The 121,896-nt window shown below is 40.1% G+C and overlaps 1 protein-coding gene and 1 pseudogene across 1 annotated transcript; both read left to right on the forward strand.

Moving 5' to 3' along the window:
• Nucleotides 1-39,763: 39,763 nt before the first annotated feature.
• On the forward strand, nt 39,764-107,628 carry ACMSD (aminocarboxymuconate semialdehyde decarboxylase). Its single transcript, XM_078070714.1, has 10 exons — nt 39,764-39,944; nt 47,654-47,698; nt 59,348-59,444; nt 71,752-71,801; nt 73,436-73,672; nt 78,091-78,184; nt 81,130-81,225; nt 82,400-82,572; nt 103,651-103,749; nt 107,544-107,628. Exons 1-10 carry the CDS (start codon nt 39,888-39,890, stop codon nt 107,604-107,606), a joined length of 1,011 nt encoding a protein of 336 aa, XP_077926840.1. The 5' UTR covers nt 39,764-39,887; the 3' UTR covers nt 107,607-107,628.
• On the forward strand, nt 61,771-62,476 carry LOC118544963 (solute carrier family 25 member 16 pseudogene; annotated as a pseudogene).
• Nucleotides 107,629-121,896: the final 14,268 nt, after the last annotated feature.

A 121,896-nucleotide genomic window follows, 5' to 3' on the forward strand; every position in this document is an offset into this window, starting at 1 on the left:
CTGAGAGAACGCGGGGGCCAACACTGATGTCTCCCCTCTCCGAGTTTTCTAGAACCGACATGCTACCCTGCGTCTGACACTTAATCACTCCTGTGTTTACCACGCATTTTCATGTAACCTGGCATTCATCTCCTCACCTTTCACAGCGAAGGGGACCTCACCTCAGAGAGGTCAGGCGGCTGCCCCAGAGTCTCAACGGACACTCAGGGGCAGAGTGGGCACTGCAGTGAGGGCTCCTGACCCTCTTCCCCAGGGCTTGAGTCACTGCCCCATGCCACCTCTTGGGCCCACTGTTTTGACAAAAAACAGGTCTTTACATTTGATCACGGGATTAAACTTTCAAATATTTGCATCTTTTCACCCTAGACCCATTATGAGCTGTTTGAAGGTGGAGATCGAATTTATTCACGCTAACTATTCACAGCGACCATAGATAGAGGTCCTACTCTTTGCCAGGCACTGTGCCAAGTGCTAGAGATGTAAGGATAAACTAAGATAATCCTGACCTGTAACGTTCTTAGAGTTTGGTGCAGAACAGAGAATGACACTACAGTGTGAAAAGCGTCCTAATATAGCAAAATGCTGGGGGTGGCCCAGACAGCCTAGAAGTCAGGAAAGCCCTTCCAAAGGAGAAGCCCTCGAACTGAGGCTTGAAAGGCAAGGAAAGCAGAAGGGAAGGGAATTCGCATTTATTCGGCAGGCACTAGGTGCTCAACACGGACCAGGTACCACTCGTATATCACCTCATGTAATCCTTACCACAAGCCTGGGACGTATGTGAGGAGGGCAGAGGAAACCAGACACGGATGATTCGTGTACGCATTGCACAATCCATTACTATACCAGCCAACTCCCATGGAGCTCTTCTGATGTGCCGGCGCTATTCCAAATACTTCACATGAGTTCCTCCTTGGATCATTACCACAACCCTGCAAGGTCAATACTGCGGCTACCCTTATTTTACAGTAGAGTGGGTACAGTTCTCCTAGTCACCCAGCAAATAAGTGGGTGAGCTGGATTTAAACCAGGCACTTTGGCTCCAGAGTCTGTGCTCATAACCACCATACTGTGTGACCTCTACCAGACTATTTTATCATCCCTTGAATATATATTTTTAAAGATTTTATTTATGTATTTGACAGAGAGAGAGAGAGAACACAAGCAGGGGGAGCTGCAGGCAGAGGGAGAGGGAGAAGTATGCTCCCCGCTGAGCAAGGAGCCTGATGCCGGACTCAATCCCAGGACGCTGGGATCATGACCTGAGCCCAAGTCTCATTTAATCCATTTCACCTGGATAAACAGAACCCAGTCGATGGTTTCTCAGACCTGCTCTTGACAGAAGATGCACATTACCTTTGGCAAGCCATGGTCAAAAGTTCCAGACTCCCATGCCTCTGGCCAGGTGCGTAAGGGAAATGTGTGAAGCAGTCAGCTGTAAACTGGAAGTGGTGGAAAACGTGGCAAGCTCAAGAATACATTTCTGCAAGCCTAATCGTTCCAGTTCGATTTCTTTTTTTCTTTGAACCACCATGCTGGTCAAACAAAACAGAGTCAAGCCTCATTATTTGGGGATTCTGAATCTACAAATTTGCCTACTCACTGAAATATATTTATAACCCTAAAATCAAGACTTACAGCAACGTCTGTAGTCATTCGCGGACACGCACAGAGCAGTGAGAAATCGGAGTCTCCTGGCACACGTGTTCCCAGCTGACACCGAGCAAGCCAACGCTCTGCGCCTTCTTGTCTCAGCTCTCACACCGTTACGAAGTGTTCATCTCCCTGGTCTATTTAGTGCCACATTTTTCTCATTTTTGTGCTTTTTTTTGCTGGTGTTTTGCTGTTTAAAATGGCCCCCAAGTGCAGTGTTGAAAAGCTGTCTACCGTTCCTAAGTGTAAGAAGGCTGTGATGTGTGTTATGGAGAAAACACATGTGTTAGATAAGCTTCGTTCAGGCATGAGCTAGAGTGCTATTGGCCATGAGTTCAGTGCTAATGAATCAATATATATATTAAATAAGGGGTCTTTAAAGATTTTATCTATTTATTTGAGAGAGAGAGAGAAGAGAGAGCGTGAGCAGGGGGTGGAGCAGAGAAAGAAGCGGACTCTCTACTGAGCAGGGAGCCCTACGCGGGGCTCAATCCAGGACCCTGGGATCATGACCTGAACCAAAGGCAGACCCTTAACCAACTGAGCCACGCAGGTGCCCCAAATAAGGGTTCTTTAAACAGAAACACTCGTTAAACAAGGTTATGTATTGACTGGTTGACAAAAATGTTGTGACCAGAGGCTCACAGAAATCTAAACCTGTATTTCCCCTGGGAGCAATGGTTCAGTTTCTGATGCAACTTTATAGAATGGAGCTACTAATAATAATAAGTATCATCTGTATCTGAGAGCCCTGCATTCTGCTGTCAGTTTGGGACCTCCTATTCAATGACCTTATCCTAATTCTCAAAGTTCTCAGAGTTCTCAGTCATGGGACTTTTAGGGTATGGTGGGTTGTCACCTGGGACTCATAATAAAGTACTAGAGTTTGTGTATGATTTTTGAATTATTAAGCAAAATTTGAGGTTATCTCTATAATAATATCACTTACATTCTGGAATGCTTTCCAGAATGAGAAGATGTACCAGTCGCATCCCCCACCCTCTAAAAAAACTGTGGAAACAGCTTTCAGATCTCCTGCCAGTGCTTCCCATTGACCAAACACAACTGGAAATCTCTAAAGCAAAGAGAAGGACAAAGAATGGGTCTGGGGGAGGGGTAAGTGGAGAATTAAACCAGCATGGGGAGCCAGATATTAATCAGGCAATCCTATAATTAATGTACAGATACACATTAAATGCTCTGAACAAAAAGAACTTGGTGTTTTGACAACTTAGAACACAGGAGCATGACCCAGACAGGAAGTGAGGGGATACTCCCCAAAATAAAGCTTAAGTACAGTTTGAGCTGAGATCTGAAAGATGAATAAGGGACAAGCACCCTAGTTAGAGGCAACAGTTGTGCAAAGGCTCCTAGAAGGCAGGGAGCAGAGTGCTCACAGGGTTGTTGGTAAGATGTAAAATCAATAGAATTCTGAGAGGTAATTTGGCAGTTGCTATAAATTTTTTAATGTGCATACTCTTCAACCCACAAATCTTGTTTAGGTTTCTATCATAGAAGAACTACTTGCATATAGGCACAGAATAGCATTTAACCTGATATTGAGGACAACAGTGTTCATTATAACCAAACTCTGGAAATAGCCTAAGTGCCCATGAACAAGGGAATGGTGAAATAAACTATAGAACATCCATCTTATGAAACACCAGACAGCAATTAAAAGGTAGTTTGGAAATATCTAGAAGACTTAATCGTTAAGAAAAAAAAAGAGAATTTGAAAATGGTATAAATAGCATGATTACATTCATGTAAAAAATCTATATAATACATACACAAATATAATAGCAAATATAATAGCATTGAGAAAGTCTGAATGGATACACCCCATACCAACAAGGGGATTATCTCTGGAGTGGGGGCAAGAAAGAACATTTTTTTCTTTTTTTTTAAGATTTTATTTATTTATTTGAGAGAGAGAGCAAGCAGGGGGAGGAACAGAGGGAGAGGGAGAGAATCTCAAGCTGACTCCTCACTGGGTGCAAAGCCTGATATGGGGCTGGATCTCATGACCCTGAGGTCACACCTGAGCCGAAACCAAGAGTCAGATGCTTAACTGACTGCGCCACCCAGATGACCCTCTTTTTTTTTTTTTTATCTACCTATCAACTTCTCAGTCATCTGAAACTTTATAAAGACAATCTGTATATAATTAAAATAAGTATATATTAAATTAGTATATGTCAAAAAAAGAGAAAAGGAGTTGTTGTTGTTTTTTTTAACTCAAGCACTGCTAGTATCTATCAGTTTCACCCTGGAAAAGATAAGCTTGCATAGAATAATTCCATCAAACATGAACTTAAGGTCTTTAGCTCCAGTGATTTTTATTTTATATGCAAGCAGTTAACTGTCCTTTTGAGGTTTAGTCAAAGTGGGCAGAGTCTGTGGGAAATTCAAAAGAGAAACTAACATCTATATGCTCTCTATTCTAAGAAATCTGGAGATGGGGAAGGTGGGTCACCCATGGGTGACCAACTGTCCCTCTTTGCCTAGTGTTATGGATTGAATGTTTGTGTACCACTGAAATGCATATGTTGAAGCCCTAACCTGTGAGAGGTAATTAGGTTTAGAAGAGGTCATGAGGGTGTGGTCGTTGTGAAGGGACTAGTGTCATTATGAGAAATAGAAATCTTTGCTCTTGGGTGCCTGGGTGGCTCAGTTGGTTAAGCGACTGCCTTCGGCTCAGGTCATGATCCTGGAGTCCCTGGATCGAGTCCCGCATCGGGCTCCCTGCTCGGCAGGGAGCCTGCTTCTCCCTCTGATCCTCCCCCCTCTCACATGCTCTCTCTCTCTCATTCTCTCTGTCTCAAATAAATAAATAAAATCTTTAAAAAAAAAAAAGAAATCTTTGCTCTTTCACGCATGCGTGCTCTCTCTCTCTGCCCAGTGAGGACTCAGCAAGAAGGTAGCTGTCTAATAATCCAGGAAGAGGGTGCTCACTGTAACCCAACCCTGCTGGCAATTTGATCTTTGACTCCTCAGCCTCCAGAACTGTGAGAAATAAATGTCTATGGTTTAAGCCACTCAGTCTATGGCATTTTGCTACAGCAGCCTGAGCTGCTTAAGACAGGCACCCAGGATGCAGGACTTTCACTTTTAAAACAAGGACAGTCTTGGGGCACCTCGGTGGCTCAGTCAGTTAAGCATCTGCCTTCAGCTCAGGTCGTGATCCCAGGGTTCTAGGATCGAGTCCTGCATGGGGCTTCCTACTCAGCAGGGAGCCTGCTTCTCCCTCTCCTTCTGACCCTCCACCCTGCTTGTGCTCTCTCTCATGCTCTCTGTCTCTCTCTCTCAAATAAATAAATAAATAAAATCTTTTTAAAAAATAAAACAAGGGCAGATTGCTTGGGACTGAGAGGTTTCCTGGGACTTGCACTTTCAGTGCCCAACACCAGAAAAGTCCAAGTAAGCCAGGACAAGTTGGTCACTTCAGTCACCACATCTGACACTCCTCTTTCCAAATGAAGCTTTTCTCCCTTTATGGGACAAGGGCAGAATTGTTGGCAACTCTGCTCCAGAAGGAATCCCAGATTCCATCACCCCCATTTTTTGGCCCCTGGGTGGAGGAATCTGCAAACAAAAATGAATCCTCCTTTGACATGGGACATGAGTAAAACCTCCATCACTTTCAGGACTAGTCTGAGGAAATGGTCTACTGAGGTATATGTTAGGGGCGCCTGACATTATATTTATTTTCTATTAATAAATCTGGGCTTCTCTCAGGGCACCAATGTAAGCTTGATTAAAGTTCCCTTTCAAGGGGCACCTGGATGGCTCAGTCGTTAAGCATCTGCCTTCAGCTCAGGTCATGATCCCAGGGTCCTGGGATCGAGTCCTGCATCGAGCTCCCTGCTTGGAGGGTAGCCTGCTTCTCCCTCTGCCTGCTGCTTCCCCTGCTTGTGCTCTCTCTCTAATAAATAAATTAAATCTTAAAAAAAAAAGTTCCCTTTCAAATGGTCCCAGAGTGGTAGCTTCTTCGCCTGTTATTCAAAGTCAAGTGTAGCTCCTTGTCGAATGGTTGCCAGGAGATAGCAGAGGAGCCAACTCCCCACCTCCTCTGCCATGGCAACGCACCCTTATTGCCTAATCTAGTTTTTTTCTGCGGGAGTCTAGATTTCTGAGAGCAGTATGATACCCTTGATGATTGAGTTAATCCTGCAGACGGAAACCAGCCCTTCTAACCTTCCTTCGGCACAGAGACCTCCTCATGTGGTAGCAGCCTACTGCTGACTTTTCCTTTGTGATCGTGTGCTGTAGTTTCCTTCAGTCTTTCTTATTCTCTCAAGGCCTCAATGAGACACTTCTGGAAGCAGAAATATACTTTGAGCCCTTAAAAATACAATAGTTCACTTAAATGGTGACTTCACAAATAAGAGGCAAGGTGTTCGTAATTTCTTAAGAGCAGAAAGTGTGTTGAACACAAAGTTGATGGAAATGAGGCTCATTAAGTGCCTCAGTTTACCCATCTGTAAAATAGGGATATATTCCCTTACAGGTTACTGTGAGGATGAAACGAGTGAGTGTATGTAAAGCTCTTAGAACAGTGCCTGGCGCACAGTAAGTGCTCAATAAACGTTAGCTATTATATCATTGTAAGATTTGTTCCCCTCTGTTTTTACAGGGATCTTTAACCAAATATATAGATAAAAGAACTAAATGTCAATTGTTAGTCAGGACTGTTTTGTTTGTAAGTGATTACTCAAGTTAGCCTATGTAAAAAAGGCATCATACTAATGTGGTTTAAAGTGGTGGGGTTTGGGGCTGACAGTCAAGAGGTGGTTTTATTAAAGCACAGGGACAGGACCCATCACAGAAAGAGCTCCACTGGGGTTGTGAGGAGTGACTAATTACATAAGATTTTCTATCTGATGGAGGAGAGGGTGCTGTTAGGGCTCCAGGAAATGGAGTCTATAGGTTTCTGGAGATTGCTTTTTTCTTGTAAGTCATGAAGACAGTTGCAAACTGATGGAGACTTAGGTCCTGTATGACTGTGATCTGTATCAGTTAACCATTTGTTTTTCCTTTCCCTTTGTTCCAGGGCAGCCAGGAGTGCCTGTGGAATGTCTCACAGATCCCACCCAGGGTATCAACTTGTGCTTTGCCCTCAGATTGCCTTCTGTTCCCTCATCAGCACTGGCTCCAAGTGCATGCATGCATTCATTTATTCCTCTCTTACTCTCTGCTTGGTGTGACGGGTACAGTGATCAAAGACACCACTTCCTGCCCCCAAGAAGTTCCTAGATTACTGGAGAGAGACAAAAAAGAGCCCAGACATTGACAAAACAATACAATAAGGGCTATAATACATAATTCTTGCATGGGGTGATATGGGACACAGCAGAGCGTTGTGTGGGGGCTGTGGGAGGCTGCCAGGATTTACCTGTCTGTATCTCCCCACTAGACTGTAAGTCCCTTGAGGGCAGGGATTGTGTATTTTCATCTTCAATTTCCTCAGGTCCAAGGGAGGATGCAGAGAGAGTAACACTGAAGCAAATCCAGGTTTAGTGGAGCCTAAAGCTTCTATCATTTGGAGGCTCCCTTTAAGAAAATACAGAATTACAAATGCATAATTAGATATAAGGATGAATATGTATTTAGAATGAGAAAAGAAATCAGAACAAACTACTTTCCCTTTAATATGAGGTCTCTTTACACAATTTATCAAAAATGCTTATAGAGAAATACTTCCATTTGCTAGCTGGTTCTGCTTCCCTACACTGCATAATTTATGACTCCCAGCAGCAGTCAGCACCCTGGGGCCTTTGTGAATGAGGGGCCTTCAGGCTTCGATTTCAAGAGCTTCAGGATAAATCCATTTTCTTATTTGTTTGTTTGTTTGTTTGAGAGAGAGAGAGCACAAGCCAGGGTGAGGGACAGAGGGAGAGGGCGAAGCAGATTCCCCGCTGAGCAGGGAGCCCAATGCGGGGCTTGATCCTGGGATCATGACCTGAGCCGAAGGCAGACGATTAACCAATCAACTGAACCACCCAGATGCCCCGAAAAATCCATTTTCAATGGAACATTTCTTCCCCTGCTCCGTCCACTGAAGGTCACAGCTCCACACCGCTCCCTCTGCCTCTGGGTTCTGGGAACTACTCCCTCCCCTATCTCTTCAGGCCTAAGAAAAGTAGCTATACCCCACTGTCCAGCCTTGGGGTATTGCACTAGCCCAGTAGCTTCCCTACTCTCTGCTCACTACTTTGTAAATAGTCCCTTAATTAAAGACTCTCAAATTTTCTAATTTGAATGTGCCATCCATTTCTGCCAGGACCCTTGACTGATACAGAAGATAAAATGTGGTTCATGTTTATGGCCCACGGGTAAAAGCTCTCTATTATTACATTATGTGCACCACATATTATGTATCCTACACCCCATATTCTACACGATTGTCATTATTATGAGTATATACACCATTCCTAGATCCTTCTAATTCAATAGCATGACAGTTCATCATTTCTATTCCTCTACTGACAGGGATGCTAGTAACAATAGAGACCAAAAACCTAAACCAGAAAAGAAGCAAGTCAGGCCTTCTCAAGGAAGCAAATCTATTTGCCATCCCTTTTCAGGATGTGAGGAGGGAGCCATCCTTTTCAGTCCCTAGAGGTGAGCCCCAAAGTCAAATAGGGACTCAATGGCAATCGACATCACCTATAGTTCAGGGGCTTAGGCTGCTCAGCGGGCAAAAGAGTGAGATCTTTGCTTTAAGCAGACATAATTCATCAACAGTTTCCAGCTGGATGCCCTACAGACTAACTCACCCCCAGCCAACTAGCACATTTTATTTTATTTATTTATTTATTTTTTAAAGATTTTATTTATTTATTTGACAGAGAGAGAGAGCACAAGTAGGCAGAGAGACAGGCAGAGGGCGAGGGAGAAGCAGGCTCTCCACTGAGCAGGGAGCCCGACGTGGGGCTCGATCCCAGGACTCCGGGATCATGACCTGAGCCGAAGGCAGCCGCTCAACCGACTGAGCCACCCAGGCGCCCCCAACTAGCACATTTTAAATATGCCAAAAGAGGTAGCAAGTGGAATGAATAGGAGAGTCATCCTGGAGCTCCCAACTTTAGCCAGTAAGCAGGATTTTAGCATACCAAGGAAACCAAGTTTCAATGGCAAGTAATACATATCAACTTAAAGTGCCTTAAGACAAAAAGCAATGTATCGTCTCATATTACATAAAAAATCCAGGGATGGATCTTGCTTCAAATGCAGTGGGATTCAGGTGCTCAAAGGGTGTCACCAGAAATCTCAATCTCTCCCTCTCTTCCTCTCCCTCTCTCCCTCTCCTCTCCCTGTCTCCCTCTCTCTCTCAGTTTTCCTCTCACTCTCTTCCTCAGCTCTGCTTTCCTCAGAGTTGGTTTGCTTCTTAGTCAGGCTTTTCCCAAGTGGTGGCAAAATGAACATAAATTCTTCCAATTTTACATCCTACCGAATAATCACCATCCTTCTCCATAGCAACAAAGACCAGAGACTGAATCTGACTGGCCAGATTTGGGTCACATGTTCATAGCTCTACCAATCATCTTGACCACTACTGTCCAGGCTGGAACCAAGGGGTGTGGTTAGTCCCACTGAAACCAGATGAACAGAGTGGGGAAAGAGGAGTAGGTGCTATTAGATAGAGGCAAAAATCCTAAGGAGGAAAATACCACAAATGTCCATCACACCATGGCTGCAGTGGCACCAGCCTGCAGCCAAATGACCCAAATCTAGGAGCTAGAGACAGTTACTGGATCTAGGTCTTTGAGGCTCCTGCAGTTGTAAGGCAGTAGAAAGAAAAGAAACTGAGCATCCCAGCTTGAACACTGTCTGATCCCAGGCTCTCAATTCACTTTCCTTCTTTGGCTTCAATGTTCTCAGCAGCAAGTGATGGTGTGGAATCTCTGAGAGTCCTCCTGGATCTAAAAAAAATGATGCCTGTTTATATTGAACAGATATTTAAAAATCCCCAGATCTCAGAGGAGAATAAAGCAAAATCCAACAGTATAAGTCAGAAATATAAATTCTTTTTCACTTCGTTCTGTAGCTGCAGTAGCAAATAAGCATCCTCAGGCAACCACCAAATCCACTCTCCTGGGTCTCATCAAGGCAGCTTCTGGGCAGGCATTAGTGAGACCAACACCTATGTTTTTGTCACATGCTACCTTAGCAGTGCAACCAGAGACATTTTCAATGAAGGATCTGATTTGGGGTTGGCAAAACTGGACGCAAAAACAAACTCATGCAGGAAAATGAAGGAGACTTTGTAGAATATAAATAGGGTGGTATAGTCTGACTTTTTAATTACATTTTGGTAATATAAATTACAGACCAGATTTTCCATAGTTTGAAACCCATATTTGATATTAACTACCAAAAAACGCAGGAAAGAAAAGTGACCAAATGAAGACTACTTGCAAACAGCAGTGTATAAATCCTGACATGATGTTGACTTCAATTTTGCTGGGCCTGCCATCCTTGGATCACTGTCTTTGGTTTTGAGGGCCAGATTACCACTGACAGTGCCAAATCAAGTTTATAGTGGGAAGCTGCACAGCAATATCAGTCATGGGCAGAATTTGGACTTTCAGTCTGTCAAGAGTATGTAAAGACCTTGATACCCCATTGAACCCTTCAGGCACCAACTGAATTCCATTTGCTACTGAAGCTAAATACCTATCAGTTTCACTGCTTCCTTTCCTATAGAAGTCAACACTGCCCTTTAATTGGAAGACCCCAGTGAGACCCTGAGGTCTTGCTGGATGATCTGGAGTTGGAGCCTAGGCACGGACAGCAGAAGATTTGGCCTTATTATATTTCCATTTTGGTTTTTCCCAAAAGGGTAATATAATCAAGGGATGATCAGAACAAGAATATTTAGGCAATTACTTGCCTGCTGGCTTCTGGTTAAATTGATTATCTGTTTAATTACCAATGCAGTTAACTACATGTTATTTAAATGTATTTATCTCCGAAATGCTGCCCACCAGTAAGGAAAATGACCTTTATTACAACCAATCTTTATTGCTTAACTCTGCTCTGACTTTCTGGATAAGGGTTATACTATCTGTCTTACATTATATTAGTGGTTCTCAAACTTTTTGGTCTCAGCACCTCTTTTCATACTTAAAAATTGCTAACGGCCCCCAAAGAGCTTTCGTTTATGTGCATTATATCTATGAATATTCACTATGTTAGAAATTGAAACTAAGATTTTTAAATTTTAATTCCAGTATAAATAACATACAGTGCTATATTAGTTTCAGGTGTAGAAACTAAGATGTTATAAAAATATTTAATATTTTATTATTTTAACTTTTTTTTGAGAGAGAGAGAGCGTGTGCACACTCAAGCAGCGGGCAGAGGCAGAGGGGGAGAGAGAGAATCTTAAGCAGGATCCACACCCATTGTGGAGCCTGATGCAGGGGTCAATCTCAGGACCCTGAGACCATGACCTGAGCCAAAATCAAGAGTTGGATGCTTAATCGAATGAGGCACCCAGGTGCCCCTACTTTAACTCTTATTTTATATATCTTATTATATAGTCTATTATTATCTGGTATATATTATTAATATATTATTAATTTAAATATTTAACTCACATTTTTAAAATTCCATTTCATGTTAACATAACATTTTATTAAAAATAACCATTAAAAAGGGGTGGGGAGGGACGCCTGGGTGGCTCAGTCAGTTAAATGTCTGCCTTTGGCTCAGGTCATGATCCCAGGGCCCTGGGATCAAGTCCCACATCAGACTCCTTGCTCAGTAAGGAGCCTGCTTCTCCCTCTGCCTGCCACTCCCCCTGCTTGTGCTCTCTCTCTCTCTCTGACAAATAAATAAATAAAATCTTTAAAAAAAAAGGGGGGGTGGGGAAAGAAGTGTGGCAGTGTCTTTAATTTTTCAAATCTCTTTAGTACGTGGCAGAGTAAAATACTGCTGGATTCTTACATCTGTTTGTACACTCAATTTGTTGTGATGTGTAGTTTTGGTTAGAGGATATGAAGATTATCAGGGCTCATATAGTGGGAAAAGAGAAGACTATTAAAATAGCCTTTTCAGATAATTTAGGTATTCTTTGATAGTACACTGAAACTTGACATATGGTAGTTTCCTAAAAGTTAGTGGCAACATGGAATCTGAAACCATGTCAATGAATTTTTTGTATGGTTATATTAAAATTCACTGGTCTATCTTGTATTCAGAATGATTTTATAATGTATGTATTCCAACACCTGGAAAATACTGTTTCTCTGAATTATGCAGATCTCCCAAATGCTGACTATTTCATTATATAGCATTTTAAAAGTCACATTCATTTATATCACTACCAATATCATCAGAAAAGTCTTTAAGTATCAGGAAGCTATTAAAATCAAGGATGTGGATGCAAATTTTCCAAAATTCTAATTTTGGAAAGCTTATTAGAATTGGTAAGAAATATTGCTGGCTGTTTTCTTTAAAACAACAGATTCATTTTGTTAATTTTCTTTTTTTTTTTTTTAAAGATTTTATTTATTTATTTGACAGAGAGAGACACAGCGAGAGAGGGAACACAAGCAGGGGGAGTGGGAGAGGGAGAAGCAGGCTTCCCGCGGAGCAGGGAGCCCGATGCGGGGCTCGATCCCAGGACCCTGTGATCATGACCTGAGCCGAAGGCAGACGCTTAACGACTGAGCCACCCAGGCGCCCCACATTTTGTTAATTTTCAAGAAAATGTCAGCTATGCAAGTCTTAATAGCTACAGTTTATCTGCCACTCATTCTTTTAAGTAAAAATGGTAATTCATGAAAAACGTGGCTAACTCAGCTCATAACTCAATCACTCAAGTACTTTCCTTGAGATATGAATTCTTCAGTATGCAGTAAAAGTTCTTTATGCAAACATCCTATTTTACCACACAGGGTATAAAAAGACATGTAATTAAGACTTGAGATTTAATGAAATCAATAATTTCTGCTGCCTCATCAAGGACATTCTTAAGTTAAACTGGCCTTTTCTTTAAACTGCTAGTGTGTGATGGTGAAAATACAGTCTAGTGCAGTTCCATGCTGTTGCCTTAATTCCTGCAAAGGCATCTGCAGTCTTATCCATCATTACTTTGGCAATATCAATGAAAATGTCAACACAGTGAATAAAGCAAATAACATTTTGGTATGATTATTTAAATAGCTTTGATGTGCACTGCTGTGTGATATTTCTGTTTTTTGTCAGCTGCTGGGGAGACAAGGAGTTGGGTATATGCAAGGCTAGGATTCTGCCAGGCAAGAACAAGAGAGACAGAGAGGACCAAATAAGTTAAGGATGTTTTAAAGGAAAGATATGTAGTATGTATTTGGAATCTTATTTGAGGAAAAAGTAGCTGAGAACCAAGAAGGTGATGGAAAGTAAGAAAGTGGTATGGTCAATGGAAGGATGGAGGTTATGGCCCAGGTGGGATGGTTTCCATCGAGATGCCTCAGGTACTATGGTTACTGATGATTTCAAGCCTTGGTTTTGACCCTATGACAGAAAATAAGAATGACTGATAATAAGAACAGTAGCTTATGGAGGCACTTATGGAGGTACTATGCAAAGTACTTAATAAATGTTATATCATTTAATCTTTATGTCAGTTCCATAAGAGAGGTACTATCATGATCCACATTTTGCTGGACAAAAAAATGGTGGGATTAGGGAGGTTAAATTCTCTACTCAAAACATTTTGTATTGGAATTGGGTTTCAAACCCAGGTCTGCTGACCCCAGAGCCCATCTTTTTCATCAGTATGCAATAATTTCCAATTCCCAACAAAATTCAGGCATTTGGAAGTCAGGCTTAGTCAGCTTCTTCCTTTATAATGAAAAAATGTTTGTATTTGTGAGGTGATGAGAAGAAAACACTATGGTGAAGACCTCTTCTTCTTCTTCTTCTGCCACAAAGAAGAAGTAGGCACACACGGTATGTTTCCTGGAGGTGACATCACCTCCAATTTCTTCTGCAATAGTTACTTCCATTCAATGCACAGAAACTGAATTCTTCCCTGCTTGTATATTCTAACCTTTATGATAGTCTGTTCCTTAGTCCATGGGCATGTGACTCAGAACATGAGTCTAGAAAAAGTGGGACAGACTATTTGCATGTTAATTTGAAATTGAAAATCTTTTTTTATATATGGGCAGATGCATTTTCTTTCATTGAGATATACAACATATGTTTTGAATAAGAACAGACTGTATTACTGATTTGCAAAAGTTGACAAAATAATGGCTCAAGAGTTCACAGTTGTCTTTACCACAATTCTCTATCTAATGAGACAAGCTTTCTTTCCAACTGGGATACAGATCCCCTTTAATAATAATAATAATAATAATGGCTTTTTTGCATAATGCTTTATATTTTTTCTAAAAAATTCATCATTCTTTCATATGTTAAAACTTAAATATAAAATATATAAAATATAAAATAATTATATAGAAGGTCTACACTGTGACCAAATGATATCAGGCTTAAACAGAAACTAAAGAGCTGAACCGAACACGCACCTCTATTCTTATAGTCTAGTTGGGGAGATGGTCAAGGAAACAGCAAACTATATAACTTTCCATAGGTAATTTCTCTATCTTAACTCTCCCAACATCCTGCGCAGGGGGTAGTTGTGATAGGCAGAATAATGGCTCTCCGCAGAAGTCCACATCCTCATCCCCATAACCTGTGAATATGTTACTTTACATGGCAAAGGCAATTTTACAGATGTGATTAAGCTAGTGATCCGCAAATGGGGAAACCACCCTGGATTACGTGGATGAACCCAAAGTAACCACAAAGGTCCATTTAAGAGGGAGACAGGAGAGTCAGAAGGAGGAGATGTGATCATGGAAGCAGAGGCTGGAGTAATGCAGGGCCACAGACCAAGAAATTTGGGAACCTCAAGATGCTGAAAAAGGCAGGAGAGCAAACTATCTCCCATACTTTCAGAAAGAATGCTCATAACACCTCCATTTTAGCCCGTTGAGACCCGTCTTGGACTTCTGACCTCTGGATAATAAATTTATGTTGTTTACAGTTGCCAGAGGGAAGGGGGTAGTGGGGTAGGGCAAAATGGGTAAAGGGGAATAGGAGGTATAGGCTTCCAGGTATGGAATGGATAAGTCACAGGGATGAAAGGTACAGCATGGGGAATACAGTCAATGGTATTGTAATAGCTCTGGGTGGTGACAGATGGTAGCTACACTTGTGAGCATAGCAAAATGCACAGACTTGTCAAACCACTATGTTGTACAAATGAAACTAATGTGTGACATTGTGTGTCAACAATACTTCAATTTGAAAAAAAAAGTAAGCTTGTGATAATTTATTACACCAGCAACAGGAAACTACAGCTGGTATCATTATTGGTCCTATTTAAAATGAACAAATGAATGAAAAGTTCACATGACTTAAAACTCATACATTTTGGAGGGCATGCAAAATGGTATAACATCCATTGGAGGACGCTTTGACATTATGTATCAAAATTACCAGGGTATTTACTCCACTTATCCCAATGCTACAGATATACCTGCTTGCATGAAATGGCACATGTTCAACTTCATTCACAGCAGCATTGTTCATTACAACAAAATACTGTAAACAATCTGATTGTTTATCTCCAGGTAAGTAATGAAATAAAATTCACAGTGGGATACTATGCAACTGTGAAAAAGAATGAGGAAGTTCTCTATATACTGATACGGAAAGATCTCCAAGATTTACTGTTGAGTGAAAAAAGCATATAGTATGCTACCTTTTGTGTAAGAAAAGGGAGAAAATAGAATATATACCCATACCTACTTACATTTGAATAAAGAAATATTGGAAGGCTGCACCAAAAGCTAACAAAAGTGGTTACCTATAGAAGACAGAACTGTGTGGGATGAGATGGTTGGAAATAGGGGTGTGAAAAAGATTTTTCAATGTACATCTTCTCATGTCTCATTTTTTTAAAAGATTTTATTTATTTATTTGAGAAAGAGAGAGCGAGCACACGTGCACACATGAGCAGGGAGGAGGGGCAGAGGGATCAGGAGAAACAGCCTCCCCAAGGAGTAAGGAGCCCGATGCGGGGCTCAATCCCAGGACCCTGGGATCATGACCTGCGCTGAAGGCAGATGCTTAACTGACTGAGCCACCCAGTGTCCCCTCCATGTCTGATTTTTTTTTTAACTATGTGAATGTACTACACTATTCTTAAAATGAGTTTAAGTAACTTACTGGTCTTAGGTTGCACAATCAATTATAACAGTAGCAATAAAAGTAAAAAGAGCAGTAATGGCAGCAGCCACCCCTTATTGCATGTTGTGTGCCAAGCTCTTTCATGTCTTTCTCATTAAATCCTTATAATACCTCAGTAAGACAGAGATCATTATCCTATTTACTACAAATGGAGAAACTGATGCTCAGAGAAGGTGAGACTTGCCTGAGGTCACCCAGCTTATGACCAGAGGAGTTGACCTCCTACCTTAGGTCTCTCTGATTGCAAAGCTTGTGCTCCTGGCCACCAAGTTATAGTGCCTAGAAACCACATCTCTGACTTTGAGTGTTAGTGATTTCAGTATCACAACTGAGCTTCTCACATATAAGTTTTTGGCAGGCTAAAGTGAGAACCAAGTTGGCTAAGTGAAGCATGAGGGTTTTGGGGGGGAGGGGGAGGGTTGGCCAGGCTCTCCCGTGAGGCTTTGGAGAGCTTGATTTGGGAACAATTCATTGTAAATCCATAAAATTAGATAGTCAAAGTGGTATCATTAGTGGTTACTACATGAAATTAAATTGACAGGTTCTTTCTTATTCTTCCAGGCCAATATCTTGGTACCAGCCTTTCGTGTTCTCCACCTGACCCCACCCCCACCCCAGGCTAGACTCTAACATTTATAGGGTCTGGGGCAAGGATATAAATGGAAATCTGTGTGCCATATTTATGACTATTATAAGCCAAGCTAGGAAATGGCCAAATAGAATATATTCTATCCACCCACCTTAACAAACACACTTGCAGAACCATGTGAACAGCCATGTTTGAAGTTAAAATTATTGGGCTCCTAAAAATTCTGTGCCCAATGCTATTGCAGAGAGCTCCAGTCCCTGGCCCATGAACTATGACCCCTCTCTTCCCACTCCTAGATACCCCTCCATGCCACAATCAGCCTCAATATCCCAGCCTACATGTCCAAACTCCATTTATACACCCACAAATAGCCACCTTTTGGCCATCCTTTGGGCCTAGAGGTATGTATTCAGTGGTACATTCTGTCTTTAGGAAAATGGACCCAGAGACAAAGCCCACACAGACTCTAGAAATAGGCTCAGGGCCACGGGGAATTCCAATTCCAGGACCATGGTCTGTATGGTTAGAAGGAGGGCTACATGTGGGCATGGGCTCTTGGCCCCTGGGACTCCTCACCCTATGGGGAGACTGAGGCCAGAGGAAAGACAGCCAAAGTCCACCAGATCATGGGGCCCAGAGAAGGCAGCCATTTTTCTCAAGTCCAAAAGAAATACTGCCTGCCCCTAGAAGTGTTCATAAAAGTGAACCTATGAGATGGACAAAATTCAGGGCTCAAGCTCAATCACTTAGTGAACAGGAGAAAATAGTGACGAGAAAAAAAATCACATGGTTCATGGTAAATTCATGTGTTATACAGGCAAATAGCAGGGAAATGGCAACTAGAGTAGACCCCAAATTCTGGGGCAGTGATGATGTTTTGGACATGTCTAAGTTCGATTTTAAAAGAGGAGCAGTTTCAGGATGCCTGGGTGGCTCAGTCGGTTAAGCATCTGCCTTCAGCTCAGGTCATGATCCCAGGGTCCTGGGATCAAGTCCCGCATCAGGCTCCTTGCTCAGCTGGGAGCCTGTTTCTCTCTCTGCCTGCCACTCCCCCTGCTTGTACTTTCTCTCTCTCTCTCTAATAAATAAAATCTTAAAAAAAAAAAAAAAGAGGAGCAGTTTCCCTCCTTAATACCCATCACTGGGCTAACCCATCCCCCCACCCCCCTTCCCTCTAAAACCCTCACTTTGTTTCTCAGAGTCCATCATCTCTTATGGTTCGTCTCCCTCGCACTGGGTGTTATACGAAAATAATGAATCATGGAACACTACACCAAAAAATAATGATGTACTGTATGGTAACTAACATAATAAAATTAAATTAAATTTAAAAAATAAAAGAGAAGCAGTTTCTAAAAAAAAAAAGAAAGAAAGAAAAGGAAAGGAAAGGAAAGGAAAGGAAAGACCAATGAAAACAAGACTTGGTTTTTGAAGAGATAAACAAAATTGATAAACCTTTAGCCAAAGTCATCAAGAAAAAAAAGAAATAGGGCTCAAATAAATAAAATCAGAAATAAAAGAGGAGAAGTAATAACCAACACCACAGAAACACAAAGGGTTATAAGGAAGTACTATGAAAAATTATATGCCAACAAACTGGACAACCTAGGAGAAATGGATAAATTCCTAGAAACACATAACCTTCCAAAACTGAATCAGGAAGAAATAGAAAATCTGAACAGTCCAAATACTAGTAATGAAATCAAATTGGTAATAAAAAACCTCCAACAAACAAAAGTCCAGGACCAGATGGATTCACAGATGAATTGTACCAAGCATTTAAAAGAATTAGTACCTATTCTCAAACTATTCCAAAAACAGAAAGGGGGGGAGCAACATGGTGGAGGAGTAAGAGACCTAAATTTCATCTGGTCCCAGGAATTCAGCTAGATAGGGATCAAACCATTCTGAACACCTATGAACTCAACAGGAGATCGAAGAAAAGAATAGCAACAACTCTCTGAACAGAAAAGCCACCACTTACTGGAAGGTAGGATGTTCGGAGAAGTGGATCTGAGGCGATTCGGGAGGATAGACGGAGGGGGAGGGGGCCTCCGTCGCCGCTTCTGGCAAGTGATAGAGCCGCGGAGCACAAAATCGGAACTTTTAGAAGTCGGCTCCGCTGAGGGACGTCACTCCAGTGGCTAAGCGGGGGGTGGAACCCTCGCGGGACAGTGTGGTCTCAGGACCCTCAGGGTCACAGAAAGACCAGGGGTGCCTGAGTGTGGCAGAGCTCCCAGGTATGGGAGTAGGGAAGCCGGCCGCAAAGACGGAGCAGAGGAGCGGGCTCTCAGCTCGGGGCTGCCATAAACCGTGATCCGCGTCACAGTCGGGCCACTGCTCTTCCAGCAGGGATCCAACAAGCAGCAGATCCAGGGAGACTCCCCTTCCTCCCCCGGGAGGAGCGGCTCGGGAGCACACTGCAGGGATCTGCTGGGTTTGGAGACTCCACATGGGGTCGAGTGCCAGAGATAGAAACGCTCAGTCACAGGCCGGTGAGCATGGAGTGTGGCTGGAGACCGGGGAGACGGGAGTGACTGACTGCTTTTCTCTGGGGGCTCACTGAGGAGTGGGGCCCCGAGTTCTCGGCTTCTTGGGGGAAGAGATTGGGAGGCCGCCATTTTCACTCTTGGCCTCCAAAGCTGTACGGAAAGCTTGCAGGGAACAAAAGCTCTGGAGAGCAAACCCCAGCAGATTACTTAGCCCGGACCGGGCAAGGGCGGGGCAATTCCGCCTCCGGCAAAGACATTTGGGAACCACGGCAAGAGGCCCCTCCCCCAGAAGATCAGTGAGAACAGCCAGTCAAGACCAAGTTTACCGATCAATGAGAACCACAGAACTCCAGTGCTAGGGGAATACAGCACATAGATTTCATGGCTTTTTTCCCCCTGATTCTTTAGTCTTTCAAAGTTAATTTTTTTAATTTTCTTTTTCTATTTTTCTTTAATTTTTCTTTTTCCCCTTTTCAACCAACATCTTATCAATCCCTTTTTTAAAAATCTTTTTTTTATTTTTCATTTTTAGAGTCATATTCTATCCCTTCATTGTAGTTAACCTTATTTTTGGTATATATGTAAGTTGTTCTCTCTTTAAAAATTTGGGATACAGTTTCTTCTAACAGACCAAAATATATGCCAAATCTCTAGTGTATGGCTTTGTTCTAGTCTCCTGCCTGATCACATTCTCTCCTGTTTTTTCTTTTTTTTTAAATTTCTCTTCTTTCTTTTTTCAACCAACTTCTTATCTTGTCAATTCCTTTTATAAAATCTTTTATAATTTTCATCTTTACAGTCATATTCCATCCCTTCATTGTATTTACCCTTATTTTTGTACATATATAAGTTTTTCTTTCTTTAAAATTTTGGGAGGCAGTTTCTTCCAACAGACCAAAATACATCCAAAATCTAGGGTGTGACACTGATCTATTCACCAGCCTGACCATATTTGATCATATTCCTTTTTTTTTTTTCTTTCTTTCCCTTTCTTTTCCCCCAGTTTCAGGTCTCTTCTGATTTCTTTAGTGTATATATACTAAAAAGAAAAATATTTTTCTTGGGTCATTGTTACCCTGTTAGCATTTTGTTCTTCATTCACCTATTCTCCTCTGGACAAAATGACAAGATGGAAAAACTCACCTCAAAAAAAGAACAAGAGGCAGTACCAACTGCCAGGGACCTAATCAATACTGACATTAGTAAGATGTCAGAACTAGAGTTCAGAATGATGATTTTAAAGATACTAGCTGGGCTTTAAAAAAGCATGGACGATATTAGAGAAACCCTTTCTGGAGAAATAAAAGAACTAAAATCTAACCAAGTCAAAATCAAAAAGGCTATTAATGAGGTGCAATCAAAAATAGAGGCTCTAACTGCTAAGATAAATGAAGGAGAAAAGAGAATTAGTGATAGAGAAGACCAAATGATGGAAAATAAGGAAGCTGAGAAAAAGAGAGATAAACAACCACTGGATCACCAGGGCAGAATTCGAGAGATAAGTGATACCATAAGACGAAACAATATTAGAATAATTGGGATCCCAGAAGAAGAAGAAAGAGAGAGAGGAGCAGAAGGTATATTGGCAGAGAACTTCCCTAATTTGGGGAAGGAAACAGGCATCAAAATCCAGAAGGCACAGAGAACCCCCCCTCAAAATCAATAAAAATAGGTCAACACCCCAACATCTAATACTAAAACTTACGAGTCTCAGAGACAAAGAGAAAATCCCGAAAGCAGCTCAGGACAAGAGATCTGTAACCTACAATGGTAGAAACATTAGATTGGCAATAGACCTATCCACAGAGACCTGGCAGGCCAGAAAGGACTGGCATGATATATTCGGAGCACTAAATGAAAAGAATATGCTGCCAAGAATATTATCCAGCTAGGCTGTCATTGAAAATAGAAAGAGAGATAAAAAGCTTCCAGGACAAACAAAAACTAAAAGAATTTGCGAACACAAAAGAGCCCTAAAAGAAATATTGAAAGGGGTCCTCTAAGCAAAGAGAGAGCCTAAAAGTAACATAGATCAGAAAGGAACAGAAACAATATACAGTAACAGTCACCTTACAGGCAATACAATGGCACTAAATTCATATCTTTCAATAGTTACCCTGAATGTAAATGGGCTAAATGCCCCAGTCAAAACACACAGGGTATCAGATTGGATAAAAAAACAAGACCTATCAATATGCTGTCTTATAAGAGACTCATTTTAGGCGCAAAGACACCTCCAGATTGAAAGTGAGGGGGTGGAAAACCATTTACCATGCTAATGGCCATCAAAAGAAAGCTGGGGTGGCAATCCTTATATCAGACAAATTAGATTTTAAACCAAAGACTGTAATAAGAGATGAGGAAGGGCACTATATAATACTTAAAGAGTCTATCCAACAAGAAGATCTAACAACTGTAAATATCTATGCCCCTAACATGGGAGCAGCCAATTATATAAGCCAATTAATAACAAAATCAAACACATTGACAACAATATAATAATAGTAGGGGACTTTAACACCCCCCTCACTGAAATGGACAGATCGTCTAAGCAAAAGATCAACAAGGAAATAAAGGCTTTAAATGACACACTGGACCAAATGGACTTCACAGATATATTCAGAACATTCCATCCCAAAGCAACAGAATATACATTCTTCTCTAGTGCCCATGGAACATTCTCCAGAATAGATCACATCCTAGGTCACAATCAGGTCTCAACCAGTACCAAAAGATTGGGATCATTCCCTGCATATTTTCAGACCACAATGCTTTGAAACTAGAACTCAATCATGAGGAAAGTCGGAAAGAACTCAAATACATGGAGGCTAAAGAGCATCCTACTAAAGAATGAATGGGTCAACCAGGAAATTAAAGAAGAATTTAAAAAATTCATGGAAACAAATGAAAACGAAGCCACAACTGTTCAAAATCTTTGGGATGCAGCAAAGGCGGTCCTAAGAGGAAAGTATATAGCAATACAAGCCTTTCTCAAGAAACAAGAAAGGTCTCAAATACGCAACCTAACGCTACACCTAAAGGAGCTGGAGAAAGAACAGCAAATAAATCCTAAACCCAGCAATAGAAGAGAAATAGTAAAGATCAGAACAGAAATCAATGAAATAGAAACCAAAAGAACAGTAGAACAGATCAACAAAACTAGGACCTGGTTCTTTGAAAGAATTAAAAATAAATAAATCCTAGAAGAGAACACAGGCAGCGACCTCTTCAACCTCAGCTGCAGCAACTTCTTCCTAGAAACATCGCCAAAGGCAAGGGAAGCAAGGGCAAAAATGAACTATTGGGACTTCATCAGGATAAAAAGCTTTTGCACAGCAAAAGAAACAGTCAACAAAACCAAAAGACAACTGAGAGAATGGGAGAAGATATTTGCAAATCACCTATCAGATAAAGGGCTAGTATCCAAAATCTATAAAGAACTTACCAAACTCAACACCCAAAGAACAAATAATCCAATCAAGAAATGGGCAGAAGACATGAACAGACATTTCTGCAAAGAAGACATCCAAATGGCCAACAGACACATGAAAACGTGCTCAACGTCGCTCAGCATCAGGGAAATCCAAATCAAAACCTCAATGAGATACCACCTCACACCAGTCAGAATGGCTAAAATTAACAAGTCAGGAAATGACAGATGTTGGTGGGGATGTGGAGAAAAGGGAACCCTCCTACACTGTTGGTGGGAATGCAAGCCGGTGCAGCCACTCTGGAAAACAGTATGGAGGTTCCTCAAAAAGTTGAAAATAGAGCTACCCTACGACCCAGCAATTGCACTACTGGGTATTTACCCCAAAGATACAAATGTAGGGATCCGAAGGGGTACGTGCACCCCAATGTTTATAGCAGCAATGTCCACAATAGCCAAACTATGGAAAGAGCCAAGATGTACATCAACAGATGAATGGATAAAGAAGCTGTGGTATATATACAATGGAATATTATGCAGCCATTAAAAAAAAACCCAAAATCTTGCCATTTGCAACAACGTGGATGTAACTAGAGGGTATGCTAAGTGAAATAAGTCAATCAGAGAAAGACATGTATCATATGATCTCACTGATATGAGGAATTCTTTTTTTTTTTTTTTTAAAGATTTTATTTATTTTTTTGACAGAGAGAGCGAGAGAGCACAAGCAGGGGGAACAGTAGAGGGAGAGGGAGAAGCAGGCTCCCCGCCAAGCAGGGAGCCCAATGCGGGGCTCAATCCCAGGACCCTGAGATCATGACCTGAGCTGAAGGCAGACGCTCAACAACTGAGCCACCCAGGCACCCGATATGAGGAATTCTTAATCCCAGGAACAAACTGAGGGTTGCTGGAGTGATGGGGGGTGGGAGGGATGGGGTGGCTGGGTGATAGACATTGCGGAGGGTATGTACTATGATGACCGCTGTGAATTGTGGAAGACTGATGAATCATAGACCTGTACCTCTGAAACAAATAATACATTAAAAGGTAAAAAAAAAAAAAAAAAGATAGTAGGAAGGGAAAAATGAAAGGGGGGAAATCGGAGGGAGAGATGAACCATGAGAGACTATGGACTCTGAGAAACAAACTGAGGGTTCTAGAGGAGAGGGGGGTGGAGGAATGGGTTAGCCTGGTGATGGGTATTAAAGAGGGCATGTATTGAATGGAGCACTGGGTGTTATATGCAAACAATGGATCATGGAACACTACATCAAAAACTAATGATGTAATGTATGGTGATTAACATAACATAATAAAATTAAATTTAAAAAAAAACAGAAAGGAGAGGAAAGCTTCCAAATACATTCTATGAAGCCAGAATACCCAGATACCAAAACCAGACAAAGACACTACGAAAAAAGAAAACTACAGGCCAATTTCCTTGATAAACATACATACAAAAATCCCCCACAAAATATTAGCAAATCACACTCAGAAATACACCAAAAGGATCATTCACCACAATCAAGTAGGATTTACTCCAGGGATGTACAGATAGTTCAATATTTGCAAATCAATCATATGATAAACCACACTAACAAAACAAAGAATAAAAATCATATGGTCATCTGAATAGATGCAGAAGAAGGCATTTGACAAAATTCAACACCTATTCATCTTAAAAACTTTCAACAAAGCGTGTGTAGAGGAAACATATCTCAACAAAATAAAGGCCATATATGAAAAATCCACAGCTAACATCATACTCAATTTGAAAAACTGAAAGCATTTTCTCTAAGATCAGGAACAAGACAAGAATGTCCACTCTCGGGCACCTGGGTGGCTCAGTCATTAAGTGTCTATCTTCGGCTCGGGTCATGACCCAGGGTTCTGGGATCAAGCCCCGTGTCAGGCTCCCTGCTCCACCGGAAGCCTGCTTCTCCCTCTCCCACTCCCCCTGCTTGTGTTCCCTCTCTCGCTGTCTCTCTCTCTCTCTCTCTCTGTCAAAATAAATAAATAAAATCTTAAAAAAAAAAAAAAAGAATGTCCACTCTGCAAGATAGTACTGGAAGCCCTAGCCACAGCAATCAGACAAGAAAAAGAAATAAAAGGCACCCAAATTGGTAAGAAAGAAATTAACTGTCACTATTTGTAGATGACATGATACCATACATAGAAAACCCTAAAGACTCCACCAAAAAACTCTTCGAAGTAATGAATTCAACAAAGTTGCAAAATACAAAGTTAGTACACAGAAATCAGTTGTGGTTCATTTACTAATAACAAAGCAGCCGAAAGAGAAATTAAGAAAACAACTCCATTTACAATTACACCAAAAATAATAAAATACCAAGATTAAACTTAACCAAGGAGGTGAAAGACCTGTACTCTAAAAACTATAAAATACTGATAAATAAATTAAAGATGACACCAAAAAAATGGAAAGATATTCCATGCTGATGGACTGGAAGAATCTATATTGTTAAAATATGAGCACTGGGTGTTATATGCAACTGATGAATTACTAAACTCTACATTTGAAATTGACTACCTACCTACCATCAGCTAATAACAAATCCCCATTTCTTAACATACCTGAGGGACATTCAGTTCTTCATAATCAACAGAGTCCAAACTTGGACATAGACTTTCATACCAGGAGTGAATGATTTCTAGTAACCTACACATATCTTTAGACTTTCCTCATCCCACCCCCATAAAGGAGTCTGCTGGAGTTGCTCAGGTTGGTCCTACTCCTGTTTTGCTAAATCAGACCTTTGGGATTTTGTGATGCACAACTGGTAGTAAAGGGAAAGGATAAAAACTAGAAATTCATAGGCCCGGGCTAGAGAAGAATTGGGAGCATGGAGCTTTCTCTGGAAAATAACAAATCTAAAGAAATTTTTAGATGTTTTATTTTGGTCTATGTATCCCCTTCATAATATTTGAGAAACACAAACTGGAGACTTGAGTTACTTTGCAATTACATTTAATTTCTGGGATACATTCTGTTGGTGGTGACTTGGTAATGTGATGAGATCCCATAGGTGAATGCTTTAGGAGCTTACAGGTGGATTTGGGAATAAGGATCTTGGGAATCTCATAGGGATGTGGGAGCAACCATATTAACACATTTCATGGTGACCAGAACATAATGCAACAACCTTAAATGCGGGTCAGGACCAAAAGCAGCTTTGGCCACTGTCAGCCATTACATCACTCTGTTCATCTTTGCTTCTATCTCTAATTACTCCTGCCACTACCAAAGAACCAGCCAGGGTTTTCCTCAGTTCATGGCTGTGATGGTCTCATGCCCTGTGCATGCTGTTCTCTTTCTGTGTGTCATTTTTAGTTGCAGCTTCTATGTGGTCATTAGAAAGCAGTCTGCAAATCTTTTGGCTCTCTCTCCTCCTAAGCAAATGCTCAGATTGTATTTACCTGTTCTACTAGAAGTTATGTGTGGCTATTCAACTGTCTTTAGCCAGTGAAACTAAGTAGAAGTGACATATGTCACTTTCAGGAGGAAACTTTAAGAGCCAGGGCATGTTTCACTATGGCCAGAATGGTCCAGGCAGTGGCTGCTCCATCAGTCTGGGTCTTTGATGAGGAAGCTGACATTGCAGAGCAGAGCACCCAGCAAACTCATGACAAACATGTGGCCCAAACAAGAAATAAACCTTTGTTTCCTTCATCCACTGAGATTTGGAACTTGTTTGTTGCTACCACACAAGCTAACCCACTAATTCTCAAAATGTGGTCCCTGAATCTAAAGCAGCAGTATCACCTGGAAATTCATTAGAAATGCATATTTGGGGGCTGCAGCCCAGACCTACTCAATCAGAAACACTGGGGGTGGGGCCCAGAATTCTGTTTTTTAATAAGCCTTGCAGATTATTCTAATGCTCATTGAAGTTTGAAAGCCACTGACCTAAGCTATCCTGAATGATTCTACTTCCATTACCAATCAACTGACACTCTGTACCCAAAAAATAAAATGCCCAAAGAAAGAATCTGGTCTAATTTAATCATCAACTCATTGGACAGAACTCTTGTATCATGCCACCTCCTAGGCCGTTGTCCAGACTATAAACTAGCAATCTCAGGCCATGTGCCTTCCTCAAGTTCAGTCAACCCTGGCCCCAGTAGCCAGTTTAGAAGGGGGCGGGAAGGGTCACTGATACAGAGCATGGCTACACAGGCCTGCATAACTACCTAGATACCCACTCAGCAGCAGCAAAGGGTATAGTAGTTCAGAAGGGGCTGTGGATGCAATAGGCACCATGACTGTTTTCCTCAATAAGTTATAACAAATACAGAATAATACACAGAATATAGGATGACGAAATAGAACACTCTAAAGGAGTTGCAATAGATTCTACTGATCTTTTAAGAATCATTTCCATCCTTCTCGGGGCACCGGGGTGGCTCAGTCGTTAAGCGTCTGCCTTCGGCTCAGGTCATGATCCCAGGGTCCTGGGATCGAGGCCCGCATCGGGCTCCCTGCTCAGCGGGAAGCCCGCTTCTCCCTCTCCCACTCACCCTGCTTGTGTTCCCTCTCTCGCTGTCTCTCTCTCTCTCTGTCAAGTAAATAAATAATCTTAAAAAAAATAATAAAATAAAAACATAGGACACATGGTTGAATTTGAATTTTAGACAAATAATAATTTTTTTTTTTTAGTATAAAGGTGTCCCATGCAATAGTTCAGATATACTAAAAATATTATTCATTGCTTATGAGTTTAAATTTAATCAGGCCTCCCCAGACAGGGGGAGCAGGGGCAACGGCAGGAGGAGGGGGCAGGTGGATCAGTCTTTTTAAAGCTCCTCAAGTGATTACCGTTTGAAGTTTAAGATTGAGAATCTCTGGTTTTGCTCAACCCATCCTTAACCCCATAGGATAAAAGTTATTATTATTTCCTATCATCAGAGCTTTGAGTAAGTCTAGAGTGGAATTCATTCTTCTCTAAACACACTTCAGGTGATGGATTTCCCATTCATTTATTTCTGCTTCTCCCCTCCATGGCACTGTAAAAGTGTACAATGATTGACAACACTATCATTGCTATTATGAGTGAACAGCACATAATCCCCCATTATGTAAATGCCTACCACCTCATTTCTGAATTAGGCATCAATTATGGCAACAGCAAGTGAAGAGGCTTAGTCAGAGAGTAGAGCTGATCTCTGACTCAAAGTGTCAGGGGAAAAGAAGATGAATAAAATTCAAATGTACCAATAGCTTTTAGGTTGATGCTCATAAATCTCATTTAGAGTGAGCCAATCATTTTTCCTGAGTTCCACAGTAGCCATAGTTCTATGAGTATAGAATTTTATTAGGTTATTCTGATCTGGTGAAAGCTAATATAACCAGAGGAGATCCTGGATTGAACTATAATTCATGGTTCCTGCAGTTGATTTTAAAAATATTTCATGGGGAAACTGGAGTAGAATATATATTGCTGTGGGGTTATTGACTCAATCACTGAAGCAAACAGGTAGGCCATATCATATCTAGGTTATCATAGTGAAACAAGAATATTGGATTAACCTATGATAAAGTAGAAAAAGGGGATTAAGAGATACAAACTTCCAGTTAGAAATAAGTCACAGGGATGAAAAGCACAGCATAGTCAATAGTATTGTATACTGACCTGTATATTATATATATTGATTATTACTGAATATAGTCAATAGCATTGTAATAACTTGGTTTGGTGACCAATGGTAATTACATTTATTGTGGTGAGCATTGTGTAATGTATAGAATTGCCAAATCACTATGTTGTATGCCTGAAAATAATATAACATTGTATGTCAACCATATTTCATTAGAAAAGAAAATTGCTTAGAGAAGGCAAACCATTATGATTCATGGCCAAAGATGACATTAGTCATAGTGACTTTTGAGAACTGACAATGTGACACATCATACATTCTTTTTTTTTTTTTTTTGGATTTTATTTATTTATTTATTTTTAAATTTTTTTATTGTTATGTTAATCCCCATACATTACATCATTAGTTTTAGATATAGTGTTCCATGATTCATTGTTTGTGCATAACACCCAGTGCTCCATGCAGAACGTGCCCTCCTCAATACCCATCACCAGGCTAACCCATCCTCCCACCCCCCTCCCCTCTAGAACCCTCAGTTTGTTTCTCAGAGTCCATCGTCTCTCATGGTTCTTCTCCCCCTCCGATTTCCCCCCCTTCATTCTTCCCCTCCTGCTACATTCTTCTTCTTTTTTTCTTTCTTAACATATATTGCATTATTTGTTTCAGAGGTACAGATCTGAGATTCAACAGTCTTGCACAATTCACAGCACTTACCAGAGCACATACCCTCCCCAGTGTCCATCACCCAGTCACCCCACGACGTGGATGGAACTGGAGGGTATTATGCTGAGCGAAATAAGTCAAACAGAGAAAGACATGTATCATATGACCTCACTGATACGAGGAATTCTTAATCTCATACATTCTTTTTTAAATATATTTTTATACACATTTCCAATGATCAGAATATTATAACTTCACTACAAAATATTTGAAAATATAAAGATAAGTCATTCAGAATATCAATATCACTACTCTAATTGAACCATTATTTGCATTGGGATGCATTTTCTTCTAGTCTAGAAATTCCTTTGTGTGTTTTTAAGTGGTTGTCCATCAAACATTCTTAAAGTCCAACTACACTGCAGATCCAATGCTGCTCTTAATCACCTAGCAAGCAACTCAAATGCCATTTTATAACTATTCTTTTATTTCCTTTCTTTTTAAGTCTCTAACCCTATCTTGGTGGATGACTTCACTTCCTACCTCAAAAAGACCATAGATACTAACAACTCTTGAGGGTTGATTACCTTTGGTTCAACACATCATGGTCCCCTCACATCTTTCCCTTCACCCTCAAAAGAGAGACAATCCCTCCTCTCCTAAGCTAACATTCTACCTGGTCCCCATCACTCCCTATCCCCCTGAGTTAACCCTCCACCTGTTCCCCAGCCCCCAACACTCCATGCTCCCTTCCCCCCAGTAAGCTAACCCTCCACCTATACTCTGGTCTCCATCGCTGCATGTTTCCTCAAGTGGCTCACATCTATTGATAATATGGCTTATACATGGTAGGATTATCAATCTCACCTCCCCACCATTAATAATACCTGGAATTCCTAGTTGAGCTTGCAAAAATTTCAGGTGTGTCACTGTACAAATGTAAAAATTACAAAATGTAATTGTCCCCACTTTTCTGTAATACCTCTCAAATGTTAATAATACAAGCCCTTATGCCATCAGATGGCAGAAATAATCTCAGTTACATCAGGATTTCCCTTACACACTTTCTTTGAGGTTTTGTCTAAATTCTGGCAGGCCTGTATGACAACAATAATATGAAAAACAATGACTAACCCTTACATGCCACTTACTCTATGCTAGACATTGTTTTACATGCCTTCCATGTCTTAACTCATTTGATTCTTTTTTAAAATTTTTTTATTTAAATTCAATTTTATTAACATATACTGCATTATTAGTTTCAGAGGCAGAATTTAGTGATTCATCAGTTGCGTAGAACATCCTGTGCTCATTACTTCAAGTGTCCTCCTTAATGTCCATCACCCAATTATGCCTTCTTCCCACCCACCTCCCCTCCAGCAACCCTCAGTTTGTTTCCTAGAGTTCAGTGTCTCTTATGGTTTGCCTCTCTCTCTATTTTCATCTTATTTTATTTTTCCTTCCTTTCCCCTATATTCACCTGTTTTGTTTCTTAAGTTCCACATATGAATGAAATCATATGATTATTGTCTTTCTCTGACTGGCTTATTTCACTTAGCATAATACCCTCTAGTTCCATCCACATTGTTGCAAATGGCAAGATTTCATTCTTTTTGATGGCTGAGTAATATTCCATTGTGTATACATATCACATCTTCTTTATCCACTCATCTGTTGATGAACATCTGGGCTCTTTCCATAGTTTGGTTATTGTGGACATTGCTGCTATAAACATTGGGGTGCATGTGCCCCTCTGAATCACTATGTTTGTATCCTTTGGATAAATACCTAGTAGTGCAATTGCTTTGATAGAATTAATAATATCAATAACCCCTAGCCAGACTTATCAAAAAGAGAAGAGAAATGACCCAAATAAGTAAAATCATGAATGAAAGAGGAGAGATCACAACTAACACTGAAGAAATACAATTATAAGAGAATATTATGAGCAATTATATGCCAACAAATTAGGCAATCTGGAAAAAATGGATGCATTCCTAGAAACATATAAACTACCAAAACTGAAACAGGAAGAAATAGAAAACTTGAACAGACCCATAACCAGCAAAGAAATTAACTCATTTGATTCTTACAACAGCCCAAGGTAGAATCTATTATTCTCTCATTTTACATATAGGGAGATGAGTATATAGAAAATTAGTTATTGGCTCAAGGAAACAAAGTTTTATAAGTCATGCTATAAGGGGCACCTGGGTGGCTCAGTCGTTAAGTGTCTGCCTTCAGCTCAGGTCATGATCCCAGGGTCCTGGGATCGAGCCCTGCATCGGGCTCCCTGCTCAGCCAGAAGCCTGCTTCTCCCTCTCCCACTCCCTCTGCTTGTGTTCCCTCTCTCGCTGTGTCTCTCTCTCTGTCAAATAGATAAATAAATCTTAAAAAAAAAAAAAATAAGTCATGCTATAGTCCGTGCTCTAAACCATTACCCCAGACCCACTTAGTTTCTTTTGTAGCCCAAGTCATTAGCAAGCATAGGTAGTATGTGACTTGGACCGTTGTCTATGCTGGCATCCACTGAAACATCTTCTTTCCAGCACAAACTCATGCAGGTGCCTGCTGATTCATCCTCATCCCTCATTCCAAGGCTCCTTCATGACTGACTGACTTTCAGCTACTTCTATTTTCCCTTTGGGATCACTCTGTATCTCTCTTGCCTTACTGAGCTTCAGGCACTCTGCTTACCTACCTGAAGCCTTCTCTGTCTGGCTATAACATTCAACCACGTTTCCTTGCCACCTTCCCAGGCACTGTTTGGGAATGAAGACAGTCCCTTCTACTACCAGATCAAGATTTCATGACCCATCTAGAGTTTCTTCTCCCATTCAACCCCCAGGATTGGCCATAAGGATGTCCTCCTCAGGGACCCAGAGTATCTAACACACTCACCTCTCCTTCTTTGACTCCCCTCTGCCTGGTCTGGGAGGTCTTTATTTAGTTAGGGTGAGTGAAAATGTGATCTCAACCCTGTATCCTACAAAATCTTTGGCTCAGTCTTTCCATCAGTCAATCAGGCTAAGGTTTTTAAAACTCAAAATCCAGGGTGCCTGGGTGGCTCAGTTGATTGAGCATCCAACTCTTGATTTCAGCTCAGGTCATGATTTCAGGGTCGTGGGATCAAGCCCCTTGTCCATCTGGCTCCACACTCGTAAGGAGTCTGCTTCTCTTTCTCTCTCTTCCTCTCTCTCTGCCCCTCCCCCCCCCACTCTCTCTCTCTAATAAATAAATAAACCTTAAAAAAAAAAAAACCCTGAAAACCCAACAGCTGGCTTCTGTTTTTACTCTTGAACACCTAATCTTCCAAATACAAAAAGGGCCACAAGGTTCACAGAAATACTAAGAATGGCACCTGTTGCTGTATGATATTGAGTAAAGGCTAAATCTTTCACATAACAGTTTCACATGAGGTTTAGATAGAAATGTTCCTGAAAAAGACATTTTATCCACTTATTCATGTTTATTTCCATATTTGTTAGTTTGTTGAGTATTTATGAAACACTTATAAAGCACTGTATTAGTCAAAGTTTCCAGACAAATAGAACCAATACGATGTGTATATATAGAGAGACTTATTTTAAGGAATTAGTTCATGCAATTGTAAAGGATGACAAGCCCAAAATCTTCGAGATAGGCTGAGAGGTTGGAGACCCAGAGTAGAGTTGACGCTGCAATCAGAATCTGAAGGCTGGCTGAATTCCCTCTTCATGTGCAGAGGTCAGCCTTTTTATATTAAGGCCTTCAGATGAGTAAAGGAGCCCCACCCATGTTATGGAGGATAATCTGCTTTTCTCAAAGTCCATTCATTCAAATCTTAATCCCTTCTTCCTGAAGAACCTTCACAGAAACATCTAGAATAGCATTTAACCAAGTATCTGGATACTGTGGCCTAGCTAAGTCCACAGATAAAATTAACCAGCACAAGCACCTACTCAGTTGTTTTTCACTAGGGATGTAACAGACAACAAAACAAACATAGTCCCTGGCCCCATGGTGTTTACTCAAAAATTCACTAATTCAACAGTGCCTGGATGTAAACAAATTCAAATTCAAGTGCAAAAGATTGAAATTAGCTCTTTTCCAAGTAGCAAGAATTGATAAGGAAGAGAAAGAGATAAAGAGGTCTCTGGGTGCCAAAAGCTAGAAGCCTGGGAAAAGGTAGTAGAAAGGGATTCTGGTATCTTTGAAGATGAACTTGTAATCATTCACAGCTTTGTCGGGACCATTCTTACTCATTTCCCCAGCTAACTCTTGCAGGAGGAGGTAGTCCCCTTTTGCCATTTGAAGATGGGTATTGGCAGAAGAGGCTTCATAGAGGAGGTGATGTTTAAGCTAAATGTTCAGTGATGGATAGAGATGTACACTTGGCAGAAAGGACAGGGAAAAATTATTCCAAGCATTAGAGGTCAAAGAAGCCATATATAAAGCCTAAAAGGGAAATATATCATACTTGGGGAGGCACAAATATTCCCTGTGACTAGGGCACAGGGCACGGTAGCAAAGCACAGAGACAAAAGAGGTGGAGAAATACCCATGGGGCCTTGTTTCCCATGCATGCTTGGACTTAGCAGTGAGAAACCATAAAAAGTGTTACATTGAAGATGTGATTGTCTTGTGTTTTAGAAAGATCATGCTGATGAAGAGTCCTGGGGATGGATTACAGTGGGCCAAGATGCCACTAGTGGGCAATTAAACAATCCTGGAGAAAGATGGTGAGGGCCTCAAAGAAAGACTGGAGAGAAGAGAAAAAGGTTGGAAGATGCAATGGGCTTAGAATAAAAAGATTTGGCGAGGGGTGCCTGGGTGGTGCAGTTGATTAAGCGGCCGACTCTTGGTTTTGGCTCAGGTCATGATCTTGATCTCAGGGTACTGGGATCAAGCGCTGCATCAGGCTCTGTGCTCAGTGCAGAGTCTGCTTGAGATTCTCCCCCTCCCTCTGCTCCTCCCACTCGTGCTCTCTTTCTCACTCTCTCAAATAAATGGATAAATATTAAAAAAAAAAAAGAATTTGGCAATTTATTGATTATGCGGGTGGGGGGAAATTGGGGAAGAGAAGTGGTCCTTTCAACCAGTGGAGCTGCCCACCTTCAAGAGGAACACACAGGCCTGGCTAAGGAGAAACACAATTGTGGTCACTTCAACAGAGGGCACACCCTTACCCCATAGTCCTGGATCACAAAAGCCCAGGGTTCTTATATAATCTAAGAAAGGGGGAGCAAGTTCCCTCAAACTGACTAATATCAGACTTCCTACCAGTCTTTGCATATGGCAGACTAAGAAGTAATTGGGTTAGGTGTCATGGTATAATTCATAGCTGATAGTTTTATATTACTCAAGTTAATACTTACAGTAACTCTCTATGAGATCAATTCTATTATCATCCCTATTTGACAGAGACCATGTAACTTTCTCAAGACCATCCAACTAATAAGCAGTAGTCAGGAGTCAAAGCCTGGTATTTAAGCTGACTCATAGCCATCAGATGAGGGCCAGGAGAAAGGAGCTACTCAGACTTAGTCTAAACCATTTTTTTATTTTTATACAATCCAATACTGAATAATTTAAGGATCTCTTGCCTTTTTCCACAAAGGAATGCCAGTATAAATGAGAATAAAGCTCATCTGATTTATAATTCATTTTCTTAAATGTGGAGATGAGATCTTATATAATTTTCCTTTTTTGTTGTCACTTCCCTCATTCCTGTAGTGGGAAATGAAAGGGTCAAGGACCCTATAACCTCCTGCCCATTTAGGCAAAAAGTTTGCTTGTTTTTATAAGCAAAAATAAAAGCATTGCTCTCTTCTTCTGTTATAGGTACACTGAATACACAGAACTCATCAGATGTCGTTACATATGCATCATTTTAAATCTCCCACTTTCCCTTTAATACTGCTTGGTGAAGGCGGTCCTCCTCCTCCCTCTGGATGAAAACCTGTGCAGCCTCCATGACATTTCTACTCACTTATACATAATAAAAATTCCTAAGCTCATTTTAAATTACAAAGCCAGTCTCAATTGAAAAACTAAAAAATACCCATTGACATATACTAATAATCTCTTCAATCCTCATTGAAAGGTGAGGCTTCTCCCCCTGAAGGTGGGCACACAGATTCTTTCTTCTTCTTTCCCCACTGGCAATTCTCCTCCTCCCTGAGCTTGATCTCCTTCCCTGGGAGGGCCAAAGCAGGGAGAGAGAAGAAATGTTAGGGCTTTAGGACAACTGCCAATTAAATGACCCTGTGGTAAAATGGCTTAGAGCTTTGTGGGGGCAGGCTGGAGCTTAAAATGCTTTTTCTCTTTCTCTTGTGAAATGCTTTTGAGGTTCTTTAGTGCTCCCCAGCATTGGGGCCTTCCTCTGCAGCTCCCTGTAGATAATTTTTATCTGACTTATCAATAATTGAGAGACATATGTTGGAAAATTTTTCAAATTTTCAGATATATATACACATATATACATATATATATTTGGAATATGTGTTGTGTGCATTACATATTTTGAGGCAATCTGGTATACCAAATTTAGAATTATTGTGGCTTTGTACTTAGCTGAACCATTTTATTATTATAGTGATCCTCCTTTGCCTTAACAATGTTTTTTGTATTGTAGTCTCTTTTATTTGGACTAATGTGAAGTGTTTATGACAGACGTGGCTATCATGGCTTTCTTTTGGTTAGAATTTGCTTCTTCTATTTTCTCTTTCCTTTTTACTTTCAAACTGTCTCTATCCTTAGAGTTTAAATATGTTTATAAACAACATTTAGCTGGTGTAGTTATTTCTGTCATTTTACTGTGTGCTTTCTATTTGCCTACTTTTTCCATGTTTCTTTTTTCCTCTCTATTGCCTTCTTTTAGATTGATTTTTTTTTTCTTATTCCAGTTTCCACTTAACAGGATTGAAAGTTATATTCTCTGTATGTATTCTTTTAGTAGTTACTCTGAACATTCTACCATGCCCAATTGTGGTAGGTTGCATAATGCTCCCCACTCAAGGATTTCCACGTCCTATTCCCAGAACCTGTGAAAATGTTACTTCACATGGTTAAAAGGACTTTGAAAATGTGATGATGTTAAGGATATTGAGATGGGAAAATTATCTCGGGTTATCTGTGTGGGTCCAATGTAATAACATGAATCTCTACAAGAGGGAGATGGAAGGGTTAGAGTCAAAAAAAAAAAAAAGGTGGTGTGATGACAGAACGGAGAGAAATACTGAAAGATACCACACTGCTGGCTTTGGGGATGGAGGATGGAGTCCAAGCCAAGGATGCAGACAGTCTCTAGAAGGCAGAAACAGTAAGGAAACAGATTCTTTTCTAGAACCTTAAGCAGGAACACAGATCTGCTGACCCATTTTAGACTTCTGGCTTCCAAAATAGTAAGAGAATAAACTTGTATTGGCTTAAACCACAAAGGATGTAGTCTTTGTTATAGCAGCAATTGAAAACAAATAGAGATTTTGGTACCCAGAAGTGGGGTGCTGCTGTAAAAAATACAAAAAAATGTGAAAGTGGCTTTGGAATTGAGTAATAGGTAGAGGATGGAAGAACTTTGAGGTGTATGATAGAAAAAATCCTAGATTCCCTTGAACAGACTGTTAATAGACATATGGATGCAAATGATTCTGCCAGTGAGGGCTCAGAAGGAAATGAGGAACATGACAGAAAGTAGAGGAAGGGGAGGTCCTTGTTATATAGTGGCAGAAAACTTAGTTCAATTGTGTGTCCTACAGTTGTGTAGAAATAAGAATTTATAAGTGATGAAACTGGATATTTGGCTGAGGAGATTTCCAAGAAAAGTGTTAAAGGTTCATCCTCGTCCCTTCTTGGTGATTATAGTAAAATGCAAGAAGAAAAAGACAGATTGAAAAACTAGTAAGAAAAAAGGAATCAGGACTTGGTGATTTAGGGAACTCTCAGCTTATCCAGATGGCAAAAGATATCAAAATTAGGAGAGTTGCTGTCAGGAGAGCATACCTTGGAGAGAAAGCCAAAAGTATGGTTGGACAACTTTTTGCAAGTAATTTATCTCCTTAATGAAGGCATTATCATTGTTATTACTGGTATTATTTTAAATACTTAATATGATTTAGAATTACTTATATGATTACCAGTTTCTTTCCTTCCCATGCATTCTTATATTTCAGACCTTCTTTCTGGAGTCTTCTTCCTCCTTTCTGGAGTACATCATTAAGAATTCCTTAAGTGAAGGTTTTTTGGTAGCAAACTCAGTTTTCATCTGAAGATATCTTTACTTCTCCCTCATCATTAAAATTAAGTTTTACAAAGTATATTACTCCAGGTTGACAGTTCATGTGTATCATCCCTTTGAGCATATTTTCTTTTGTCCTATGTCTCCCTTCATTGCTGTGAGAAGTTGGCTGTCAGTCTAATTGCTGATTTTTGAAGGCATTCTTTCTCTCTCTAGCAGTTCATAGGATCTGATCTTTATTACTGGTGTTCTGTAGTTTCACTACAAGGTTTCTAGAAATGAAGTTCTTTTTGTTAATCTTTCTTGATATAGTTTTTGATTCTTAGATATGTTGGCTCATCAGGTCTAGAAAATTCTCAGCTATTATCTCTTGGGATATCACTCCTCTAACTTCTCTCTCCTCTCTTTTAGCACTTCTGTTAGACTCCTTTTAGACTTCCTTATTTTATCCTTTGTACTCTGTGACACTCTTAAATATGCTCAATCCCCTCATCTTTCTGTGCAAGTAAGTCTCTCTTCCAGTTCATTAATTCTCCACTCAACTATGTCTATTCTGCTGTTTAATCCACCGACTGCATTTTTTATTTAAATTATTATGTTTTCATTTATAAAAGTTTTGTCCCTTTTCACTCTTGGTCAATCATTTGATAGTCCATTAATTTTCAAATTTTTATTTCTTTAAACATTCTGTGTAAAATAAATTTATATTCTATGCTTAATAATTCCAATATTTATGTTCTTGGAGGTTTAAATCTATTATTTATTATTTCTATAGGCATTCCCTCATGGTGGTTTTTTTCCTCATGTGTGTAGAATTTTTTATTATGAGCCCATATTTTCTTGACCTTAATCTGTGGCAATATTGAGAGGACTAAGTTGGGATGCTCTTCTCCAGGAAAGATTTCTATTTTCTCTTTCTGGGCATGGGTGGAAATGGAGTAGTCAAGGATTACTAACCTGGTACCACTTTAATTAAAACCTTCAGTAACTGTCTTTGGATAATACTTCTCAAAGAATTCTCGAAAAAATTTGTTATTCTTTTCTTTTTCTTCCTTTTTTTATCATCATGGAGACAGATGTCCTTATACACTCCCTTTGTTGACCAGTGGATTTTTTTCTTCTAGTTTACTTATTTGCTAGTTCTAGCCCCTTCAAAAATTCTAGTTAAATGAAGGGGTCTCAGTTTTATACAAACCCATGGGATGCTTTCCTACTCCTCTGTGAGATATAAATCCTTAAAGCTCTAGAATTCTGAGTCTACACTGCCTGCGTTCAAATTCTGTCCCAATCACTTTTTCTGTGACCATGGACAAGTTACCTAACTTCTCTGTGCTTCAGTTTCCTCTTCCATAAAATGGATATTAGTGATAATTCCTCTCTCATAGGATTGTTATAAGGAATAAATGAACTGATATGAGTAAAATGCTTGGAACAGTGCCTGAGCCACAGAAAGTGCTCCAAAAGTGCTTACACTTACTTTGGGTATTGGCATGTGCCCCCATGTTGATTTAAGGCTCACTTATTCAGTTTTAGCTCACTGAACTTTTTTAAAAATGATCTTGAGGATTTGATTTATTTTCTTTCAAGCTGAGCAGCATTTAAAAGAATGTTTGTTATAATTTACTCAGAATCTAGTTTAACTTATTATAATTTACCCAGAATCTAGTTGAAAAGAATGTTGGTTACAGTTTTTCCAGAATCTAGTTGAATAGCCTAGTAGGAAGGCTTTTTTGATGACTTAGTCCCTGTGCTGTGGAGACTGAGATGAAGGGATCATCCCAAAGCAGTTTCAAGGCTGTGCCAGGGACCTCAGGTCCTTGAACATTTTAAGCTTTCCAGGAATAGGAAAGGGTTAACATAGAATAACAAAGGGCTGCTTTGTTCTAGGCTCTCTTTAGAGGCATGACCAATAGCCCCACTTTTTGCTCCAGTGGAAGACCTCCCCAAAGTGCTCTGACAACTCTCAGTGGAATGGTTACTTTCTTTTTTCCCCTGCACTTAAGCTGTGTACAATTATTATTACAACATATGCATTATTTTACCTCATTCAATCTCAATAAATACCCAATGCATGAATGAACAAATGAAAGAAAAAGGCAACGGAAAAAATAACATGTATGAAGAATGGGCTCTTTCTCTGATTCAAAAGTAAAGGTGAAACTTCCCCCACAACTTTTCAACATGCTAAATTTTCAGGAACAAGCCAATTGATCAATACTGTTTAAAGACATCAAGGTAAATAACTGAACAAAAAGCAAAAGCATTAAAATTGGTTGCTTCTGGGGAATGAAACCAATGATAAGGTGAATCAGTGATCTACTGTTCTTTAAAAACCCTCTGTACTATTCGATTTTTGACTATGTATATCTTTTTTTTAAAGATTTATTTATTTATTTATTTTAGAGAGTGAGAGAGCATGAGCAGGAGGGGAAGGGGAAAGGGGAGAGAGAATCTCAAGCAGACCCCATGCTGAGCTCAGAGCCCCACGCGGGGCTCGATCCCACGACCATGAGATCACTACCTGAGCCGAATCCAAGAGTTGGACACTCAACCAACTGCGCCACCCAGGCGCCCCAGATTTTTTTATGTATATCTTGAAAAAAAATGAAATATTTAAAAACAAAGATTAGCCAGTTTTGGACCTGCTGTAATTCAAAAGCACCCAGTAGTACATCTGACTTCCTGAGGTTTAGTACAGTCTTTTTTTTTTTAATTTTATTTTATTTTTTAATTTAGTGCCCAAAGTCCCAATTACCAAAGAGTGGCTGACCCAAAGCCAAGTTGACAAATAAACAGAATTCTGAACTTTAATAAGGCAATTCCAGTGGACCTAGACAGAGCTGAGTAAGCCTACTGACTGGTGCCAGAAAATAGCTGTAAAGGAACTATGTAAATCAATTAACTCCATGGTTTTTATGGAGATCTCTTGATACCAAATCTTCTTTCTTTTCATGCTTCTCTGATCCTGCGGAGATGAAAATTGACATCCATAGTCATATTCTACCAAAAGAATGGCCAGATCTAAAAAAGGTAATGGTGATTAATCTGCTGAATTATTTCTGGACCTTCTCCAGGGTTTCTCACTGCCTCTATTACAGATCTATCTCTTCTTTGGGGAATTAGATGTTAAGTTTCTCTGCTCTAGGGGTGATTTAAAATTATTTGGTAGCTCTGATTTTCCAGTTTTTTAAAATTACTTTTATATTTATTTTGAAAGAACATTGATCAAAGAAGTAAGTGCCTTCTCAAAATCCCCTTTTCTCCTCAAATGAAGCATTCTCTAAAATTTCTGGACAATTTAAGTCAGGCAGTTTTACTTCCATTTAAATCACATACTCAGCTGCTGGGAAGATACGTGCCAACTACAGAATTTAAAGTTATAGTTTCAAGTAAAAGACTATTAAAAAAATGGAATGTGATAGGCTTCCAGGACTTCTAAAACACATCTCCTTTCCAAAATGTTTAAAATAAGTTTTAGAAGCACCAAGAGATAGCTTTGTGGAGTTTTTTTGAAGTCTATTTTAGGACACTGTCTGAAACCTTTCCTTTTGATGTTCTTTAAGCTGTAAATTCTTGTTACGAACTAGAGAGTAGGAACATCAAAAAAACCCTAGAGAAAATGACATGAAGCCTTTGTACAATGAGTGTCTCTTTCTCTGTGTTTCTCAAAAGAGGGAAATTTCCTTTTGTCATTAAGAACTTTTGAATGAATACTAAAAGAAGGAGGTGGGGAACATGAAGAAATTTATAATTGGTTTGAGCTTTATTCAGGCTAAGTATCAGGTTTTACCCAATCTTCAGCCTTCTCTAGTATTTTCATGCCACTAATAATGTTTCATCTTTTTTATCCCAAGTGAGGAAAAATGAATTAACACAAACTCTAATTAAAATATAGTTTATTGTGCAAGTAAGTGAAACTATTTTCTTCTCATAATTGTCTCCTGGAAGAATGTTAATCTTGTTTCTTTGTCCATTGGTACTTCAGGTAAGGTGGATAGTAGACATTGTAGACTGAAAAATACATATGATGCTGAACCATCTTTAGTACCTGCTCTAACAGGAAAAGGCTTTCCTGTTAGAGCAGGTACTAAAAACTAACCGCACCAACTGACCCCTCCAGGAATCTAACTGCCTACATAGGAACTTGCTGTTCTGAATGCTATTGTCCTCATCATGTTTTATTAAAGTGTAAACACCACTTCACAAGGCTAGTGATGAAGACCCAGGGCAGCCTAAAAAGGTGCCTCCTCTTTGCTAAAGGGAGAAAACTTTCTACCTAGTATCCTGTGCCACAACTCCACCTCCCATTATCTGCCTCCCACCTGGAAGCCTGCCTCCAGTTTGAGCAGAGAAGTTGTCACCAAGAGCTGACAATTTCTAGGTGCCCCCACCCAATGCAGGGTCCTAAAGGCATTGTTAAAACTGCTTAAGACGCTGAAAGATGCAGAGCTTAGGGAGGCTATAACCATAAATGTGTGCCCTGGAGACTTCCCAAGCACATGCTCTGCTGGCTCTTTATTCCCCCTTCTCCTTCTTAATTATTTTAAGATTTATTTATTTATTTGAGGCTGGGGAGGGGCAGCGGGAGAGGGAGAGAGAGCCTCAAGCAGACTCCACACTGAGCATGGAGCCTGACAAGGGGCTCGATCTCACAACCCTGAGATCACAACCTGAGCTGAAACCAAGAGTCAGACACCTAACAGAATGAGCCACCCCCCTCCAGACATCCCCCTCCCTTCTCCTTCTTAACTTCTAGCTGTTGCCTCATAAGAGGGGAGGGGCATTTTGTCCCAATAAACCAGGGTTCTATCTAGTAGTCTCATGTGCTGCAAACAGATAACTGATACACTTAATTATGTTGATGATATAATGATAATAATAATAACCATTATACTCTTAGACTTCCAGGGAGCAATATATATATGTTTGATTCACATAAAAATTGTTTAAATTGCAGATAGGATTTATATTATTAACCTTGCTGGACCAATGAGTGCCTAAGACTCAGAAATGAACCTCTAATCCCGGAGCTATGTGGGACCGTGGTGGCCCCTCTACAGCATTACCACTGCAACCACCTTGATGGAGCTGGCTCAGGAGAATATCACTGCTATGAGGGATGTCCCTGCTTCCCTCTGTCCCCCAGTGCCTCCCTCGACACCAGCCTGTTCCCCAATCCCCCACACTCATGTAAACCCACTGAGGGCCTCATCACAGGGTCACTGGAACCTGACTTCAACCCACAGGTCAAGCAAGTGGATCTGTTATATGGTAAAGTTCATTTGATTGCAGGCAAGCCAGTGATGAAAAAACCAGCTGAAAAACAGTTGTGTGTCTTCAAACTGGGAGTGAGATAAATAAACATACATTTAAATAGTGCTGGGATTCTTCTTCCTCTCTCCCCATTTCCAGTCCATATAGTCAGAGTAAAGTGAGCATTAAAGTGACATGAATCCTTGGCGTTCATATAGTTCAGTAATTACAGCAGATTTTCCTTTATCTTCAAATTGTTTCTTAAGGGGTAAAATATTATTTCAAAACATCAATCTCTGATCTTTTCTAACCATTTTTTCAAACTTTCCAATAAAAGAATGAAAAGGAGAAGCCAGTACTAGTTTTGTTTGAAGAACTAATACCTGTTTTCCAACCTGCCTTTCCCTATTAAACATTAATGGACACACCTCAATAACCTTGACCTCCTAATGCAGTGAGGAAACAAACAAGCAGAATCAACATGCCTGGGCTGATAATTAACTAATGATTACAAAGGACTGGGATTTGAGAAATCTTTTCATTTTCACTTGCTAATAATGATTTTACTCAGACTTACAGTTAAAATCCTCAGGGGGGAAAAAAATCTATCTCATGTGGAAAGAGAGCAGATGCAGGGGGCACTTGATTAAATTGTGTTTCTGATGCATCAGGACCTCCACTCTCTGCTATCAGAAAGAGGAGGATGGTGGCCCAAGGAACCACGGTGAACAATGTTTCAGACTGATCCACGATGAGATTGTTCATAACAACTATGATGATAATAAGGTCTTGGCTCTTTCCTTCAGTAAGAATTTATGGGTCACCTACTATGTCCCCAATAGTAAGATTTGCAAAGATTCTTCTAGTTTTAAATGGGGTCAAAAAATTCTGGCCTTTAATAAATATATATTTACATCTTTTTTCGATAGCATGATTTAATTGCACTTGATCACTGTCAGGTTTTAGGAGACCAAATCCCAGACATAACCTGACTTTTAAGCAACCCCTCCGAGGAAACAGATATCTGGTTTCATCACACAGGAAGTTCCTTATTCACCTCATGAAGTGTGAGGTCCCCAAGACACTAAAAATGCCATTCAGTTCATCTACCTCTGATTCATATAAATCCATCTCAGAAACATATCTCTTGTATATAAAACTGAATTCCCTTGGATTTTTTAGTTTGTTTTTTATTGTCATGCCCTTAAATGCCTATGGGACCCTGGTCATTGCCAGTCAAACATTTTCAGACTGTAAATGCCTCTTGGCATATGCTCTCACCAAAACTATTTTCAAGGTCATAAATTTCAGACCCCAGGCTTGGTTCAACCTAGGATGACAGCTGCAGAACTATGTAGAGCCCAGACTTGCAGCAGTTGCCCTAAATAGGTTAGGCCTTTGCAGGGGGCTTAGAAGAAACACAAAGTGGTCAAATTTTGTGCTTTCCAAGAAAGAGGAAGGAAGAAAAAAGGGTGACAAGAGCGCCTTCTTTCAGAGCACTCTTTAATGTCTGGTGCTAGGGTATGCCTTCTTGCACCACCTGAGGAGAAAACAGGCTGCCACCTCTATGCTACGTCAGACGCCATCCCTGTCTGCCACCACCACCGCCATGAAGCTCACTAACACAACCATCACTTAGGCTACCACCTCACGACCTCTACCATTGCCAACACCACGGCCAACCCTACAAACACCACAACCATCACTCTCACCACCTTTGTCACCACCTCCCCCCCCTCCCCCACCACCAATGCCACTGTCACCATCATCATAACCATTGTTAGCATTGATGAGGTTCTTTCTGTAAGCCAGGTCTGGTATCAGTGGCTTTCTATGAATTTTATCTCAATTAATTCCTGTAAAACCCTATGCCACAGCTACATATGAAGCACAAAATGTAGCCTCATTTTACACATAAGGAAACAGTGACTTTGAGATACTAAGTTACTCCAACAAAGTCAAGGATCTTGTAAGTGGTTTGTCATGTGTGACAGGATCCCTTTGTTCCGCCTCTCTCTGCCTCTCTGCCCTTCCTCCAGTGGAACACGTCTTTAACCTGCTAACTTACGGGGTTAAAGTTCCTTAGCAAATTAAGAAAAAGTAAGAAAGACAGAGAGGAAAGAAGGAATAAAGAAAAAAAGAAGAAAAGAAGGAAACAAGGAAACAAAACCTTTTCTTCTACAGTAAAGTTTCAATGGCAATTTTCCAATGCAAGAGAAAGTTGATTTACTCTAAAATGTAACTGGTTGAGGCCATAGGCCACCTCCTACACCAATACAGATCTCTCAGCAGCTTTATCCAGGAGAACGTGGAGGGGGGTAGCACAAGGGTATTAAATGCATGAAAGGAGCAGAGTGGGATAGAGGGGGGCAAAGGGAGAGACTCGGTACAGAGAAGAGAAGCTAGGCCCCCTGGTGGACAGTTTCCTTTGAATGCCCAGCCTACTACTTCAGGTCCTGTGATGTCACTTAGGAAGGGGGCCAGTAGATTTCCAGAGCTAACATGATTATTTGGAGCTAGAACTCAAGAACAGACCTTATGCCAAGGTAGAATAAGGCTGATACAGAATTTACCAAATCCTAAATCTCTTGGGACAGGCCCCACTCACAGACACAGAGACATACAAACACCTCTATGCTGTAGGCCCAGACCTCCTCTCAGTCTGGAGGTGAGAGGGTAGCTAGGAAGAGGAACCTTCCATCACCTGACTCCCTCAAGACAACTTCCTTGTAACATGACATGAAAACCAACCACTGTTAGCTGGTTTCATCCAACTACAACAAGCAAGAAGTTGAGCTGATGGTCAGCTTCCCTACTCATCACTACTGAAAAGAGCTGTTGATGAGCTCTTCACATCTGTTTCCAGCGCCCAACACCTTCCCTTCTTCATCACACTGTGAGAATCACTGTTCTGAAGCCTGGAAATGGTGAACATTGGAAGTTTCTCTCCAATCTGATCCCAGACTATCATTTCAACCTCCCTCCCTAGATACCACCTGATGCAAGTTGGCGGCCAGTACCCTCCTCCAGGCTCCCAGAGAGCTTGTGTTACTCTACCACAGCACGTCTCACACACCATTACCCTTCAGTACTTGCCATCCCAGCCCCACACGTTCAAGACTGTGCTCCACACAGGTTGGAAATGTCCTTCACTTTTATTTTCTCTGCCCTAGTAAGGCTGGTCAGGGGTGGGATTCCCTGATGGTTTGGAGAACAAATGAACAAAATGATATTTTAAAACCTATGGTTACATGAGTTATATATACCTATGTTCTTAGGCAGCCTTTGAAAATTTTTTATTCATGACCTCAAGAAGAAATATATTTTATACTGTGACTCAGTACATTCATATATATAACGGAAAAGTCTAATGAACTAATACCACATGGGAAACATTCTAATATATTACTCTATTCTATTCTGTTCTATTCTACTCCATTCCATTCCATTCCATTCCATTCCTATTTTAGCTTGGGTTTTCCAAGAAGCAAACCCTGAAACAAAGATTCAAATGCAAGTAGTTTACTTTGGAGGTGACCCTGGAAACACCAGGAAAGAGGAGAAATGAGACAGGGAAAGCAAGGCAGCCAATGAAAGTGTAGAATGTGTGCCTAACTCAGACTCATGATGCCCAAGTGGTGGGGAAACCAGTGTATTCAGTGTACTTATATACAGACACCCTCAGTCACTGGTTGAGGGCTTTGGAGGCAGGGAGCCAGGAATGGGGACACTAATTTCCTGAGACTTCTGACCCTCTAGAAGGACCGGATCAAAGCTGGCTTCAGTAGCAACAGGGAAGCCCTTGTCAAAGAAATGCAGGGGCTGGCAGGTGAAGGAGGGCTGGTGTGCACAGGAGTGTTAAGGGGAGGGAAGTTGGGTGGGACGCTGGCAGCATCCATTACACAAACTATTTTGGTTTTTAGAATGTCTGGGTCACTATCCACTAAACTGATTTCATGATCTACTAATGGACTGCAACCCATGGTTTGAAGAGCAGTGTTAGCATTCTAAGATGGTATTTCCTAAAGAGTAGTCCTTACAGTCTGTGTACTCCTGGTGGTCCATGAAATGATTTTAGGTGGTACATGAACAAGTATTTTTTAATGTTAATCCTCATTTAAAAATTGCAACCTAGTGTCTGATATCTGATCCGGAACACATAAACAACTCTCGAAACTCAGTCATAAGAAGACAAATAACCCGATTTTAAAAAAACTAGGCAAAAAATGTTCACAGATACTTCACTAAAGAAAATATGGCAAATAAGTACTTGAAAAGCTGTTCTAGTTGTTAGAGAAATACAAATCAAGACCACATTGGTATACCACTACACACCTACTGAAATGGCTAAATTAAGAAAACTGACAATACTACATGCAGGTGAGGGTATGGAGCAACTGGAATTCTCATACTTTGTTGCTGGGCATGCAGACTGCTACAGCCACTTTAGCCACAGTTTCTAAGTGGCAGTTTCTCATTAGGCAATTCTGCTCCTGGATATTTACCTAAGAAAAAATAAAACATATTTCTACACAAAGAACTGTCTTCAAATGTTTATAGCAACTTTATTCATAATAGCAGATAAGTAGAAAAACAAAATGTCCACCAAGTGATGAATGAATAAATAAATTGTGGTATATCCCTAGAATGGAATACTACTCATCAGTAAAAAAAGGAGTGAACTACTAACACATGCAACAACATGGATGGATCTCAAACGCATTACTAAATGAAAACAAATCCACTCACAAAGGATGCATAATGTATGATTTAACTTAAACAACATTCTGGAAAAGTCAAACTTATAAACAGAGAAATCAGACCAGGGCTGTAAGGGGCTGAGGACAAGGGTGAGTCAAGTGTTGACTGTAAAGGAGCATGAGATTATATTTCAGGGTGACGAAAGACTATTTTTATTTTGATTGCAACATGGGATTTCATAGAATATACACTTAAAATATCTAATGTTACGGTATGTAAATTATACCTCAATAAACCAAACTTAAAAAAAATTGTAACCAGGGCACCTGGGTGGCTCAGTCGGTTGAGCAACTGCCTTTGGCTCGGGTCATGATCCCAGGGTCCTGGGTTCGAGCCCCACATTGGGCTCCCTGCTCAGCAGAATCCGCTTCTCTCTCTTCCTCTGCTGCTCCCCCTGCTTATGCGTGCTCGCTCTCTTCTTCTCCCTCTCTCTCTGTCAAATAAATAAAATAGAATCTTAAAAAGAAAATTGTAACCTAGGTAAAATGAGCACTTCTATGATATAGAATTTTCCTCTTTATATTTCAAATAAATATACTTGAGGGAAAAAAAGTAAATTGATTTAAATATCAATATTGAGTATATGATACATGGGTGTGGGGGGGAGAAAATGGGAAGGTGGTGCCTGGTAGGATGGAGCTCAGGATCCTTTGCCCCAGGGATGCCCCTTTATTGCAGTCCTCCCCTTTTTGTTCCTCCAGTCTAACTGTGCTTCTCCCCCACAGAGATTCGGCTATGGAGACTGGGTGCAGCTCCAACACCACAGTAAGGTGAGCTTCTCACAAAGGGTGAATGTGCCTTAGACCAAGGACATCCTGAGCCTGAGATGTTCTTGCAGGTGGGCCTCCAGGCTCAACTCATGTCCTCTTATTGACTTTGTAGTAGGCAAGGGAGCAGCCCTGAGTTTCTCAAAATTACCAGAAAAATGAGGGTGACTTCAAAGAGCAGTATTTAAGAAGATAAAATTAAAATTTGAGAAGTCATTAAGAAATCTTTTTTGTCTATTTTTTTTTTCCGCCCTAGAATCAATTTTAGCATTTATTGCTCTGCCTCAAGAAAGCAACCTGGGCTCTTTCCACAGGTTATTACAGTATATTAATGCCAACCAAATAAATGGCACAGTTTAGGTTTGCGCATAAGCTGGAGAAATTAAACATTAGAGACAAAGAGGAGAAAAAGCCACTTTTATTAAAGGTTGAGTCTGGTAAGAGGAAAAGCAAGAGGAGGAAGGCCTGGGGCAAAGCATTCTGCAAGTAACGAGGCCTGAGAGTGAGCTGATGTCTAGTGCTATGCAGCCATCAGATCTGACTTCACTTGCAGAGGCATCTCATGCTCTCCTGGAGTTCAGATCATATTCCTGAGCTTCCAGCTAAATGCAGACGGACCCTGGAGAACTCAGGGTCTGGGAAGGCAGAGTTACCATGTGCAGGGGTAACTTGGGAGAAATGCAGACTTGGAGGTCTCACCCCAGACCTACCAACTCAGGAATTTGGAGGGTCAGGCCAGCAATCTGTTTTGACAAGCCTCTGGTGATTCTGACACTCACTCAAGTCTAAGAACCACTGGCTCATACATTCATTCACTCACTCACTGATTTATATTGACACCTATTTTGTGTCAGGCCCACCAATCTCAACACCAGGAATAGGCTGGTGAACCAGACAGAGATATTCGCTGCCCTCATGGTGCTCAAATTCCAGGGAGAGACAAACAAACATGATCACAACAGAGAATGGAATGAAAAACAGTGCTGTGGTAGCGAGTGACTGGGGAAGATTCACTGGGCTGGCTGCTCAGGGAGCCAGCTAAAACTCAGAGGATGGGAAGGAAAAACCTGGACAAGTGTCCCTGGATGAGGAACAGCAGTTGCAAAGCCCACCAAGTAAAAAAGAACTGTGTTTGAGGAACAGAAAGGAAGGGAATGTGGCTGAGATGTAGTGAAAGGGGGATATGGTAGGAAATAAGGCTGGGGAGGTATGCAGGGGCCAGATCATGGAGGGACTCTGGGGACACTTAGAGTGTCCCCAGCTGTGGAGTCTGGATTTTATTCTCAGCGCAACGTAAATTCTCTGGAGGGTCTTAATGGCTTAAAAAGACCACTCTGAATGCTCTGTGGAATATGAACAGAAACAGGTAGAGTTTAGGGAGCCAAGATAAGAGCTGGAGAGATGGGCAGAAGCCTCATTAGACAGGGCCATAGAGGATAGATTTAGGCCTTTGTACTTGATCCTAAAGGCAATGGAGAATAAATAGTTTTGGAAATCAGAATCCCTGGGGCAGCTTGCTCTCACCTTCATTAAAGAGTGCCTACTAAGTGCTGGTTTAGACACTGTCCTGCACTCTCCCCATTAAAAGTGTTAGTTCCAAGCCTGGGAGTTGGTGATGTCAGTTGGCCTTAAATCTCCCCAAGGTAGAGAACATTCTGAGTGGAGCTGATTACAACGCTATCAGGAAGGCCACAGGAGTGGGCAGCCTGTGATTGGTTTTTAGATCTCATTTGTAACCTCGATACTGGATTTGAATGGCTTTCATTTCATTTTGTTTTCATGTCAAAAAATTGCATAAAGAGTAAATCTCCAAAAGAAAACAGGAATGAAAATATTTCATATCGGCTACCTACATATTTCCAGCAAAATTGGACAGAATTTAATAGAACAAAACAGTGACACTCTCCTTCCCTCTCTCTCAAAAACAAAACAAATGAAAATACAAGAGAACCAGATCTGTATTTTTCATAATTTAAGGGGTCAGGGATTACAGTCAGGAAAAACAACATGCAAATATATATATATAAATGGGAAATTAGGCTAAGCAATGAGAAAATCCAGTATTTGGGGGCTGAAATTTCTTTTTTGTTCTCCTACATTCCTTTGAACAAATATTTTGTGGCTCCCAAGACTGATTTACCTTGGAGATTCCTGTCCTCTGAAAAATCTTTCTAAAACATTTCTCTGGTCTGCCCATTTGTTTCTCTTTTTAACTTTGGTTTTTCAATGCTCTTGGAATGAATTGAGGGGTATTTGTTTGCCACAGGAAAGCTTTGTTCAGAACTAAAAAAAAAGAAACACCATTTGTCCTTGGTTGAGTATTGATAAAAGTATAAGTAGTAAGCCAGTTTGTATAACTTCCTTTCAGGAGCTGTTTGGGGTGGGGAAAAAATACCTAGGAGCATTTCAGAGGGTAGACATAGGGTCCTTTTCAAATCCATGGGTCAGAAGCATCTAGAAACATCCAATGAGTGTTTTTCAGGCCCTTGAGAATTCAAATACAGACACGCACACACATGCACATAAACACGTATGCATACACACATACACATCCTTTCTATCCGATTAGCATTTTGCACACACTGTTCTGTGTGATCTCATCAGGTTGCTGTTCTCAAAATGATTTCCCCCATAAAGAAAAACCTACTCAGTTTTTCACCTGTGTCCCAAGCACAGGATCTTCCATCCCCATGGAGTTGGGGTGCATCATCCTCCCAGTGTGGACGTGTTCTCCATCCTGGAAGCTCCCAGAACCCCATGCTATTGGGATTTTTATGGAGGATTTATCATGTAGGCATGTTCAATTATTAACTCCATTTCTAGCCCTCCTCTACTCCCTGGAGAAGTGGTGGGGGGACTGAAAATTCCAAGCTTCTAATCATGGCATGGTCTTTCTGATGACCAGCCCCCATCCAGGAGCCATCCAGGGGTCTATTCGGAGTCATGTCAATAGAACAAAAGATGCTCCTAGTCTCTTACCCACTTAGGAATTTACAAGGGTTTTAGCAGTCCTATGTCAGACGATTAAAGACCAAATGTTAAAATAAGAGATGCTCCCAGTAATCCTCAACAAAGTAGGTAAAGATGGAACATACTTCAACATCATAAAAGCCATATACGAAAGACCCACAGCTAATATCATCCTCAATGGGGAAAAACTGAGAGCTTTTCCTCTATCGTCAGGAACAAGATAGGGATGTCCACTCTCACCATTACTATTTAACATAGCACTAGAAGTCTTAACCACAGCAATCAGACAGCAAAAAGAAATAAAAGGCTTCTAAATAGGCAAGGAAGAAGTCAAAATTTCACTATCTGCAGACAACAAGATACTCCATGTAGAAAATCCAAAAAACTCCACCAAAAGTTTGCTAGAATACATGAATTCAGCAAAGTCCCAGGATATAAAATCCATTTGCAGAAATCTGTTGCATTTCTATACACCAATAATGAAGCACCAGAAAAAGAAATCAAGGAATCGATCCCATTTACAATTGCACCAATAACAATAAGATACCTAGGAATAAACCTAAACAAAGAGGTAAAAGATATGTATGCTGAAAACTACAGAATACCTATGAAAGGAATTGAAGAGGACACAAAGAAATGGGAAAAAATTCCATACTCATGGATTGGAATAACAAACACTGTTAAAATGTCTATACTACCCAAAGCAATCTACACATTTAACGCAATCCCTATCAAAATACCACCAGCATTTTTCACAGAGCTAGACCAAACAATCCTCAAATTTGTATGGAACCACAAAAGACCCCAAATAGTCAAAGCAATCCTGAAAATGAAAAGCAAAGCAGGAGGCATCACAATTCCAGACTTCAAGCTCTATTACAAAGCTGTCATCATCAAGACAGTATGGCACTGGCACAAAAACAGACACGTAGATCAATGGAACAGAACAGAAAACCCAGAAATGAACCCATAACTATATGGTCAACTAATCTTCAACAAAGCAGGAAAGAATATCCAATGGAAAAAAAGACAGTTTCTTCAACAAATGGTGTTGGAAAACTGGACAGCCACATGCAGAAGAATGAAACTGGACCACTTTTTCACACCATACACAAAAATAAATTCAAAATGGATGAAAGGCCTAAATGTGAGACAGGAATTCCCAGATACGTCACCAGAGGCAAGGGAAACAAAAGCAAAAATGAACTATTGGGGCTTCATCAAGATAAAAACTTTTGCACAGTGAAGGAAACAAACAACAAAACTAAAAGGCAGCCTATGGAATGGGAGGAGATATTTGCAAATGACATATCTGATAAAGGGTTAGTATCTAAAATCTATAAATATCTTATCAAACTCAACACCCCAAAAAACAAGTAATCCAGTTAAGAAATGGGCAGAAGACATGAACAGACATTTTTCCAAAGACATCCAGATGACTAATAGACACATGAAAAGATGTTCATCACTCATCATCAGGGAAATGCAAATCAAAACCACAATGAGATATCATCTCACACCTGTCAGAATGGCTAAAATTAGCAACACAGGAAACAACAGATGTTGGAGAGGATGCAGAGAAAGGGTAACCCTCTTGCACTGCTGGTGGGAATGCAAACTGGTGCAGCCACTCTGGAAGACAGTATGAAGTTTCCTCAAAAAGTTAAAAATAGAACTACCCTACAATTCAGCAATTGCACTACTGGATCTCTACCCAAAGGATACAAAAATACAGATTTGAAGGCGTACATGAACCACGATGTTTATAGCAGCATTACCAACAATAGCCAAACTATGGAGAGAGCCCAAGTGTCCATTGATTGATGAATGGATAAAGAAGATGTGGTATATATACACAATGGAATATGACTCAGCCATCAAAAATAATGAAATCTTGCCATTTGCAATGACATGGATGGAGCTAGACTGTATTATGCTAAGCAAAGTAAGTCAGTCAGAGAAAGACAAATACTATATGGTTTCACTCATAGTGGAATTTAGGAAACAAAACAGATGAACATGTGGGAAGGGAAAAAAAGAGAGAGAGAGAGAAGAGAGGGGAGGCAAACCATAAGAGACTCAACAACAGAAAACAAACTGAGGGTTGATGGAGGGAGGTGGGTGGAGGACGGACTAAATGAGTGATGGGTATTAAGGAGGGCACTTGTTATGAGGAGCACTGGTATTGTATGTAAGTGATAAATCACTAAATTCTACTCCTAAAACCAATATTACACTCTATGTTAACTAACTAGAATTTAAATAAAAATTTGGAAGAAAAAAAGAGAGATTCCCCCAGTTTTCTTATCACTTAGGAAATTACAAGGGTTTTAGAAGCAGTGTGCCAGGAATCAGGGGCAGAGACCAATATATATATTTTCTTTTATTTCACACTCCATCACTGGGGAGCCAGGAAAACACCCAAATGGATAAAGAACACACAGATAGCAATAATTTTGTACTAACTGAGCAAAAGAGACAAAAAATAGTAAGGGACTTTAGGAGAGGTGGAGGGGCAGGGGGCAATTTTCATAAAAGAATCTCTGAATTGTAGAACTAGTGATTATCTAGTCAGTGTTTGAAAATATGGGCTGCAATGCAACAGTGAGTCTTATCAATGCAGTAGGTTAGAGCAGCTTAAAAAATAAAATAGATTACAAAAGAGAATAGCAGAATGCATTCATGGTAAGAGTAAATATTGTTTCATGAAACTTTTATTTCAGTCTGTATCTGTATAAATAGATATATTGGGGTGCAATGCATCACAATGGAAAATACATTTCTTAATGTGGTATCATGGCCAATACTGATTAAAGCCCTCATCCAATGCCCTCATTTCATGCTTTTATTTTTAAGGTTAATTTTTCATTACATAAGGAATATTTGAATAAATTTTCCTTTTTAAATTTAGGCTTTTGGAGATAAAGCTATAGTTAATTCCCTTGGATCAGCACTCCCTATCCTCAAAAGTAATTCCTATCAGGGATTGCTATTGGGGTGCCCGGCTGGCTCAGTTGGTACAGCACGCAACTTTTGATCTGGGGGTCATGAGTTTGAGGCCCCACATTGGGTACAGAGATTACTTAAAAACAGAATCTTATTTTTAAAAAAAGTAATTTTTATTAACAGTTTGGTGGGTATCTTTCCAGACTGTTTCCCATTATTCTATTTATATATACATGTACCTATAGAAACACATAGTATTATGTAAAATGTTTATGTATATTTTTTAGTTAAATCAATTAACCTCCAAACAGAAAACAAATGGCACACTAATTTAAGTGTGAGTAGTCAATTTAGACTACTCAGAAAAGAGCTAACAGAGAGCCTATTTCTAAAGGTGTAGGTATGTGTGGGATGAAGCTGTAGAGGCAGGCAGGGATGAGAGCACGAAGGGTCTTGCAGGCTGGGTTAAGGAGTCTGGATTGTGCCTTCAGGGCAATAGGATTCCATTCAAGAGCTTTAAGTGGGGCAGTGGCCAAATCTGATTTAAGGTTTCAAAAGTTGACTCTGGGAATACTGAGCCGGGTGGCTCAGTGGCTCAGTCTGTTAAGCATCTAACTTTTGATCTCAGCTCAGGTCTTGATATCAGGGTTGTGAGTTCAAGCCCCACGTTGGGCACCTTCCCAGGAGTGGAGCCTACTTATTAAAAAAAAAAAAAATTTAATTTTAATTTTAAAAAGCTGACTCTGGCTCTTTTTTAAAGACTGGGTTGGAAGGGAACAAAAGTGAAAGCAGGAGATCAGGCTGGAGGCTGATGCAGTCATTTGGGCAAGAGAGGAGGGGGCTTAGGCCAGACTGGGGCAGCGAGATGTGGAGGAGGAGACCACTTCAGGATCTACTCTGGAGATAGAATTCAGGGCACTGGGAAATGAACTGGATAAATGACATGGTAGGCAGAGGGAAGGGAAAAAGTGAAGTTGTCTCAGAGAGATGAGAGAGATACTGCAGGCATCAAGGCCAAAAGCAGTGAGCTGGGAGGGCCAGCAGGGCTGGGAGAGAAATGGTGGTAGCAGGGCCTCCAGTGGAGCTCCCTTCAGAACCTTGAGATGTGAGCATTGGAGTGATAATAGAAAGTGCTTCCTGATGACAGCATCTGGGCCATTTCTAACAACTCTGCACTTCAAACCCAACCAGCTCAAAAGTTTGCATGGTCTAGAGGGATAGCCTGAGTAGGCACTGGGGGTAAGGAGCAGAGAATGGGAATCTGATAGTGAAACATTGAGTTTGAAAGTACATTTTAAATGATGCATGAAGTACCCATCATTTGAAATACCAGCCATATTCGAACTTATCTGTGGACAGTATTAGAATTAGAATGTGAGAACCAGAAGTATACCAGGTTAGGGTCCCTGGGAATCAGACTCTGAGACAGAAATTAGCATGCAGGAGGTTTATCAGGAAGTGCTGTGACAATGGGCACCAGTGGAAGGAGGAGAACAAAGCTGGATAGAACAGAGGGCAATGTTGAGCTGTGATGTTTCAATGGAGGCCTCAGCTGACCCTACCAGGAGCTCTAAAGCTAAACCTTCAGAATTGTCCCAAGTTGGGGTGCAGGAGGACAAGAGAGACGGGCCTTTATACCTCCATGTCAGACATTGGAAGTGGGCTGCCCTGGAAATGAAGCAGGACCTGGAGGGAGGTGGCTCTTCAGCTGAGGCAGTCTTCCTATCTCCCCATAGGGGCTGATAGTCCAGGGCTATCTTTAGGCAACACCCCCAGAAGCTAGAAGAAAAAGGCCTTTTATTCCTGAAAGAGGATTTGAGCAGCACATCACACCATCCTGGAAAGGGAATTTAGACATCTCTTACTCTAAGCCCTTATTTTATAGTTAGAATCCAAGGTTCTGGGAGGTTGTTTACACACAGGGTCCTGGTCTCCTGACTCCTGCGGTATCATGATTTCTATTATGTCATGCTGTTCTGGCTTTAAAAATATTAGAGGTGTATTTGAAATGGTTTACCCAGGTGGCGATTGTTGGTTGGGGAACTCTTTTTTTTTTTTTTAAGTTTTATTTATTTAAGTAATCTCTACACCCCACGTGGGGCTTGAACTCAGGACCCCCAAGATCAAGAGTCACATGCAAGGGTGACTCAGCTGGTTAAACATCTGCCTTCAGCTCAGGTCATGATCCCAGGGTCCTGGGATGGAGCCCTGTGTCGGGCTCCCTACTCAGCGGGGAGCCCGCTTCTCCCTCTACCTGCCGCTCCCCCTGCTTATACACTCTCTCTTTGTCAGATAAATAAATAAAATCTTAAAAAAGAAAGAAAGAAAAGAGTCACATGCTCTTCTGACTGAGCCAGCCAGGCACCCCAGTTGGGAAACTCTTTAAAAAAAACAACAACTTGGTTTTGAGAGTTTAGAAAAACAGGATTTGTTTGTGGGTTGAATAAATTGGAGCAGCTTACTCCAATTACTTGGTTATTAGTTTAGTTTAAGATCTTGGTTGATATTGAGGTCAGCTTAAGAACCTAAGAAACCCTCTGTCCCTCCCCCAGCAACAAGTGCTGCCTTCTGAGGCACATTTACAGCCCTGCAGGGATACTGGGTTCCCAAATGTAAAGTGAGAGGTATCAGGAATTGATTCTCCCAAAATTCTGGCTTAAGAAACAATGCAAATTGGGAGCCTACTATAGGGCACAGCTGCTCTGTGTTACTTTTCACTCAGAAAAAGTTCAACCGAGAGTTGCTGTCATTCATTAGCTTTACCATGGATCCAGCATGAAGGATGTGGAGAGAGAAGTTTAGTGAGTCCAATTCTCCTGCCATGTAATGAGGGCCATCCCCTCAAAAGAGCAGAATCTGTAGGAAATGATAGTAATTAACCTTTGCCTACTAAATAGACACCAATTACCAATATCAGCATGGTGGTATGGAAAATGGATCCATAACCTTGGACAAGTCACTGAATTTTATAGACTTACTGCTAAATGCAAGGGTTGAACTAAATGATCCATTTCTGCTTTAATGTGCCCTGCTTTATCTGAAACCAAAACTTACTTATGCATCGCCCAGAGAAACCCAAGTTCCTCCATTGCCATTGATAATATATGGTAAAATCTGGCCTGAAATGATGGAGCATGTTCTCTGACCTGGTTCTTCACAAATATCCTATTTCTATTGAATCTTCTGTTTTACCCAGTGTTCTTAGTTGCAAATAACAGAACACACTCTAGCTTGCTTTAGTAGAAAGGCAGCTCACAAACCTCCTGGGAAGACAACAGATCAAAACCAGAGGCTGTGCTAACATGCACAATGCCCAATCATACGTGGCGGACTGCTCCAGCAAAGAGGCAAGTGCCGCCCCTCCTGGCCACAGACAGGAAGCTCATACTCATGCTGATGCTGCTGAGACTGGAGACCAGAGTGCTGACGTTTCTGCTCCAGCCACGTCTGACACCTCAGACAACACCCATAGCAGAACGCAGCTCCTGCACGCATGTTCGTACCCTCACTACAAGGGAGCCTGGGGAAGTGAAGTCTGGATTCTCCTTCATAACATTTATTCACACACAAAAGTGTTCCAAAGATGCTGGGTGGCCACAAGCATGACAAATATAATTGTCCACATTTTGCAGATAGAAAAAGTGAGGCTTCAACTCAGAAATCCCCTAACTTAGCCTCTTCTACTGGTAGTAAGTAACTTCAGGAGATTCAAACCCAGGTCTGTTGGAGTGCATGCTCTTTCAGCATTCTGCTATCCTGGGTGCTTTATGGTGCTTAAGCTTTCCTATTTAGGAGCAAAAGAAAAATAAAGCCTCTAATTTGCCAAATAAAAGTATATTTCTTCACTTTTTCTTTTACCATCATTCCTCTCCCCTCCCTTCTTCACCAAATGGAAAGACATGTGTTCCTATATTCTATTTGTGCAATCAGTATCATTCTGGACTCTTCGTTGCAAACAATGGAAACCAACAATGGTCAGTTTAAGCAGAAAAGGAATTGGTTGCAAGTGTTTTAAGCCCCTCCAGAATTACAAATGCCTAGGGAGCCACTCATAAGATGTGCAGGTGATTGAAGCCACAGCCAAGACCACACCACAGGACTAGCCCGGCTAGGGAGCTGTTGCCTCCCAGCTGGACACTGGACACTGCCACCAACACCACTGCCAATGGACCCAGCACGTGGCCACTGCTGGAATCACTGGCAGAATAAATTCACCGATCCTGTCTTTAAGCATCAGTTCCTCTTGATTAAAAACCAAGCACTGCTGGTCAAGCTTGGGGCAAGGAGAGCAAGCGTTGGGGGTGGGGCTTTATGAGAGGGTATCTGGGGCCTCCCTTGTAGGAGATTCCCCAAGCTGGGAAGGAGGTTCAGATGCTGCCAAGGTCAACAAAGGATGGGAACTGAGGCAAATAAATCCTGATGTCCTGATGTCAAGAGACTCAGCTATGCCTAGGTATGGACATCTGTCTCAGGATGTACAAGTTGTTCACTGACCTTTTCCCCAGCCATGAGAAATGGAAACTTAGATGTGAGGTCTTATGTATGCATGCCAGATATGAATGGGCTGCCACACTTGAAGGTGAAAAGTGGTCAACTTTCTCCACGCATGAGACAGAGAAGGTCTTGTCCAAGGAATAGAAGGATGGAGAAGAAAGCTGTGGCAGGGCCTGTGTACCACTCACAATCAAGCCAAGAGGAAGAGGAGGAAGGTGAAGGACTCCACCAAGCAGAGCTCAAGGCCTTTGATCACCACATGCCCATTCAGCCATCACGTAGGGCCCAAGGGCGATCCTGAGGCCCTGAAGCACCGCCGGAGGTGATGTGCCCTCAAAGCAGGGAAATATCAGGAAATAGTCTCGTCCCTAATTAGCTATACATCATTAATAACTAATACTGAGAATAACTAGCACTTATGTGTCAGAAACTCCACTAAGTGCATTACAGGGATTATCCCATGCTTACAAGATCCCTTTAAGGTAAGGGATTACTATTATTATACCACAGTAAGTGGTAGAATGGGGATTTGATCCCCATTGATCACTATGATTTCAGGGACCTGGATCAGACCTTTCCCTTTTCTTTAGGGATCACAAATTGAAAGTCCACTTTAGAGGACTCCTTGCACTGAGTATTAAATGTAGTGTGCACAGGCAGGCATGATGCCTGGTGGAAGCTAACAACTTAGCACCAAATTTCATATATGCTACTAGACTGATTCACTTCATTGCCTGCCTCTTCCTGCAGGTGTTGACATCAGTGAGCCCTGCTCTGATAGACAAATCATTTACTGTCACTACCCATCTGTTTCTTTTCTATAAAACAAGAGGGTTGGACTAGATGGTCTATCTCAGAGGGCCTTTCCAAATCTAAAATGTTATGGATCTGGAGTTTTCCAGGCACTGGGCCATCCTCTTGGGTCCTGTAGCCAGCAGTTGAGATCAGCAAGATGAACAGCCATCCTCAGTATGCTGCCCCAAAAGGCCATGACCATGACCTTGTTCTCTCTGTGTCCAGCCACTGACACTCACAGAGCACACCCCTTCGATTCCAGGCCAACATTATGGCATGAGGATGAAAAGCTGAGTCCCGTTAAATGAACAGACTTCTACTTTTCTGAGGATTAAGTAAAAACCCCTAAAAATGTTAGGGGAGAACCATGTTCCAAAGCATACAAGGAAGAATAAATCTAAGTAAGCCTAGGTCACACCTTTTGCTGATGTGAGTTTTCTGCCCTAGGGAGAAGCAAAGATGCTGAAAGATGGGAAGGTCTTCAGAGTGGTCCAAGAGAACTGCTGGGATCCAGAAGTCCGTATTAGAGAAATGGACCAAACAGGTACTTAGGACGAGAAATGCTACCAATGTTTATATCTGATATAAAAGCAACATCTGCCTCTAAAAGTCTGTTGACCACTTTATGTGATTAACGTGATGGCAACTTCTGATTGCCTTTTCTCCACAGGACAGGCTATTCCAGCTTCGCTTCTACTACAATGCTTTTAAGAATATGGATTTAAACTTTTTTAAATTAGGTATACCTTGTTTTAAAGTAGAATGCTACATCATCAGAAAAATAAAAGTAGTATTTTATTATTTTAAACTTTTAAGTTCAAATGTAGAGTACTTACTGTGAAGTCAACTAAAACCGTAAAAACAAGAATTCACAATTAAGGATGCCAACTGCTTGCTTAATCAGATTCAGGATCCATATTCTTTCTATAGTTTGTCTCAATGCACAGTACATAGAATGTCCCCACTGACATATAAGGAGTGGAAATGGGAGTAGTTAAAAAGAAAGTTAATCGTATAATAATCTCAGAATACTCTACAATGAAACTAATCCAGAAATTTGAAAAGTAAAAATTGGGAAATTCTTGTTTCAAAGCTGAATCACTAACAATTTCTAAAAACTGCTTGATTTTCCTTATCTTACATCTAAAAAGCAAACAAGTCTCCCCAATTTAAAAGAATTTCAAAGACTATCTCAAATAAGGTATGATGGCCACATTGTGCTTTCACTTATTACTACCTGGTCGACTGTGCTCCAAGAAGATGCACTGAGCCTTCTAGACACATGTGAGCCATGACCATGGGCCATGATGGGGAACTCACCACTACAACACTCTCAGGCCTAAATTTCGACATGGGTTGTCTAGATTCAAACAAGAAAACAAACAATGCATATACACAAATGAAAGAGCAGCTTGGGATTATCACCTTCTTAATCAAAGACAAACGTATAAGAACTTCAAATACATACTGAGATAGCAGAAGCCATTTTATTCCAAAGTCTGCACAAAATGAGTTAACCTGCCAGCCCTAAATAAGGAGGTAGTCTCTGGCATGTTAGAACTTGGTCTAGGATACTTCTGACCAGGTACTTCTTTATAGGGTTTTTTTAACAATTATATTTAAATAGCATTCAAATTGAATTTTACAGAAAGTCTAAAGCACCTCTGTAGACCACTCCACAGAACACAGAATATATGCCCCTGTTCTACAAGTATATGGGAGTGGGAGGGGAGTGAGAGAGAAAAAGCATCCCAGGCCTAGAGCAAAGAGCAGGGTTTTGATCTAAATGTGAAGTTTAGAGTGAAGATGGTGGAGGCATAGGGGACCCTAATTTCGTCTGGTCCCCGGAATTCAGCTAGATAGTTATCAAATCATTCTGAACACCTGCAAAATTAGCCAGAGATCTGAGAAAAGAATGGCTGCAATTCTACAAATAGAAAAGCAACCACTTTTTGCAAGGTAGGAGGTGCAGGGACGTGAATCCGAGGCAATATATTGGAAGATAAACCTTTGGGGGAAGGAGCCTCCTTAAGCTGGGTACCAGAGGTATTATAATCAGCAGAATGCAAAATTGGAACTTTTAGAAGTCTGCCTGAAAGGCGATCAGGTGGCAAAGTGGGGCAGAATCCTAGGTGGGACAGCGTGGTCTCAGGATCCCTGGGGTCACAAAAAGAACAGGGATGCCTGAGTGCAGCTGAGTTCCCAAGCATCAGAGCAGGGAAGCCAGCTGCAAACAGAGAGCTCAGGAGTGGGCTTTCTGCTCGGTGTTGCCATAAACCCCAAGCCCCAGCACAGTCAGAGAACTGCTCTTGAAGCAGCGACCCAGCAAGCAGCAGAACCCCAGCGAAACCCCTGTTACTCCCCCCAAGAGAAATAGCATGGGTGCCTGCCTTAGGAGGCCATAAAGTTTGGAGACTCAAAATAGGGTCATGCCTGAGATAAAAACGCTCAGTCACGGGCTGGGTGAACACAGAGAGCAGGTAGAAACCAGGGAGACATTCCCTCCCACCCGCACGGCGGTTGGTGCCCTGTCACCGCCCACTGTGACCATGGCCCCAGCCCGCGGCCTGTAAATTGGTCACCAGAGTTCCTGAGGGGGCCCCGGTCCTGATGGCGGTGGCAGCGGCCGACCCCCCTCCCTCGATGCCCATAGGTGGCAGGAGCTGGAGGGCCCACTGCCCGTTGGGACTTCCACAGGCTGCACTCCTTTCTGGCCAGAATGTGTGCCAAAACAACAGTCGCTCCTTTGGATCGAGTAGAAGTTTTATTACAAGCTCACAATCACCATTACAAACATTGAGGAGTATTTGCTGCATTGGGTGCTGTTCCCCAAAAGGAAGGATACCTTGGATTATATAAAGGTATATGTAATGATGATCCGAATCTCTCCCTACGGTGCAATCCAGTTTATGGCATTTGAGCATTATAAAACATTAACTACTACAAAGCTGGGGGTTTCCAGTCATGTGCACAGGTTAATGGCTGGATCCGTGGCAGCTGTGACAGCAGTTATCTGTCCTTACCCTCTTGACATGCTGAGAGTATGCCTAGCACTCCAGGTGAAAGGGGAACACACTTAGACAGGAATTATTCATGCATTCAAGACAATTTATGCAAAGGAAGGTGGTTTCCTTGGATTTTACAGAGGTCTGATGCCCACTATATTAGGAATGGCTCCATAAGCAGGTGTTTCATTTTTTACTATTGGTACCTTAAAGAGTATTGGGCTTTCCCATGCTCCCCCCCCTTCTTGGCAGACCTTCATCAGACAATCCTAACATCTTAGTTTTGAAAACCCACATAAACTTATTTTGTGGGGGTGTTGCCAAAGCCATAGCACAGACAATATCCTACCCATTTGATGTAACTCATTGGCGAATGCAATTAGGAACTGTTCTTCCAGAATCTGAAAACTGCCTTGCCATGTGGGAGACTATGAAGTACGTCTATGGACACCATGGAATTCGAAGAGGATTATATCGTGGTTTATCTCTTAATTACATTCTCTGTGTTCCCTCTCAAGCAGTGGCTTGTACAACATATGAACTTATGAAGCAGTCTTTTCACCTCAACTAAAGAAAATCATGATTTCTTTTCCTTAATAAAATCTCAGAGGGAGGGAGAAAGAAAGAAAGGAAGGAAGGAAGGAAGGAAGGAAAGAAGGAAGGAAGGAAGGAAGGAAGGAAGGAAGGAAAGAAGGAAAGAAGGAAAGAAGGAAGGAACAAACAAACAAGGGAGACAAGAGTGATTGACTGCTTTTCTGTGAGGGCTCACTGAAGAGTGGGGGGGGCACAAACTTTCAGCTCTGGAACTAGAGATCGGGGTGTTGCCATTTTCATCCCCCCATCATGCTGAAAGCCTTCAGGGAGCAAAACAGCACTACATAGTGCAGTCTGGGGCTGCTTACACTGAGCCCAGCCCCCTGGCAAGGGGGGTGTATTCTGCTCGGGCAAAGACACCTGAGAATCAGCACAACAGGCCCCTCCCCCAGAAGACCAGAACAAACATCCAGCTAATACCAAGTTTACCAATTACAGAGAACTGCAAAACTTCAGTTCTTGGGGAAAAGAGTATATAGCATTTGTGGCTTTTTTCTTATTATTCTTTAGTCTTTCAGTTGTATATTTTTTTCTTTTCAGCGTGTTTCTTATTTTATCAATTCTTTTTTTAAGTCTTTTTTAATTTTTATTTTTACATTTACATTATATATATATATTTCATTTTTGGTTTCCTTTTATTGTATTCAATTTTATTTTTGTATATATGTAAGTTTTTCTTTCTTTCCTATTTTGGGACCTAGTTTCTTCTGAAAAACAGACCAAAATACACTCAGGATCTAGTTTATTGTTGTGTTCTGTTCTATGTTTTGTTTGATTTCTCTCTCTCTCTCCCTCTTTTTTTGTTTGTTTGTTTGTTTTCTGTTATCTTCTGATTTGTTTAATGTGTATTTTTCTGGTGGTGTTGTTGCTATTTTTGTATTTTCTCTCCCTTTCATCTATTCTTTTCTGGACATAATGATGAGATGGAAAAACTCACCCCAAAAGAAAGAACAGGAGGCAGTACTCACTGCCAGGGATTTAATCAATATGGATATAAGTAAGATGTCAGAACTACAATTCAAAACAACTAGCTGGGCTTGAAGAAAGCATAGAAGACACTAGAGAATCCCTTACTGGAGAAATAAAAGAACTAAAATCTAATCAGGCTGAAATCAAAAAGGCTATTGCTGAGATGCAATAAAAAAAATGGAGGCTCTAACTGCTAGGATAAATGACGCAGAAGAGTCAGTGGTATAGAACACAAAATGATGGAGAATAAAAAAGCTGAGAAAAAGAGAAATAATTACTGGATCACAAAGGGAGGATATGAAAGATCAATGATACCATAAAGCAAAACAATATTAGAATAATCGGGGTCCCAGAGGAAGAGGAAAGAGAGGGGTCAGAAGGTTTATTTGAACAAATTATAGTTGAGAACTTCCCTAATCTGGGGAAGGAAACAGGCATTCAAGTCCAGGAGGCACAGAGAACCCTCCTCAAAATCAATAAAAACAGGTCAACACCTCAACACATAATAGTGAAGCCTGCAAATTTCAGAGATAAAGAAAAAATCCTGAAAGTAGCTTGGGACAAGAGGTCCTTAACCTACAAGGGTAGAAACATAAGGTTGGAAGCAGACCTGTCCACAGAGACCTGGCAGGCCAGAAAGGACTAGCATGATATATTCAAGGTACTAAATGAAAAAATACGCAGCCAAGAATACTTTATCCAGCAAGGCTCTCATTCAGAATAGAAGGAGAGATAAAGAGCTTCCTGAACAAACAGAAAGTAAAAGAATTTGTGATCACTAAACCAGCACTGCAAGAAATATTAAAGGGGCTCCTTTGAGTGAAGAGACAGCCCAAAAGTAACAAAGACCAGAAAGGAACAGAGACAATATACAGAAACAGGGACTTTACAAGTAATACAATGATACTAAATTCATATCTTTCAATAATCACTCTTAATGTAAATGGACTAAATGCTCCAATGAAAAGACACAGGGCATCAGATTGGATTAAAAAACAAGAACCACTGATATGTTGTCTACAAGAGACTCATTTTAGACCCAAAGACACCTCCAGATTGAAAGTGAGGGGGTGGAGAACAATTTATCATGCTAATGGACATCAAAAGAAAGCTGGGGTAGCTTACATTAGACAAACTAGATTTTAAACCAAAGACTGTAATAAGAGATGGAGAAGGACCCTATATCAGAATAAAAGGGTCTAACCAACAAGAAGAGCTAACAATTTTAAGTACTTATTCCCCTAACTTGGGAGTAGCCAATTATATAAACCAACTAATAACCAAAATAAAGAAATGTATTGATAATAATACATTAATAGTAGGAGACTTCAACACTCCTCTCACAGCAATGGACAGATCATCTATGCAGAATATCAACAAGTAAACAAGGGCTTTGAATGACACACTGGACCAGATGGACTTCACAAATATATTCAGAGAATTTCATCCTAAAGCAGCAGAATACACATTCTTCTTGAGTGTACACAGAACATTCTCCACAATACATCACATACTGGGTCACTAATCAGGTCTCAACCAGTACCAAAAGATTGGGATTATTCCCTGCATATTATCAGACCACAATGCTTTAAAACTTGAACTCAATCAAGAGAAAATTTGGAAGGAACACAAATACATGGAGGTTAAAGAGCATCCTACTAAAGAATGAATGGGTCAACTGGGAAATTAAAAAAGAATTTTAAAAATTCATGGAAACAAATGAAAATGAAAACACAACTGTTCAGGGCCTTTGGGATGCAGCAAAGGCTGTATATAGCAATACAAGCCTTTCTCAAGACACAAGAAAGGTCTCAAATACACAACCTAACCTTACACCAAAAGGAGCTGGAGAAAGAAGAGCAAATAAAGCCTAAACCCAGGAGGAGAAGAGAAATAATAAAGATTAGGGCAGAAATCAATGAAATAGAAATCAAAAGAACAGTAGAATAGATCAATGAAACTAGGAGCTGGTTCTTTGAATTAACAAGATCAATAAACCCCTAGCCAGACTCATCAAAAAGAAAAGAGAAAGGATCCAAATAAATAAAATCATAAATGAAAGAGGTGATCACAACCAACAATGAAGAAATACAATTATAAGAGCATATTATGAGCAACTATATGCCAACCAATTAGGCAATCTGGAAGAAATGGATGCATTCCTAGAAACATAAACTATCAAAACAAAAACAGGAAGAAACAGAAAACCTGAACAGAGCCATAACTAGCAAAGAAATTGAAGCAGTAATCAAAGATCTCCCAACAAACAATACTCCAGGGTTGGATGGCCTCCCAGTGGAATTCTACCAAACATTTAAAAAAGAATTAATACCTATTCTTCTGAAGCTTTTTCAAAAAATAGAAATGGAAGAAAAACTTCCAAATTCATTCTTCGAGGCCAGCATTACCTTGATCCTAAAACCAGACAAAGATCCCGCCAAAAAGGAGAATCACAGACCAATATCCCTGATGAACATGGATGCAAAAATTCTCACCAAGATACTAGTTAATAGGATCCAACAGTACTTTAAAGGATTATTCACCACGACCATGTGGGATTTATTCTTGGGCTGCAAGGGTGGTTCAACATCCACAAATCAATCAACATGATACACTACATTAATAAAAGAAAGGACAAGAACCATATGATCCTCTCAATAGATGCAGAAAAAGTATTTGACAAAATACAGCATCCTTTCTTGATAAAAAACTCCCTGCAGTATAGAGATAGAGAAAACATACCTCAATATCATAAAAGCCATATACAAAAAACCCACAGAGAATATCAATCTCAATGGGGAAAAACTGAGAGCCCTAAGGTCAGGAACATGACAGGGATGTCCACTCTCACCACTGTTTCAATATAGTACTAGAAGTCCTAGTCTCTGCAATCAGACAACAGAAAGAAATAAAATGCACCTGAACTGGCAAAGAAGAAGTCAAGCTTTCACTCTTCACAGATGACATGATACTCTATGTTGAAAACCCAAAAGACTCCACCAAAAAATTGCTAGTACTCATACAGGAATTCAGCAATGTGGCAGGATATAAAATCAATGCACAGAAGTCACCTACATTTCTATACACTAACAATGAGACAGAAGAAAGAGAAATTAAGGAATCCATCCCATTTACAATTGCACCAAAAACCATAAGATACCTAGGAATAAACCTAACCAAAGAGGCAAAGGATCTGTACTCAGAAAACTATAGAACACTTATGAAAGAAATTGAGGAAGAGACAATGAAGTAGAAAAACATTCCATGCTCATGGATTGGAAGAACAAATATTGTTAAAATGTCATGATACCCAAAGCAATCTATACATTCAATGCAATCCCTATCAAAATACCATCAACATTTTTCACAGAGCTGGAACAAATAATCCTAAAATTTGTAAGGAACCAGAAAAGACCCCAAATAGCCAGAGGAATGTTGAAAGAGAAAAGCAAAGCTGGTGGCATAACAATTCCAGACTTCAAGCTCTATTACAAAGCTGTCATCCTCAATACAGTATGGTACTGGCACAAAAACAGACACAGATCAATGTAATAGAGAACAGAATAGAGAACCCAGAAATGGCCCCTCAACTCTATGGTTAACTAATCTTCAACAAAGCAGGAAAGAATATCCAATGGAAAAAAGATAATCTCTTCAACAAATGGTGTGGGGAAAATTGGACAGCCTCATGCAGAAGAATGGAACTGGACCATTTTTTTACACCATACACAAAAATAAACTCAAAATGGATGAAAGACCTAAATGTGAAATAGGAATCCATCAAAATCCTAGAGAACACGGGCAGCAACCTCTGTGACCTTGGCTGCAGCAACTTCTGGCTAGACAGGTCTTCAAAGGCAAGGGAAACAAAAGCAAAAATGAATTATTGGGATTTCATCAAAATAAAAAGCTTTTGCACAGCAAAGGAAACAGACAACAAAACCAAAAGACAACCGACAGAATGGGAGAAGATATTTGTAAATGACATATCAGATAAAGGGCTAGTATCCAAGATCTATAAATAACTTATCAAACTCAACACCCAAAAAAACAAAAAAATCAGTCAAGAGATGGGCAGAAGTCAGGGCGCCTGGGTGGCTCAGTCTGTTAAGTGTCTGCCTTCAGGTCAGGTCATTATCACCAGGGTCCTGGGATTGAGCCCTGCATCAGGCTCCCCGCTCAGCTGAGAGTCTGCTTCTCCCTCTCCCTCTGCCCCTCCCCCCACTCATGCTCTCTCTCACTCTCTCTCGAACAGATAAATAAAATCTTTAAAAAAAGAAATGGGCAGAAGACATGAACAGACATTTCTCCAAAGAAGACATATAAATGGCCAACAGACACATGAAAAAGTGCTCAACATCTCTCGGCATCAGGGAAATACAAATCAAAACCACAATGAGATATCACCCCACACCAGTCAGAATGGCTAAAGTTAACAAATCAGGAAATGACAGATGTTGGTGAGGATGTGGAGAAAGGGGAACCCTCCTACACTGCTGGTGGGAATGCAAGCTGGTGCAGCCACTCTGGAAAACAGTATGGAGGTTCCTCAAAAAGTTGAAAATAGAGCTGCCCTATTTATCCAAAGGATATAAACATAATGATTTTAAGGGGCACCTGTACCCCAATGTTTATAGCAGCAATGTCCACAACAGCCAAAATATGGAAAGAACCCACCTGTCCACCCACTGATGAATTGATAAAGAAGATATGGTGTATATATACAATGGAATATTACTCAGCCATCAAAAAATTGAAATCTTACCATTTGCAGCAACATGGATGGAACTAGAGGCTATTATGTTAACTGAAATAAGTCAATCAGAGAAAAACAATGATCATATGACCTCACTCATATGTGGAATTTAAGTAACAAAACAGAGGATCAGGGAAGGGAGGGAAAAATTAAATAAGATGAAATCAGAGAGGGAGACAAATTTAAGAGACTCTTATCTATAGGAAACAAACTGAGGGTTGCTAGAGGAGAGGTGGGTGGGGGATGGGGTAACTGGGTGATGGGCATTAAGGAGGGCACTTGATATAATGAGCACTGGGTGTTATATGCAACTGATGAATCACTAAACTACCTCTGAAACTAATAATACACTATATGTTAATTAATTGAATTTAAATGAAATAAAATTAAAATTTAAAAAAAAGAAAGAAAGAAATGTGAAGCTCAAGCAAAGACCATTGTTTCAAGGAGAAAACTAGTAGAAATGAGACTCAGATGGCTGTTGTCAGAACCACTGCTTATGCCCGCAGTTTAGATGAAGTGTGTTGTCTCCTTTGGATTTTGTTTTGTGTTTCATTCCACGGCTATCCTTGAGAGAACTGTCATGACTAACCCTGGCTGAGCACTTACTTTGTGCCAGGCACTGTTCTCAGCACCTACCGTGTATTCACTCACTTAATCCCCATAACAACCCTAGGAGATAGTATCTATTATTATGCCCTTTTTATAGATGAAGAAAGTGAGGTACAGAGGTTAAGCAATTTGCCCAAGATCACACAGCTTACAGAGGGCAGAAACAGGATTCCAATCCAGGCAGTCTGACCCCCCAGGGGCTTAACAACTAACTATATCCTACCACCTCTGTGGAGGTAAGAAAATAAAATGATGAAATGCCCAGCACAGAAGATTCCAGCAATCCATGCCATCTTCATGGGGAGGAAAATGTAACCAGCAGACCCTGGGTCATTTCACCACAAAATCCAACACAGAGCTGAGACAGACCGAAGTAGTAAGATAACAACGAGATGATGTATCTGTGTCTCCCAAGTCCTCAACTAGGTTGAGTTCCTCTTGAAGCTGGTTCTGGGGTCAACCCAGGAAGGTCAGAATTGGTGAGGGATCCAGGCCTGATAAGGGCTGGAGTGGGAGCTCAGTCTTCTCTGCAAGGAGGAGGCTAAGAGGCCCCAGCGGAGTCTGAGGAATGTGAGCACATACCTGCTCATATCTCATCCTTTCTCAACATCTCTAGAAGGCAGGTATTGTTGTACCTATTGCCACCTAAGGGAGGCAAGGAGGTTAAGTGATTTGCTCAGGATCACACAGCTAGTAAATGGCAGAGCTAGGATTGTTCCTAGGGCTATTTCTCTCATTCTACCACAAAAGCTCTCCCCAAACCTCTCTCAGCATAAGGATTGCCTGGGATGCATGCTAAAATTCTTTTTTGGGCCCCCTCCACTGAATCAGAATGTCCAAAGGAGGGCCTAGGCATTTGTTTCTATAACAACCCCCCTCACCATTTTAATCAACAGGTAAGTCTGGGGAATGTTGTGCTATGCTATAGGGTCAAAACCCTGTTTTAAAAAACATAAGCTCCAAATGGATTAGGCTTGTTTTTTCCCTTTCAGTTCTCAGAGACCAAAGAATATGTATCCAAACCAAATGACGCACAAATAGTGCAATTTTAATCTGAACTATGTGACGTGCAATGGCCCCTGGGGTACAGGGAAGGAGCAAGGCTGGACAGGAGCCTCATCCCACCACTTTCAAGCCATGTGACCTTACATCTAATCTACAAAATGCAGAAACAAAATAGAATAATGTAAGCAAAAGTATTTAGGTAAAATGTAAAGACTTTACAATTGAAAGGAGCTCATCTGTTTTATACTAATCAAGGAACATAAACATTATCGTGACAGTGTTTTAACAAAGCTTTCTAATCAAACACTGCAGTCTCTAGTCCTCACTATATAATGATTTGTTCTTTCATTTATTGGGTCTGTTCAACATGCCAGGCACAGTTCTGGACACTAGAGATATGGCATGGATGGTCAGGCTCAGGCGGTGTTTACCTTCATAGGGGAAGCCACAGAGTAAACCACTGAACACAGTAATGACAGACTGAATAGAAAAGGGAAGGAACAGAACATTGGGACAGCGAGCGAGTGGCTGGAGCTAGGGAAGGCCTCCCTGAGGAGGTGACATCTCAACCAAACCTAAGGGTGAAAAGGAGTCCATCCTGTGGTGAGCCAAAAGAATATTCCAGGCAGGTGGAACAGCAGTGCAACTGCTTAGCCTCCTCCTTGCAGAGAAGACTGAGCTCCCACTCCAGCCCTTATCAGGCCTGGATCCCTCACCAATTCTGACCTTCCTGGGTTGACCCCAGAACCAGCTTCAAGAGGAACTCAACCTAGTTGAGGACTTGGGAGACACAGATACATCATCTCGTTGTTATCTTACTACTTCGGTCTGTCTCAGCTCTGTGTTGGATTTTGTGGTGAAATGACCCAGGGTCTGCTGGTTACATTTTCCTCCCCATGAAGATGGCATGGATTGCTGGAATCTTCTGTGCTGGGCATTTCATCATTTTATTTTCTTACCTCCACAGAGGTGGTAGGATATAGTTAGTTGTTAAGCCCCTGGGGTAGGAAAGCACTCCAAAGAACAGGCAGAAGGCCAACAAAGCACAAGGTGAGCCCTGGGAGAGACTGCATGGGGCCTTATAGATCACGTTCAAGTCTAGATTTTACTCCAAGTGTGATGAAAAGTCCTTGGAAGTTTGAAGCAAGGAAGTGACTTGATCTGAGTTTTAAGCCTTACTCTGACTTCCAAGGACAGAGCAAACTCTAAGAGGACAAGAATGATAGTAGGAGACCAGTTCCGAGGCTTCTGCAGTGGTCCATGTATGCTGGTGGCTTGAACCAGGTAGTAGCAGGAGGTGGGAGAGATGGCAATGAAAGGAATCAGAGTAGAGCTAACAGGACTTGCCGGTGGGTTGGATGTGACTACAAGAGAAAGAGGAGTCAGCTCAGTCTGGCAGCATCTCTCCTGATACCCCAGCTCCTGGAGCTTGAAGACAAGAGATTTTAGGCATCCTGGTTGCTGGATTCTAGGGCCTACCCCAGAGACTCATTCTGTGCATTCTAGACAGTGGGACTCCACCCAGGCTCACTTAGGAGATGAATTAAAAGGGAAGGTGGCTGAGAAACACTCTCTGTCACACATGACCTAAGATGAAGAGCTCTGAAAGAAGATGGAAAAATGTCTTGCTTAAATAAAACTTCACAGGAAGGAGAGTAGAAATAGCTCTTTACAAATGGGGCCACTTAGTTTTTCTTGAATGAGCTCATTTTTGTCCAGCTTTCACCCCTCCCCCTAAACCTGGGGCTGAGGGATAAGGGGGGCCTGGGACAGACAGCCTGAGAGAAGGGGATAGGGAGGAGCAGCAGGGGAGGGGAGAGTGGGATGGAGATGTGCTGGGCTCTGGGAAATGCAAGAGGAGGGCCTGGACTATTCTCATCACCTTTGCCTTTCTTTGTGTCTGTGTCTAGGAGTGACCATGCAAGCCCTTTCCACAGTTCCTGTCATGTTTAGTTACTGGGTGAGTGTGAAAACTCAAACCGTCTCCTTGGTGAGCGAAGGCTCACGTCTAGCTCAGTAGCGAGTAGACAGATGCCTCAAGTCTTGACGCTGCCCCCCAACTCTCCTCCCCTTTAGGGATCACCAGGGACCCCCAGCTTCTCATACTGCAGTGTCCCCTTCCAGGCCTTCCTCCTAGTCATGTTCTTGCTCTAGACCCACATGGTCCGGAACGGTAGCCGGGAGCCACATGTCAACATGTGTCTCACATTACATTTCCATTGAACAGGGCAGTTCTAGACTCAACCTGAATTCCATCAGAATTTACCGGCCTCATGCCTCATTCCTGCAGTGCCTTGCTCAGTCATTGACAAGCCATTGACAAGTTTATTCTGAGATGATAATGACTGGAGAATGAGAACAATAATAAAGGCCGAATATGTTGCCTCTCTGGGAGAAATACACAATTCAAAATGGGATTCCTGCAGTAGGATGACTCTCCCTGAGAAATTAAGTCTCAAGGGCTGAGTTTCAGGCATGATCACAGCCTGTGGGAGGTCATTTTTGTACATAGCTAGGGATGCACTAAGTATCTACTAAACTAAGTGAATATTCATTTGTGTTGTGATTTAAAGAGCAATGGAAATATCACCTGCTCACACAGACTTTCCCCACCCATGCTCATATTCCAGTATTAGTGTTTCAGTCTTTATCTGTTCCTGGGATTAGACTCATTTTTTATTTTGTTTTATTTTTTATTTTTGAGAGAGAGAGTGTGCAAGGAGGAGGGGGGCAGGGGGAGAGGGAGAAAGAATCCCAAGCAGACTCCCCACTGAGCGCAGAGGCCAACGAGGGGCTCCAACTCACGACACTGAGATCATGACCTGAGCGGAAATCAAGAGTTGGGCGCTTAACCAACTGAGCCACCCAGGCACCTCTAGACTCATTTTTTTAAAATAAAAATGCTCTAAGATTTCAGTATGCACAGATTTATCAGAGTGTCTACTATTTTGACTGAACAACTGGAATTTCAGGAGAATACCAAACGCCTGCCAGTGGGGTGGGGTGAAGTTAAAAGGAGAGAAAACAGTAAAGAAGGGAGAGTTAAGGAACAGAAAACAAACCATCACATCAGCATTTTGCTAAGGTAACTCTTGAGTGTCACTGCCAACAGGAAGGACAGGGAGGAACACAGACAGGGACAGGAGGGGTCCGTGAGCAGCCTGCCATCCCATGAGGAGGCATGACAAGGAGGAGCGTGGCCGATGATGTGGGACACTCATCAGGCCCGGCTCCGGCGTGGGGGAGCTGCCCTGTCGCCCGCTGTGTGCCCTGGGGTGGGCGCGAGGGCGTGGCCCATTCTCGTTCCATCTCTTCTATAGGATGACCGGCCCAGTAATTGTGTCCATCCCTTCTGATTATAACTTCCATTTTTCTAATTAATTGGCAATATACTAGCAGTTTCCTTTACTTCTGCAGTGATTGGCTTTGGGTCTCCTGCAGCCAGTGCCTATTTCAATCTGTGCCCCAGCTGGCTGAAGAGTAAAAGCCACGGACAGTGACAAATGATTCAGCTCAGGAAAGGTGTTGTTCAGAGTAAATATGTAAAGAAGTAGGTTGTGAATGATATGATCTTCCCTTACCTGTCTCCGCCAGGCCAAACCTCAGGACACTTTAGACCTGTGCCAGCTTTTAAACAATGACTTGGCTGCCACTGTTGCAAACCACCCCAGGAGGTTTGTGGGTCTGGGGACGTTGCCCATGCAGGCCCCCGAGCTTGCCGTGAAGGAGATGGAGCGCTGCGTGAAGGAGCTGGGCTTTCCCGGGGTCCAGATTGGCTCCCACATCAATGAGTGGGATCTGAATGCGCCGGAACTCTTCCCTGTCTACGCAGTGAGTACGCGGCGATCCCTCAGCCAGCATGCGGCGGGCCAGGCACTGCGGTGGGTGCAGGAGGGCAGAACATGAATGCACCACCTACCTGGCAGGGGGAAAGAAAGATGCCTGATGACATGCTGCATATAGCAGGAAATATGTAAAGAGTTCTCCAAGAGGTGTGGGGAACCTCAGGGAAATCTCTCTTACTTTCCATCCCCCATGCTCTCTTCCTACTGTTTCATTTGGAAGCTGAAATAGTACCCTCATTACAGCCCTGGTACAAAAGGCCATGTTAGTGACATGCAAAAAAAAAAAAAAAGTATTTATTTTGCTTTAGAAAAAAATACTTATCTTTTAAAATTATGAAATTTGTTTCCAGATGCCTGAGTGGCTCAATCCATTAAGTGCCTACCTTCAGCTCAGGTCATGATCCCAGCATCCTGGGATGGAGTCCCCCATCAGGCTTGGGCAGGGAGTCTGCCTGCTCAGCAGGGAGTCTGCCTCTCCCTCTCCATTTGCTTCTCCACTCTCTCTCGTTCTCATCCTCTCTCTCACTCTCTCTCTCTCAAATGAACAAATGAAATCTTTTAAAAAAAATTATCAAGTCATTTTGAAGAAATTCTGGAAAACACAGAAAAGCATAAAGAGGAAAACAAAAATAACTCATAATCCCACTACCCAACGATAAATAATCACTGTTACTATATATTTTGTTTGATTTTTTTGTTTGCATATTTCTGCATATATCTATATTTTAATGAAATCTGAATTCTATTATACATGTGATTTTGTATCCTAATGAAGACTTTCCAATCTAAATGAAAATTCTCTTAATGCATGATTTTTAAATAAATGCATATATCCCAATATATGGATATGTTTTGATTCATTTAACCAGTCCTCAATTAATATACTTTTCCCCCATATATTTTGAAAATGTATAATTAAAACACATAACAAAAAACAGTGCCATCAAAATGCTAACATTTGATGAAACTAGCTGGTGAGTATATGGAAGTTCATGGTACTATTGTTTACAACTTTCTACATTTGAAATATTGCATTATAAAGTATATTTTCAGGGATTCACTGCTATTTTCATCTCTCAAGAATCCAACTGAAGTGTCCACAGTCCCATGGTCCTCTCCATGGGACTTCCTCTGCCCTTCTGTTCTTTCTGCTACTAAGCCTGCTTTTCTTCATATCAGGAATCAAGATGCATATTCTATACTCAATTGCATTTTTTTATTTCTTACTTTCCTCCTAGAGTTATAACAGTATTGTTTTCTATTATTTTCATTGTAAGTGCAAAATCTTCAATAGTGGATTCAATAGATGTTGGTGGGGACGCCTGGACAGCTCAGTCAGTTAAGCGTCTGCCTTCAGGTCATGATCCCGGGATCGTGGGATCGAGTCCCGCATCTGGCTCCCTGCTCAGTGAGGAGACTGCTTCTCCCTCTGCCTGCCTCTCTCCCTTCGTGTGCTCTCTCTCTCTCTGTCAAATAATTAAATAAAATCTTTAAAAATAATAAAAAAAAATAGATGTTGGTGTGCTCCCCAGCACTAAAACCACTGATCACTTATTCCTTTCATGTTTATTGAGCTCTGCCTACATGCACAAATGTTTCCATGTTTGTATCTATGGACACTGCCCACCAGTTGGGGGGCTACCTGTTAAACTGCCTCCCAATAACCTGAAAGACTTAATGTTCCTATAAATACTGAATTCCCTGAAGCTTATTGGCTGCAATAAGCTGAGCTGATGCAGTGAATGTTTTCTAGAAACTTTAATGGGCTTTGAAAGAGGATTTATTTACTTGTGCATCCAAGTTGTTTCAGCACAGTGTGAGCAAGTCTTCAGCAGCAGGTCATTTTACTCTTTGCCAGGACTGGGTTTATGAATTACTAAGGAGCTCAAAAAGTAAGAGCAGTCAGTTGTGGTCCAAATGGGTATTTTCGTTTGTGTGACGAGCTCAACCCACCACTCACTCTAAATAGGCTGCTTGGGGGCACCGGTCTCTCAGGGAATTCAGGAGGGCATCCTGGCCCCAGCCGATTTGTAATATCCAGGGGCTGGCAGCACATTTGTTTGGTTAGCAAGACTTGGAAGCCTCACTAGTCTCTATCTTGCATCAGTAACATGGCTAAAACAAACGACAGGAGTTGCCATGAACCAAGTTGGCTTTGTCATTTCAAGGGGAGTCTGGAGTTCCAAAGTGTCTAGCCATCTCCTTACCTCCTAGACCTCCCTTGTTAGTGAGTGAACCCAACCCTACATGCTCAGGTCAGTTTTCAGGCACGAAAATGACCTCATTACAAGTACGAGGCAGACAGCCTGCCTCTACCATGTATCAGCCACAAGACCAGAGTAAGTTACCTAGCCTCTGCCTTAGTTTCTTTTTCTGTAAAATAAGGGTAATAAAAATGCTCATCTCAGAAGGTATTACCCTAAGTGAAATAAGTCAGAGATAGACAAATAAATACCACATGATTTCACTTATATGTGGAATCTAAAAGAAAAATAAACAGACAAAAACAGTAATAGACCCAATAAACACAGAGAACAAACCAGTGGCTGCCAGGAGGAAGGGGGTGGGGGATGGGCAAAATGGGTAAAGCGGAGTGGGAGATACTTGGCTTCCGGTTATGGAATACATAAGGCACGAGGATGAAAGGTCCGGCATAGGGAATAAAATGAGTATTATAATCGTGTTGTATGGTGACGGATGATAGTTACCCTTGTGTGAGCACAGTGTAAGGTACAGGGTTGTCAAATCACCATGTTGTACACCTGAAAGTAATGTAATATTGTGTGTCAACTATACTTCAATTTTAAAAAGTGCTCATCTTATAAAGGATTAAACTAGTTAGCAATTGTAAAATTCTTATAACAGCTTTGGCATATGGTAAGTTCTCAGTTAATGTGAGTTATCGTGATTTTGAGAGTTTAAGTGACTTCTTTTTGTGTTCTCTACAATGCCTCACATACAGAAAGGATCTCTGCACCATCAGAGGTGCAGAGAATAAAGTTTTATCCTAATAAGGAGTCAAATCCCACTGAGATACCATGATTTTGGGCTTTTGTCAAGCTCAGCCCATCCCAAGAAGTTGACCCAGCCTGCATCCATTATCAGAAACTAATTAGCTCCTCTCCCTTCTGCCCCCAGAACCTGAGGAAATTAGAAGTCCATTCTTCAATCTACCCTTTGTCTGCCACTTCCAGAACCCCTGTTGTCCAAGAATTGCATCTCCATTTTAAAAATGCTTATGTCCAGGGGCGCCTGGGTGCCTAAGTCAGTTAAGCGTCAGAGTCTTGATTTCAGCTCAGGTCATGATCTCAGGGTCGTGAGATCAAATCCTGCATCGGGCTCAGTGCTGGGCATGGAGCCTGCTTAGGATTCTCTCTCTCCTTCTACTCCTCCCCCTCCCCTCCCCACCCCCAACTAGTGCAAGCTCTCTCTCTTCTTAAAAAAATTAATTTAAAAAAAATTAAAATGCTTATGTCCAGAACTCACATTGCACCAGCCTATTTAGCCCACGTATTTATATGTAAAGGTAGGATGAATCATTCCAGCACCTCAATATATTTGGAAAAGAAATGAGCTAAGGAAAATCTGTTTTGAACCTTGTTAAGCACTCATACTCAATGCCCGTTGAGGGAACTTTTTTAAATTAAACATTTTGTTGAATAAAAGTCATTCCATCCAGATAGGATTTCCATTTCCCAGAAGGCCCTGGAATAGGTTTGCCCATGACATTCGTCTCAGTACCTGCCTGGCTGAGGCACTGAGAGCTCTTGACTTTCTGAAGTCATCTCATTCACAACAGACTGTCCAGGGACTCAGATGGGCTCCTGAGGCTTTGTGAGTACCTGTAGACCCCCAGAAATTCCTAGTTGGTGTTGGGCTCTGTGTGGCCGATGGCTTGGGTCAGGCCAGCCTGCTCCAGTCCAGTCACGAGCCCCTAGCCCCAGCCATCACTTCTTCACTTTCACATCCTCAGGTTTCCAAGTGGGGGAAGCAAGGGAACACTCTAGCCCTGACTCTAACAATCCTCCTGAAAGAATGAATCAAGTAGCAACCAGCAGGGGAAACTTCCCTTGCATTTGAGGTGTGGGATCAGTCCTTGAGCATTTTGCTGTCAGCTAAAACATGTGAATGATGGATGTTTCCTGTGACTTGTATTAAATTCATCGACCTCCATGGTGAATCCACCAACCCTCTTGTTAATTCTAAATGGCCTTTTTATTTTCTAAGCAGGAGCAGAATTTCTCAATGCCTCTTTTATATAGATTAAGAAACAACTTCAAAAATATTTTAGCTTATTTATTCAGATCAATATAGACCCAGAGAAAAAGTTTCCCTAAAATAGTACCCTATATTTGCTGGCTCATCCAAATAACACACACTCTCTCTCTCATTGCTTCTTTAAAGGTGGCTGAAAAGCTGAACTGTTCCCTATTTGTGCACCCCTGGGACATGCAGATGGATGGACGGATGGCCAAATACTGGCTCCCCTGGCTTGTAGGTTTGTGTCAGCTTGGCATCTGGAAAAGAGGATCAAGCCTTTGGTTTTTTTCCCAATTATTTCTGGAACCCTACTATGTCAAAAAGAGAAAGTGGGAATAATTAACAGGACTGTGAGTTACTGAGCTCTTGGATAAATGCTATATATATTACCTTAATTTTAATCATATCCACACAAAACTCTATGAGGTTGACATTATAATAACCATTTTATAGGGAAGAAACTGAGTCTCTGAGTGGTTAGATAAGCTGTCCAAGTCACACAGTTAATAAGTGAAAATGGAATTTACACAAATCTGACGGATTCCAAAGCTACCTCACTATACAGACTCCCAAAAAGGCTCCAAAAATAAGTAATCATGCCTGCCTAATAGATTTTTTTAAAGAACCAACAAGAGTATCAGCTCTTCAGTGCCTGGGTGGCTCAGTCAGTTAAGCGTCTGCCTTCAGCTCAGGTCATGATTCCAGGGTCCTGGGATCGAGCCCCACATCAGGCTCTTTGCTCAGCGAGGAGGAGACTGCTTCTCCCTTTCTGCCTGCCACTCTCCCTGCCTGTGCTCTCTCTCTGTCAAATAAATAAATAAAATCGTTAAAAAAAAAAAAAAAGGAGTATCAGCTCTTACAATGAGAACGCTGGAGTTACAAGTAGAAGGTCAACTTCCACCACCCTAGATTGCAGATGACCCAGGCTTTCAATTTTCCTCTTATCTGCTCCTTTCTGCTGCTCTTTGTTCCTGCACTATTCATTCATGGTTCCACATGAAAGTAAGGGAGAGAGGAAGAGGAGACCTCTGCTTGGCCTATCCAATCTCCTTATTATCCCCGATAACGAGAAATGGAGACAGGCGGCAGTTCTGTGGCCACAAGTAAAAAGTGCAGCTAATAGTGGGTTTCCCAGATGAACAGCCTTGGATTTTCTTTAGAGAGGCCATTATCCATTCTCTCCTCAGCCCAATTAGTACAAGTAATGATAAAGTAACCAACATGAAGAATTAAATGGAGCAGTATATTGGAAGTGAGAAACCTGAATTTCAGTTGCAGCTAGTCTCTAGTTCTCTGTATAACCTATGGCAAATCACTTCACCTTCTCAGGCCCATTTCTCATGTGTAAAATGGGAGAGCTGGTCCTGCATTATCTTTCTGCTCTGACATTTTGTGGCTCTCTGATTGCTTCTGGAGACCAACGTATTTAGTAAGGCAGCTTCCTACCCATCCTCCACCAAATTTTGAGCAACAATCAGCAGGAAGAGACAATCTAAGAGGCACCAATGCTGTCCAGCTCCAAAGAAAATCTCATCTTAATTCAGACAACACTTTGATCAGTCCCACAAACTTATTTATAATTTCCCACATGGAAAACAGAGAAGAACACGTGCATAAAGAGCCATTTCATTATTCATTTATGCAACACACATATATTGGTCCTCTCCAGCATGCCAGGCCCTGTACCAGGCACTGAGGATATTGACATGGACAAAACCTCTGCCCTCCTGAAGCCAATGTTCTGGTTAGAAGAAAGAGATGACAAACAGATCATAAACAAACAAACAGGCTAATTTCAGAATTCTATTCTGGACACAAAAGTGGTCATTAGCAGATTGGAGGATTCCCAGCAAGGGAAGGACATGATGCAACGGACACTGTAAATATCCCACTTTGGCTCCTGTATGGAGAATGGATTATGTAACTATGGTCCAAGTAACTAATGGAGAGCAGAATCACAGGACCAAAAGGAAGTGAGGCTGTCCATCCCCCTGCCTTCAGGAAGCTCTGCCCACAAACCACTCCCAGATAGATAGGAATGTATTGTGCTTCCAGAATTCCCAAAAGGCCGGGGAGCCAGAGGCATCTCTGTCCATAGAGCAATGACAGGCTTGGGGCAGGATGAGCATCTGGTAAAGCCCCATTTGGCAGCCAGAGACTAAGTCTTCCCCTGAAGGTACAGGCTTACCTGTGGAGCCCCCAAAGATTTCTTGATCACAGTCTGAAAAGCAGTTGCCTGGAAATGTAACCCAGACTAACTCCGTGGGGGTGAAGGCATCAGGCATGAAACAGCCGCTTCTTCTAGGGGTACAAAGCACTTGAAACAACTCATCTTAATCCAGTTATTTTTGACCTCATCTCTAAGAAGCACAAAGATTTGGCAGGAATCATTATTTTTTTTAAAGATTTTTATTTATTTATTTGACAGAGAGAGACAGTGAGAGAGGGAACACAAGCAGGGGGAGTGGGAGAGGGAGAAGCAGGCCTCCCGCGGAGCAGGCAGCCCGATGCGGGGCTCGATCCCAGGACCCTGGGATCATGACCTGAGCCAAAGGCAGACACTTAACAACAACTGAGCAACACAGGTACCCCAGGAATTATAATTTTTGTTAATATCTACTGAGTACCAAGTGGCAAGAACAAACGCATCCTACAGATGAGGAAGCTGAGGCACAGGGAAGCAACTAATATTTGTTGAGCGCCTCCAATGTGAGGTTCTGGCCAGGACCTTTCCCAACATCATCATTTTCAAGGCTCCACAATAGTCTTGCAAGATGGGCAACAGAATTCCCATTTTACAGGTGAAGAAGCACAGGCTCAGGAACATTAAATAATTTGTCGAAGGCCAGGAAGCAGAAAATTAGAAGAGTTAGGGTTCAACCCAGACTCATTTACTCTGCTTGCCCCACCACATCCAAACTGAAGTGAGGAATTGGGACAAAAGCTAGGTCCTCTGGCTCCTTGATTCTGTTGTCCACTAGATGTCTCCACCTGCAAGTGGCAAATAGGACGTTTCCGATGGTCTGTTTGCCAAAGTAATGGCTTGTAGACAACCAAGCCATGCTGGGACAGAGGGACCTCACATTTCTCAGCAAGCTGCCATTCCCCCAACCACTAGTATCACTGAGCTTCTTCCTGCTTGAGATAACAAGCCCTGCACCCTGTGACTGTTTCCTCTTTTAGGAATGCCAGCAGAGACCACCACCGCCATCTGTTCCATGATCATGGGAGGAGTGTTTGAGAAATTTCCCAAACTGAAAGTGTGTTTTGCACATGGAGGTAAGGCCCTATCTGCATTACTCAGCTCAGTCTACCATAACAAAATACCATAGACTCAGTGGCTTAAACAACAGAACTTAATTTTTACACAGTTCTGGAGGCTAGAAGTACAAGATCAAAGTGCCTGCAGGGTTGGTTTCTGGTGAGACCGGTCTTCCTGGATTGTAGAAGGCCACTTTCTCACTATGCATGTGATGTGTCATTTTGGATGGGTACAGAAATGACCTGAAGGAACAAGAGCTGATCTAAGGGAATTAGCCAGCCATGTGGATTATCTGGGATTTCCCTGGTGTATATAATGGTTCTCTGGCAATACACACTCTGTGTTGAAGGAGGCTCTGGGGAGGACCTCCTGTGCAAACAAATCTAATCCTAAATCTCACTGTCCCTCTCCTTTTTCCTATCAGATTAAAGTCCCATCTTATAACCTCATTTAACCTTAAATTACCTCCTTAATTACCCTGTCTCCAAATACAGTTAGATTGGGGATTAGGGCTTCAACATAAGAATTTTGGAGGGACCCCATAATTCAGTCCATAACATGCCTACAGCCATCATTCTAGTCATAAAGTATATGATGGTTGGGGACCAAATTCCATTTTTGTGGACAAGGCTAGTTTGCTTGGCGTAGTTTTTGTTTAATTTTGTTTTGTTTTTGTTTAAATTCCTCTAGTCAGACTACAAGCTCTCCAATTTGCAATAGTCCCTACCATTCTCTACTATTTACAAGTAGGTCTATTTCATTCATTTACATTTCCTGCTTGGTCCCTGCAAGTAATTGAGTTTCTGACTCTTGGGCACACACACATACCACCAGGACCACCACTTTTGATGGTTGCATGCATGGCAATACATTTTATGGATATGCCATCATTATGTAGATATTTCCCAGTTGATAGGCTGCCTCTGTATTTTGCTATTATAAGCACACTACATTTGAAAACCTTGACCACATATCTTTACACACTTGCATTCTTTCTTTAGGATAAATTCCTCAAACATGAATTTATAGATGAGTTCATATCACTTGTTCTGAGTCATCTCCCAGCATTTGGGCCACAATAAATCCTTTGTAAATACTGGACTATAGTAACTCCTCTTTGCATACAACATGAGGATTGAAAAATATCCTTTTCAATTGACACTAGCCCTCACTAACGGGTTTTACTTGCAGGTGGTGCCTTCCCTTTTACAGTCGGAAGAATCTCCCATGGATTCAACATGCGCCCAGATCTGTGTGCCCAGGATAATCCAACCAACCCAAAGAAATACCTTGGTTCCTTTTACACAGACTCCTTGGTTCATGATCCTCTGGCACTCAAGCTGTTAACAGATGTCATAGGAAAGGTAAATTGGGTCTGCCATGTGGATGGCTTATGGGGAGCGAAGTATAGGATCAGCAACCAGTTACATGGCCTCTCTCCAAAAAGGGGATGGAAGAAAAGGCATTAGAAGAAAGGAGAGGGACAGTGAGATTTAGGATTAGATTTGCTTGCACGGGAGATCCTCTCCAGAGCCTCCCTCAACACAGTGTGTAGTGTCAGGCAACCATTATATACACCAGGGAAATCCCAGATAACCCGCATGGCTGGGTAATTCCCTTAGGTCAGCTCTGTTCCTTAGGGTCATTTCTGTAGCCACCCAAAATGACACGTTGCAATATGGTAAGCACGAAAAGAGATACCAGTTTTGAAGTCAAATTGACCTGTGTTAAAATCTTGGCTCTATCTCTTACTAATTGGGTAATTATGAACCCAACTGTCCTCATCCATTAAATGAAAATTGGAACATTAAAGGAGGAAATGACACTTGACAGGGAGGCAGGGGAAGATGATGAAGGGTCTGTATACCACCTGAAATTTTTTTCTGGAATAATACGGTATGGCCTTCATTTTGAAAACAATTCTCTCATTTAGTCCAAAAAGACCAACATAGTATTACTTTAAACTTCACAAGAGAGAGTCTTTCCTTTGTTGTCATCTGCTCGCAGATCTCCTCGTTGGTGGCATTTCTACTTTTAAGTCCTTTTTGAAAATGCTAAGTCTGCAAGTTATACCATTTTTAGGGCAAAGTCCAGTCTGAATCAGTGAAAAGTCTGAAATATATACTATTTCTTTTTTTTTTTTTTTTGAAATATATACTATTTCAATTCCCTCATATTATTTACAAATATCTATAGAAGGTTTCCAAATTTTCAAAGGAAAAAAAAAAACCTTGAGGATTTCTTTAAAAATGTGGACATATTTAAAGATTTGCAATGTGGTACTTGGATTGAGAGTAGACTCTAAGGTATTTAAAATCTTGTCCAGAAGAAAGAGAGGTCCATCATTTCAAACCTGCAAGTTCTCCATCTCCAGAATGGAGACTTCATCTTACTTTAAAGCTGTTTCTCTGGCTTAAGAAACTCACTAGAATATAAATGTTAAACATTCTGGTTTGGTAATAAATTATATAGTTGAGCTGTGCTTCTGGGCCTTCTAGGTTTTATGTTGTTCCTGCCAAAATGGGTGGTTAGCAGTGGGTTGTGAATGTTGATGATTATTGGTTTGGACACAGGGGTGATGGGGAAGAAATTACAAAAAGGAGAAACTGGAAGAGACTGTGGGTGACTGCGACTTTGAGTAATGGAGGAGGCGGTGTGGGGAAGTGGTGTGGAATTGGGGAAAGAGTCATCCTGATGACCTCCCATCAAACCTAGTACCCCTGGTATTCTTAGAAATGGTAAAATCAGGAGAAAATGTCCCTGGCAAATACAACACACCTCTTATGATACCTACCATTAGCAGTGAGGATTCTCTCAGCATCAGACAACACTCAGGGCAATACATATTGCCAGGGGGTCAGAGCAAAAGAGGAAGAACATGGTAAATGGCTTGTGGTACTAGCAGACAGACTAGTTAGTGAGCACATGTGAGCACCACCACTTTTAGCAACCCCCAGAAAAACTGAGAGGGCACTTTGCAAAGTTAGTGGTGCTCAGAATTTACATTCAAACTATGAAGGCTTGAGCCATTATAATTTGGGCATCAAAAGCAAATGCAACCTCATTTTATGTGACCTTACTGTCTGGTGAATCCAGGACACCGAAGCAATATATATTAATAATTTGGATTCTCTCTAAAACATTAATGCTTCTTCATTCTGGTTATATTCACATTAACAAATCCTCTCAAAAACAACCCCCAAACTAAAATGGCTGAGGAAAGTCCTACCATGACAGCCAGACAAGAGAGAATCATTAGAGCTGTAAAGGGAGGTCTCCGGGAGAGAAAAAATGGAACTGATGGATTATTTCACAGGTCTGTGAGTTTGAAATGTTGATTACCAGGCATTCAACAGATCTGTTGATGTATTAGGAACAAATAAGCAGTATGTACATAGAAAATTAAGCAAATGAAAGAAAAGGAAATCATTAACTCCAAGAAAACAAACACCCATATGAGGACAGATAATCATTGTACATTACTTGACTCAGCAGTGAACAATATTTATAGTCATAATAGTGTAAATACTAAGTACTAGTTTAAGTGAAAATTCTAATTCTATTGGGAAAATGGAGGAGAGACGTTGGGGTAACAAAGAAATTCTCAAGGATCATAATGAGAAGTCAGTAAATACTCTCTAAAGCTAATAAATCAAGAACAGAATAAGGTAATTAAATAGAACAATGAAGGTAATTATCAGAAGATGCAAGTTAAAATAGTGAAAGTGGCTTCCTCAAAAGATAAGAGTTAGGAAAGATATTTTAGTGATATTTGATTATTTAACTATGTATAGGCATTACTTTGATAAATAAAAATTTACATAATACCCTAGGAGTAAATGAATATATAGAAAAAATTTACAGAGAAAAATAAATAGAATAATAAACATTTAGAGAAGAAAGTATATATACCAAAACTATTTATTGAAAACACTGCTAAATGAAGGACTTAAATTACATAATCTCTGACAGGTATGAGTTGATATCTCATTGTAATTTTGATTTGAATTTCCCTGATGATCAGTGATATTGAGCATCTTTTCATGTGTCTGTTGGCCATCTGGATGTCTTCTTTGGAAAAGTGTCTATTCATGTCTTCTGCCCATTTTTTTAAGTGGATTATTCATTTTTGGGGTGTTGAGTTTTATAAGTTCTTTATATATTTTGGATAACCTTTATCAGATATGTCATTTGCAAATACCTTCTCCCAGCCCTTTTAGTTTGGTTGATTGTTTCTTTTGCTGTGCAGAAGAAGCTTTTATTCTGATATAGTCCCAGTAGTTTATTTTTACTTTCGTTTCCCTTCCCTCAGGAGACATATCTAAAAAAAAGACCTATCTAGAAAAAAGACATATCTAGAAAAAAAGACAGAGGGTGAGGGCACCTGGCTGGCTCAGTTGATAAAGCATGTGACTCTTGATCTCGGGGTCATGAGCTCAACCCCACATTGGGCATGGAACCTACTTTAAAAATTAATTTAATTTAATTTAATTTAAAAGTTGCTACAGCCAATATCAAAGAAGTTACTGCCTATGCTCTCCTCTAAGATTTCTATGGTTTCAGGTCTCACATTTAGGTCTTTAATCCATTTTGAGTTCATTTTTGTGTATGGTGTAAGAAAGTGGTCTAGTTTCATTCTTTTGCATCTTGCTGTCAGTTTTCCCAACACCATTTGTTGAAGACTGTCTTTTCCCCACTGGATATTCTTTCCTGCTTTTTAATTGACCATATAGTTGTGAGATCATTTCTGGGTTTTCTATTCTGTTCTGTTGATCTATGTGTCTACTTTTGTGCCACTACCGTACTGTTCTGATCACTACAGCTTTGTAATATACCTTGAAGTCCAGAAATTGTGATGCCTCCAGCTTTGCTTTTCTTTTTCAAGGTTGCTTTGGCTATTCAGGATCTTTTGTGGTTCCATACAAATTTTAAGATTGTTTATTCTAGTTCTGTGAAAAATGCTATTGGTAGTCTGATAGGGATTGCATTAAATGTGTAGATTGCTTTGGGCAGTATAGACATTTTAACAATATTTATTCTTCCAATCCATGAACATGGAAAGACACTGTTGTGTCATCTTCAGTTTCTTTGATCATTGTTCTATAGTTTTCAGAGTACAGGTCTTTCACCTTTTTGGTTAGGTTTATTCCTAGGTATCTTATTGTTTTTGGTGCAATTGTAAAGGAGATTGATTCCTTAATTTCTCTTTCTGCTGCTTCATTATTAGTGTAATTTAATTTAATTTAAAAGTTGCTACAGCCGATATCATAGAAATGCAACAGATTTCTATACACTGATTTTGTATCCTGTGACTTTACTGAATTTGTGTATCAGTTCGGTGAAGTCTTTCAGGTTCTCTATATAGAGTATCATGTCATCTGCAAAAAGTGAAAGTCTTACTTCTCCCTTGCTGATTTGGATGCCTTTTATTTCTTTGTGTTGTCTGATTGCTGTGACTAGAACTTCCAGTACTATGTTAAATAACTGTTGAGATTAGACACCCCCGTCTTGTTTCTAACCATAGAGGAAAAGCTCTAAGTTTTTCCCCAATGAGGATGATGTTACCTGTGGGTTTTTCATAGATGGCCTTTATTATGTTGAGATATGTTTCCTCTAAACCTACTTTGTTGAGTGAGGGTTTTTATCATGAATGGATGTTGTACTTTATCAAATGTTTTTTTCTACATCTATTGAAATGATCATACAGTTCTTATCCTTCCTCTAACTGATATGATGTATCACATTGATTGATTTGTGAATATTGAACCACACTTGCATGCCAGGAATAAATCCCACTTGATCATGGTGAATGATTTTTTTAATGTATTTTTGGATTCAGTTTGCTAGTATTCTATTGAGAATTTTTTCACCCATGTTCATCAGGAATATAGGCTTGTAGTTCTCTTCTAGTGGAGTCTTTATCTGGTTTTGGTATCAGGATAATGCTGGCTTCATAAAATGAATTTGGAAGTTTTCCTTCCTTTTCTATTTTTTGGAATAGTTTGAGAAGAATAGGTATTAACTCTTCTTTAAATGTTTGGTAGAATTCACCTGTGAAGCTATCTGGCCCTGGACTTTTGTTTTTTGGGAATTTTTTGATTATTGATTCCATTTCTTTGCTGGTTATCAGTCTGTTCCAGTTTTCTATTTCTTTTTCTTTTTTTTTTTTTTTTTGAGTTTTCTATTTCTCTCTGTTTCAGCTTTGGTAGGTATTATGTTTCTAGGAATTTATCCATTTCTTCTAGGTTGTCCAATTTGTTGGCAAATAGTTTTTCATAAAATTCTCTTATAATTATTTGTATTTCTGTGATATTGGTTGTTATTTCTCCTCTCATTTGTGATTTTATTTATTTGGGTCCTTTCTCTGTTCTTTTTGATAAGTCTGGTTAGGGGTTTATTAATTTTACTGATTTTTTTCAAGGAACCAGCTCCTGGTTTCACTGACTTGTTTTTTTTTTTTTTTAGGTTTCTATTTCATTTATTTCTGCTCTAATCTTTATTATTTCCTTCCTTCTACTGGCTTTAGGCTTCATTTGTTGTTCTTTTTCTAGCCCCTCTAGGTGTAAGGTTAAGTAGTTTGAGATTTTTCTTGCTTCTTGAGGTAGGCCTGTATTGCTATATACTTCCCTCTTAGGACAGCTTTTGCTGTATCCCAAAGGTTTTGGACTGTTGTGTTTTCATTTTCATTTGTTTCCATGTATTTTTTTATTTCTTCTTTGATTTCCTGTTTGGCCCATTAATTGTTTTGTAGCATGTTATTTAACCTCCATGTATTTGTGGTCTTTCCAGATTTCTTCTTGTGGTTGACCTCTCATTTCACGGCATTATAGTCAGAAAAGGTGCATGGTATGATTTCAATCTTTTTGTATTTGTTGAGGTCTGATTTGTGACCTAGTATGTGATCTATTCTGGAGAATGTTCCATGTGTACTTGAAAATAATGTGTGTTCCACTGTTTTAGGATGGAATATTCTGAATATATGTTAAGTTCATCTGATCCAGTGTGTCATTCAAAGCCATTGTTTGTTGATTTTCTGTTTAGATGATCTGTTCTTTGATATAAGTGGAGTGTTAAAATTCCCTACTATTATTGTGTTATTATCAGTTAGCTCCTTTATGTTTCTTACTAATTGTTTTATAACTTGGGTGGTCCCATGTTGGGTGCATAAATATTTATAACTGTTATATCTTCTTGTTGGATTGTCCCCTTTATTATTTTATAGTGCCCTTCTTTGTCTCCTGTTACAGTCTTTATTTTGTAGTCTAGTTTCTCTGATACAAGTATTACTACTCTGGCTTTCTTTTGACATCCATTTGCATGATAAATGTTTCTCCATCCCCTCACTTTCAATCTGCAGGTGTCTTAAGGACCAAAATGAGTCTCATAGTCAGTTTATAGATGGGTCTGGTTTCTTTATTCATTCTGACACCCTATGTGTATTGATTGGAGCATTTAGTCCTTTTACATTCAATGTAATTATTGATAGACATATATTTATTGCCATTTTATTACTTGTTTTGTGGTTGTTGCTAAAATATTTTCTCTGATCTTTTGTTGTCTTTCTCTCTTTCATGGTTTGCTGATTTTCTTTAGTGATGTATTTGGATCTGTTTCTGTTTATTCTTTCCATGTTTATTAGTGGTTTTAATATATGGTTCCCATTAGTGTGTATATAACCTCTTCTGCAAATAGCAGTCTATATTAAGTTGATAGTTGCTTAAGTTTGAACCCATTCTCTTCTTGTTATTATATTTTATAAATTTTTTGTGTGTGTGAGTTCCTTGACTGATTTTTATATAAATATTCATTTTTACTGCTTTTGTGTTTCCTGCCTTTATACTGCTACTTTTGATCTCTCCTTTCCACTCAGAGTCCCCTTTAATATTTCTTTCAGGGCTGGTTTGTGGTCATGAAATCCTTTAGTTTTTGTTTTTCTGGGAAATTCTTTATCTCTCCTTCTATTCTGAATGATAGCCTTGCTGGATACAGTACCCTTAGCTGCAAATTTTTCCATTCAGCACTTTGAATATATCATGCCACTCCCTTCTGGCTTTCAAAGTTGCTTTTGAAAAATATCCAGCTAGCCTTATGGGTTTTCCCTTGTAAGTTAATGACTTCTTTTGTCTCACTGCTTTTAAGATCTTTTTTCTTTATCACTATATTTTGCAAATTTAATTACAATATGTCTTGGTATTGGCCTGCTTTTGTTGATTTTGATGGGAGTTCTCTGTACTTCCTGGATCTGGATGTCTGTTTCCTTCCCCAGAAGTTTTCAGCTATTATTTCTTCAAATAAATTTTCTGCCCCATTTTCTCTCTTCTTCTTCTTCTGGGACTCCTATAAGATAAATGTTATTACATTTGAATGACTTACTGAGTTCCCTAAGTCTATTCTCATTTTGCATAGTTCTTCCTTCTCTCTTTTGTTCAGCTTCACTGCTTTCCATTACCTTGTCTTCTAGGTCATTAATTTGTTCCTCTGCTTCTTCCAGCCCCCTGTTCATTGCATCTAGGATGTTTCTAATCTCCTTAGAGATTATTATTAAGTCACTTATCCCTCTCACCCTCAGGTTCCTCAACTGTAAAATGGAAATGACAACCATGCAGAATTGATGTGAGGAATTGGCATAATACTATGTCAAAGTACTATACAAATGTCAGCAATTTATATCACCTATTCTAGTGCTTTACAAATAGTAGGTATTGAGTTAATGTTTGTTTAACTGAGTTTGTATAATGGTTTTGTGAGTATAAGGCTAATCTTACTGTGCATTGATTTAATTAAACCAGGCTCCTTCTCTAGGAAATTATGTCTCAGGGAACAAACTGAATTCTTGGTAAATTACAATTTTTGTAGTAAGCTACATTATAATAGAGTTATGTTGTATTTACTGCATATGCTACTAATGAAATTGGCTAATGAGAAGATAGCTAATTGTTCCTTTTCTAGAAGACAAATGAACTCTCTTCTACTATTTGAATTTATTTAGTAAACCACATCTTTCAGTGTTCACAGCATTTCCTGAAAATGTGAAAAAGTTAATACATCCCAGCAGGTGAGCAGTTTATTTCTTTTCCCTGGCAGGAATATTAATCACTATTATTATCATCTCAGTAAGTCTTTGACCTCATAGGGAATGTGTGTTGCCAGCTTTGGGGAGGGAAACATATGTTGGGGGAGAGTGCTGGTGCTGAGAAATCAATCAGGATTATCCACTGTCTAACAAAGAAAGCCAGTGTCTGGGTAGACGGTATAACTTCAGGATCCCAGAAGCAGCAGCCATGGTAACTAAAAGGCCCACCATTAGAATTATTCCTTTGGGTTTACAGAGTCTTTAGAAAAGCGCTAGTAAAATGTAGATGTTGTCAAATGTTACATTAGCACAGATATCCTTAAAAATTAGTTCATGATTATGGTGGATCCTAAGGGAATAAAATCCTACATCACAGACAAGACGACAGAAGAAAGTTCTAGCTTTTGGAAGGCCAGAATCAGGTATGCTATTTGGGAACCTGAGATATCACAAGAGCTTAGGTTTCCCTGAGAGCTTCAAAATAGGGCAGCAATCATCCACATCCATATCCTATGCCTCCTTAACCAGGATTCTCTATGTAATCCCTTTAAAATACAATCAATTTGCAGTTATGAGACAAAAGGTGGTAAAAATAGCAATACAAAAAGTATTTTTAACTCAAGAAATATTTATTAAGCTTCTATCAAGTGGAGACTGTTATTAAGCAATGGAGAATGCAACCTTTATCATACAGGACCATACTTTAAGGAATCTCATCTCCCCACCTCTTCCCTACTACTATCTCTTCTCCCTCCGAACAAGAAATCTCATTAACAAGAACTTCACTCCCAGTTCTTTTATGCCTACTTCATTCTCCCTTATGAAATTCCTAACAAGTTAGAAATGGTCAGAAACTTACCAGAAAGTATCAATAAAAGGTATACAGATAGATATAGGGTATGAAAAATTAACAAACCAGAGATTATCACAAGCAGATAATTAACCTCCTATAGAGAGGAACTGTGAACAATAGCTACTAAATAATAATTGAATATTGCCAAACCATGAGTTTGGAGTTTGGCAAAAGGCATCCACAATCAAGTTAGCAAGGAGAACAAGGAAGTATCTTAACCAGGAAGGATAAAATGCAGAGGAGTGGTTTTCACTTCTGTTTTAAAATCCTTTGCTCTCTTCATATTAAAATGGAACAGACACATTCCCCCCTTAAAATGTATTTATATCCAAGAAGGCCATAATACTGAGAATGGAAGAATTCCTGACTAGAAAGCAAAATAAATTTCTAAATCTCAATTTCATGTTAATGTAGTTAACAAATGTAATATAGCATGGGACTTTTTAAAAATTATGTTGTGTTTTGGAACTGTAAACAGCTTTAGCAAGAGGAGCAGAAATAAGAACAAATGAAGCTCCAGTGAATACAAAGCAGGCATTCAGAACAAGATCAGCTGTTGGCACAGATGTGAGTAGATATAAGTTTGGGCCTTTAGGGCTTCTATAAGCAGGTGTATTTGCTTGGTTTTTTACAGTAATGAATATAAGAATCTAGAAATAGAGTTGTTAGTCCATCATGGCCTTCCTCTAACTTTATTATACATTCTCCCATATCATTTCATGTGAATGTATTCATAAAACCTAGGAAAATTCTTTTTTTTTTTCCTGGTAGAAATTCAAAGTGTCATTTATTCTTACAGGAGCTCAAATTTAGCATATTTAAAATATATTTAGGCAGTAGCTCTTTCTGCCCATGGGCCCTGTCCCTGTGCTTTAATAAACCACCATTTTGTGCCAAAAAATAAAAATAAAATAAAATATTTTAATATTTCAGGGCTAGTAACAATCAGACGACTTCCCTCTTTCATATATTCAAGTTTTCATTCCTTCAAAATATAAAGCCACTCTCAGATTGATTATAAGCATATGTCAGAGTTTTATTTCAAACTTGTTTTAAAAAAAGAGGCCTTCTGAAAAGTCCAACTCAAAGAATCTATCTTGGCAGAGATATTTTATAGGGAAAAAGTTGGTTAGACAGTTATTGTTGACTGGATTTTAAAAAGAAGACAACTATCCAGTTAAGGATTATTGGTTAAAAGTCTTAGACTAGTTTGAAGACTAATAGTCAATGAAAGGGGTGCCCTAGAAACTCTTAAGCTCAATAAGTCTATCCAAAAAATTAGCCAAATATTTTATCAAGAATGCTAAACTATGTTTGGTGACAAATGTTAACTAAATTTATTGTGGTGATCATTTTGTAATATATGCAAGTATCAAACCATTATGTCATATACCTGAAACTAACATAATGCTATATATCAATTATACCTCACTTTAAAAAGAAAAAGAATGCTCATTATTCCCCAGGAAGAGCAGATAGTCATATTAGACCACAAAGTTCTGCCCTAGTTCAGCTTTAGGACAACTTTTTTTTTCACATTTACTGGAGGCATTTTATTCCATCCTAAGAAATTTGGGTTTCACCTTCTGGACAACAGGAAATTATTAAAGGATTTTAAGAAGGGATGTGGCATGATCAGATTTTTATTTAAAACAGCATTCTCTCCAGTGTTAGATATTGATTAAAATGGATGAGACTGAAATCAGTTAGAAAACTATAGTAGCAGTCCAATTTAATTCAATAAACATCCACTCTGTACCAAGCTTTTGCTTAGTGCTGGAGACAGTTTTTGTCCCACTTCTTAGCTGAGTTGAGGAAATGGAGACACAAGTCTGGCTCCACCACATACTAGCTGTACAACTCTAAGCAAGTTAGTTATCATCTTTGCTTCCTTGTCTGTTGAATGGGGATAATGATAGGACCCATCTCATAGAAAGGCTGTGAGAATGAGTTAATGAATGCAAATGGCTTATAACAGCATCTCACACATGGTAAGCAATCAATAAATGTTAGATATTATTATTATTATAAGGGGTTATCTAACAGCAATGTAAGAAGTGCTGTGAATAAAAGTATCTGTAGGGTGCTTTAGGGATACAGAGGTCGCACTTGGCTGAGTGAAGGGATGGTAAGAGCCTGAGTTGAGGGAAGAACTGAGGAAGTAGAGAGGAAGTGATGGGTGCAAGAAATGATACAGTGACAGAATCCAAAGAGCTCAGTGACCCATGAAATGCTGGGGTAACAGAGCAGAAGGAGTCCAACGTGATTCCCAGGTTTCCAGCTTGGGCAATTGGGTGAAAAGTAATGCCATCAACCTAAAGGAAAAACAGGTTTGGGTTCATGCTCTATCAAGTAATCATGCACGAGTCATTAGAATTTGTGAAATTACCTAATTAATACCCAAGATACAATTCCCAGTTAACAGTGGCAAAAAGGTCATACAAATCTTATCAGAGTTGTTACTTAACATCCTCAACTGGACACAGTCATTATTATGGAAGGCACATTAAAATCCTAAACTCGGGGGGTGCCTGGGTGGCTCAGTTGGTTAAGTGACTGCCTTCAGCTCAGGTCATGATCCCAGGGTTCTGGGATCAAGCCCCACATCGGGCTCTCTGCTCAGCTGGAAGCCTGCTTCTTCCTCTCCCACTCCCCCTGCTTGTGTTCCCTCTCACGCTGTCTCTCTCTCTCTCTCTCCCTGTCAATTAAATAAATAAATAAAATCTTTAAAAAAAAAAAATCCTAAACTCAGTTACAGTATAAATCTAATTAATTGCTCAAGTTTAAGTATTTTCTAAATGTCCCCACACTGTTGGCCCAATATCTATGACTTATTAACTCAGATGAATACAATGTAGGTTAATTGAGGCCAAGAATATGAGTTAGTTCAGTGGTTCTCAACCCTACTTGTGCATTAGAATCATCTGGGAGCTTTATATTTTTTTTTAAAGATTTTATTTATCTGTCAGAGAGAGACAGCACAAATGGCGGGGGAAGTGGCAGGCAGAGCCGGCAGAGGGAAAAGCAGGCTCCCTGCTGAGCAAGGAGCCTGATGCAGGACTCGTTCCCAGGACCCTGGGATCATGACCTGAGCTGAAGGCAGATGCTTAACCGACTGAGCCACCCAGGCATCCCAGCATCTGGGGAGCTTTAAAAAAATGCTAATGTTACTAGTATTTTTAGGCCCCACGCCCAGATATGATGATTTAATTGATTTGGGGTAGTTTCTGGGGTATTTTTTTAAAGCTCCCCAGGTGATATTAATATACAAGTAGCGTGGAAAAACTGGGTTAGCATCAGTATGAATTTATAATTTATGGTCACAAGGAACCTTAGAAATACTCTAGTTTTGGAACTTTGCTTTTAATCCATGGAAACTATGGTCAACAAAGTCTTGTGTAAACAAGTAAAATAGAGAAAAGCAGAGTTGTTCTAATTAGGCAGTAGAGGCTGGGAGGGAAGCTTTATCTGATAGGCCTCCGCCTCGCCCCTGTCCCATCTCTTTTATATAACCTTCACTGATGCTGCTCCCCGTCCTCCAGTCCCCAAGAATTCTCCATATAATAGTTTAAAAAATCCTGACAACTAAAAAAAAAAAAAGTCATTCTCTCATTCATGAAATATTTTTAAGCTCTAACAACATGACTGGGGCTGATATATGGGAACACTTCATATTTTCGAGTGGAAAACAGACAAATGACAAGTGTATATACAAGAAAATATGAGGAAATTCATCTTGCATTCTCTCTGTCAAAGAAATAAAAATAAAATCTTAAAAAAAAAAAAAAAGCAGAGGGCGCCTGGGTGGCTCAGTCGTTGAGCATCTGCCTTTGGCTCAGGTCATGATCCCGGGGTCCTGGGATTGAGTCCCGCATTGGGCTTCCTGCTCGGTGGGAAGCCTGCTTCTCCAAACTCTCCCACCCCTGCGCTTATGTTCCCTCTCTCACTGTGTCTCTCTTTCTCAAATAAATAAATAAATAAAATCTCTAAAAAAAAAAGCAGATAGAAATGACAAAGAGCCAAAATCAAAGAACAGAACCAACATAAACAATAAAGAAAATTGATAAATCAAAGTTTGGGTGTTTGGTGGTGCCTGGCTGGCTCTGTTGGTAAAGCATGCAACTCTTGATCTTGAGGTCATAAGTTCAGCCCCACATTGGATGTAGAGCTTACTTTAAAAAAAAATTGTGTTTGTTTGGGTTTTTTTTTTTAAGATTTTATTTATTTATTTGAGAGAGAGAGAGAAAGCACAAGCAAAGGGAGGAACAGAGGGAGAGTGAGAAGCATTCCCCACTGAGCAGGGAGCCCAATATGACCCTGGGATCATGATGTGAGCTGAAGGCAGATGCTTAACAGACTGAGCCACCCAGTCACCCCCAAAATTGGGTTTTTTCTTAAGAGATTAGTAAAATAAACTCCTATAAAGACCGATCAAGAAAAAAAAAAAAGAGAGAGAGAGCACAAATTACTAACATCAGGACTAAAAGTGGGATAAAACCACAGATCATACAGACATTAAAAGGATATTAAAAGAATATTATGAACAATCTTAGACCACTAAACTTTACAAATTAAATGGACAAATTTTTTGAAATATATAATTTACCAAAATTGTAATATGTATTAAAGGAAACTGAATTTTGTTTTCAAAAACCTTTCTACGAAGGAAACTATAGGCCCAAGTAGTTTTCCTTGTAAATTCTATCAAACATTTAAGGAAGAAATAATACCAATCCTATACAAACACTTCCAGAAAAATAGAGAAGGAAACAATTCCCAACTCATTTTATAGGGCCAGAATGACCCTAATACCAAAACCTAAAAAGACTACATAAGAAAATAAAATTACAGACCACTATCCCTCCATAATAAGATGCATCATCCTTAACAATTATTAGTAAATCAGGGGGGCCTGACTGGCTCAGTTGGTTAAGTGTCCAACTCTTGATTTCAGCTCAGTTCGTGATCTCAGGGTCATGCGATCAAGCCCCGTGCGTCATGCTCCGCACTGGGCACAGAGCCTACTTAAGATTCTCTCTCCCCCTCTTCCTCCACCCTTCCCCCTCTCTAAAATATATGTATATGTATATATATACATATATATGTAAATCAAATTCAGCAATAATTTAAAAATAATACATCATGAACAAGCAGGGTTTATTTTAAGAATGCAAGATTGGCTTAACTTTTTAAAATCGATGTGATTCACCATATTCATGGAATAAACAGTATGATTATTTCATAGATGAAGAAAAAATATGACAAAATTACTCACTCTTGATTTAAAAAAAAAACTCACAACATAAGGAATAGGAATGAATGTCCTCAATTTGATAAAGAGCATCATCATAAAACTTATAGCTATCACCATACATAATGGTAAAATAAACACTTTCTCCCTAAGATAGGGAAAGAGGAAAAGATGTCCACACTCACCCCTTCTAATCAACATTGTACTAGAGATCCTAGTCAGTACAAGAAGATGAAAAAAGAAATAAAAGGCATACAGACTGGTGAAAGAAGTAAATTGTCTTTGTTAGCAAATGACATGATTGTCTATGTGGAAATTTTTAAAGACCCTACAAAGTAACTGCTAGAACTAATAAGTGAATTTAGCAAGATTGAGGACATGTGGGCAATTTTTTTTTTAAGTAGGCTCCATGCCCAGTGTGAAGCCCAATGTGGGGCTTGAACTCACAACCCTGAGATCAAGACCTGAACTGAGATCAAGAGTTGGATGCTTCACCGACTGAACCACACAGGCACCCCCATTAGGGCAATTTTTAAAAAATCAATTGTTTTTCTGTATACTAAAAGCAAACAACTGCAAAATAAAACTTCAAAACAATTCAATTTGCAATAGTGTTAAAAACCACAAAATCTACAGAAATAAACTTAACAAATGATATGCTAGACCTTTACATTGAATGCTATAAAATATGACTGAGAGCAATTTTTTAAAACCTAAATAGGGCGCCTGGGTGGCTCAGTTGGTTAAGCGACTGCCTTGGGCTCAGGTCATGATCCTGGAGTCCCTGGATCGAGTCCCGCATCGGGCTCCCTGCTCGGCAGGGAGTCTGCTTCTCCCTCTGACCCTCCCCCCTCTCATGTGCTCTCTCTCTCATTCTCTCTCTCTCAAATAAACAAAATCTTAAAAATAAATAAATAAGTAAATAAAACCTAAATAAATGGAAAGATATACCGTGTTTAAGAATCCAAGAACTCAATATTAAGATGCCAATTCTCTCAAAATTCATCTATACATTCAATGTAATCCAAGCTGAGTCCAAAATATATAGGGATATACGAAGGACCAGAAAGCCAAAATAATTTAGAAAAAGAAAAGTAAAATTGGAGACTTGCACTAACTGACTTAAGAGCTACTATAAAGCTATAGCAGTCCACACAATGTGGTGTTGACATAAGGTCAGGCAAATAGATTGATGGAATAGACTATAAGAGTGCAGAAATAGTCTCACTTTTATATGATCAATTCATTTCTGACAAATGTACAAAAACAACTAAATGAGGAAAGGAAAGCTATCTCACAAATGGGACTGGCACGAGTAGATATTCATATGGGCGGGGAAATGAAATTTGACTTTACCTCACACCATAAACAAAACTTAATTTGAGAAGGATCATACACCTAAGCATAAAGCTGAAACTATAAGGCTCCAAGAAAAAAATATAGAAGAATATCTCTTTAACATGGTAGCCAACAAAAATTTGTTGGGCAGGACACAGAAAACAGTAAACATTTTTTAAAAAGACAAGTTAAACTTCATCAAATTAAATACTTTATCTCATCATAAGAAAAATTAAGTGAAAAGGCAAGCCACGGAATGGTGGAAATATTCATAAAATATATGTATGACAATGGACTTACATCCAAAATAAAGAACTACTACAACTCAATAATAAAAAAACAAATGATCCAATTTAAAATGGACAAAAGACTTCAACAGCCATTCTGCAAAAGATGTACCACTAGCCAATAAACATGTTTAAAGATACCAAGGGAAACGGGTGAAAGTGGTCAAAAGATCCAAACATCCAGTTGTAAGATAAGTTCTGGGGATGTAATGTACAGCATGGTAACTATAGCTAACAATACTGTACTGTGTATTTGAAAGTTGCTAAGAGAGTGGGGCGCCTGGGTGGCTCAGTTGGTTAACTGTCTGCCTTCGGCTCAGGTCATGATCCCAGGGTTCTGGGATCGAGCCCTGGGTTGGGCTCCCTGCTCAGTGGGAAGCCTGCTTCTCCCTCTCCCTCTGTCTGCTGCTCCCCCTGCTTGTGCTCTCTCGCTCTGTCAAATGAATAAATAAAATCTTTAAAAAAAAAAAAAAGAAAGAAAGCTGCTAAGAGAGTAGATCTTAGAAGTTCTCATCATAGGAAAAAATATTTGTAACTATGTGAGGTGATATACGTTAAGTAAACTTACAGTGGTAATCATTTTGCAATACATACATATGTCAAATTATTATGTTGTACACCTTAAACTAATACAATGTTCCATGTTAATTGATCTCAGTAAGACTTGAAAGAAAAGAACAAACTAAAAGGAAATATGCTCTTCAAAATGGTAAAAATAAGTAAATAAATAAAGACACTCTACATCATTAGTTCACCAGGGAAATGCAGTATGAGAAACTACCACACATCACTAGAGTGCTAAAAAGAAAGAGACTGAAAACTGCCTGGCAAAAGATACGGCACAACAAAACTTCAGTATATGCTAACAGAACACATTCCTACATACTCCTATGATCTTTTACTCCTAGGTATTGATCCAAGAGAAATGAACACATATATCCACAAAAAGACTTTATAAGAACGCTCATTGCAGCTTTATTCAAAATAGCCAAAAACCAGAAACAATCTTAAATGAAGGGCCATGCGAGAACTTTCTGGGGTGACTAACCTTAACACACTTAATGGTGAACTGTAAGGTTTTGCTCTCACCACTTCTATTCAGTATTGCACTGGAGATTCTAGCTAGGGCAATTAGGGAAGAAAAATAAAAGCCATCCAGATTGGAAAGGAAGAAGCAAAATTATTTCAGATGACACAAACTTATATATAGAAAGTCCCAAAGAATCCACAAATAAACTAATAATTAAACAGATTCAGCAAGGTTGTAGGTAACAGATAAATATATAAAAATTAACTGTATTTCAGGGGCGCGTGAGTGGCACAGTTAAAGCTTCCAACTCTTGGTTTTGGCTCAGGTCTGATCTCGGAGTCATGGGATCAAGCCCTGCATTGGGCTCCGCACTCAGCAGAGTCTACTTGAGTTTCTCTCTCCCTTTACCTCTGCCCCTCCCCCGCTTTCTCTCAAATAAATAAATGTTAAAAAAAAAACTGCATTTCAATACATTAGTAATGAATAATTCATAAATGAAATTAAGGAAACAATTCCATTTATAATAGTATCAAAAAGAATGAAATACTTAGGAATAAATCCAACTGAAGCAGTGCCAGACTTGGGCACTAAACTATAAAACATTGCTGAAGAAAACTAAAGGAGACCTAAATAAATGAAAAGACATCCCATGTTCATTAAGGAGTGCACTTGTGATGAGCACCAGGTGATGCATAGAAGTGCTGAATCACTATACTGTACACCTGAAACTAATATTATACTATAAGATAACTAACTGGAATTTAAATAAAAACTTAAAAAAGAAAAAAAGACATCCCATGATCATTGATTGGAAAACTCAATAATGTTAAATGGCAATAGCCCCCACATTGACCTACAGATTCAATGCAATCCCTACCAAAAATCCAGGGGCCTTTTTTTTTTTTTGCAGGAATTGACAAGCCGATCCTAAACTTCATATACAAAAGCAATGGACCCAGAATAACCAAAACAATGTGAAAAAGGGGGACAAAGTTGAAGGGCTCACACTTCCAATTTCCAAAACATTCTACACAGCTACAGTAGTCAAAACTGTGTAGTACTAGCATAAGGAGAGACATTTTGAACAGAGGTGCCAATACAATTAAATGAGGAAAGAATAGTCTTTTGAACATATAACACTGAAACAACTGGATATCCACATGCAAAAAAATTAAGTTGTACCCCTTACTTACACCCTACATAAAAATAAACTCCAACAGATCAAATACCTAAATGGAAAAGCTAAAACTACAAACCTTATAAGAAAATATAGTTGTAAATCTTTGTGACCTTGGACTAGGCAATAATTTCTTTTTTTTTTAAGATTTTATTTATTCATTTGAGAGAGAGACAGAGAGACAGAGATAGCAAGAGAGAGCATGAGTGGGGAGGAGAGGGAGAAGCAGGCTCCCCGCCAAGCAGGGCTTGATCCCAGGACCCTGGGATCATGACCTGAGCCAAAGGCAGACAGATGCTCAACCAGCTGAGCCACCCAGGTGCCTCCAGGCAATAATTTCTTAAATGTGACACCAAAACTATAAGCAACCATAGGAAAAAATTAGATAAATTAGACTTCATCAAAATTAAAAACTTTTGTACTTCAAATATGTCTAGTAAAGTGAAAAGACAACCCACAGAATGAAGAAAATATTTATAAATATATATCTGATAAATCTCTAATATTCAGAAATATTGAAAAATTCTTACAACTCAACTATAAAAAGAAAATGTAGGGGCTTGAATCGACACAAAGTATCAGAATAGATATTTCTACAAAGACATAAAAATGGCCAACGAACACATGAAAAGACGTTCAGCATAATTAGTCATTAGAGAAGTGCAAATCAAAACCACAGAGAGATACTACTTTATTCCTACTATGATGGCTTTAATCAAAAAGATGGACAATAACAAGTATTGATGAGGATTTGGAGAAATTGGAACCCTCACGCATTTCTGGTGGGAATGATGCAACCACTGTGGGAATGATGCAACCACTGTGAAAAACTAGCTCCTCAAAATGTTAAACGTGGACTTACCATATGACCCAGCAATTCCACTCCTAAGTGTATATCCAGGAGAAGTGAAAACATGCTCAGGTAAAAACTTATACAAAAATGTTCAGAGCACTAGAGGGTATTATGCTAAGCGAAATAAGTCAACCAAAGAAAAACAATTATCATGATTTCACTCATATGCAGAATTTAAGAAACAAAACAGAGGATCATAGGGGAAGGGAGGGAAAAATAAAATAAGCCAAAATCAGAGAGGGAGACAAGCCATAAGAGCCTCTTAACTATAGAAAACAAACTGAGGGTTGCTGGAGGGGATGTGGGTGGGGGGATGCGGTAACTGGATGGTGGACATTAAGGAGGGCATGTGATGTAATGAGCACTGGATGTTATATACAACTGATGAATCACTGAACTCTACCTCTGAAACTAATAATACACTATATGTTAATCTAAAAAAATGTTCTGAGTAACATTATCATAATAGCCAAAGAGTAGAAACAACCCAAGTGCCCATTATGTGATAAGCGGATAAACAAAATGTGGTACATCTATACAATGGAATATTATCCCACCTAAAAAGGAAAGAGGTACTGATTTAGACTACAACATGGATGAACCTTGAAAACAGTACACTAAACAAAAGATACGACATATGACAATTCCATTTACAAGAAATGTCCAGAATAGGCAATTCCATAGACAGAGAGGATAAATTAGTTTACATTAGGAAGGGAGGAAGGAGGGAATGGAGAGTGCCTGCTAATGGGTATGGGATTAACTTTGGAGTGATAAAAATGTTCTGGAATAAGATGGTGGGAATGATTACACAAATTCATAAATACACTAAAACTCACTGAATTATACACTTCTAAAGGCTAAATTTTAAGTTATGTGAATTACATTTCTTTTTTTTAAGATTTTATTTATTTATTTGAGAGAGAGAGATAGAGCATGAGCAGGGGGAGGGGCAGAGAGAGAGAGAGGGAGAAGCTGACTCCATCCGCTGAGCAGGGAGCCTGATTGGGTACTTGATCCCAGGACCCTGGAATCACAACCTGAGCCGAAGGCAGATGCCCGACCAACAGAGCCACCCAGGTGCCCCTGTGAATTACATTTCAAAAAGGGAGGCAGGGATCTCCTCCATCCCCAAATCCTAATCTTCTTTTCCAGAGGCAACTAATGTTATTTGTTTCTTGAGTACCATTCCTGAAATAGAGTGTATACATACAAATGTATATTTGTGTGTCTATAGGTCCCTTATTAAAAACAGAAATATGAGCATAGCAGATACTTTGTCCTAGACTTTTTCTCCTTACAATATAACTTCAACATCATTCCTCTCTACAATATAACTTAGTGATTATTCCATTTCAACATGTGTTAAGTATTCCTCAATCCTCTTTATTTTTTAGATATGCTATAATTTAGTTTGCTAGTCTTTTGCCACTACAAATAATGTTGCAATTAATTTCCTTGTATATATTTCCATTACATGTGTATTAGTGGAACACATTTCTAGAAGTAAAATTTCTGGTTGAAAATGTGTTTTTCTTATTTTATTTTGATAGACTGCCATTATTGATTTAATGTCTCTCTTTCTTACTAGATTATGAGTTCTCTGAGGACAGGGCCCATTTCTGTTTGGTTGGCCAGGGTAATCTAGATTCTAACACATTGCTTGACATACTGCTTTATATATTTGTAGATGGACAAGCCTGTGTGCTTTGTTGTACAAAGTGTCAAATGGAGATTCGAAGCAACATCATTCAAAAAAAAAAAAAAGACAACTATTCAGTTTATAGAGATAAGAATTCTTTGGGGATTGGTTTTTGTTTGTCTTTACTTTTCATCCAGTTGTTTGTTATTTTTTTCCTTTTCAACTCCAGTGTGTTTTCAAAAATTATGGGATCAGGGGCGCCTGGCTGGCTCAGTCCGTGGAGTGTGCAACTCTTGATCTCAGGGTCATTAGTTTGAGCCCTACATTGAGTGTAGAGATTACTTAAAAATAAAATCTTTTTTAAAAAAATTATGGGAGGGGCACCTAGGTGGCTCAGTCAGTTAAGTGTCTGCCTTTGGCCCAGATCATGATCCCCAGGTCCTGGGAACAAGCCCCGCATTGGGCTCCCCGCTCAGCGGGGAGTCTGCCTCTCCCTCTCTCTCTGCCCCTCCCCACTGCTCATTCTCTCTCTCTCTCTCTCTCAAATAAATAAATAAAATAATATAAAATTATGGAATGAATTGCAATGTGTCATTCTAAGAAATATAGAATCCTTAATTTCATCTGAAGATATCAACATGTTTTATTAAATAAATTCTTGCTTCTTATATATATATATATATATATATATATCAGTTATTCAAAAAAGGGAGGATGGGGGGGGTTGATTTGCAACTTTAAGAAACCCAATAGCGACACCTGCTGGAGAAAATGTCAGAATCTGTTTTGAATCCATTAAACATTTTAGATCAGTTTGTTTCTATTAACTGGAAAGAATTTATTTTATCATAGGAGTGCTTGTAATAAGTAAATATAATTACATTTACAGAAGATTCTTTGATGCTCTGTAAAGTTACAGTTAAAAAATTTTTTTTCAGGATAAAGTCATTTTGGGAACTGATTACCCCTTTCCACTAGGGGAGCTGGAACCTGGGAAACTGATAGAGTCCATAGAAGAATTTGATGCAGAAACAAAGGTATATGCTTTTTACTTCATGGTCTTCCTGAGTTTTCCCACTCTAATTCTTTGGTTTCAGAGAACTTTGATATGCGACAACAAAGAACAAGGGAAACATTATGCTTAATATTCCTAGAATTGTTACTAGAAATAGTGGAACTACTAAAGGGCAAAGGAAGATGTGGTATATATATACATTGCAATATTACTCAGCCATAAAAAAGAATGAAATCTTGCCATTTGCAACAATGCAGTTGGAGCTAGAGCGTATAATGCTAAGTGAAATAAGTCGGTCAGAGAAAGACAAATACCATTTCACAATGTGAAATTCAAGAAACAAAACAAAGGGAAAAAAGGAGACAAACCACAAAACAGACTCTTAACTATAGAGAACAAACAGATGGTTCCCAGAAGGGAGGTAGGTGGGGGGAGGGGTGAAACAGGTGATGGGGATTAAGAGTACATTTACCTTGAGAGCACTCAGTGGAACTAGTGAATCACTACATTGTACACCTGAAACTAACTTTATGTTAACTACGCTGGAATTAAATTTTTTTAATTTTTTTTTAAAAAGCTGAAAGTCAACCTAGTACAACTAAATTCATAAAGCCAAGAACAAAAACCGTAAAGAAGCATATCATAATCATATATTTATGCTTGTATGTTCGATGAACAAGAAAAATGTCTGTTTTTCTTTTTAACATTTCTGTAACAAATCTACCAATCTCAAAAATTATAATGATCCTGGTTATTCGGATATTGAGATTAAAGTCTTGATTAACAAGGACTCAAAGAACCAGAACTCTCAAGTAACTGGATTTTTTTCTTTTGGCATTTGATTTTTAGGGTGGATAAATGATACTAAAATGTACTATAATGCTGCCACTGCCTATTCTGCCCCTTTGGCTTATGAACCAAGATGAGTTTAAAATGAGAATCTGTCCTCAGATCCCCTCTCCTTTGTCATCCCCCTCCTATCCCACCCCTACCCCACAACAAAACAAGTTCTTCCTAAGGGATTCATTGCCAATCATAACCGCAGTCAAGCTTGGCCAAAGATGAAGACATAGGAACATATAAACTCTTAACAAATCTTACAAATTCTCAGTCATGGGGTGCCTGGGTGGCTCAGCCAGTTAAGCGTCTGCCTTCTGCTCAGGTTGTGACCCAGGGGGCCTGAGACTGAGCTCCCATCATCGGGCTCCCTATTCATCAGGGAGTCTGCTTCTCCCTCTCCCTCTGCTCCTCCTCCCACTAATAATTTCTCATTCTCTCTCTCAAATAAATAACCTTTAAAAAAAAAAGTCTCAGTCATAATCTTTTGCATAGTTCCTGGCTTTCTTCTAAACTAGAATCCAAGTTCCCTTAGCCAAAATTAAACTTAAACCAAATTACCCTAAGTATCCTGATTAAACCTTTAACAGAATAATAATAATAATTACTATTATTATTTTTGCCTCTAGTTATTTATTGTATCTGCTTATAACTTTTAAGGTCAAAGTTTTAAAAAAAATCTTACATGAAAATGTTATACTCACAAATTCATGACATTCTGTACAAGGTTACTGTAAAATTGTTTATAATAAAAGATTGAAAACAATCTAGTTTTCAGAGAGAAATAGTTAAATAAATAATATATCCATACAATGGAATGTATGTAGCCATAAAAAAATTAAAAATCAATTTCCAAAGTATCTTAAGTTTAAAAAGCAAGGTACAAAACAACGCATACATTGTACTTCCATTTGTGTATAATACACTATCTATTTGTAAAAAACGTCCATATACCTAAATATAAGTATTTGCTTATATATGCATAAAATATTCTGGGAAAACAGACAAGAAACTGGTAACTCTAGAAAGAAAAAGTACTGGTTGGGTGGCAGTAGTGAAAGGAGGCATCCATTTTATACCCTTTGAATTTTGAGCCACATAAAGGTAAATTTCACTAAAAAATTTTTAGACACAATAAACCCATTTGATGACCACAACAACACTGGGAGGTAGACAGGCAGATGTATTCCACCATGTAGATGCAGAGGAGGAAAACAAGATTTGGGTGCTGGGTGATTTGCCAAAGGCAATATTAACTGTTAGATTATAGCACATGGACCCAACCCCAAATCTGACATGCCAAAATGTATCTTCTTCAAACGATAGTTGGTACCAACATATTTTTAAAAGTAAAGCAAACAGTTTTCTCAGAGCAACAATAGTCACTTCTAAATCCTCCTTTAAGATGGGGATGGCCCAAGTGTGTATCAGGGAAGAACCCTGAGTAAGAAGTCCCTGCCTCAAATCCCCCACTGTCCAAGGCTGTGTAAGAACACTGAAGTGATCAAAATATATAGAGACACATTAATATCCAGAGACTTTACACAACCCCATACATGTTTCCTTCTACTCTCAGCTACATGGTGCCCTTTGCAAGCTGGACATATATCAAGTAAGTTACCCCCTTAACTCACAAGATTTTTTTTTAAGATTTTATTCATTTATTTGAGAGAGAAAGAGAGAGAAAGGGAGGAAGGGAGCATGCACACATGAGCAGGGGAGGGGCAGAGGGAGCTGCAGACTCCGCACTGCGCAGGGAGCCTGATGCAGGCCTCCAGGATCATGCCCTGAGCTGAAGGCACATGCTTAATCAACTGAGCCACCCAGGCGCCCCAGGTCACAGGAGCTTTTGCTGTGGGGTTGACCTAGTCTATAACTGGGAAGAAAGTGAGGAAGAATTTGGCAGTCCTTTTTTTCATCTGAAATCTATAAATTTACATATTTGTACCATATTCTGAGGTGCTTCATCTATCACTTCTCTTGTGCCAAAAGAGCTTACCTTTTATTCATGGCCATGTGAAGGGACAACACATATGTCTAAAAACTGGAGGATATCTACATGACTTCTGGGCACTATTTCCAGCTCATCTGTCCCACAGACCTAACCTGTACCTTTTCTCTATGAAGTTGACCTTTGAACAACACAAGAGTTAGGGGTGTTGACCCCTACATCAAAATCCACATATAACCTTTGGCTCCCCAAAAACTTAACTATTAATAGCCTGCTGTTGACCAAAAGCCTTACCGATAACATAGTTGATTAACACATATTTTGTATCTTACTTGTATTATACACTGTATTCTTACAATATCTAACTTTCTACAATTTTTTACTTCTAGGCTACACAGTTTGTGAGTTTTTTCAAATTGTCACAAATCTCCAAAGAATTTTCCAATATATTTATTGAAAAAAATCCTCACGTATGTGGACTTCCACAGTTCAAACTCATGTTGTTCAAGGGTCAACTGTATTTGTCTCTAAATAGTCCTTGAAACCCATTAGAGGGTCCTATATAGGTTTCGAAATAAGGCATTTTTTCCTAAGAGGGCTTTCCCCCTTATAATTCTCCTTTCTTCCCATGACCAAGTTTCAAACTTAGATTTTAAATAGTGGGGCAGACAGGGGTCAAGAGATTCATTGTTTAACCTGCTAAACTTTTTCTCTCACATTGGGAAATTCATCTTTTAAAAACCTGATAAAGGGGCACCTGGGTGGCTCAGTCGCTAAGTGTCTGTCTTCAGCTCAGGTCATGATCCCAGGGTCCTGGGATCGAGCCCTGCATCGGGCTCCCTGCTCAGTGGGAAGTCTGTTCTCCCTCTCCTACTCCCCCTGCTTGTGCTCCCTCTCTCGCTGTGTCTCTCTCTGTCAAACAAATAAAATCTTTAAAAAAAAAAAAAACCTGATAAAGACACTCAGTAAAGTATTTTGAAATAACCATTAAATAATACTTTAAATAGAACCTTTCTTTTCTTTTGCAGGATAAACTCAAAGCTGGCAATGCCCTAGCATTTTTGGGCCTTGAAAGAAAACAATTTGAATGACTGGATTTACTACAAAGGCAAACATTCAAGAAGTTATTTTATTTTTGTTTTTAAATATGTATCACACATGCATTACTAAAATCTTATTTGGAACTATTTTACCCAGAAATAGAATATCCACAAATGTTCTAAATTATTCATAACAAAAATGACTCACAGAATATGTTTTCATTCTGAAAAACAGCACATTATTTTATGTACAAATCAAAAATGATTTTCCCAACACTTTTTAAATTAATGTCAGAAATAAAAAGCAAAATGTCATTAATGATTTATATGTAGAAAGACCAACCACCAGACTCATCCTGGAGGGCTGAGGTAGGTTCTCCACTTTGAGCAAGTATATGTGAATAGGGCCCAAATAACCCGTTTTTATCCACTTTTAACACCCTCCATTAGTTCACAACTGGGCCGGGAATGCTTTACAATCCAAAAAAATAAGTGATACATATATTGCATCATCTCTAGAGGGCTTATAGTCCAATTAAAGAGGCAAGACACATGTTCATGGAATAATTACTAAGCAATACAATCGGAAGCACAGAAGTTTCAGTAAGAAAAACTCATCTGGGTTCAAACTTGGGCAGATCTTCACAGAACTCGGGCTGAGTCTCTAAGGATGGACAAGCCTAGTTGGAAGATGGGAAATAGACAAAGAGGCAAATCTACAAGAACAGGGATTTCAGACAGAATGAGAACTTACCTATTCTGAAGAAAAGCTCCAGTCTATAATTTACTTTTACCAGAAGCTCTTTTAATTTAAAATACTGAGCAAAATGTGTAAAGCTAGTTATGGAGATTGAGCAAGGAAATACCAGGGTAGCTTTGTTCTACTTACTTCATTTATGGTTGTCCCATCTGGGCTGCTGAAAATGAACTTGGTCCTGGGAGGGGTGATGAACATCTGTGGTTCATGTACCTCTGGCTGAATTCTAAAACCAAATACAATTTTTCAAAATGACCCTCTTGGGGCGCCTGGGTGGCTCAGTCATTAAGCGTCTGCCTTTGGCTCAGGTCATGGTCCCAGGGTCCTGGAATCGAGCCCCGCATCGGGCTCCTTGCTCGGCAGGAAGCCTGCTTCTCCCTCTCCCACTCCCCCTGCTTATGTTGCCTCTCTCACTGTGTCTCTCTCTGTCAAATAAATAAATAAAACCTCCAAAAAAAAAAAAAAATGACCCTCTTGCTTTGGATTCATTCATAGTTCTTTTCCATCCTATTAGTCCAGAAAACCAAGAGTTGAATACTGGCATGTAATGTGAGGTGATCTAACTTTTGCTAAACTATACCTATTCCATTATCTTCACTTTATTTAGTTCAGTATTCCCTCTTTTTCCTGCTCCTCCTGTTGCTTTCTAGGACTTTACCCACCCACCAAACTTGCCTAAAAAGAAAAACAAAGTTGAGCAAAATGGCAACATGAAGCATATGTTATTACTTTTTCCTTCCCCATTCTTTGGGGAAAACATCTGTTATTTTTCATATATTCTATATTTGAACACTTTTAATGTAGTGTTAAATCACTGTTTTATTATGAACAGTAACCTAAGCACCTTATTCAATATCATAGACAGATAAAGACAGATTAGATAGATAGAGACAAGGATAATCATACTCACAGAGTGTTTGTGTGATCTAAGGGCTGTAGGAGTGGGGATACGAAAGTAAACAAGAAGCACAAAATTCCTTTTCTGATTACACTTACAATCTGGAGAATAAGAACACAAGTAAACAAAGGAGAGAGAACAGAAAAAGGAGGAATGGAGACAGGGAGGGAAGGAAGAAGGAAGGAAAGAAGGAAGGAAGGAGGGAGGGAGGGAAATTTTTTTCTTACGCTGACAAACACTATAAAGAAATTAAAACAGGGAAATGTATAGAGTGACTAGAGGAAGCAAGGGGGATAAAACATTAAATTGTGGAACCAGATAAAGCCTCTTTAGAGAGGACTTTAAACTAAGACTTAAATGGTAGAATGCAATAGCCATGGAGAAGAGCCTTCCAGGCAAAGAGAAAAACCTCTGAGGCAGGAAAGAGCTTATGGCAGTTTGTGAGCAAGGAAGAGAGAGGTAGGAGGTGAAGCTGAAAAGATAGCCTGATAACTAGGCCATAGGCAAGAATTTAGATTTTATATTAAGTTTCACAGGATGCCATTGGAGTTTTTGAAATAGGTCTGTGATATGCTCTGACTTATGTGTTAAAAAAAAAAATTAGGAGCTGTAGACAATTATTTAAGGGGGTAAAGAAGGGTAGTAGGGAGACAAGGCAAGAAATGGTGACTTGGGCAAGAGTAACAAAATGGGGATAGTGAGATGTGGTTGTAGATAGAACCAACAGCACTTGATAAATGTGAGGAAGAGGGAAGAAGGGAAGGAAAGAAATCAAGGTTGATTCTCAGGTTATCTATATGTGTGTGTGTGTACCATACTTTGTTCCATCAATCTCCTATATTTGGACATTATATATAATTTCCAATATTTGCCATTACAAATAATCCTACAAGGGGGAGGAGCAAGATGGAGGAGGAGTAGGAGACCTAAATTTTGTCTGGTCCCAGGAATTCAGCTAGATAGTTATCAAACCATTCAGAACACCTACAAACTCAATAGGAGATCAAAGAAAAGAATAGCAGCAACTCTCTGAACAGAAAAGCGACCACTTTCTGGAAGGTGGGACGTGCGGAGAAGTGAATCCGAGGCGATATTCGGGAGGATAGACGGTGGGGGAGGGGGCCTCCGTCAGCCACTACCAGCAAGTGACAGAGCAGCGGAGCACAAAATCGGAACTTTTAGAAGTCTGCTCCACTGAGGGAAGTCACTCCAGTGGCTAAGCGGGGGGTGGAACCCTCGTGAGACAGTGTGGTCTCAGGCCCTTGGAGTCACAGAAAGACCGGGGGTGCCTGAGTGCAGCGGAGCTCCCAGGTATCAGAGTGGGGAAGCCGGCTGCAAAGACAGAGCCAAGGAGTGGGCTCTCAGCTCGGGGCTGCCATAAACCGTGATCCGCGGCACAATCGGGCCACTGCTCCTCCAGCAGGGACCCAACAAGTGGCAGATCAGGGGAGACTCTCTTTCCTCCCCGGGGAGGAGCGGCACGGGAGCTCACCGCAGGGATCTGCTGGGTTTGGAGACTCCACAGGGGCTCGGGTGCCAGAGATAGAAACACTCGGTCACAGGCCGGGTAAGCACGGAGTGCGGCTGGAGACCAGGGAGACGGGAGTGACTCCTTTTCTCTGGGGGTGCACTGAGGAGCAGGGCCCTGAGTTCTCGGCTCCTCCGAGGTGGAGATTGGGAGGCCGCCATTTTCACTCTCGTCCTCCAAAGCTGTACGGAAAGCTTGCAGGGAACAAAAGCTCCCGAGAGCGAACCCGAGCAGATTACTTAGCCCTGACCCGGCAATGGCGGGGCAATTCCGCCTCCGGCAAAGACATTTGGGAACCACGGCAACAGGCCCCTCCCCCAGAAGATCAACGAGAACAGCCAGCCAAGACCAAGTTTACCGATCAATGAGAACGGCAGAACTCCAGTGCTAGGGGAATACAGCACAAAGAATTCATGGCTTTTTTACCATGATTCTTTACTCTTTCAAAGTTAATTTTTTTAATTTTCTTTATTTTTTTTCTATTTTTCTAGTTAAATTTTTCTTATTTCCTTTTTCAACCAACTTATCAATTCCTTTTTTAGGACCTTTCTTAATTTTCATTTTTACAGTCATATTCCATCCCTTCATTGTATTTAACCTTATTTTTTGTATATATATATATATATTTTTTTTCTTTCTTTAAGATTTTGGGATACAGTTTCTTCTAAGAGACCAAAATATACCCTAAATCTAGTGTATGACGTTGTCCTAGTCTCCCACCTGATCACATTCTTTTTTTAAATTTTTTTTTATTCTTTTTTCAACCAATTCTTATCGTAACAATTCCTTTTTTAAAATCTTTTATAATTTTCATCTTTACATTCATATTCCATCCCTTCACCGTACTTACCCTTATTTTTGTATATATATAAGTTTTTCTTTCTTTAAAATTTTGGGAGGCAATTTATTCTAACAGACCAAATACACCCAAAATCTAGTGTATGGCTCTATCTATTCTATTAACAGTCTGATCATATTCTTTTTTTTTTTTCCCTTTCTTTTCCCCCTGGTTTTGGCTCTCTTCTCATTTGTTTTTTGTTTTGTTTTGTTTTTTAAGATTTTATTTATTTATTTGACAGAGAGAGACACAGTGAGAGAGGGAACACAAGCAAGGGGAGTGGGAGAGGGAAAAGCAGGCTTCCCGACAAGCAGGGAGCCCAATGCGGGGCTCGATCCCAGGACCCTGGGATCATGACCTGAGCCGAAGGCAGACGCTTAATGACTGAGCCACCCAGGCGCCCCTCTTCTCATTTGTTTAGTGTATATATTTCTGCAGTCGTTTTTACCCTCTTAGCATTTTATTCTCTCATTCATCTATTCTCCTCTGGACAAAGTGACAAGATGGAAAAACCTCAAAAAAAAAAAAAAAGAAGAAGAAGAGGCAGTACCAACTGCCAGGGACCTAATCAACACAGACATTAGTAAGATGTCGGAACTAGAGTTCAGAATGACAATTATAAAGATACTAGCTGGGCTTGAAAAAAAGCATAGAACTAAAATCTAAACAAGTCGAAATCAAAAAGGCTATTAATGAGGTGCAATCAAAAATGGAGGCTCTAACCGCTAGGATAAATGAGGCAGAAGAGAGAATTAGTGATAGACAAGACCAAATAATGGAGAATAAAGAAGCTGAGAAAAAGAGAGATAAACAACTGGATCACGAGGGGAGAATTTTCAAAGGATAAGTGATACCATAAAGCAAAACAACACTAGAATAATTGGGATCCCAGAAGAAGAAGAAAGAGAGAGGGGCAGAAGGTATATTGGAGCAAATTATAGCAGAGAACTTCCCTAACTTGGGGAAGTAAACAGGTATCAAAATCCAGGAGGCACAGAGAACCCCCCTCAAAATCAATAAAAATAGGTCAACACCCCGACATCTAATACTAAAACTCACAAGTCTCATATACAAAGAGAAAATTCTGAAAGCGGCTCGGGACAAGAGGTCTGTAACCTACAATGGTAGAAACATTAGATTGGCAACAGACCTATCCACAGAGACCTGGCAGGCCAGAAAGGACTGGCATGATATATTCAGAGGACTAAATGAGAAAAATATGCAGCCAAGAATACTATATCCAGCTAGGCTGTCATTGAAAACAGGAGAGATAAAAAGCTTCCAGGACAAACAAAAACTAAAAGAATTTGCAAACACAAAACCAGACATACAAGAAATATTGAAAGGGATCCTCTAAGCAAAGAGAGAGCCTGAAAGTATCATAGACCAGAAAGGAACACAGACAATATACAGTAACATTCACCTTATGGGCAAACAATGGCACTAAATTCCTATCTTTCAAGTTACCCTGAATGTAAATGGGCTAAATGCCCCAATCAAAAGACACAGGGTATCAGACTGGATAAAAAAACAAGACCCACTGATATGCTGTGTGCAAGAGACTCATTTTAGACCCAAAGACACCTCCAGATTGAAACTGAGGGGGTTGAAAACCATTTACCATGCTAATGACCATCAAAAGAAAGCTGGGGTGGCAATCCTTATATCAGACAAATTAGATTTTAAAACAAAGACTGTAATAAGAGATGAGGACGGACATTATATCATACTTAAAGGGTCTATCCAACAAGAAAATCTAACAATTGTAAATATCTATGCCCCTACCATGGGAGCAGCCAATTATATAAGCCAATTAATAACAAAAGCAAAGAAACACATCGACAACAATACAATAATAGTAGGGGACTTTAACACCCCCCTCACTGAAATGGACAGATCATCTAAGCAAAAGATCAACAAGGAAATAAGGACTTTAAATGACACACTGGACCAAATGGACTTCACAGATATATTCAGAACATTCCATCCCAAAGCAACAGAATACACATTCTTCTCTAGTGCCCATGGAACATTCTCCAGAATAGATCACATCCTAGGTCACAAATCAGGTCTCAACTGGTACCAAAAGATTGGGATCATTCCCTGCATATTTTCGGACCACAGTGCTTTGAAACTAGAACTCAATCACAAGAGGAAAGTCGGAAAGAACTCAGATACATGGAGGCTAAAGAGCATCCTACTAAAGAATGAATGGGTCAACCAGGAAATTAGAGAAGAATTAAAAAAAATTCATGGAAACAAATGAAAATGAAAACACAACTGTTCAAAATTTTTGGGATGCAGCAAAGGTGGTCCTAAGAGGAAAGCATATAGCAATACAAGCCTTCCTCAAGAAACAAGAAAGGTCTCAAATACGCAACCTAATGCTACACCTAAAGGAGCTGGAGAAAGAACAGCAAATAAAGCTTAAACACAGCAGGAGAAGAGAAATAATGAAGATCAGAGAGAAATCAATAAAATAGAAACCAAAAGAACAGTAGAACAGATAAACAAACCTAGGAGCTGGTTCTTTAATAAGATAATACCAATCTAATAAGATTGATTAAACCCCTGGCCAGACTTATCAAAAAGAAAAGAGAAATGACCCAAATAAATAAAATCATGAATGAAAGAGGAGAGATCACAACCAACACTTTAGAAATACAATTATAAGAATATATTATGAGCAACTATATGCCAGCAAATTAGACAATCTGGAAGAAATGGATGCATTCCTAGAGATGTATAAACTACCAAAACTGAACCAGGAAGAAATAGAAAACCTGAACAGACCCATAACCTGTAAGGAAATTGAAGCAGAAATCAAAAATCTCCCAAGAAACAAGAGCCCAGGGCAAGATGGCTTCCCAGGGGATTTCTACCAAACATGTAAAGAAGAATTAATACCTATTCTTCTGAAACTGTTCCAAAAAATAGAAATGGAAGGAAAACTTCCAAACTCATTTTATGAGGCCACCATTACCTTTATCCCCAAACCAGACAAAGACCCCATCGAAAAGAACTACAGACCAATATCCCTGATGAACATGGATGCAAAAATTCTCACCAAAATACTAGCCAATAGATCCAACAGTACATTAAAGAGTTATTCACCACAACCAAGAGGGATTTATTCCTGCGCTGCAAGGTTGGTTCAACATCTGCAAATCAATCAATGTGATACAATACATTAATAAAAGCAAGAAAAAGAACCATAGGATCCTCTCAATAGATGCAGAAAAAGCATTTGACAAAGTACAGCATCCTTTCTTGATTAAAACTCTTCACAGTGTAGGGATAGAGGTTACATACCTCAATATCATAAAATCCAACTATGAATATCCTCCAGCGAATATCATACTCAATGGGGAAAAACTGAGAGCTTTTCCCTGTAAGGTCAGGAACACGGCAGGGATGTCCACTATCACCACTGCTATTCAACATAGTACTAGAAGTCCTAGCCTCAGCAATCAGACAACAAAAAGAAATAAAAGGCATCCGAATTGACAAAGAAGTGAAAATCTCACTTTTTGCAGATGATATGATACTTTATGTGGAAAACCCAAAAGACTCCACCCCAAAACTGCTAGAACTCATACAGGAATTCAGTAAAGTCAGGATATAAAATCAATGCACAGAAATCAGTTGCATTTCTATACACCAACAAGACAGAAGAAAGAGAAATTAAGGAGTTGATCCCATTTACAATTGCACCCAAAACCATAAGATACCTAGGAATAAATCTAACCAAAAAGACAAAGGGTCTGTACTCAGAAAACTATAGAATACTCATGAAAGAAATGGAGGAAGACACAAAGAAATGGAAAAACGTTCCATGTTCATGGATTGGAAGAACAAATATTGTGAAAATATCTATGCTACCTCGAGCAATCTACACATTCAATGCAATCTCTATCAAAATACCATCCACTTTTTTCAAAGAAATGGAACAAATAATCCTAAAATTTGTATGGAGCCAGAAAAGACCCAAATAGCCAGAGGAATGTTGAAAAAGAAAAGCAAAGCTGGCGGCATCACAATTCCGGACTTCAAGGTCTATTACAAAGCTGTCATCATCAAGACAGTATGGTACTGGCACAAAAACAGACACATAGATCAATGGAACAGAATAGAGAGCCCAGAAATGGACCCTCAACTCTATGGTCAACTAATCTTCGACAAAGCAGGGAAGAATGTCCAATGGAAAGACAGTCTCTTCAACAAATAGTGTTGGGAAAATTGGACAGCCACATGCAGAAGAACGAAACTGGACCATTTCCTTACACCACACACAAAAATAGACTCAAAATGGATGAAAGACCTAAATGTGAGACAGGAATCCATCAAAACCCTTGAGGAGAACACAGGCTGCAACCTCTTCGACCTCAGCTGCAGCAACTTCTTCCTAGAAACATCGCCAAAGGCAAGGGAAGCAAGGGCAAAAATGAACTATTGGGACTTCATCAGGATAAAAAGCTTTTGCACAGCAAAGGAAACAGTCAACAAAACCAAAAGACAACCGACAAATGGGAGAAGATATTTGCAAATGACATATCAAATAAAGGGCTAGTATCTAACCCAAAGAACAAATGATTCAATCAAGAAATGGGCAGAAGACATGAACAGACATTTCTGCAAAGAAGACATCCAAATGGCCAACAGACACATGAAAACGTGCTCAACATCGCTTGGCATCATGGAAATACAAATCAAAACCTCAATGAGATACCACCTCACACCAGTCAGAATGGCTAAAATTAACAAGTCAGGAAACGACAGATGTTGGTGAGGATGTGGAGAAAGGGGAACCCTCCTACACTGTTGGTGGGAATGGAAGCTGGTGCAGCCACTCTGGAAAACAGTATGGAGGTTCCTCAAAAAGTTGAAAATAGAGCTACCCTATGACCCAGCAATTGTACTACTGGGTATTTACCCCAAAGATACAAATGTAGTGATCTGAAGGGGCACATGCACCCCAATGTGTGCACATGCACACACACACACACACACACACACAATAGAATATTATGCAGCCATCAAAAAATATGAAATCTTGACATTTGCAACAACATGGATGGAACTAGAGGGTATTATGCGAAGCGAAAGAAGTCAATCAGAGAAAGACAAGTATCATATGATCTCACTGATATGAGGAATTTGAGAAACAAGACAAAGGATCATAGGGGAAGGGAGGGAAAAATGAAACAAGACAAAACCAGAGAGGGAGAAAAACCATAAGAAACTCTTACTCTCAGGAAACAAACTGAGGGTTGCTGGAGTGGAGGGGCGTGGGAGGGATGGGATGGCTGGGTGATGGACATTGGGGAGAGTATGTGCTATGGTGAGTGCTGTGAATTGTGTAAGACTGATGAATCACAGACCTGCACTCCTGAAACAAATAATACATCATATGTTAATAAAAAAAATTAAAAGAAAATAATGCTACAAGATTAGATTCATTTCCCACATCATACATAGGAATAACTCCAACATGAATTGGGTAAAAGATTTAACTATAAGAAAAGGAAATTATGTCAACACACACAAAAAAATACAATCTGATATAGGGGCACCTGGATAGCTCAGTCAGTTAAATGGCAGATTCTTGGTTCTGGCTTAGGTCATGATCTTAGGGTCCGCACGACTGGCTCCGACCTCAGCATAGAGTCTGCTTGTCCCTCTCCCTCTGCTCCTCCCCAACTCGCTCACTCTCTCTGTCTCAAATAAATAAATATGTGTGTGTGTGTGTGTATGTGTGTGTGTAGGCAGAAGTCCTGAATAGACATTTTTCAAAATAAAGACATACAGGTGGCCAATGACACATGATCAACATCACTAATCACCAGAGAAATGCATATCCAAACCAAAATGAAGTATCACCTCACACCAGTCAGAATGACTGAAATAAAAAAAACAAGAAATAACAAGTGTTGGTGAGGGTGTAGAGAAAAGGAAACCCTCATGCACTGTTGTTGGGAATGTAAATTGGTGAGCCACTCTGGAAAACAGTATGGAAGTTCCTCAAATACTAAAAATAAAAATACCATATGATCCAGTAATCCCACTTCTGCATATTTACCTGAAGAAAATGGAAACACTAATTCAAAAAGATATATGCACCTCTGTATTCACTGCAGCCTTATTTACAATGACCAAGATATGGAAGTAACCCAAGTTTTCACTGATAAATAAATGGATAAAGTAGTGAGTATGTGTGTATAAACACATGTTACATATTATATATTCAATTACACATATAACATATATAATATTCCATTGTGTGTATATGCATAATATATATAACAGTATATATAATGTATATTATACCCATGCATGCACATGCACGCACACCATGGCATAGAATATTACTCAGCCATTAAAAAGAATGAAATCTTGCCATTCATGACAACATGGATGGACCAAGAGGGTGTTATGCTAACTGAAATAAGTCAGAGAAAAACAAATGCTGCATGATTTCACTCATATGTAGAATAAAACACACACACACACACAATCAGAAACAGACTCATAAATACAGAGAACAAACTGGTGATTGCCAGAGGAGAGGGGAGTGGGCAATAGGAAAAATAGGTGAAGGGGATTAAGAGGTACAAACTTCCAGTTATAAAATAAATGTCATGAGAATGAAAAGTACAGCATAGGGAATATAGCAATAATATTGTAATAACTCTGTATGGTAATAGATGGTTACTACACTTATCATGGTGAGCATTTTGCATAGAATTGTTGAATCACTGTGCTGCACACCTGAAACTAATATAATATTGTATGCCAACTATACTCCAATTTAAAAAAAGAGAAAAGGGTCACAGGAATAAAAGGTACAGCATGGGGAATATAGTCAATGGTACTGTAATAGTGCTGCATGGTGACAGTTGGTGGCTACACTTGTGATGAGCAGCGCAAATTGTATAGACTTGTTGAGTCACTGTGTTGTACACCTGAAACTAATGTAACATTGTGTGTCAACTATATTTCAATAAAAAATCAAATTTAAAAAATTTTTAAAGAAAAGGAAACTATGCAGGCACTAGAAGAAAAGATAAGTGAATTCCTCTTTAATCTAGATATAAAGAAGGGCTTTCCAACTATGACTCTTCTGTGCAATAATTCTGGGGACATTTAGCCTCTGAGATGTAGTTGATGGTATTAAACTCATCCATATTTTAGACACGGAGTCCTAGGTTGGTTTTTTGGGGGTTTTTTTCACTTGAGCATCTGAGTAGATTTATTACCATTTACCATGATGGGAAGACTATGGGAGAAATAGGTTTGGGATGGAAGAGAATCAATAGTTCTGTTGTTGGACTTGTTAAATTTCAGATGCTTCTTAGGCATTTAAGTAGGAATGTCCAGTAAACAGTTGGGTATACTAGTCTGGAAAGTTCAGGAGAGAGGCTAGGGAGAGGTCATCAGTGTATAAAAGGTATTTAAAGAAATGAGACTGGATTATATCACTGGGAGAAAAAGTAGAGCACATAATCAAAAGAACCCAGGACTAATTCTTGAAATTACCAACACTTGGAGGTCAGAGGGAGGAGCTAGCATTGGGAACTGAGTAACGCCCAGTGAGGAAGGAGGAAAACCAGGAAAATGTGGAAGTCAAGGGAAGACAAAGTTTCAAGAAGTACTAAGAGCTTTAGGCATAAAAAAAAACAAAGCTACAATGCTATGCTATTTTACAGAATCATATGCCCCAAGTGTAACTCAATCACTTTATCCACAAATTTAATTCCACTTCCTACAGTCCCAACTCTGATTAATAGCATCACCCAGTCACCTAAATTCTCTCCTTCATCCATATTAAATCTGCCATTAAATCCAATAGTTTCTACCACTTTTACATCTTCCACTTCTTATCTCTTTTTTCTTCCCCATATTTTCCAACTAAATTCAGGTTCGCATCTCTCACCAGGACTAGTGAAATAATCTCTTATATATACCTCTGCCTCTGGACTTAGTCTTGCCACAGGAAAATTTCCAAATTACATTTCAGATCACATTATCCTCTCTCTCAAAATTCCTCAGGACCTAAAGTGGTGGTTCCTAGGCTTTTGGATTTCATTAATCTATATCTTCCCCCTGATATCTGTAAAGAACACACCTCTCATTTTGAATTGCAATTGCTATCTTCCCATTAGACCGGGACTGCCTTGAGAGAAGGCTCTATGCCTTCACCCACTTATTTACTCATTCACATGTGTTCAACAGTATTTATTGAGGGCTTATTTAGTGCCAAGAATCATTATAGGTGCTGGGATCCCGTTTGTTTTTACATGCAAGAACCCTCAATTGTGCTTATAATCTAGTGAGGGAGACAGGTATCAGTTAAGCAAAAAACGGATATAAAATTGCTACCAAAACAAGAGCTGGGAAGGAGAGGCACATGGGGGTAGAAAGCTTATAAAAAGACACTTGGCCTAATCACAATTGGGAAGAGCCTATTCAGAAGAAATGTTGCTTGAGCTGTGATCGGAAGCAAGAGGTGAGAGGTAACGGTAAAGAGGTGAAGAGGAGAGAGAGAAGAGTATTCAAGACAGAGGGAGCAGCATAAATGAAAACCTTATGGCAGGAGGGAAAACACAGCAAGAAATAAGACCACTGAGGCTGGAGGTGAGAAAGCAAGACATTTTTGGCAAATGTGGTAAGTGGCAAGATCATGTGGCACCACAGGTCAGTTAAAGAATTTTATCTGTCGGTTGGGGGAAAGATGGCGGAGGAGTAGGGGACCCTATTTCAACTGGTCCCCGGAATTGAGCTGGATATCTACCAGACCACTCTGAGCACCCACGAAACCAGCCTGAGATGTAAGAAGATCTGGATCTCTACAAACAGAATATCGCAGGCAGTTGGTTTTGAGGTACGAAGCAGAGAGCCGTGATTCTGCGGGCAGCTATCGGAGGATAAACGCAGCGGGGGGGGTGCCTGGACGTGGGGATCCTACACCACCGGTGAGTGACAGCCTCGTGCGCTGTGGACAGGGCACAGACTCGCAGAGCGGTAGCATCAGGAAAGAACTTTAGGGCAGCCCCTGGGGTGGAAAATCAGACCAGCGGGGTCGCGCGCGCGAACCGCAGCCCCCCGGACAAAAACCGGAGCGACGGTCATGCGCACGCGAACTGCAGCCTCCGAGACAGAAATCTGGTGCGCCCAGGTCGCGCCGGTGAACTGCAACCCCCAGGGTGGAAACCCCGAGCGGGGAGCGGCGGAGTCGCGCGCACGCGAACTGCAGTCCCCGGGGCCGGAACCCCAAGCGGTGGAGTCGCGTGCGCGCGAACTGGGAGCAGCTGGCGGTTTTAGAAGCACAAAGGGCAGAAACGTGTCCCGACCTGGAGGCAGGACTGGGAGCGCTGCCGAGGGGTGCACAACCCAGGACGCTGCAGTTTATAGCAGCACGGACAGAAACGGAGACAGTGTGGCCTGGAGAGCTCACTGAAGAACAGACTGAGGTCTCTCTGCTCTGAGGCAGAGGGTTGGAAACGGTCTCTTCTGCTCTGACTCGCGGAAGAGACGCGGAAAGCCGCCAGGGAAAGGCGCCAGAGAACAAAAGCCCCAAAGACTGATTCCCACTGAGCCCATCCCCCGCCACAGGGGCGCAGGGCAACTCCGCCCAAACAGGGTTGCCTGAGTAACAGCGCGGCAGGCCCCTCCCCCAGAAGACAGGCTGGGAAAACAAGAGGCCAGCAACCCTAAGGTCCCAAGAAAACAGGTGCATCTTGCTTGGGTTCTGGTCAATAATTTGGACTCTATACATTCCCTCAAACACCCATCAACAGAATAACTAGGAGGAGGAGCCCCCAAAACAGAAAAGACTCAGAGATTATGACTTATGCTGCAGATTTACAAATGGATGCAGATATAACCAAGATGTCGGAGATGGAATTCAGGCTAGCAATTGTGAAGACAATGGCTAGAATGGAGAAATCAATTAATGGCAACATAGAGTCTCTAAGGGCAGAAATAAAAGGGGAATTGGCAGAACTTAAAAATGCTATCAATGAGATCCAATCCAATCTACATAATCTAACAGCTAGGGTAACTGAGACAGAAGAGAGAATAAGCAATCTGGAAGACAGTATAATAGATAAAAAGGGAAAAGAGGAGGCCAGGGAAAAACAACTCAGAATCCATGAAAATAGAATCAGAGAAATAAGTGACACCATGAGGTGTTCCAATGTCAGAATCATTGGAATCCTGGAGGGAGTGGAGAGAGAGAGAGGGCTAGAAGATGTATTTCAGCAAATCGTAGCTGAGAACTTCCCTAATCTGGGGAATGAAACAAACATTCGAGTCCTAGAG

Source organism: Halichoerus grypus, chromosome 4, assembly GCF_964656455.1.
Source record: "Halichoerus grypus chromosome 4, mHalGry1.hap1.1, whole genome shotgun sequence".
In the NCBI taxonomy this organism is placed as follows: domain Eukaryota; kingdom Metazoa; phylum Chordata; class Mammalia; order Carnivora; family Phocidae; genus Halichoerus; species Halichoerus grypus.

Excerpts from the sequence above, each read along its gene's own strand:
- ACMSD (XM_078070714.1), top strand. The coding sequence starts at position 39,888 with ATGAAAATTGACATCCATAGTCATATTCTACCAAAAGAATGGCCAGAT. Across the intron at positions 47,699-59,347 it reads AGCTCCAACACCACAGTAAG|GGAGAAGCAAAGATGCTGAA; the intron begins GTGAGCTTCTCA and ends TTTCTGCCCTAG. Across the intron at positions 82,573-103,650 it reads TAACAGATGTCATAGGAAAG|GATAAAGTCATTTTGGGAAC; the intron begins GTAAATTGGGTC and ends ATTTTTTTTCAG.